Source organism: Bos taurus, chromosome 1 (genome assembly GCF_002263795.3).
Source record: "Bos taurus isolate L1 Dominette 01449 registration number 42190680 breed Hereford chromosome 1, ARS-UCD2.0, whole genome shotgun sequence".
Lineage (NCBI taxonomy): Eukaryota > Metazoa > Chordata > Mammalia > Artiodactyla > Bovidae > Bos > Bos taurus.
This window is the reverse complement of record NC_037328.1, coordinates 9636203-9780381: the sequence shown is the minus strand read 5'-3', so window position 1 is coordinate 9780381 and position 144179 is coordinate 9636203. Positions and strand designations below refer to the sequence as shown.

The window sequence follows — 144179 nt, the reverse complement described above, 5'->3', positions numbered from 1 at the left end:
AAGGCATTTTTAACTCAAACTTCTAGCCTGTGGAATTTATGGGCAGGCAATAAGTCTCTATTGGTTAAGCCTCTGATTATTAGTTTGTGGTACTTTGTTATGAAGTCCTGGGAAATTAGCATATATGTGAACCCCCAAAATATGAAAAAGCAAAAAATAAACCTATAATTTGAAAAAGTGTTCAGAAACAAATGAATTCATTCACAGGTCATGCTAGTGCTGCGTATGTAGCACAGTTAGTTCAGTTGCTCAGTCATGTCCGACTCTTTGTGACCCCACTGACTGCAGCACGCCAGGCTTGCCAGTCCATCACCAACTCCCGGAGCTTTCTCAAATTCATGAAATGTAGCATAAATGGAACAAAAATGTAGGCTAAAGGAGATAGTGAAAAAAAGACTGAAGTTGATGCAATTAAAAAAAACTTATTAAAAATATCTATTCTTATGATAATATCACTGTTTTGAGTACTGTAGCTTTATAATGTCTTGAAGTATGCTGGTGTGAGTCTATCAGTTTTTTAGATGCTTATGTTTAGTTTGTATTTCCATATAAATTTTGTAATAAGCTTGTGAGTTTTTGTTTAAAAGTTTCTGAAATTTGTATTGAGACTGTAATGAATCTATAGCTCAACTAGGTGAAGAGTAATATCTAAGTGAATATTGAATATTCTAAACTATGAATGTGACATACCTCTCCATACCGACAAAAAGACCTTTCTTTTAGGTCTTCTTTAATTCTTTTAGCAATATGTTTTAGTTTTTGACTCACTAGACTGGAATATTTGAATATCTTTTGTTAAATTTATCCCCATTCATTGCTTTTTTCTTTTGGATGCTATTGAAAATAAACATAAAATTGCAGATTATATTATACCTTGAGGTTTTAAAAAATTGTTACTTTTTTATAGAAATACTATCAATTTTTCTAAGTTGGCCTCATGTACTGTTACTTTATTGAATTAACTTGTTAGCTCAACAGTTGTTATTTTTGTTTTTTGAAGATTACTTAATGTTTTCTATGTATGTGGTCAAGTATATTTCTTGCAAATAAAAATGATTTTTATTTCTTCAAAAAAATAGCTGTCATCATTGTATCATAAAACTAGTATAAATTATCTTTGCTTGGTGTGTTTACTTAAATGAAGAAAGTTTGTAAAATTTAGTGTTGAGATATAAATGACATTTACCAGGAGCAAAATGTGAAGTATGGAAATATACTTTATCATTAATTGGGTTTTATTATTAGTATCTTGTATTTGCTGGCTCAAAAACAGCATGGTATCACATCCAAGAGGCTTAAATTTAGCTTGAAATATCTTTAAATTACAGCAAGAGAAGCCATGTAATTCAAATTTTCTCTTTGTGCTTCTCTAGTCTTTAATGGAATCGGTGATTATTATTAAAATGTCTTTCAAGTTTGAGGCATTTCCCAGCAAGTTATTCCAAGTGCACACTGTTATCCTTTTAACCAGCTCTCATTTGTACTTTCCGGGTCAGTGACTAAAATGTATGATGCTCTGTGAGTCAGAGTGACTTCAATATAAAAGATGTTAAGGAAGCAAAATTGCATGCCAAGCAAATCTTTATCTTAATTAGCTGCTACAACTTAAAAGAGTTTGCTTCTGTGTCTCAGAAGTAATACAGCTGCATACTTATCTGTAGCCTCTATTGCACTATTCAATACGGATATTTTTTTCCCCATAGATCACCAGAGATACCAAAACTCTGGGCTTTCTTGGTGGCTCAGCAGTAAAGAATCCACATGCAATGCAAAAGATGCGGGTTGGATCCCTGGGTTGGGAAGATCCCCTGGAGGAGGGCATGGCAACACATTCCAGTATTCTTGCCTGGAGAATCCCATGGAAAGAGGAGCCTGGCGGGCTACAGTGCATAGCGTCACAAAGAGTAGGACATGACTGAGGTGACTTAGCACGCAGGCACTGAAATTTTAGAGAAGAAAAATAAGGTCTTTTCTTGGATGTAATATATTTTGTAGAAGGGTGAAGCATGTGCATTTCCTTCAGAACAGGAGTTACCTGTCTTCTAAAATGCCACATGGATGCTTAATATTTGAGGTCACAATTTTCAAACAGCAATTGTTGTAGGTAATTCATCTTTGTGTAGCAGAAAAAGATGTTCTTGCATCTATATCCTCCTGAAACTGGCAGGCAATACTACCTTTTTCTTTAAATTTTTTCATAGAGAAATTGAGAAGGAAAGCTACTGAAATTCTCCTGAACATTTCCATCTATATCATTTTAGCTTCCAGACAGTGCCAGAATAAAACTGCAAACTATTCCAAAAGGCTTTTCTAAATGAATTCATTTGACAGAGGTGATTTGCTGCCAACCTCACTTCTCTTGGATCTAATGGCAAGCGCGCTGCCTGATCACAACTGTTAAAGTACAGCACTCTGTATTATTTGGTCAAGTTTGGCATACCACTGCAGGTGGATGCATGATTGTGGTTTGGAATTTTGAAACATTACCCACAGAAACTCATGCAAGGTGAGAGGCGAGCAGCAATGGGAGGGAACAAGAGAGGAAAGCTTTTCAGTGACTGAATGAGAGTTCAGTGAGAATTTACTATGCATGTGACTCTATGTGGAGATACAAAGACAGGTCACTTTTGGAAACTGATATAAAGGTGTCATGATAGATTTTGCAAGTTGAATCCGAAAGAGACCGCTCACAGCCTTGAACTTCTAGAACGCCATTTTAGAGCTCAAAAATTTCTGTTTTGGCCCAGAGAGTGTGTCTTCTGGTGCTGCCATGTTGCCTCATATGAGCACCATGGTCGAGGGTAGAGACTGTGCTGAATACTTGCCATTTATTCCATCTAGTACCACTTTCCAGCCTCTTTTCAACCTACTCTATGCCCCTGGATGCTGGTTATAGACCAGAGAAGCCCTGTTCTCTGAATTCAGATTATGTTCAACCAATGAGAAACAGCTGCGAGAGTGAGATTAGGCAATATATTTCTTAGACTTCCTTCCTGAGTTTTGGCTTCTTCCCTCTATGGAGCCCAAAATTGCTCTCAGCAGTCCTTCTCCAGACCATGGCCTTTTAAAGTTCCAGGTTCAAGTCTCTGCTTCCTTCTGACCTAGGGATAGCAGCTCTTTGTTGTTAGCCTCAGGTTAAGGCACAATAATCACTCCTTTATTAGTCTCTCTTAAATTGCTCAACTTCAACGTGGCGTCTTTTCTTACCAGGAAAAGATGTAGGGTTGTAGTATTACAATCCAAGGGTCTTAGATAAAAAAAAAAAAAGCACAAATGTTACTGTGATTTTAGATACTTGGTTCACGACTTTTCGAATACTTAGTGATTGCAGAAAGGAGCCAGGATGACATTGTTCACATTTTTCCTGACTAGCAGAGATTCATTGAAAAAGATTCAGATGACAGACTGACTTTATGCTTCCATTTCTGGGAATGCTTCCTGGCTTCTGCAATCACGGTAGGATAAGTGTTTAAAATAGGCAGTTTTCCATATACATTTGTAATAATTTTCTGGGTTTTTAAAAATAAGTGATAAGATGTGTGTATGTGTGTGTGTGGGTGTATACAAAGGATAGGCAAAGAGAATTATAGTTTATCTGAGTTCCAGTAGTTAGTATGGAACATGCAGATATGTGCTGTGTTATTTGACACCTTGACCAAAATGTTTTCCAATTACTGGTGTTATGAGAACAGATGGGATAATCTCTTTAAGCACCAGGTGAAAGAGTGTAAGAATCACCTCTCTTCTTTCTATTTCCTTAGTAAGAATAATAAAGTGCCAGATAGAAAGAAAAAAATAACCCAAGAAGGATGCCAAAAAGAGGAAATTTTTGAAGAAGGGAAGCTGTATCAAGACCATCACTGAGAGGTTAGTAAATAAAAAGTATTTTAAATTCTTAAAAGAAAAACTATTTTTTAAGTTCTATACTATTCTAAGTAATGTGTGCGTGGTAAGTCGCTTCAGTCGTGTCTGACTCTGTACCACCTCGTGAACTATGGTCTGCCAGGCTCCTCTGTCCATGGGATTCTCCAGGGAAGAATACTGGAGTTGATTGCCATGCCCTTCTCCAGGGGACTTTCCCAACCCAGGGATTGAACCCTCATCTTTGAAGTCTGCACTGGCAGGCAGATTCTTTACCACTAGTGCCCCTCCCACCCTGGGAAGCAATGTTTTAAGGGACATAATTCCAAAGCTGCTTAAGTAGTAGTCCCCAAAGCTGCAGGGAGCAAAGAGGACAACTTGATAGGTGGAGTAAGGATAATTCTGATTTCTCAAGAAACAGACAACTATGGTTACTGATCATTTTTTGAGGTGGGGAAGTGGTAAAGAACATTTCACAGATTGCCTGTCTCTCACTATAAGTGTCTGATATGCAGTAAAGAGGACTTCCCTGATGGCTCAGTGGTAAAGAATCTGCCTGCAATGTAGGAGACCGGGTTTTGATTGCTGGGTCGGGAAGATCCTCTGGAGAAGGGAATGACAACCCACTCCAGTATACTTGCCTGGGAAATCTCACGGACAGAGGAGCCTGGTGAGCTACAGTCCATGGGGTGGCAAAAAGTAGGACATGACTTAGCAACTAAACAACAATGCTGTAAAGAAACTCTTGAGAATTAACCAGCTCATTGAAACTCCCATGTCTACTGATTGACATAGAAACAAGTTCTAGCATCAGAATGAACTGGAAATTTTAAGGAAATTGGAATCTTGGGAAGACCACTGTGGCAGACGCCACAAGGAAATCATTTACTTTTATCTCTCGTGAAAAATGAATAATCTCCTACAAGGTCAATGTGAAAATAGAATTTGACTTCTCGATTTATGATTTATGATTCCTACATGAGTACCTTTTGAATGCAGTAGTCCATCTCATAAGTTCTGAGAGAATGTGTTTGACAGAAAATTTGCTTAGCTGACCAAAAGGACCATTGAAATGAAATATGAGACAAAATAAACTTAAAAAACTCAAACATGAATCTAGACCCTAGGGAAAGCCACAGCTAATATATAACAGAATGACAACATGGCTGATTTGAATCAATCTCTTGGCGGAACAATAATGTTGAGTTTCTGAGCAATCAAAGCTAAAGGCTCTTTGCTTTCATAAAACAGTGCTGTTTTCACAATAAATAATGAGGCAATCTCCTCTCCTTATATGTAACATTAGTGAGCTTGACCAAGATATGGTACAGATTTAATTGGAGCTATATTTCTTTTTTCTATAAATTTCTTAATGATTTTCAGAGGTATAATTATATTAAAAGAATCATTAAAGAAGCTAGGCAGAATTTTATGAATAATTTAGGCTTATTTTTAAAATGCATAATCTTTAGATGACTATTCTCTGTGACTACAGACTTCACCAGTGATCTTTGGGACTGTTGATGTTCCTTACTCCTTAAGAATATCCGAAATACTTCCGAATTCTCATTGTAAAAAGGCAGAGTTTCAAACTTTAGTAGGCAAATGATATCATGGGGCAGAAATTTTACTACCTACTGTGACTTTACACAAAACTATTCTTAAATATGCTGGTATAGACATAGTAAGTGGAAGCAGTGACAGAGTTTATTTTCTTGAGCTGCAAAACCACTTTGATGGTGACTGAAGCTGTGAAACTAAAGTACACTTGCTCCTTGGAAGAAAAGCTATGACAAAACTAGACAGCATATTAAAAAGCAGAGACATCACTTTGCCAACAAAGCTCCATATAGTCAAACCTATGGTTTTTCGAGTAGTCATGTATGGATGTGAAAGTTGAACCATAAAGAAGGCTGAGGGTCAAAGAATTGATTTTTTCAAATTGTGCTGGAGAAGACTCTTGGACAGCAAGGAGATCAAACCAATCAATCCTAAGGGAAATCAACTCTGAATATTCATTGGAAGGACTGATGATGGAACTGAAGCTCTAATGTTTCACCACCTGATACGAAGAGTCAACTCATTGGAAAAGAACCTGATGTTGGGAAAGATTGAAGGCAAAAAGGAGATGGGGGTTGCAGAGGATGAGATGGTTAGATAACATCACCAACTCCATGGACATGAATTTGAGCAAACTCTGGGAGATGGTGGAGGACAGGGGAGCCTGGTGTGCAGCAGTCCATGAAGTCACAAGAGTTGGACATGACTTTGCTACTGAACAACAACAAGTCATAGTAAGGTGGAGTTTAATTATATTTGCATTTTAAGTTAGAATATTACAAAAGATCTGTTTATAATTTTGCAAAGCTATAATGAAAACAATTGTCCTACTTAGTTTTCTTTTAGATTCTGCCAGAATTCATGGTCAGAAAAGAACAATGGCACCATGATGATTTTACTTGCAATTTACTTCTTTGTACAGGTATCATTTTCCTCAAGAAAACAGTTTAGCAATTGTGTCAGAAAGTATTGACTGTTCTTTTAAGCACCTGGCTTATTCTTGTTTTGTGGTCCCTGTGATCAGTTGCAACCAATCCTCCAGCTGCACTGATGTGCTCATGTGATCTGTGTTTCTTTCTTTGCAGACTAGAAATCTCAGATCCTAATGAACACCTTACCTCCCATCAGTGAAAAAGTCTCACAACATGTATTTTGTCCATTACCTTGAATCATGACTTTAGCTTATTTTTTCCAAATTAATGTTTCTTCCATTTCATATATGTCTCAAATCTTTCTATGTTGTGTCTTTTGTGGTGAGCCGACTTGAACCCTTTCTGAAGCAAGCCAGTGTGTAAATAAATCAGACAGATAAATGATAGATAGGCAAATAGATAATAGATCATCTCAAATTTTGTCTGTAATAAATAGAATTATAAAGAGGTGTAGCAGAGTGGAAAGACTAATAAACTACTTCACAGGAGAACTCATGCTTGGTCCCCATTCCAACCTTAAGTAGCATTAATAATTTGGAAAACTCATTACATTTCTATAAACCTTAATGTTCTTATTTGTCAACAGGGAGAGTGGTTGGATAATATGCAGATCCATTCCAAATTGTATATTATGGGACTGAAAAACACCACCAGCAATGCTTGTAGAAAGTTCTTATGCAAAAGTACGCCATTGATAATTACTACCATGTAAAAATTATTGCTATTTTTATTGCAATGAAGATTTTTTAAGGTGGAGAATGGGAGCTATCAGATGATCAGTAAGAGTGCCTCATGGTAGAACAGCAGAATTTTCATTAGTCTGAATGGCCTTACCAAAATCATGGGACAAAGGGTAGAATTGAGTCTTCAGTCTGATTTTAAACTCCTCCAGATATAAAAAGGCAGGTGACAAATCAGTGGTGAAGTCCAACAGAAATAATAGGAAAAATCTTAGAAGAAACTATCTCTAAAGATTACTGCTTCAAAAGTGAGAGTTTGGGTTGGTTTTCTAAAATATAAGAAATCCACCTTTAATTTCAGGTATTTAATGTAAATTTTCATATTTAAAACTTACTTAAAATTTGGTGGATTTTTTTCACCCATTTATAAGATTCCAAACTTTAAGGGATTCACTGATGTCAGCAGGTGCCCTTATCTAATATGTTTCTCCCATCTGTAAATTCTAAGGCCAAAGCTTCCAAGGCCACTTTAGGATAGGACTGTAATAGGCAAGTTTTGTTTAAAGGATTCAGTATGGTCTTGCCTGGTGATTCAGTGGCTAACAAGCTTCATTCCCAATGTAGAGGCCCAGGTTCAATTCTTGGTCGGGGAACTAGATCCTACATGCAGCAACTAAAGATGGCTCATGCCACACCTAAGACCCAGCACAGCCAAATAAATAAATATTTAAAAAATATAAAGAAAAAATGCATGAAATTATAAAGGAGCCAGTGCACCCATATCTCATTTGTTCGTGTTGGCTACTAACAGCTCTCAGCTACACTCTTTTGAGATTTGCTCTAGGTTACTCCTCTATCTAGAATATATCTTGGAGGTTATGCTCTAGGTCAAGAGAGAGAAGTCAGTAATGATGGAAAGATAATAGGGACAAACAAGATCAGGCTCCAGAGATGAGGAAATTGAGGCATGAAGAAATTAGATAATGGCCTAAGGTCAGTTCAATTCACTAGAGTTCAGTCACTCAGTCATGTCTGACCCTTTGCGACCCCATGGACTGCAGCACGCCAGGCTTCCCTGTCCATCACCAACTCCTGGAGTTCACCCACACTCATGTCCATTGAGTCGGTGATGCCATCCACCCATCTCATCCTCTGTTATTCCCTTCTCCTCTTTTCAGTATGAAAAGGCCTAAGGTCACATTGGTAGTAAGTGGCAGAGCTGAACTTGGAACTTAGGCAGTTGGGTATCAGAACTCACACTATCCTATGTGTCAGGGCACATCGTATTCTTCTTGAGTGTCAGTTTTCTGGTATCCATCTGTTACAGACTGAAGGTTATATTCTCTCAAAATCTGTGTTGAAGTCCTGACCCTCAATGTGATGGTATTAAGAAGTGGGGCCTTGGGGGAGTATTAAGTCATGGGATGGAATCCTCATGAATGAGATTAACGTCCTTATAAAAGGGACCTCAGAGAGCTCCTTTGCCCTTCTGCCATATAAGGACACAGGGAGAAGATTGCAGTCTGCAACTGGATGCACTCATGTTGGCACACTGATGTTTGATTTCCAGCTTCCAGAACTATGAGAAATAAACTTCTGTTGTATAAGACTCTTGAGAATCCCTTTGACAGCAGTAAGATCAAACCAATCACTCCTAAAGTAAATCAACCTTGTGTATTCATTGGAAAGACTGATGCTGAAACTCCAATATTTTGGCCACCTGATGCAAACAGCTGACTCATTGGAAAAAACCATGAGGCTGGGGAAGATTGAGAGTTCCCAAGTGGTGTTAGCGGTAAAGAACCTGCCTGCCAATGCAGGAGATGTAAGAGACCAGGGTTCAATCCCTGGGTTGGGAAGATCCCCTGGAGAAGGTAATGACAATTCACTCCAATATTCTTGCCAGGAGAAGCCCATGGATAGGGGAGCCTGGTGGGCTACAGTTTGTGGTGTTGCAAAGAGTCAGACATGACTGGAAGCGACTTAGCACAGCACAGGAGGAGAAGCGGGTGACAGAGGAGATGGTTGGATAACATCACCAACTCAGTGGACATGAGTTTGAGCAAATACTGGGAGATAATGAAGGACAGGGAAGCCTGGTGTGCTGCAGTCCATGGGGTCACAATGAGTTGGACATGGCTTACCAATTGAAGAGCAACAACATAAGCCACGCAATTGGTAGTACTTTGCTGTAACAGTCCAGATAGACTACAAGAATTTATAACTTTTCTTCAGTACTTTTAAGTATGTGAAAATCATAGGATGTAAGTCTTTTGCATAGATTTATGTACGGACTATCACGCATTCAGCTTCATTTGAAATCCCAAAGAGTGTGGTGCTCACTTAGCAATAATAAAAGTCTTCATTCTCAGGTTCTGTGGGCTGACATAAGTCCTCTTCATAAATGTTGATGCAGTAAAGAGAAATAGTATTGAAAATCTTAAGGGAATACGTGTAAAATTATTTCTTTTGGTGTCAGTTCTTTCTAGAGACTGATAAGTTAAATTTCGTTAAATTTCTTTATTTAAGTTAAATAAAGGATTAAATATTAAACTACAGCAGTATTGATAGTTAATGTCATCAGTCTGTCTGTCAATTTTATCAATTTTTGGATCCATTTATCCATCAGAGATAAATTAATCCATCAGAGATCCATTAATCATCAGAGAAGGCAATGGCACCCCACTCCAGTACTCTTGCCTGGAAAATCCCATGGACGGAGGAGCCTGGTAGGCTGCAGACCATGGGGTTGCGAAGAGTCGGACATGACTGAGCGACTTCACTTTCACTTTTCCCTTTCATGCATTGGAGAAGGAAATGGCAACCCACTCCAGTGTTCTTGCCTGGAGAATCCCAGGAACGGGGGAGCCTGGTGGGCCACCGTCTATGGTGTCGCACAGAGTCGGACACGACTGGAGCAACTTAGCAGCATCCACAATCACATTTTTTTTCTGAAATGCAATATATGTTTATGTCACCAAAGACTTTATTCTCTGAAACAATAATGAGAAGAGGAGAGGGGTTCAGTTTATCAAGGTTTAGTTAATACTAATACTCCCTTTAGTCAATATTAAGCCGTGTTTACCTATGGCAGTGATAAATACAAGATAAGCATTGCACATTCTTTAATCAAGTAAAATGGATCTAATGTGACTTACTAGCTAGAAAAAATTTTTAAACTTGCTGTTCCTCAGTTTTTCCATCTGAAAAAAGATGAGACCATCTCCTAGGGTTGCTCCAATGATTAATTAAGATAAAATATATAAAACCCTTGCCTGGCAAGGGTTAACTATTATGTCTTTCAATTTTCCCTCCCTCTCATCCTCTGTTCCTCCCTCCATTTCTCCCTTCCTTCTTTTCATTCTTCTCTCTTTCTTCCTCCAAGTATAGGAATAGCCAATTAAAATTACAAACATTTCCCCCAATTATGATGAAAGCATACCTAACAAGAATGCTGTCTTATAAAGATTCCAACATTACATTGAATTGAATAATTCCAGTTAAATTATAATAAGTGCTCAGCATTCTAAGTATCAACAAAAATTATAACTAGGAAGATCCTATTGCTTATTCCATCAAAGAAGCTACATTTTCACCCTTTATTCTCAGGAGCCTCTTCTAAGATTCCTACCAATTTAAATTAGTGGGAGCTATAATCTATTGGGTGTAGACAGGCTACAATGATGTATTGTACAACACAAGGAAAGTAGTAATTATTTTTTAATAGCTATAAATGGAGTTCAACCTTTAAAATTGTATTAAAATTAATTAAAAAATAAAAGATTTCATTTAAGTAGTGCACTTGTAAATAAAGTAAAAAAAAAAGATTGGAGGGATTCTGAAAAAAAAATAAGAGCCTTAGACATTCTTTGTTCTTAAGATATATAGTTCATGAATAATTAGTATTCCAAGAAGTTAAAAAAAATATTATAAAACTGTTGCCTATTAAAATCTATTAAAATGTGTTAGGGAGTTTGCTCCATTGACAGAGTAAACAGCATATGAAATTTCCTCTACATTTTAAGATTTTTCTTCTTTGTTTTTTACTTCTATCCTATTCTCTGATGTGCTATATTCTGCTTTTTGCTATGTTAAAAAAAAATAAGTGAATTGTTAACAATGAATAGTATTTTTATGTCACTAGAAAAAAACTAGCATCTTCAAAACTGTAAAACCCTGTCAAGGACACTTCCCTCCTGTTTTGTTTCTTTTTTCTGTTTGAAATAAAATTACCAGTTGTATAAAAGCATGATAAGTAATCATATTTGTTGTAATTAAATAGACTTCTCAAAACAGTTCCCAGAAGTCCTGTTACCTTTGATTGGATGACCTCATTTCCAACAAGAAATAACAAGAAAAGAATTATCAGTTTCCCCAAGTTTCTGTGGAAAACTGCTCAAAGAAACCAGGAAAATAGAACCTCACCTACATAGATACCACTTCAAAAATCTAATGAGAATTTCCAAATTTAGTAGAATAGAAAACTACCGAGTAACTTAGATACAGGGACTGTGGACTCATCACTGACCTTTTAAGAATAGGTTGCAGGAAGACACAGATGTGTGTGTGTATGTGTGCACGCACGAGCACAGTATGTTTAGGAACAAGTCAGATTCCCTGGTGGCTCAGACGGTGAAGCGTCTGCCTGCAATGCGGGAGACCCGGGTTCAATCCCTGCGTCGGGAAGATCCCTTGGAGAAAGAAATGGCAACCCACTCCAGTATTCTTGCCTGGAAAATCGCATAGGCAGAGGAGCCTGGTGGGCTATGGTCCACGGGGTCGCAAGAGTCAGACTGTAGCAATAACTGTAACAGAGGAATCTAAGTCCATCATCACCCTCACAGAGGTCACAGACCACCATTTTAAACTTTTCTTCAACCTGATCTTCTCAGGGTAGGGCATTTTAAGCCCCTGCTGCTGCTAAGTCCCTTCAGTCCTGTCCGACTCTGTGCGACCCCATAGACGGCAACCCACCGGGCTCCCACGTCCCTGGGATTCTCCAGTCAAGAACACTGGAGTGGGTTGCCATTTCCTTCTCCGGTTAAGCCCCTATCAGATTCCATCTAGAAAACACCCTCAGTAATTAATGACCTAACAACTATGGCACTTCTGTTCCAGACTTCGGTTTGTAAGACCCAAATGCCCAGGAAGCTTGGCTATCTTACATTGCTGTTGATCTCATTGTTTGCTATTTCAACACTCCTGTTTGCCAACAAATACCATAGGAACATTCTTACTGTCACAGTTGGGCAATCAGAGGATGATGGAATGTTATCCCCCTAAGTTATAGGATGGCTCAAGTAAAGACTATTCTAACTAAGTACACAAGCTCTGAACAGTGTTTTGTTAGTGGATTACCTGGATGAGTGGAAGGTTATCCGATCCTTAAGCCTATTTCTGCTTATATTTCTAAGAAATACAGGATTTCCCCCTCAGCTTAAAAGAGGACACTGAGAATTCTATTATTTCTACATGTTAAAAGTGGCATCAATGAAAACAGGTTCAAGCAGTTTAAAAACTACCACAAAAAGAAAATGAAAGTATGGAGGAATCATTCAACCTGAAATTGTAAGAACTTCATATTTTAAAGCATTGATGATAAAGTTGGGTGTATGTTCTCTTAGAGGAAAAAAGCCCAGTGACACTCATATCAGGATCAAAATTATACTTCTTTGCTTAGCTCTCATAAACATATTTGACTGATAATTGGAACTAAGAGGCAGCAGGGAAACTTCACTTTGTGTTGCAAATGGAGCAGAGAAACATGTGACTCAGTAGGAAAATGAATTTGTTAGCTGTGAACATAAACCATATCATGATAAAGGTCAGAATAATGTTTTCACTTCTTGTACCAAATAGAACTAAAGTATCAATAAAGGTATCCTTTTGAAATATCTAAATCATACCATAATGAGGAAGAAACTTTGGTAATAAATATTATCTTTTAAAAAACCCATTCCCTTTCCTGACTGTAGAACTAAAAAAGGGCTAACGTTACTTATGCTATGCTATGCTATGCTAAGTCACTTCAGTCGTGTCCGACTCTGTGCGACCCCATAGACGGCAGCCCACCAGGCTCCCCGTCCCTGGGATTCTCCAGGCAAGAACACTGGAGTGGGTTTCCGTTTCCTTCTCCAATGCATGAAAGTGAAAAGTGAAAGTGAAGTCGTTCAGTCGTGTCCGACTCTTAGCGACCCCATGGACTGCAGCCTAACAGGCTCCTCTGTCCATGGGATTTTCCAAGCAAGAGTACTGGAGTGGGGTGCCATTGCCTTCTCTGAATGTTACTTATATAGATACCAAATTTACATGCAAAGAGAACTTTAGGCAAGAGAACACTTCTCTACAACATTGTCAAGCATATATTACATGAAAACAATGTAAAACTTGAAAACACCTTCAGATTTGTTCTGGTTTATCTGCTAAGTATTTCTAAACTTTCTCTGTTGAATGTGTTATACAGAGAAGTCTTCAGAACCTAGAAGGTTGGGATGACTCAAAATAAAACTAGGATCTATAGAACTCCAGTAATTAGCATACTTTGTGCTTAGCAAGAATCTGAAATAATTTGAAACATCATTTAAAGATTGTCTTAATAACTTGAAAAGTGAAACAGAAAGGTTTAGCCATATTATGCTAAAAAAATAAGCTGTTTTAAAACTCTTCTTTGCATAATATAAAATCACACATCCAATTAAGTTAAATAAAAAGAAAGGAAAGTGAGCTAGGAGTCTGCTTCAGTAATCTTAGAAGTCAGCCACTTGAGCATAACCAGGCTTAGAGCTTTAATCAGCACATATGCTTGATTGGGTTCCCCTGACCTGAAGACCAATGTAATTAAGAAAGTATGAAATGCATCTCAATATTTCTTCTTCTATATTATCAGCTTCAATGAAAAAGATGAAACCTGAAGAAAGATGAGGCAAACTTCTCATCTGGTTTTGAAAAATGAGCTATTATTCCCATCAAAATGTAGTCTTTGTTTTAAGTACCTGAAGATATTTCAGAAAATAATTATCAAACATCAGCTAAGTGGAATGCAACCATTAACAGAAAACAGTTGATCGTGGCTAGTAAAAAAAAAAAAGGCAGGAATGCATCAACATTCCATTTTATTAATATGATATGAGCCGTGTTCTTTCTTTTTATTTTAACATCCCTGCCATACCTCCAAAGAGAACTTCAAAGTGCCCTATATTAACATTTAGAAATGGTAAACATCATCCTTTCTGAACCACTTCATGTCACTTTATTTCATGGAGAATCCCCTCCAGATTTTTGTCTTTCTTATAGTCTTTCGTGTTCTCTCAAGGGATTCCAGTTTTTGCTTTATTCTCCCTTCTTTTTTACCCTTCCCATTTTAAATTCTGCTCTCCCTTAGGTCATATTCAAAATAAATTTTTCTGTTTTCATCTATTTCTTTCCCACTCAAGTCAACACAAGTCTATCAACCACAGGCAAACGATGTAAATAGTGTAAGAAAGGCTTTTATTGTTCCTCTCAAAGTGACAGCAATCCAATCTTTCTATTTATGGGATAATTGCAAGCAACTATTGAAATTCACATTAACTTGGTCCCTGGAAGAAGCATGAGAACATTAGTGTGTAAGTCAGCAAAGATGAACACAGCCTGGGCTGTTACTCCCCTGACTCTTTGACCCTGAGTTACTTCAGGATATCTATACCTTCCAGCTAAGGTAGTTTGGAGCGTTGACTGAAATAAGTCATGGAAAAGTATTTTGTTAATCATAAACACCATACAAATGCAAGTTATTATGCTTATTGTACTATTATTTGCTTTTTCTTTAAATTGCAAGCTCAAACGCAGCAGGGACCTTCTTCTTTTAGCTCTTGAATAGCCCCTAGCAGATTCAGAGACAATTCAATCAATACACAGCCAGGAAAGTTAGTGGATGTTAAAGAAAATCATTTAAATGGTTCCCTGCATTATGAAAATACACATTTCTGTAAAATTACAGTGGCAGGGGTTATGGAACAACAAAGCTTGGCTTGATGTATCTGTGTTTAGAAAACAAGGCTGAGAAGACTTATCAGGGGGTAGCAGAGTGCTAGTGAGTCTGATGCAAGAGGGAGAAGCAATGATGTTTTCATTCACTTCTGGCCTCATTACTCCCAGAGAACTTTCTTCTCCTTAATGCATGTATGTAAATCCCTGAGTGTTAATGAAAGTGGTATGTGCCCAATGAGGGGAGAAGAGAGCTAAGATTAAAAACCAAGACCAGTGATGTACATTTAATGAACTGGTCTTACAGTTTCATGCACTACTTCTTTAAAATTCTGACTTTTTTTTTAAAGTACATTAGCTATGTCTATTTAGGGCCTAGAAGAAGTTCAAGGGGAAGAAATCACTTGTCTGAAAACTAAAGAGTGAGTCTTTTCCACTGCAAACAAAAGCTTCTGGTCTTGGAGACAATTTTTGAAAATTTAAAACTTTGATGATTGTTGAAAAAATGTAGGGGTATGAGAGTAATTAATGGTTCTTCTGAGACATTGCCATGTGCACCAAGCATTTGATGATTCTTTAAGACACTTTTTCTTAAAGTGTGGCCTTGGACCACTGACATCAGACTTATCTGAGTGCTCTGCAGAAGATGTTGTTTTGTGGTTACCAATTCTGAAATTCTATTAAGTAGACAAGGATGGTGTTTAAATACTTTACTTTTGGTCTTGCTGTAACTGGCAAGTAGCCATATAAAGAAATGTTTGTGAAATATATGAACATTGATGGGTACCAAAACGTGTTAATTTGTATTTTATGTATGTATTAGAAAGACTATTGACTATGATGAAATTTAAACCTGTGCTTTTGCCTTACAGGTTGCCACATATACAGTGAACATTAAATTTTAAACAGTTACATAAACAATTTTTTCATTGAAATGGTTCCAGGAAACACATAATTTAACATCACATTTGAAAAGATTATTCCTCTGTATGGAGTAAATGCCATAAAAATAACAGAATTATCTCCTGAGCACTTTGTACATTAATTCTGTTAAAATCCTATTAATTATTTTTCTAGCATGACATGTTCTTCCAAGCCCATGCTGTTTTTTACATCCAAATTCTTGCAGTTTCACTCTTAAATGAGTAGCCTTTGAATTTGAACTCTTGGTATTAAATCTTCTAATTCTTTGGCCACTTGTATTGATCAGTCATAAAGTCTTTGGTTTCAAGAAATGTTTTTTAGCAGCTACAATTTTATCTTACGTTCAGAAAATTGCTCCAAAGTATTGCTCTTATTTTCATAAGAAGTGTTATAGTGCTCCTAGTGTGAATTTCTGTAATTTCACAGAAGATAACAGGAAATCAAATGATTCTAGCTTTCAGTACTTCAAATTGTATTGTTTGTTTGGTTTTTGACAGAATTTATTTTCATTACCTATAATATGGACAAAGAGGAGTTGGAAGAGAGCTCAGGAAGAAAATGAGATAATTTTTAAAAGTTGAGTTTAAGTGTTGGTTCTACTTTAACTGTAAGCCTTTATGGTGTTTAGACAACTTGATTAGGTGACTAAGGACAGATGGAAATGTGAAAATGAAGCTCTTCATTAGCCTGATGCATTCATTAGATGATTATCAAGTTCATTCAGCCTTAAGTGCAAAGTCATCATCATCTTATTTTTTTCTAACCATCTACTTTTAATTTATGGAGCAAACAATTCGACTCTACCTAATCTTATGTGCTTCCACTGGAAAGATATGAAATGCACATACCTCACATGAAACTTTTACAATAGAGAAAGAGATTTTAATTTAAAAAATCATTTCCTTACTAAGCTGGCGCTGTGTTCATTTTCAGCAGTTGTTAACAAGACGACACAAGTATCACATAAAATAGCTATGGTACATGTCATTTCACTTTGTATTCAGATCAGATTTTCTGTTTCTGTTTGGAAATATTTGAACCATTCAAGATCTGATTATGGGGCACTTTTCTCTGACAGTTTCAAATAGAGACTCTAATAGTATAACCAAGGACTTACAATTGCTTCATGCTAATATTTTAACCTTGTGGAATTATACTTTCTCTTACCAAATGCATAACCTCATAGACAGGCTTCCTAGGTGGTGCTAGTGATAAAGAACCCACCTGCCAATGAAGGAGACATAAGAGACTTGGGTTCAATCCCTGGACTATGGTCCAAAGGGTCGCAAAGAGTCAGACATGACTGAAGTGACTTAGCCCCAGCATGAGCCACATAGACATGTGTGACTTTTGTCTACTCCTTCTTAGCCAAAGAGAATGAGATTTCCACTGGGGGTTGGGGAGCTCTTAGTAAACTAAGGAATTCAGGGAATAGTAGTTTCTTTAACAAACACTGGAATGGAACCACTCTTATCCCCTCCTCCAGAAAATTTCCTCCATTGATGTTTTATAAGTGGTTTGCTTCACAGTACAGATGTTTTTATAGATCAGCACCTGCATATTTATGCTCATTTTAATCTATATTTACATGACAGCTATCACTCTGAAATCAAAGCTTTGGAATCATAAATTGGGATAATCTCAATAGGCAACATCAAGAAAGTTTCATAGCAAAAGTGTTTCAGAAACTCTGAGACACAGAGACTTGGGAAGGAAGAAGTGAGTTTTTATTTATAATTCCTGCCTCTCAAGAAACACTTACCAGTTTTTAAACAAAAAGTAGTAGACAGTGCAGAAATTGTTTTAAATAAAAGATTAATGCAGAGTCCCTGTCCTAGACAGTTTTGTAAACCAATCAGAAATTCAAAGTCCACCTGACGCATTCTCTGTCTTTTTATTCCTAAAAAGAATTTATTAGGAGAGTTATAAACCAATCACAACACTTGGGCCTTTTTTCTTTTTAAAATATTTTTAATTAGAGGATAATTACTTTACAATATTGTGATGGTTCCTGGCATACATCAACATGAATTGGCCACAGGTATACATATGTCGCCTCCCTCCTGAAACCCCATCCACTTCCCTCCCCTTCCCACCCCTCTAGGTTGTCATAGAGCACAAACTTTGGGTTCCCTTTTCCATACAGCAAACTCCCGCTGGCTATCTATTTTACATATGGTAATGTATATGTTTCAATGCTATTCTCTCAAACCATTCTCCCTTCTTATTCCCTCTCTGTGTCCAAAAGTCTATTCTTTATGTTTGTGTCTCCTTTGCTGCCCTGTACGTAGGATCTTCAGCACTTTCTAGATTCCATATATATGTGTTAATATATGATATTTTTCTTTCTCTTTCTGACTTCACTCTATATAACAGGCTCTATGTTCATCCATCTGATTAGAAATGACTCAAAAGAGTTACTTTTTGTAGCTGAGTAATATTCCATTGTGTATATGTACTACGACTTTCTTATCCATTCATCTGTCAATGGACATCTGGATTGCTTCCACATCCCAGCTACTGTAAATAGTGCTGCAATGAATATCAGAGTCTTGCTGTTAGTTGATGCAGTTGTCAAAGGCTTCTGCAGGAGTAGAGAGAATTCAAGACTGCTGAAAGAAAAAGTATTATAGTTAAGTTCATAGAAAAATAAAAAGAAAGGTTATTTTAGACTGTAAACTCCATGAGAGTAGAAAGTATATTCATTCACTATTATGTGCCAAGTAACTACTACACAGCTTGGCTGAATTGTTTGGAAGCAAGTTGAATAGAGGTATCAGGGAAGCCAAAGACACTTGCTTCTTGGAAAAAAAGCTATGACCAACCTAGACAGAACATTAAAAAGCAGAGAAATTAATTGGCCAAAAAAAAAGTCCATTTAGTCAAAGCTGTGGTTTTTCCAGTAGTCATGTATGGACATGAGAGCTGGAAAATAAAGAAGGTTGAGCACCAAATAATTGATGCTTTTGAACTGTGGTGTTGAAGAAGACTCTTGAGAGTCCCTTGGATTGCAAGGAGATCAAACAAGTCAGTCCTAGAGAAAATCATTGAATATTGAATATTCATTGAATATTCAAAATATTGAATATTCATTGGAAGGACAGATGCTGAAGCTGAAACTCCAATACTTTGATCACCTGGTGCAAAGAATTGACTCATTGGAAAAGACCCTGATGCTAGAAAAGACTAAAGGTGGGAGAAGAAGGGGATGATAGAAGATGAGATGATTGGATGGCATCACCGACTCAATGGACATGAGTTTGAGCAAGCTACAAGAGTTGGTGATGGACAGGGAGGCCTGGCATGCTTCAGCCCATGACATAATTGAGTGACTGAACTGAGCTGAACTGGAAGAGCAGAAAGAAACTTCTGCAGGAAATGGTAAAAATTGACCTACACTGAACAAAGGGTGTATTCTGGGGTGAATAATTTGGACTCAGGAAGAAAGGTATGACATAGACTATATTACTGATGCCTGTGCCTGTGCTGTGCTTTATCACCCAGTCCTGTCTGACTCTTTGCAACCTCATAGACTGTAGCCCACCAGGCTCCTCTGTCCACTGGGATTCTTTAGGCAAGAATGCTGCAGTGGGTTGCCAAACCTTCCTCCAGGGCATCTTCTCAACCCAGGGATAGAACTCAGGTCTCTCAAACTGCAGGCAGATTCTTTACCATCTGAGCCACCAAAGAAGCTTGCAAATACTGGAGCAGATAGCTTAGCCCTTCTCCAGGGGATCTTCCCAACCCAGGAATTGATCTGGGGTCTCCTGCATTGCAGGCGAATTCTTTACCAGCTGAGTTGGAAGCCCATATTATTGATACAAATACTCAAACAGCTATAAAGACAAATTATAAGTGATTTGATGCAGAAGTGATTACTGGGTGTTTTTTTTTTTTCCAGTGAAATGCTGGGTTTATCTAGTTCTTCAGAAATGTGCATCTTTGATTGCTTTTATATTGACTAAGCTGCATCATAACTCAGGAGAGGTAGAAGTTAGGTTGTAAAAACCGATGGTGATGCAAATAAATTCTTATAAAATTGATTTCTATTCTGTAGAAAATATAAGCCCAAACATTAGATTTTATTGTCTTATAAAATATTGACCATTTTTGCAACTTAGCATTCTTAGTTTTATATCATGTTGTTGCTTACTTGATAAGTCATGTCTAACTCTTTGCGATCCCATGGACTGTAGCCTTCCAGGCTCTTCTGTCCATGGGATTTCCCAGGCAAGAATACTGGAGTGGGTTGCCATTTCCTCCACCAGGATATCTTCTTGATACAGGGACAGAACCCACATCTCCTGCATAACAGGTGTATTCTTCACCACTGAGCCACTAGGGAAGCCAGTTTTATATATGCACGTATAAATATATGTATGTGTGTTCAGTTACTGAGTCGTGTCCAGCTCTTTGCAACTGCTTGGACTGTAGCCCACCAGGCTCCTCTGTCTGTGGTATTCTCCAGGCAAAAAATACTGAAGTGGGCTGCCATCGCCTTGTCCAAGATATATGTATACAGATATATAAATATATGTATATACTGTACCTATATTTGTACATATATACATATGTATGAATACATATATATGTATATACTGTTCATACTGTTCATGGGGTTCTCAAGGCAAGAATACTGAAGTGGTTTGCCATTCCCTTCTCCAGTGGACCACATTCTGTCAGACCTCTCAACCATGACCCACCCGTCTTGGGTGGCCCCACACAGCATGGCTTAGGTTCATTGAGTTAGACAAGGCTGTGGTCCGTGTGATCAGATTGACTAGTTTTTTGTGATTATGGTTTCAGTGTGTCTGCCCTCTGATGCCCTCTCACAACACCTACCATCTTACTTGGGTTTCTTTTACCTTGGATGTGGGGTATGTCTTCACGGCTGCTCCAGCAAAGTGCAGCCGCTGCTCCTTACCTTGGATGATGGTATCTCCTCATGGCCGCCCCTCCTGACCTTGAACGTGGAGTAGCTCCTCTCTGCCTTCCTGCACCCGTGCAGCCGCCGCTCCTTGGATGTGGGGTTACTCCTCTTGGCTGACACCCCAGACCTTGGGAGTGAGGCATCTCATCTTGGCCACCACCCCTGAACTTTGGCGAGGGGTAGCTCCTCTGGGCCGCCGCCCCTGACCTTGGGTGGGGGGTAGCTCCTCTTGGCCTCGCTTCTGCGTGGTCCATCCCAGCCAGCTGAAAAGGCAAAATGACAGGATACTGAAAGAGGAACTCCCCAGGTTGGTAGATGCCCAATATGCTACTGGAGATCAGTGGAGAAATAACTCCGGAAAGAATGAAGGGATGGAGCCAAAGCAAAAACAGTACCCAGCTATGGATTCGACTGGTGATGGAGGTAAACTACAATGCTGTGAAGAGCAATATTGCATAGGAACCTGGAATGTTAGGTCAATGAATCAAGGCAAATTGGAAGTGGTCAAACAGGAGATGACGAGAGTGAACGTCGACATTCTAGGATTCAGCGAACTAAAACGGATTGGAATGGGTGAATTTAACTCAGATGACCATTGTATCTACTACTGTGGGCAGGAATCCCTTAGAAGAAATGGAGTAGCCATCATAGTCAACAAAAGAGTCCAAAATGCAGTACTTGGATGCAATCTCAAAAACGATAGAGTGATCTCTGTTTGTTTCCAAGGCAAACCATTCAATATCATGCCCCAACCAGTAATGCTGAAGAAGCTGAAGTTGAACAGTTCTATGAAGACCTACAAGACCTTTTAGAACCAACACCCCCAAGAGATGTCCTTTTCATTATAGGGAACCGGAATGCAAAAGTAGGAAGTTAAGAAACACCTAGGGTAACAGGTAAATTTGGCCTTGGAATATGGAATGAAGCAGGGCAAAGGCTAGTAGAGTTTTGCCAAGAGAACGCACTGGTCGTGGCAAACATCCTCTTCCAACAACACCAGAGAAGAATCTACACATAGACATCACCAGATGATCAACACCGAAATCAGATTGATTATATTCTTTGCAGCCAAAGATGGAGCTCTGCTACTGCTACTGCTAAGTCACTTCAGTCTTGTCTGACTCTGTGCGATCCCATAGACGGCAGTGCATCAGGCTCCCCCATCCCTGGGATTCTCCAGGCAAGAACACTGGAGTGGGTTGCCATTTCCTTCTCCAATGCAGGAAAGTGAAATGTGAAAGTGAAGTCGCTCAGTTGTGTCTGACTCTTAGCGACCCCATGAACTATAGCCTACCAGGCTCCTTGGTTCATGGGATTTTCCAGGCAAGAGTACTGGAGTGGCTCTATACAGTCAGCAAAAACAAGACCGGGAGCTGACTGTGGCTCAGATTATGAACTCTTTATTGCCAAATTCAGAGTTAAACTGAAGAAAGTAGGGAAAACCACTGGACCATTCAGGTATGACCTAAATCAAATACCTTATGATTATACAGTAGAAGTGAGAAATAGATTTAAGGGACTAGATCTGATACATAGAGTGCCTGATGAACTATGGACGGTGGTTCGTGACATTGCACAGGAGACAGGGATCAAGACCATCCCCATGGAAAAGAAATGCAAAAAAGCAAAATGGCTGTCTGGGGAGGCCTTACAAATAGCTGTGAAAAGAAGAGAAGCAAAAAGAAAAGATATAAGCATCTGAATGCAGAGTTCCAAAGAATAGCAAGGAGAGATAAGAAAGCCTTCTTCAGCAATCAATGCAAAGAAATAGAGGAAAACAACAGAATGGGAAAGACTAGAGATCTCTTCAAGAAAATTAGAGATATCAAGGGAACATTTCATGCATAGATGGGCTCAATAAAGGACAGAAGTGGTATGGACCTAACAGAAGCAGAAGATTAAGAAGAGATGGCAACAATACACAGAAGAACTCTACAAAAAAGATCTTCACGACCAAGATAATCATGATGGTGTGATCACTCACCTAGAGCCAGACATCCTGGAATGTGAAGGCAAGTGGGCCTTAGAAAGCATCACTATGAACAAAGCTAGTGGAGGTGGTGGAATTCCAGTGGAGCTATTTCAAATCCTGAAAGAGGATGCTGTGAAAGTGCTGCACTCAGTATGCCAGCAAATTTGGAAAACTCAGCAGTGGCCACAGGACTAGAAAAGGTCAGTTTTCATTCCAATCTCAAAGAAAGGCAATGCCAAAGAGTGCTCAAACTACTGCACAATTGCACTCATCTCACACGCTAGTAAAGTAATGCTCAAAATTCTCCAAGCCAGGCTTCAGCAGTATGTGAACCGTGAACTTCCAGACGTTCAAGCTCGTTTTAGAAAAGGCAGAGGAACCAGAGATCAAATTGCCATCATCCGCTGGATCATGGAAAAAGCAAGAGAGTTCCAGAAAAAAACATCTATTTCTACTTTATTGATTATGCCAAAGCCTTTGACTGTGTGGATCACAATAAACTGTGGAAAATTCTGAAAGAGATGGGAATACCAGACCACCTGACCTGCCTCTTGAGAAATCTGTATGCAGGTCAGGAAGGAACAGTTAGAACTGGACATGGAACAACAGACTGGTTCCAAATAGGAAAAGGAGTACGTCAAGGCTGTATATTGTCACCCTACTTATTTAACTTCTATACAGAGTACATCATGAGAAACGCTGGGCTGGAAGAAACACAAGCTGGAATCAAGATTGCCGGGAGAAACATCACTAACCTCAGATATGCAGATGACACCACCCTTATGGCAGAAAGTGAAGAGGAACTCAAAGGCCTCTTGATCAAAGTGAAAGAGGAGAGTGAAAAAGTTGGCTTAAAGCTCAACATTCAGAAAACGAAGATCATGGCATCCTCTGCCATCACTTCATGGGAAATAGATGGGGAAACAGTGGAAACAGTGTCAGACTTTATTTTTGGGGGCTCCAAAATCACTGCAGATGGTGATTGCAGCCATGAAATTAAAAGACGCTTACTCCTTGGAAGGAAAGTTATGACCAACCTAGATAGCATGTTCAAAAGCAGAAACATTACTTTGCCAACAAAGGTCCATCTAGTCAAGGCTATGGTTTTTCCAGTGATCATGTATGGATGTTAGAGTTGGACTGTGAAGAAAGCTGAATGCCAAAGAATTGATGCTTTTGAACTGTGGTGTTGGAGAAGACTCTTGAGAGTCCCTTGGACTGCAAGGAGATCCAACCAGTCCATCCTAAAGGAGATCAGCCCTGGGTGTTCTTTGGAAGGAATGATGCTAAAGCTGAAACTGCAGTACTTTGGCCACCTCATGCGAAGAGTTGACTCACGGACAGGGAAGCCTAGCATACTGGGATTCATGGGGTTGCAAAGAGTCAGACATGACTGAGAGACTGAACTGAACTGATATATGTACATATAAGTGTATATATATATATATATATATATATATATATATGTATAATGTGCAGATATATCAGTTTCTCAGGTGGTGCTACTCATGAAGAATCTGTCTCCCACTGCAGGGTGCAGATATATATATCTTCCTTGAACTATTTTTAACTTCTTACTGATTTCCTCAGTCATTAATTCTCTCACTTTCATGCTTCCTTGTTTTATATTTAAATGAGTCCTGATTTTGCATTTTTGAAAATTTTGCATTAGTAGCATAATGTATTATTTCGGGTAGACATGTGAAGTCCAGACTCCATTCAAGACACTTACAAGGAATTTATAAGGAATTAATTTTCTCAATACTTATGCTAGGAGGTTTCAATTCTAAATTTGGTGTGTGTGCTTAGTCACTCAGTCATGTCTGGCTCTTTTTTAGCCTAAGCACTGTTCCTCCTTTAGGCTCCTCTGTCCATGGGGATTCTCCAGGCAAGAATACTGGAATGGGTTGTCATGCCCTCCTCCAGGGATCTTCCCAACCCAGGGATTGAACCCAAGTCTTTCCCATTGTAGGTGTATACTTTACCGTCTGAGCCACTAGGGAAGGCCAAGAATACTGGAGTGGGTAGACTGTACTCTCTCCAGGGGATTCTCCAAACCCAGGAATCAAACTGGGGCTTCTGCATTGCGAGAGGATTCTTTACCAGCTGAGCTACCAGGGAAGCCCTCTATATTTGGCAACCACTATATTTTGGAGAAGAGTGAAAAATGTGAAACATTGTGAAAGCAAAACAAGAGTAGTGATATATTTATAGGGGTATGGTAGTAAAGAATCTGCCTGCAATGCAGGAGCTGCTAGTTTGATCCCTGGGTCCAGGAAGATCCCCCTGGAGAAGGAAATGGCAACTCACTCCAATATTATTGCCTGGGAAATCCCATGGACAAAGGATCATAGCAGGCTACAGTCCATAAGTTCACAAAGAGTTAGACGAGATTGAGCATGCAACCAAAGCATCCTGTAAAATGAAGGTTTAAATAACTAAATAACTAATCAATCACTCTAGTCTCTTTCCTCTTGAAACATCTTTCCCACCATGCTGTGCTGGGGAGAAATCTAGCCCAGATCTTGACAGCCACTTTGATAGTTTACAGATGAGAAATAGATATTGATAAACAAACCTGGAAGAAAATTGAGGAAAAGCCAACCAGAGTTTTAAAAAAAAAGGGCAACAAAATGTATTTTAAAAAGCTCTACTTACCTCTTATCAAAAAATGCACCTTTCCCCCCCTCTATGGCTTCTTTTCCCTCTTTTTTTTTTGTTGAAGATAATTGCTTTACAATATTGTGTTGGCCTCTGCAATACATCAACATGAATCAGCCACAGGTATACAAATGTCCTCTTCCTCCTGAACCCCTCTCCCATCTCCCACCACACTCAGCTATAAAAAAGAATGCATCCGAGTCAGTCCTAATGAGGTGGATGAACCTAGAGTCTATTATACAGAGTGAAGTAAGCCACAAAGCGAAAGACAAATATTGTATATTAATGCATATGTAAGGACTCTAGAAAGATAGCACTGATGGATGTATTTGCAAGGCAGCAATGGAGACACAGAGATAGAGAACAGACTTGCGGATAAATACACTTTTAAATATACAAATTAACTTTTAAATATAATAATATATTTATGCCAAATACATAGAAAGAATGCAATCAACCTAAGTGCTCAATGAAAATAAAAACTAATGTATATTATGGCATATTCACTCAATAGAGTATCATGTATTCATGAAAAAATATGCTTGTAAAATTGATATTTTTATCATCTCTTATGATTTAATCTATACAGTGGTTTATTAAATTGATGATAAAATTTGACCTCAACTAAGTGAAACAAGGAAACAAAAAATACAAAACAAAAGTATGAATCTACTGATTGAGATTCTTCTGTGTCAGGCCCAGGTATTTGTGTTTATAAATTTTATTCAGATAATTCCACTCAGCAGTTGGATTTTGGAACCATTAGTCAAATTCAACAGTTGCTGAATTATAAGAATTTATTTAGAAAACTGCTGTCTTCCTGCTTAGTGGAATATTTGTTATTTCAGTGCCAGACAGCAACCTGGATGCTTTTAATATTCTAAGATATTTGTTATTGTCATTGTTCAGTCGCTCAGTCATGTCTGATTCTCTGTGACCCCATGGACTGCAGCACCAATCTTTCTTGTCCTTCTCCATCTCCCAGAGCTTGCTCAAACTCATGTCCATTGAGTCAGTGGTACCATCCAACCCTCTCATCTTCTGTCATCCCCTGCTTCTCCTGCCTTAAATCTTTCCCAGCATCAGGGTCTTTTCTAAAGAGTCAGCTCTTCACATCAGGTGGCCAAAGTATTGGAGCTTCAGTTTCAGCATCAGTCCTTCCAATGAATATCCAGGACTGATTTCCTGTAGGATTGACTTTGTTTGATCTCCTTGCAGTCCAAGGAACTCTCAAGAGTCTTTTCCAACACCACAGTTCAAAAGCATCAATCTCCAGCATTCAGCCTTCTTTATAGTCCAACTCTCACATCCATACATGAAAACTGGGGAAAAAAAACATAGGCTTGACTAGATGGACCTTTGTTGGCAAAGTAATGTCTCTGCTTTTTAATATGCTGTCTAGGTTGGTCATAGCTTTTCTTCCAAGGAGCAAGCATCTTTTAATTTCATGGCTGTGGTCACCATCTGCAGTGATTTTGGAGCCCAAGAAAATTAGACATTTATTCAGTAAATATTGTTGAGCATCCTTGTGTCAAACATGGTGATAAGCTCTGGGGGAACATTAACAAACTAGACAAACAAGTAACATTGATTTCTTCATTTAAACTGGGTATGCATGCATGCTAAGTCGCTTCAGTCGTGTCCAACTCTTTGTGACCCCATGGACTGTAACCTACCAGGCTCCCCTGTCCAAGGGATTCTCCAGGCAAGAGTACTGGAGTGGGTTGCCATACCTTCCTCCAGGGGATCTTCCAGATCCAGAGACTGAACCCATGTGTCTTACGTCTCCTGCATTGGCAGGTGGTTTTTTTTTTTTGTTTTTTGTTTTTTTTTACTTCTGGCACTATCAGGGAAACCCTTACATTGGGTCATTAGAATGTAAATTACTATAATGTAGGAACATTCTTGAGGCTTCCCTGGTGGCTCAGATGGTAAAGAATGTTCTAGTAGCTTAAATCCCAATGACTCAGTGTGAATGAATAAACTGATCACTTTACATATTCATGGCCCTTAACTAAAGGAATAATTTGTATGGTGGAGTAGTTTTCTACATCCTCCTCAAGTATAGCCGTTTTCAGTTCAGTTCAGTCACTCAGTTGTGTCCGACTCTTTGCGACCCCATGAATCGCAGCACGCCAGGCCTCCCTGTCCATCACCAACTCCCGGAGTTCACTCAGACTCACATCCATTGAGTCGATGATGCCATCCAGCCATCTCATCCTCTGTCATCCCCTTCTCCTCCTGCCCCCGTCCCTCCCAGCATCGGTCTTTTCCAATGAGCCGTTTTACTTAAATAACACTATGTGCCTGGCATTATTCTAAATATACATTTTACACACATCAGGGTATTGAGAGACATCACATGATCAGAGATTCAAAAATTACAGGGTTGTATAATCTGTCTTCACCAGGCCGATCACCCATATCTCAGCTTCTTACTCATATATTGGAATGCTCTCAGAAGACCTGGTTCTTGGACTTGCCCTCTCCTTTGGCTGTGCTGGGAAGACTTGACCTGTTTTTCACCATCCATACTCCCTCTTTCCTTCAGATTCTCTTCCAATCTGTAGCCCCTACATGAAACTCTCAGCAGTGGCTTTCACCTTCACTCTTGCACTGTGCAGTCTTCTGCAGATCTTGAGGGAGGAATTAATATAATGTTTTACAGAAACAGGCTTAGAATGTTTAAAGGAACCAATCCCAAAGTCTGAATCATGAGTTAACCTCTATGTGTGATCTACAAGTAGCATTAACATATTTTTGCAACTCTGGGCTGGTGATGATGCCAAAAGCTTGGCCTCTCTGCACCAGTGCAGAATCAAATCTTGGGGACAGAATTGTGGGTGAAGTAGATAAAGAAAAGTTTTATTGCCTTGCCAGGCAAAGTGGGATATAGCAGACTCCTGCCTTCAAAAACTATGTGTTCCCAATGCAGGAGAATTTGATGAGGAATTTTATAGCAGGGGTTCAATTATAGGGGTGCTGATAAGATTAGAGTGTGTGCTGGGCCTGCATTTCTTTAAATCAGGAGGTCTGTCTCCTAAATATGATGAGATTCTCTGGTCCCTTTAACCTTGTCTCAGATGGTTTCTTGGCTGCTCCTTCCTTGATTAGTAACTGTTAGAATCCTCTCTTTAGATCTCAGGGAAGATCATGGAAGCTGGATAGAGTCTTGCCCATAAGAAGATGGGGACAAAAGGCTTTTGTGCTCAGGAACCACTAGGTCCTTCTTGGTTTCACTGATAGAGTTATTAGATGATCAGAAACATATAAGAAGATGCAAGTTATTAGTAAGATTCTAGTTACTCCTGCTGCTGCTGCTAAGTCACTTCAGTCGTGTTCGACTCTGTGACGCCATAAATGGCAGCCCACCAGGCTCCTCCATCCCTGGGATTCTCCAGGCAAGAACTTGGAGTGGATTGCCAGTTCCTAGCTTGGATGAAATGCTCATGAGTGTTCATGCTTTTTTTTTAAAAGGTAAAGAGAATTTTATTTAAAAATTGTTTTTGTTCATGATCTTTTTAAACTTTATAACAATATATATTATTTATACTACATGTATCAAATTAAAATAGACAAAAGAAAGCCAACCAAAAAACTGCAAAATGCCTGTTGATAAATCTGGATAGAATACCGTTGGATTTTGAGATAGAATATAATTTAATACAATTGGATGATAACCTTAGCATATATTTGAAAATATACAAATTCCAAGGTATAAATTACTTTCCCCCCAATTCTTGAAATTATTATGTTGTTGGAGCAACAGTTTTTCAGTAGACCTTCTAGTTTGATCATCATAAATTTTGGTTGTACCAGATTATTAATAGTTAAACAGTTTTCTTTGCAGCTTAATATATTATTTAAGGCACAGGCTAACCTGCAAAACTAAACAAGATATGCATGATTTCTCTCTCATATTTTGTTTGTATTGGGCAGAAGATCCTGGGATGGTAGGAGGCTCTGGGTTTCATCTCTGAGTCTAGATAAGCTGCTCAATATGTCCTCCTCTCTAGAAGGGAAGCAGCGTCTTTTCTTTTTTTTTTTTCCTTCTTTTTTTAAAAATTAATTTCCTATAGGGGTATAGTTGTTTACAATACTGTGTAAATATAGTTTCTGTTGTACTACAAAGAGAACCAGCCATATGTATACACATATCCTCTCTCTCTTGAAACTCCCCCCACCCCACCCCATCTGTTGAGGTCATCACAGAGCACAGAGCTGAACTCCCTATGGTTTCCCACTAGTTACCTATTTTACACTCGCTATTTCACATACATCAATCCCAATCTCCCAATTCATTCCCCCACCTCACTGTGTCCACATGTCTGTTCCCTGTGTCTGTGTCTCTATTCCTCTCCTGCAAGGATGTGGAGAAAAGGAAACCCTCTTGCACTGTTGGTGGGTACATAAATCAAGAACAATATGGAGGTTCCTTAAAAAAAAACTAGGGCTAGAACCACCATATGACCCAGCAATTCAACTCCTGGGCATATACCTGGAGAAAACCATAATCCAAAAAGAGACATGCACTCCACTGTTCACTGCAGCACTATTTACAATATACGGGACATGGAAGCAGCTTGCTTTCTAAAGAAGTGATTCAGAAGGTGCACACATCCTTTCCCTTCATATCTCATTAGTCACATGACTACAACCAGATTCAAGGGATGCTGGGAATTGTAGTTTTGAGATGAAGCTGTTGAAGGAAAAAGGCACTCAGGAAAGGTCAGTGACAGTGGACTCAATAATTACAATGAGGGAGAAGAAAATGGATACTGGAAGATCATTAATCATTTTTCCCCAAATGTCTAAAAGCCTTAATATACTGATTTGTATGGTGAGTATCCTGGCTAGATGGTAGACTTGAGGTGGCCATGGAATGGGATTTGACATTCACAATTTCTTAGACCGATTTATGAATAAATTGCTTCTTTGTAGTATTTAGTTGTGGTGAGCCCATGACATAGCTTGGGACACCAACCGCACTTTAGCAGTGACTTCAGCATGACAGCCCTCCATATGCAAGAACCCACCCAGATAGAATGGCTTCCTAAGAATGTAAAAGGACAAAAGCCATTACCCATTGTGGCAAGGGATCATATGGCCCTCAGCCTTCTAGGCCAGATCTAGATCTGCTCTGAGGTTGCTTTTATATGTATGAAGTAACAAGGATTGGATAGGAAGGGTTTGTCCCAGTCCTTTCCAACTCATGCACATGGACAGATGAAATTGAATCCTTGAAATCAAGCTCTTAAAAATGGAAAAAAGAGTTGGTTTACCTTGTGAAGTGAACAAACTAAGAATCAGTGTTGCCAAATGTCCATTCTTCCCATATTCATGTTGGCCAATCTTCATTCCAGGACATTGTGATATTTGTAGGGTCTCCATCAAAGACAACATGACAGGTAAAAATGATAATATCTCATTTAAGACGGTGACAAGGTTGGATTGGGTTTATGCCAAACATCCCATTAAAAAGAATAAAGTCTCAAGATATCATCTGAAAAGAGCAATATGGCTCTGCAAACCTGAGGAGCCCCATGCTGTGACTATATCTCAAGTCTCTTTTTGATGCAAACTCCAGGTTCTGTAATGAAAAGTAGGCTCTTCAATAGTCTTCAACAGTCTTAATAAAGCAAGTTTTTATCCTCAGTGTTCTTTTTATTCATAAGAAATTGTGTATCTGTGTGTGCATTCTCAATAGGTTTATCTTGCTTGAATACAAAAGTAAATAAAACTAGGGATTGAAATACTTTTTTTGTTTCAAAGTATACTTTTAAAAATTGAAGTTAGGTTGATTTACAATGTTGTGTTAATTTCAGGTATGCAGCAAAGTGATTCAGATATATATTTTTCAGATTCTTTTCCCTTATAGGCTACTACAAAATACTGAGTGTAGTTACCTGTGTTAATACAATAGGCCCTTGTTGGTTATGTATTTTATATATGGTAATGTGAATATGTTAGTACCAAACTCCTAATTCATCTCTCCCCCAACCCCCAACTCCACCCCACTATCCCCTTGGTAACCATAAGTTTGCTTTCTATGTCTGAGAGTTAATTTCTGTTCTGTAAATAACTTCATTTGTATCACTTTTTTTTTTCTTTAATAGAAAATTATTTAATTAGTATACATGTGTTCCCCATCCAAATTTCACATATAAGCAATATCATGTGATATTTGTCTTTTTCTGTCTGGCTTACTTCACTTAGTATGATAATCTCTCTAGGTCTGTTTATCCTGCCGCAAATGGCATTATTCATCTGGACACGACTGAGCGACTTTCACTTCACTTCATTTTACATACATTACGCAGCCATGAAATATTTTTGAGATCAACTATGATCCTTAGACTGCAAGGAGATCAAACCAGTCAATCCTAAAGGAAATCAGTCCTGAATATTCTTTGGAAGACTGATGCTGAAACATACTCCAATACTTTGGCCACCTGATGCAAAGAACTGATTTATTTGAAAAGACCTTGATGCTGGGAAAAATTAAAAGCAGGAAGAGAAGGGGACAACAGAGGATGAGATGGTTGGATGGCATCACCGACTCAATGGACATAAGTTTGAGTGAACTCTAGGAGATGGCGAAGGATAGGGAATCCTGGTGTGCTGCAGTCCATGGGGTCACAAAGAGTTGGACATGACTGAGCAACTGAACTGAACTGAACTGAAGCTCACTACTTTGGCTATCTTATCAGATTCATACCACAGGCATATAATCAATGCAATGCTTATTTCCCTTCCACAGTGACCAAGGTACAATAATTACAAACATAAGTTAAATGTATTGGGGCTTCCCTGATGGCTCAGTGGTAAAGCATCCACCCACCAGTGCAGAGGACATGGGTTTGATCCCTGACCTTGGAAGACTGCATATGACACAAAGCAATGAAGCCCGTGAGCTACAACTATTGAACCTGTGCTCTAGAAGCTGGGATCTGCAATTGCTGAGCCCACAAGCCACAGTTACTGAAGCCACATGCTCTAGAGCCCATGCTAAACAACAAGAGAAGACACTGCGGTGAAAAGCCTGTGCGCCAAGCTAGAGAGTAGCTCCCACTAGAGAAAAGTCTGTAAACAGTGAAGAGCCAGCACAACCAAAAGTAAAAATGAATAAATTAAAAAAAAAAGAAATGCCTTATACTAAGCTCCAAGAAATATCGGGGGGTTGGGTTATGAGAGGTGCTCTAAGAGTTGCCGTATAGATTTAATACAAGGCAGGTGGACTCATGCCCGTGTCCTCTTGAGGCCTGCTTTTGGAGGTAGGTTGTTACCAGGGGATCTTTCTGACCCAGGGATAGAACTCACATCTCCTGCATTGGTAGGCAGTTTCTTTACTGCTGTGCCACCTGGTAGCCCAGAACATCTTTATTCCAGTATAGTTCCTTGTTTGTAAAAAATCCATCCAACCTTAAGAGACTTCTCTCCACCATATGGTCTTTACTGTTTGTCTTCCTTTTAGAAAGAATCAATCCTCTACTTATTTGTTCTCAAATCTGTACTTTATTAAATAAAAACTACTTTCTTATTACCTTCCTAATAATGAGTCACTTTTATAAACTACAGTTGATGCTAACTCAATGAGCCAGTTGTATATCTTACCAATGAAAATTTCATTTTGAGTATTAAAAAAATCAAGTCTTAGAGAGATTTAAGATATTAGTGTAACTGTTCACATTGCATGTTTTCTTGATAGTTATCATCTTATTCCTGAGAAGAATTAATAACCTGTTTCTCAATAATGACACTGTTAGAATAGAATAAATAGTGAAAGTATTAGTTACTCAGTCGTGTCTGACTCTTTGCGACCCCATGGACTACAGCCCTCCAGGCTCCACTGTCCAGGGAATTCTCTAGGCAAGAACCCTAGAGTGGGTAGCCATTCCCTTCTCCAAGGGATCTTCCAGGCCAAGGATTGAACACAGGAACACGGGTCTCCTACATGGCAGACAGATGCTTTTAACTTTGTGATAAAGCATGGTGGGTACAGGTCGCGTATACATTGCTTGATTTATAATGCAAAACCAACAAAGACCTACTGTACAGCACATGGAATTCTGCTCAATGTTATGTGCCAGCCTGGATGGGAGCAGGGCTTTGTATGGCTATATATTCACTGTTCATCTGAAACTACCACAACATTATTAATCAGCTATACCCCAATACAAAATATTTACAAGCTAAAATAAATAAATAAAAGAAAAAAGAATAAAAATAAATAAACACACAAAATCATGGTGGGATATTTTTCAGAATCAGAGTGCTGCTATTCTGTTGGGGTTAATAATCTCATTTATTCAAAAGCGTTATGACTTGTTCCATTAAGCAGTTAGTACAATTTGTAAAAAAAAAAAAAATGAAAGATCTACTTGATAGAGCATTATGCTCTTTTATGTGCTTTGCTAAAATGGCTTTGCCAGCAAGTTAACATGACATGTATTTTTATATAAAAATGAGAAAGCTTATAGAAAACATTCTGTGTTTGTGGTGTACTTAATATTATAATATTGCTTCTTAAGCATGAAAAACTATTAATAAACTATTATAGCATATAAATTAATATGTTTGAGTGAAAACCAGTTTATAAACCTCATTATATCTCTGTGCAAACTCATTTTCCTTTCCTCAAAGCTAATTGGTGATTTAAAAATGCTCCCAAACACCATCTGATCTTGTATAAGGTACCCAAAGTTAGAGGGCCAGCTTAAAATCAGTTTGGGTTAATCCAAGTTATGTTTTAGGAACTAGAGAGCTAAAATAATTTTTTAGAAAAGAACTTTTTATAGCCATAACATTTTTTGAGTAAGAATTTTTAATTTTTTCCCCCCATTTATTTATGGTCCTTGGAAGTCATTTGAGTTCTTGCTAAAAGCTTTCATTTTCATTTCTATGGCTTAATCACCTACACTTTTATGATTCATAACATTTTAGAACATTCACTTAAGTAGTTTGGCATATACTGCTCTTGGAATTATGCTTATAAAATTAAGGGCACATTGAAAGGCTTGTAGAATCGGATATAGGCAAGTTTGTTCTTTGTCATGCAACAACCGCCTGTGATGCTGAGAGTTATATTGGGTTAGGTTGCACGCATGCTCGGTCGTGTCACTCTTTGTGACCCCATGGACTGTAGCCCATCAGGCTTCTCCGTCCATGGAATTTTTCAGGCAAGGATATTGGAGTTGGTTGCCATTTCCTACTCCAGGGGATCTTCTTGACCCAGGGGTTGAACCCATGTCTCTTGCATCTCTTGCATTAGGAGGCAGAGCCTTTACACAGAGCCCCCAGGGAAGCAGAGAGTTACATCATACCAACTCTAAAATTGTCATTCTAAGCTGAAATTGCATGTGCTTTCCCCTAACGATCTCATGCTTCTAGCCTGTGAAATGGAGTCTTATAAATTATTCTTTTTAAGTCAGTATGTTAAATCTTTTCCTTTGCTAAGCAAATCCGAAAGGAACAGTCTTATGAAAATGTAATTGCATAATAGTGAGCCATCTCATTGTTTGTCCCAGATTTCCTCATATCTACTTATGTAAATTTTTGAAACAAGTTATTGAAAGGCCTTACTCAATGGTTTGTCAGTGTGTTTTACTGCTTTTTAAACCACACTCATAAAGTACTCTTCAAGGAAGGGTCCCGGAGCCTTCTCAAGTGTTTTGCTGAGACAGGAGAGTAATTGAATTATAGATTAAAAGAGCTATCATGTTTCACTCAGCAAATGCTGTCTTAAAGTTCCTGGACGTGCCAATCTTTCCTTTCTCCAATGAGATGTTTCACTCAACTAGCTGCAGCAAAGCAGTCATTTGTTGTTATAAATAAATTACTTTAAAATGAGCTCCTGACATTGCTCTAGAAAATAAAGATTTCCTCCAAACACATACACACAAAGTAAGCTAGGTCTCAAATTATTTGCTCAGTAGAGGAAAAAAAGATTTGCTTTTTGTCACGTAATTCGGTTCCTGTTCAGAACTGGGGATGGGAGAATAAAAGCAAGAGAAACTGGGGAAAAAATAAAAAGAGGAACCAAATAAAAGATTTGGGGTAGAAATAGCTGAAGTTGACTTAAGGGACTGAGGATAGAAACTTGCCAATGAGATTTTAGTTGTAGAAAACTACATATTGTAGAAGCTTTACGATTGACTTGTGTGTTCAAAAGCTGAATAAATAGTGAAACTACAGGGATTTACAGAGTCAAACCCTAAAAACAGGAAATAAAACAGAAATTTTACATTTAATGTGTTGCTCAATCAAAGAACAAGGCAGCGACAATAGTTTTGAAAGGGTATTTTACATGACACTGCCTGCGTTTAGTTCCTGCCTCTGTTATTTTTGTTTCGTTGTTTTAATCTATAAAATGAGAGTAAGACTAGTATCTAGTGTAAAATACTGTCATAAGACTTAAATGAGATAATCCATATACAATTCCTAAAACAGTGCCAGGCACGTAGTAAATTCTCTGTAAACGTTACTAGCTCTATCTTCATAAACACGTCACCTTCAACTTTGAAATTTTTGAATTATAAAATGGGAAGGTATTCTTTCACTATTTATTCAGTAAAGATGTATTCTGTGCCTTCAAAAATAAGACCATAAAGAATGGTGAATGAGAAATAAAATACAGAAAAAGAAGACTTAAAAAAAGTCCCTAACGTAATGTGCTAGACTGTGGTGTACCAAAAAATAAATTCAATCTCTCTAAATCAGCTGGCTGTTTCATAACGGAATCTGAATTCATACAAGTTTATGATCTTCGTCCATTCATTTATCCCCCCACCACCACTTTATTTGTACCAACCACAACTCAGACCAATGTGAAGAGCTGAGAAAACAAAGGACTAAATCATACAGCCTTGACTTCAGGAAACTAGAGAACTCATGATGTGAAAAGACATGTCATGGTTGCTGTTGCTAAGTCGTGTCCAACTCTTTGCAACCTCATGGACTATAGCCCGCCAGGCTCCTCTGTCCATGGGATTTCCCAGGCAAGAATACTGGAGTGGGTTGGCCATTTCCTTCTCCAAGGGATCTTCCTAGATCAGGGATTGAACCCCGGTCTCCACAAATCTTTTGCCACTGAGCCTGATGTGTGCTTAGTCACTCAGTCATATCTGACTCTTTGCCACCCTTTGGATTGTAGCCTGCCAGCTCTTCTGTCTGCAGGATTTTTCAGGCAAAAAAACTGAAGTGCATTGCCATTTTCCTCCTCCAGGATATCGTCTCAATCCAGGTGTCTAATCCAAGTCTCCTGTGTCTCCTGCATTGTAGGAGGATTCTTTACCACTGAGTCTAAATTACAATTACTTGATGCAACCCATGTTCTCCATTGTGGGCACTTCCCTGGTGGCTCGGCGGTGAAGAGTCCACTTGCAGTACAGGAGTTCCAGGTTCGATCCCTGAGTAGAGAAGATCCCCTGGAGGAGGGCATGGCAACGAACTCTGGTATTCTTACCTGGAGACTCTCAAGGACAGAGGAGCTTGGCGGGCTACAGTCCATAGGGTCACAAAGAGCCAGACACCACTAAAGTGACTGAGCATGCACACATGCGCATGCTCCATTGGAGGAGTAAGCCCAGTGCCGGATTTAAATTCAGAATTTGGATTTGGACAGGTGGACAAACAAGGAAGGCCTCCCGGAGTGCCAACACATGACCCAGAAAAGAAGGCGAGTATGGAGGTACCAGGGCTATCCAGGCAACGCAGTGGTAAAGAATCTGCTTGCCAATGCAGGAGATGCAATAGATGTGAGTTTGATCCCTGGGTCAGAAAGATTCCCTGGAGTAGGAAATGGCAACCTATGCCAGTATACTTGCCTGGGAAATCCCATGGATAAAGTCAGGTGGGCTACAGTCCATGGGGTGACAAAGCATCAGACATGACTGAGCAACTGAGCGTGCACACAAGGAGGTGACAATCTGGAAAATAGAGAAGCTGAATGCAGCCAAACTGGGACCATATCAGGAAGGTGTTTCAGGGCCAAGAGAAGAAACTTGGACTTCTCAAAACTGGTCATAACCAAAGGGGGATTTTGAGTGGGGAGTGACTCTTCTCAGTGAGGAGAATGAGCTAGGGTAGGAAGAAAACTGGAAATACCTATGATATACTTCTGCTGAAGAAATCAACCAGAAGATGGTTGCAGTATTCCAGGTGATGGATAACTGAGTTCCAAATCCTGGAGGGGATAAAACCACCAGGAAAAAAGTCCTTGAAAGTGAGTAGAATCTTCAGGAACAAAGATCCACACATATTTCACTGGAAGAGGCTATGTCTGGTGATTTACTAATTATTGTGTTCTAAAGTTGAGGTTTCTATAATCTGATATAAAACTGTCAGTGCAAAAGTTTGATATTGATATTTAGAATTTGATTGATTTGTAAACTAGCCTATAACTTAATGGATTTCTCTTAGGAACAAAAATGGCTTTTTGCTTTTAGTCAGGGATTTTTGAACTCATAGATGAAAGACACCTTGATATAAAATCTGCACTTTTTCACTTTATGCTCAGCTTTGCAGGGATATATCTAAAATGGGAAACAAAGTGGTCACACTGCAATGTATTCTCCCCTACACCTTATGGAAAATGACCCATGATCTATTTGGGCTTATGTGATTTTTACCTATAAATATAAATGAGGATAATGCCTCCAAGTTCCTATTTAATGCATTTATGAAAACATGTTCACTTTCTGGGAAGCCGTTCATTCAGGGCAGCTGTCTGAAAACACTTATGATCTCTGAGGAAAAGCTTTGAACATGCTTAGGTGTGTGTTATGAAATGGTGCCTTGTCGGACAGCTGAAAATCCAACGTTCAACACAGAGGCATCACCAATCAGAGGTCACTGGCTCTGCTACATTCAGGCTATAGAACTTGGGGAAATTCTTTTATCTTTCTGAACACTTATTTCCTCATCTGTGAAATGGGAGTGCCATTCCTATTTTGTTAAGTTGTGAAAGAAAAGCACCAACTAGGTAAATAGTCAGTTATAGGGCATTTCTTGCCCTCCACTCTCTTCTACACTGAAGTAGCATATTAACCAGCAAGGTGACTCTTGGTAGAATACCAATTTATTAGGACGCTGGTTTCCATTTATTTTAGAACTATAGTAAAGTATCACCAATGCCCAACTTGAACTTACATCTGAATTGACTTTTTAAACATATAAACTTATATTCTTCGTATATCACAAAGACTACTTGATGGAAGAACCTCAAGTCTTATTTCAGACCATAGCTGAATATTGTCTATTCTCTTGGGATTCAGTTGGTTATGGCAGATTATTCATACCAACTCTGAGTGTGTGATGGGCAACAATGGGATGAAATGAGCTAGAGTTTTCCAAGTGCAACTGCTCTGGCTGTGGCCACTCTAACTGATGGATGTATATAGGGTGCAAGGACTTCAAGAATTTCTATCTGCAGTCCATTGCGAGAAGGCAAGGTTCTCGCAGATTAACACACAGATATTTGAATGAAGCACAATTTCAAAAGAGATGACTACGGAGAAGTCATTAAGCCAGATTCTCAACATCTGGAAGCACTTTCTTGAGACAGGCCACTCTAGACCTCAGACTAACGCTTATGAAAATCTCTCACTATCTCTAGGGGCAGCACGTGATGTTTTGTTTTGGGCACTGCCAATCTTAAGCACCCCAGGCCCTTGGGTACCACCACCCAGATGCTCTGAGCTCGAAGTGTCAAGGTGTCCTCTTATCTGTGTAGTTCTCAGGGATTAGAAGTCACACTCTGTAAGGATTGTCTCTCTCACAGCATCAAACTTGGCCTCATCAGCATTCAGCCTCAAATTTCTTCTCCATGGGGACTTGTCAGAATATTCCTGCCTTCAGAAAGCTACCTATTCTCTGAAGTTCTATTTTATATCAAATATGTGTCATTTTTGAACTTTCTTGTATTGTTCTACAGTTTTCCTAAGTGTTACTCTTGTCTCCATAAGCACATTGTACCTGCCTTAGAGGTAGTGATGTGTTTTATATTTCCAGGGCTTCACACATTTGAACACACACCTAACCAAGCACTAAAGAGATACTTAGAGATTCATTTGTTGAACTGGAAATCTGAAACTACTCATTCTGGACTTGTTATAAATTTTTTACTCTTAGTTTTTTTTTTTTTTTTTTTGCATTAAAAACACTGTAGGTAGTGTTCTTTTATATTATTTTCATTTTCTCCCATGAACTATAAAAGTTTATGTTTCTAGTATTTGGTTCTGTCTGATATTGAGTTCACCATTTATTATAGGAAGAAAGACCTTGGAGAGAGAAACTTGTCTTCTTTACTCCATTCTCCTGTCTTAAATATTGGGATTTGTCCATGCGGTAATTCCAAAGCAGGTGGTATACCGTGTGTGTATGTATGCATGCATGCTCTGTCATGTTCTACTCTTCGGGACCCCATGGACTATAGTCTGCCAGGATCCTCTGTCTATGTCAAGAATACTGGAGTGGGTCACCATTTCCTTCTCCAGAGGCTCTTCCTCCAGGTAAAAGGAAGAGCAACGACCTAACATTTGTATTACTCCCTAGAACTGGGCAGGTTTGGGGTATAGATTAGTCCATCAGATAGAGCTATGTCAGCATTGTAATTAAAACCAATATCCAAGGTTATAGCTATGACTAGTGTTTCCTTAAGACAAAGATTAATTCAAGATCAAATGGAAAATCTCCTTATCAACTGACTCCAGTATTCTTGCCTGGGAAATCTCGTTGACAGAGGAGCTTTGTGGGCTATAGTCCATGGGGTCGCAAAGTGCTCACACAACTGAGCATACATTCATGCGTGCACACACACATTGGTGCTTCAGCTATACCTCATGGACAAGCCCCAATATACAAGACAGGAGAACAGAGTAACGAAGCCAATTTTCTCTCTCCAAGATCTTTTTTTTTCATATAATAAATAGTGAATTCACTATTGGACAGAACTAAATACTTGAGAGTATATTAGAGAGGCATTATTCAAAATTACAATGTAAGTTACAACTAGAACGTTTCTCATCTAATTGGATGCCAATCTGTAGATTTGGGGATGGTCTGGAAAGATAAATGATGAGTGTCAGGCTTCTTGAGGCGAACTGAGACTAGACATTACTGGAGAAGGGATTTGGGATTAAGATTCAGCAAGAAGCTTAGGCCTCTACAGTGGAACATATGAAGAGTCCAGGGGACCGAGTGTGTTTAGGCTGGGGTGGGGGAGATAGTCTATTTCTACATAGCGTCTTGCCATCAGGATGACATTGAGGAGGGATCTGAGGTTGAGGGCACAATTCTAGGGTCACAGCATTCAGAACCAAGGCCGCCTATCAAGGAGAGTGACACCTGACACTCGGTGTCAAGATGAGGGCATTGGTTGAGTTCAAATATCTCAGGCTTTTATTTCGTCTTGATTTATAAGAGTGGGGTGGTGGGGAGGAAGCTTTGAGCTTGCAGATAGAATTTTCATGGACCAGTTGGGAAGATAGGGCAGCAAGGGAAGGGAGATAAGATTCCTGCCCTCTATTCAACCTGAAATGAAAAACAACCCGGTCCCAGTGTGTTTTCTGGTCTGATCAGATGAAACGCATGGGTGATGATGGCCAGAAAATGAGCAACAGCACTAGGTTACAGGATGTCTTATTGGGGTTTTATGAGGAGGAGAAACAAAGGAAGGATTAAAGGTACAAAGAATGTATTTAAAAAAAAGATGCCTGTGGGAGCAGAGGAGGAGGCAACTGGAGAGGTTAGGAGAGCTGTCAAATTATGGTGGAAGTCTCACCACCGTTGAAGGAGAGAGGAAAGGAAAAAAAGAAAGAAAGTGGGATTGAAGCATCTGAGACTGTAGCCCATTTCTGCAGAGTCCTGGAGCCAAACTCACTGTTAGAAGAGTCTCCTGCCTACCAGGAATGGCGGGTGAAGGGAGGCACCAAGGCTGCTGCTTATGTAGCGGATATGTTTGCTGTCATTGTTCAGTTATTAAGTCATGTCTGACTCTTTGCAACCCCGTGGACTGTAGCATGCCAGGCTCCTCTGTCCTTCACTATGACTCTAGGGGATCTTTCCAACCCAAGGATCGAATCTGAGTCTCTTGTGTCTCCTGTACTGGCAGGCAGATTCTTTACCACTGCACCATCTGGGAAGCCCTACAACCATGGTGAGCCACAGGCAAGTCCCTTGGGCTTCTCTAGTGGCTCAGACGGTAAAGAATCTGCCTGCCAATACAGGACCCCTGGGTTCGATCCCTGGAGCAGGAAGATCCCCTGGAAAAGAGAATGGCAACCCACTCCAGTGTTTTTGCCTGGAGAATTCCATGGACACAGGAGCCCAGCCAGACTACAGTCTATAGGGTCGCAAAGAGTTGGACCATGACTGAGCAACTAACACTTTCACTTTTCAGCTGATAAAGGGAGAGGGTTTATTTGAGTAACAGCAGAAGGTTCAGGGGGAAAAGTTGGAAGTCAAATGCAGGTCTCTGGAGTTATTTGGTTCTTTATCATGGTGCAAACCTGATTTGAAAAAAGTCACTGCAACTAACTAGACAATTTGATGACAACATGTCAGGTTCATCATTTGGACTAAAACATATATGAATGTAATATATTGCTACACTTGAGGAAATAGTTGCCTACAAACCAGGAAGCAGTTTCTCTCCAGGAATCAAATATGCCAGCACTTTGATCTTGGACTTTACAGACTCTAGAACTGTGAAAAATAAATGTCTATTATTTGGTCTATGGCATCTTGTTATAATCAGACAAATTACAAGTATTCAATAGAGAAAGCTCAAAGCCAAAATGAATGTACGTTTTTAGTTTTTACAGTGAAATTCTTCTGAGAAATCAACATGCTGTAGGCTGCTAAGACTCTTAAGTTTTGATATGTTCCTTGTTCTTATTGTTGCTTCTCCTGATGGCTGGATGGCTCTGAAGCTTATCTGCCAATCATGGCTGTTTGTTGCAAGCAACAGAAGCATACTGGGACAGAATAAGCATACAAAGATTTGGGATAGCTCATTGTATCACTGAATAAGTTGGAAAGTTAGGCTCAAGGCCTGAAATATTCCTTAAACTCTATTACTCTGCTGGAACCACTCAAGCTGCCACTGGACACTAGATGCTAAGTTAAGCAGACTTAACCTATCCATGGTGTTCAATTCCTAAATCATTGCTACTGCCATCATTTAGAGAAAAATGGCGACCTCCCTCTTCTCCCTTTTTATATAACTAGCTTCAACTGGCAGAGCCTAACTTACATACTTAAGGCTAGCTGCAAGGGAGGCTGGAAAAGTACTGAACATTTTCAGCACTCCTGGAGGAGAAAGTGTGTGTGCCCTACCCAGGCTCAAAAACTGGAAAATTCTTCAAAATGCAAGACAAATGTCCACTAGAGTTGGGTGCCATTTCTATTCTTCTCAACACTGCATCCCCAGTGACAAAAAAAAGTGTGGCTTCAATAAGTATTTATTGAACAAATTAATATTTATAGAGAAAGCACACCAATTCTAACAATCTTAAATAATAATTCAAATAATGGAATGTTTCACACCAACTTAGATGTTCCATTCTTTTATGATATGAGATTTTGGGTGGAAATTAAAAATGACAACTTTATGGGACCATTGTTAGCCAAAACTCTCACTGGACAAATTCCTCTTATGGTTTGTTCCCAGAGACATTGAGTTTCCCAAATATCTTTATTATTGGCTGTGGTGGATCTGCTTTGTTAATTCTTGTGTATCCTTTCAGCTTCTGAGTTACTTGTTTTCATCCAGCAAGGCTCTATGCCTCATTGCTATCCTACCCTTGACTGTATTTATGTCCCAGTAGACTGTAATCTCTTTGAGGTCAGGTATTGTGTGTCTGGTTTGCTGTTGTCTGCAGCATCTGACTCAGTTCCTGGTGCTTATTATTCACTCAGGGCATGTTTGCTGAACAAATGCATAAAATCATTGTCTATGGGCACTATGGGCTTCCCCTGTAGCTCAGACGGTAAAGAATCTGCCTGCAATGCAGGAGACCTAGGTTTGATCCCGGGGTTTAAAGATCCCCTGGAGAAGGGAAAGGCTACCCACTCTAGTATTCTGGCCTGGAGAATTCCATGGACTATAGAGTCCATGGGATCATAAAGAGTTGTACATGACTGAGTGAATTTCACTTTCATAAGCATTATGCTATATTTAACAAATTGAAGAAAATAATGAAATATAGTTATTGCAGACATTCATGTGGTATAGAGCAGATCTAATTTTACATTATATGGTTTGGTTCCTGAAATTTTATTTTTTTTAATCTTCTTCTGAAATAGATTCACATGTACACCTATTAACATGAATATATTTGTATCATCTTACAGAGACATAGGATGACAAAGAACGTATAATGGTTGTCAGTGTTGTTATGGGTGCCTAATCAGATGAATACAAGCATTTAACAGAGAAAGCTGAAAGCCAAAGATTGACTGTAAGCAACTATTTTTCACGTTGTTCATTTTATAAACCCTGAAGGAACTCTGATTTTAAATTAAAAAATCAAGTAAATTTTAACATCTGAACCTAAGAAAGTATTGAAGATGCTTCTTTATTCCTATATGCCACTTACAGCCTCCAACTCAAGGTTGCCAGGACTTTATTAACTTGGCTTGGATTTGTTTGGATGACTTAGGGGGAAAAGATAGATTCAAATTCAACATCAATTCAAATTAACCACGTTGTTCAACTTTTTCTTCTGTCATAGTCGTTGCCCCATGTCTGTGACATCATGATGTTTTCCTCTTTACTCATTTCTTGGCTTGTGGCACCAAGATCCCATGTTATGGCATCAGCACTGGGACTAAATTTGAAGTGTATGATATCTGCTGATGGGATGCGTTCATGCTGACCCTTGCCCTCTACTCTTTTTGATCTTTCTCATCTTTATCTTACTGTTCCAAACACTATCCATACACCACTGCCTTATGGATATGAATATCCATACCCACTGGCTATGAGAAACCTTATGTTGGCCTCTCTTTAACACTAGGCATCCACAGATAGAGCTTTTATGCTGAATGTTTCTAGCTGCTCTCCAGAGCCCCCATTCTACAGGGAGCTTCTCTCAGCAAGTTGTCAAACTAGAAAGAAAACAATGAATCATTAGCTGAAAAAATAAAAACTGATAAAGTCTAATGGGGAAGTAGTGTGTGCATTTTCTTCTGGGAATGCTTATTTGAAAAAAATATGAATGGTCATATTTAAGATCTCAGGTGCAGGTAGTAAAGATTTGGGGAACAAACACAGCTTCCTGATATCAAGAAGGCCATATCTAAGTTGCTTTATGTTTTAGAATCAGTTATGAATTTTTATGATGATCCAGTCAAAAAATAAAATGTAATAAAAATGAGTGAACATTTCAAAAGATTACTTGATTCAATTTTTTTTAAGTAACTGGACGGCCATAGTTACATTAGTTGTACATGCAGATACAACTTTAGCTGTTTCTTGGGAGTTTCAAATTTAATTAAACATGCATACAATTAAGCAAAAGGCTTTTATTTTATAAGGAACTTTTTATTATCATCATAATCAAATGACTAAAAAAATTTTGATTAAAGGACACAAATCCAATTTCCAAACTTCTTAAATTAGCATTAAAATATTCATTCTTTTCTCCTTCATTCCCTGCTGCAAGGAGTTATTTAAAACCAAACACAAAATATCCACCCCCACAGCTCATATAACCTGCATATAAATAGAGAAAGTATGTCAACTTTTGACTTATAGATTCACCAAGTAAATGATAAACTTTTAACGATTTCAACACTTGGGAGGAAATGTCTTTACCACTATAAATTGGTATCATTGGAAACACAATCTACTTTACATCTCAATATTAGTAGTATTGTTTGCACTAATGTTATACTTTTTTATAAACTGAAGAAGTAGCTTGCCTTGAACTTATTATCAGATGCAAATAAATGTTTTTAACCCAGAATATTGTTTAGTGTGCAACGTGCATCCAGAATGAAGCCTAGAAAAGAAAATCACTCATTAAAAGTGTCACTTGCTACTGCAGCAATAATCAATAGAGCCTTAAACGGCACATTTTATTGCAATGAATGGGAAATAAACATGAAGACCACAGTGCATGCTTGTAAATGGTATGACTTGTAAATGTCAACGAGGACTTATTCAACACTAAAAGGCTGTAAGAATTTGCAAAGGGAATTTAAAAATTCTTCTAAGACAGTTGAAGTTTACATGAGAAAAGGGTAGCTATATATAGCATGCACACATACAGGTAATGTGAAATATGAATGGATAAAAAAGAATCAAACTCAGTTCTAATTGGAGTGTTCATTATATTTGGCATTCTAGAAAGGGCATGTACAGAAGTTTGGTGTTATGACTATTTTATTGCAAACCTTGTTTTATATTCCCAGAAAGTAGGCTTTCTCTTCTCCAACATAAGTTTTTTATATATATATATATATAGGTACAGAGCAAAGAGCAGCCTAATAGATAAATGCAACCGAGAATACATCATTCAGAAAGACTTCAATCTCTTTCTGGGAAATTGTCTAAAAGTTTATCATAATGCAAAATTTAGCTGTGCCAAGTTTTCATCTCTCTACCTAAATAAGTTAAACTTGGCTTGATGATTCTGGGAGTTGCTTTACAAACTTGATGATCAATAGAGAAGATTCTTAGGAATTCTCCAAACCCCACACTTTTGTATTTGCAGAGTTTTATGTAGGACAGTCAGGACGTTCTGACATGGGAGGAGAAACAGTATTTTATGCTAATAGGAGCCCCCTGAACCTTAAATCAATGGGGAAATGAATAGTGTGAGTTACAGAACAAACAAACAAAAAATCTGAGAAACGGCTGGGCCATTCTCAAAGTAAAATTCTGTTTTAAGGGAAGAGTTTCCATTTCTTCTCAAGGATTTACTTTGAATGGAAAACAATAGACAGACTCCGCAGAAAAGATAAGTATTATGTTCTGAATCGTCTGTAGCAATTAAATATGCAATATTATAATTTTTACAATGCAAGTTTGTTAGCATTCTTCAGAAGGAAGATCATGAAATAAAGTCAGTGAAATAAATACTGAAGAATGCTAACCTGTATTGCTTCTACTTCAAAGTGAAAAATTTTATTATAGTATTCAGGTATTTTGAGAGGTCAAAAGAAAAGGAAGGAACTTCCCTGGTGGTCCAGTGGTTAAGAACCCACCTGCCAATTCAGGGCACAAGGTTTGATCCTTGATCCGGGAAGATTCCACATGCCCCTAGGCCGCCGAGCCCTGTGCTACAACTAAGGAGTCTGCAGAACCCATACTCCACAGTAAGAAAAGCCCCTGCAATGAGAATCCTGTGTCACACAACAAAAGTAGCCTCCATGCATCGCAACTAGAGAAAGCCCTGACATAGCAACGAGGACCCAGCACAGCCAAAAATACTTTAAAAATAATTAAATTTAAATTAAATTTTAAAATTATTGTATGAAATTTAAAAAATGGAAAAGGAAGGGGGAAATCATAAGCATGTCATCATCTCAGTCCCTGAGAAGTACAACATGTTGTGAACTTCAAAACACAAATTAGCAGCCCAACTTTCTTTAGGAGTAGATACAATTAAGAATTTCTTTTTAGTTGGTCAGTGAAAACTCTCCCTTCCACCACGAAGACAGTTGTCCAAGCAGTCCTGTTGTTGTCATCTTCTAGTAATTTACAAAATGGAGTAGATTTCTCTGTTTCCCACCCTGCCCCCCACCCCAGATTCCCTAACTGAAAATAGTAACAATAAAATAGAAAGTTATATTCACACATGCCTAGAATTCTACAATGTGAAGTTAACAAAATAGGCAAAGCAAAGAAAAGGAAGATATAAGAAAAATATTTGGTAACAGTAATGAAAATAATGCTACGTGGTAGGCATGGTGTCACAGTCTTTATACATGCTTTATTAGTTTTCCTTGCTGCTGTAACAAATTACCACAGAAATATGGCTCTTTCAAGAGTCTTCTCCAGCACCACAGTTTAAAAGCATCAATTCTTTGGCTCTCAGCTTTCTTTATAGTCCAACTCTCACATCCATACATGACCACTGGAAAAACCATAGCTTCGACTAGATGGACTTTGTTGGCAAAGTAATGTCTCTGCTTTTTAATATTCTGCCTAGGTTGGTCATACTTTTCTTTCAAGGAGCAAGTGTCTTTTAATTTCATGGCTGCAGTCACCATCTGCAGTGATTTTGGAGCCCAAGAAAATAAAGTCTGACACTGTTTCTATTGTTTTCCCATAAATTTGCCATGAAGTGATGGGACCAGATGCCATGATCTTTGTGTTTTGAATGTTGAGTTTTAAGCCAGGTTTTACACTCTCCTCCTTCACATGTCAAAAACTAGACACTTAGCCCTTATAACATGCTTTTCTTTCTGTTTGTCAAGTCTTAAGTCAATATCACCACAGTCCACTTAATTGTTTAAGCCAGAAACTCATGTGTTTTTCTTGATACACATCTCTGCTTATCTCTACACTTAATCTAGGACAGTTGTTCCAGATTCTATCTTTAAACCATGCATACTGGTTCCTGGACTGTGTTTCTTTCCATGGTTCTGTACTCCATAGAAGGTGGCTGATTCCCACAGTCTGAATTTTCCAGGCTTCAGTGTTAACTGGCTTCTTGTTGGACTTTGTCTGGGAAGCAACGATATTAAAAAACCAAACTGTGGAGTGAGTGACAGTGGGAGAGACCAATCAACCTCTTACCTCGTCTTCATCTCTTGTAATAGCTTCAGCTCTTCCCTGGCTTCAACTCCTTCTGAAACGGCCCACTGTGGTTCCCACTTTCACCACATAATCCAGCATCATGTTCCCAAATCCAGGTCTGGCTGCTCACAGCTCCCAAATTAATACCCGAGAGAGGTTAATACTGGTAGAAAGTTACTCTTAACCAATATGCCGGCAATGGGGATGTTAACGAGTCCAAGCTCTCTCTGTTAACTGTGCTACGGGCCAGTAACACTGACAGACGATGTGTAGAGGCAAGGAATACGGCTGTATTTGAAAAGCCAGCTGACCGAGAAGATGGCAGACTAATGTCTCAAGATAACCATCGTATCGGGGTCTGGATGCCAGGTTCTAATATAGATCAGAGATGAGGGGAGGGGAGGAAACAAAGTAAAAAGGCCATTAATCTTGCAAATATCTCCTAGAATGGCAAGCCTCAGGCAGATTAGTATGTTAGTCACTCAGTTGTGTCTGACTCTTTACGACCCCATGGACTGTAGCCTGCCAGGCTCCCCTGTCCATGGAATTCTCCAGGCAAAAATACTATAGCGGGATGCCATTTGTTTCTCCAAGGGATCCTTCCCACCCAGGGATCAAACCCAGGTCCCCCGTGTTGCAGACGCTCTTTACCATCTAAGCTACCAGGGAAGCCTCAGGCAGGGGACGTGCAAATGTCTCCCTTCCTTCCATCTATAGGTGGATGGGGTTCTGAACAACAGCACCTTAACAGTCAGGAAGAGGGGCAGTATTCTCTGAGGTAGGCCATTATGTATGATTATAATAACAAAAGCAATGAAAAGCAAATTAAAGAAACAGTTTCAACATGGAGTCAAAATTGCAACATGGAGAGATGGTGGTCTGCAAAAAAACTTGCTCTAGATTCAACGTGGTCATAAACACTTTTAAAGGGAAAAGGAAAAATAATTTCAATTACTTGTTGAGACAGAGATCAGCCCTATTTGTCATTTAATGTACAGCCATCTGTCTCAAAAACATATAAATGTGCCTTTATTTCTAAGAGGAGGAACAGTTCTTAGAGCTTTCTGAGAGGCTGTTACTGGGTTATAATCCCCAGTTTGGCTCAGCTAAAAATTTCCATTTCTTTCTTAGATTAATTTTTCATGGACATGTGAATACATGTTAAAATTTATTTTTCAACTAAATTAATAATGAATTTGGATTTGAATTGAACACACTCAAGAATAGCTCATGATTTTACCCATATTTTCTGGCATTTCTCTCACAGGATTTCATTTGTCATTGGATTGCCTAAGCTATGGGCTGTGTTTTCGCCTCAGTGCTTCTCTGAACTGTTGCACTTGCCACCTGTAGAAAGCAAAAAAAAAAAAAAAAAAAAAAAAAAACAGACAAAAGCTGGAACTTATTCTCTTTGAATAGAAAAACATTTTCTGGATTGACAAAAGAGAACTCATTTCAATAATTACTAGGAAAGCATATTGTCGTTATCCATTTTGGTAACTAAGCAGGACACCGTGAGGCTCCTAGCCAGGGAAGCCTTTCTCTGTCACCCATTTCTTGTTTGTAGGCAATAGACTTCAGCTTCCATGGCTTTCCCTGAGGTCCAAAGGGTAGGTTCAAACACTTGCTAATCAGGGAAGGGAGGAGATAGAGAGAGAAGGGAGGAACGGCCAAGAAATCATGGTGCAGCTAGGGGCAGGGTCCTAGTTCCAACTCAAGGGATACACACAGCAATATTCTTCCTCAAAACTAAAACCACCGCAAAATGGAAAATGTTAACTACTTGATTAGGCATTGTTCATCATAGGGGATGGGAATGAAAACATTGAAAGTCAAGAGATATCTGGAGCAACAGGCAAATTTGGACTTGTACAAAATGAAGCAGGGCAAAGGCTAACAGAGTCTTGTCAAGAGAACATACTGGTCATAGCAAACACTCTCTTCCAACAACGCAAGAGACAGTGTACACATGGACATCACCAGATGGTCAATAATGAAATTAGATTGATTATATTTTTTGTAGCCAAAGATAGAAACAGTCTATACAGTCAGCAAAAACAAGACAGGGAGCTGACTGTGGCTCAGATCAGGAGCTCCTTATTTCCAAATTCAGACTTAAATTGAAGAAAGTATGAAAACCCATTAATTATTCAGATATGATCTAAATGAAACCCTTGCTATTATACAATGGAAATGACAAAAAGATTCAAGGGATTAGATCTGATAGAATGCCTGAGGAACTATGAAAGGAGGTTCATGAAATTGTACAGAAGGCAGTGATCAAGAACAACCCCAAGAAAAAGAAAGGCAAAATGGTTGTCTGAGGAGGCCTTACAAATAGCTGAGAAAAGAAGAGAAGTTAAATGCAAAGGAGAAAAAGAAAGATATATCCATCTGAATGTAAGTTTGAAAGAATAGCAAGGAGAGATAAGAAAAGCTTCCTCAGTGATCAATGCAAAGAAATAGAGGAAAACAGTAGAATGGGAAAGACTAGAGATCTCTTCAAGAAAATTAGAGATACCGAGGGAATATTTCATACAAAGATGGGCACAATAACAAACAGAAACAGTATGGAACATAGAGAAACAGAAGATAATAAGAGATGGCAAGAATACACAGAAGAATCATACAAAAAAGATCTTAAGGACCCAGATAATCACGGTGATGTGATCACTCACCAAGAGCCAGACATCCTGGAATGGGAAGTCAACTGGGCCTTAGGAAGCATCTCCATGATCAAAGCTAGTGGAGGTGATGGATTCCAGTTGTGCTATTTCAAATCCTAAAAGATGATGCTGTTGAGGTGCTGCACTCAGTATGCCCACAAATTTGTAAAACTCAACAGTGGCCACAGGACAGGAAAAGGTCAGTGTTTATCCTAATCCCAAAGAAAGGCAATGCCAAAGAATGTGAAACTACCGCACAACTGCACTCATCTCACACGCTAGCAAAGTAATACTTAAAATTCTCCAAGCTAGGCCAAAACAGTACACGAACTGAGAACTTCCAGATATTCAAGCTGAATTTAGAAAAAGCAGAGGAACCAGAGAGCAAATTGCCAGTATCTTCTGGATCATCAAAAAAGCAAGAGAGTTCCAGAAAAACATCTACTTCTGCTTTACTGACTACGCCAAAGCCTTTGACTGTATGTATCACAACAAACTGTGGGAAATTCTACAAGAGATGGAAATATCAGACCACCCTATGTGCCTCTTGAGAAATCTCTATGAGGGTCAAAAAGCAACAGGTAGAATGGCTGGAATCAAAATTGCTGGGAGAAATATCAATAACCTCAGATACGCAGATGACAATACACTTATGGCAGAAAGCAAAGAGGAACTAAAGAGCCTCTTGATGAAAGGGAAAGAAGACAGTGAAAAAGCTGGGTTAAAACTCACCATTCAAAAAGTGAAGATCATGGCATCTGGTCCCATCACTTCATGGCAAATAGGTGGGGAAATGGTGGAAACACTGAGAGACTATTTTCTTGGGCTCCACAATCACTGCAGATGGTGACCGCAGCCATGAAATTAAAAGATGCTTGTTCCTTGTAAGGAAAGCAATGATAAACCTCAGTTCAGTTCAGTTCATTGGCTCAGTCATGTATAACTCTTTGAGACCCCACGGACTACAGCATGCCAGGCCTCCCTGTCCATCACTAACTACAGGAGTTTATTCAAACTCATGTCCATTGAGTCAGTGATGCCATCCAATCATCTCATTCTCTCTCGTCCCCTTCTCCTCCTGCCTTCAATCTTTCCATCATCATTAGGGTCTTTTCAAATGAGTCAGTTCTTTGCATCAGGTGGCCAAAGTATTGGAACTTCAGCTTTGACATCAGTCCTTCCAATGAATATTCACGACTGATTTCCTTTAGGATGGATGGGTTGAATCTCCTGCAGTCCAAGGGACTTTCAAGAGTCTTCTCCAATACCACAGTTCAAAAGCATCAATTTTTCAGCACTCGGCTTTCTTTATAGTCCAACTCTCACATCCATACATGACTACTGGAAAAACCATAACTTTGACTAGACAGACCTTTGTTGGCGAAGTAATGTCTCTGCTTTTCAATATGCTGTCTAGGTTAGTCATATCTTTCCTTCCAAGGAACAAGCGTCTTTTAATTTCATGGCCGCAGTCACCATCTGCAGTGATTCTGGAGCCCAAGAAAATAAAGTCTCTCACTGTTTTCACTGTTTCCCCATCTATTTGCCATGAAGTGATGGGACCAGATGCGATGAACTTAGTTTTCTGAATGTTGAACATTAAGCCAAATTTTTCACTCTCCTCTTTCACTTTCATCAAGAGGCTCTTTAGTTCTTTACTTTCTGCCATAAGGGTGGTGTCATCTCCATATCTGAGGTCATTGATATTTCTCCCGGCAATCCTTGATTCCAGCTTGTGCTTCTTCCAGCCCAGCGTTTCTCATGATGTACTCTGCATATAAGTTCAATAAGCAGGGTGACAATATACAGCCTTGACGTACTCCTTTTCCTATTTGGAACCAGTCTGTGGTTCCATGTCCAGTTCTAACTGTTGCTTCCTGACCTGCATACAGATTTCTCAAGAGGCAGGTCAGGTGGTCTGGTATTCCCGTCTCTTTCAGAATTTTCAAGTTTATTGTGATCCACACAGTCAAAGGCTTTGGCATAGTCAATAAAGCAGAAATAGATGTTTCTGGAACTCTCTGGAACTCTCTTGCTTTTTTGATGATCCAGCGGATGTTAGCAATTGAACTCTGATTCCTATGCCTTTTCTAAATCCAACTTGAACATCTGGAAGTTAATGGTTCACGTATTGTTGAAGCCTGGCTTGAGAATTTTGAGCATTACTTTATTAGAATATGAGATGAGAGCAATTGTGTAATAGTTTGAGCAATTTCCTTATGATTATACAGTGGAAGTGAGAACTAGATTTAAGGGACTAGATCTGATAGATAGAGTGCCTGATGAACTATGGACAGAGGTTCGTGACATTGTACAGGAGACAGGGATCAAGACCATCTCCATGGAAAAGAAATGCAAAAAAGCAAATTGGCTGTCTGGGGAAGCCTTACAAACAGCTGTGAAATGAAGAGAAGCGAAAAGCAAAGGAGAAAAGGAAAGATATAAGCATCTGAATGCAGAGTTCCAAAGAATAGCAAGAAGAGATAAGAAAGCCTTCCTCAGCGATCAATGCAAAGAATAGAGGAAAATAACAGAATGGGAAAGACTAGAGATCTCTTCAAGAAACTTAGACATACCAAGGGAATATTTCATGCAAAGATGGGCTCGATAAAGGACAGAAATGGTATGGACCTAACAGAAGCAGAAGATATTAAGAAGAGGTGACAAGAATACACAAAAGAACTGTACAAAAAAGATCTTCAGGACTCAGATAATCATGAGGGTGTGATCACTCACCTAGAGCCAGACATCCTGGAATGTGAAGTCAAGTGGGCCTTAGAAAGCATCACTACGAACAAAGCTAGTGGAGGTGATGGAATTCCAGTGGAGCTATTTCAAATCCTGAAAGATGATGCTGTGAAAGTGCTGCACTCAGTATGCCAGCAAATTTGGAAAACTCAGCAGTGGCCACAGGACTGGAAAAGATCAGTTTTCATTCCAATCCCAAAGAAAGGCAATGCCAAAGAATGCTCAAACTACCACACAATTGCACTCATCTCACATGCTAGTAAAGTAATGCTTAAAATTCTCCAAGCCAGGCTTCAGCAATATGTGAACCATGAACTTCCAGATGTTCAAGCTTGTTTTGGAAAAGGCAGAGGAACCAGAGATCAAATTGCCAACATCCACTGGATCATCAAAAAAGCAAGAAAGTTCTAGAAAAACATCTATTTCTGCTTTATTGACTATGCCAAAGCCTTTGACTGTGTGGATCACAATAAACTGTGGAAAATTCTTCAAGAGCTGGGAATACCAGACCACCTGACCTGCCTCTTGAGAAATCTGTATGCAGGTCAGGAAGCAACAATCAGAACTGGACATGGAAAAACAGACTGGTTCCAAATAGGAAAAGGAGTACATCAAGGCTCTATATTGTCACCCTGCTTATTGAACTTATATGCAGAGTACATCATGAGAAACACTGGGCTGGAAGAAGCACAAGCTAGAATCAAGATTGCCGAGAGAAATATCAGTGACCTCAGATATGGAGATGACACCACCCTTATGGCAGAAAATGAAGAGGAACTCAAAAGCCTCTTGATGAAAGTGAAACAAGAGAGTGCAAAAGTTGGCTTAAAGCTCAACATTCAGAAAACTAAGATCATGGCATCTGGTCCCATCACTTCATGGGAAATAGATGGGAAAACAGTGGAAACAGTGTCAGACTTTATTTTCTTGGGCTCCAAAATCACTGCAGATGGTGATTGCAGCCATGAAATTAAAAGATGCTTACTCCTTGGAAGGAAAGTTATGTCCAACCTAGATAGCTATTGAAAAGCAGAGACATTACTTTGCCAAGAAAGGTTTGTCTAGTCAAGGCTATGGTTTTTCCAGTAGTCATGTATGGATGTGAGAGTTAGACTATGAAGAAAGCTGAGCACTTTTGAACTGTGGTGTTGGAGAAGACCTTGAGAGTCCCATGGACTGCAAGGAGATCCAACCAGTCCATTCTAAAGGAGGTCAGTCCTGGGTGTCCTTTGGAAGGAATGAGGCTAAAGCTGAAACTCCAGTACTTTGGCCACCTCATGCAAAGTGTTGATTCATTGGAAAAGACTCTGATGCTGGGAGGGATTGGGGGCAAGAGGAAAAGGGGACGACAGAGCATGAGATGGCTGTATGGCATCACCAACTCGATGGACGTGGGTTTGGGTGAACTCCAGGAGTTGGTGATGGACAGGGAGGCCTGGTGTGCTGTGATTCACGGGGTCGCAAAGAGTTGGACACGACTGTGCCACTGAACTGAACTGAACTGAACTGAATCGTCTAGTGATTTTCCCTACTTCAATTTATGTCTGAATTTGGCCATAAGGAGTTTATGATATGAGCCACAGTCAGCTCCTGGTCTTATTTTTGCTAACTGTATAGAGCTTTTCCTTCTTTGGCTGCAAAGAATATAATCAATCTAATTTCAATACTGACCATCTGGTGATGTCCAAGTGTAGAGTCTTCTCTTGTGTTTTTGGAAGAGGGTGTTTGCTATGACCATTATGTTCTCTTGGCAAAATTCTATTAGGCTTTGCAGGCTTCATTCTGTACTCCAAGGCCAAATTTGCCTGTTACTCCAGGTATTTCTTGACTTCCTACTTTGGATTCCAGTCCCCTATAAAGAAAAGGATATCTTTTGTTGATGTTAGTTCTAGAAGGTCTTGTAACTCTTCATAGAACCATTCAACCAGCTTCTTCAGTATTACTGTTTGGGGCATAAACTTGGATTACCATGACATTGAATGGTTTGCCTTTGAAACAAACAGAGATCATTCTGTCGTTTTTGAGATAGCATCCAAGTACTGCATTTCAGACTCTTTTGTTGACTATGATGGCTATTCCATTTCTTCTAAGGGATTCCTGCCCACAGCAGTAGATATAATTGTCATCTGAGTTAAATTCACCCATTCCAGTCCATTTAGTTCGCTGATTTCTAAAATGTTGACGTGCACTCTTGCCATCTCCTGTTTGACCTCTTCTAATTTGCCTTGATTCATGGACCTAACATTGCAGTGTCCTATGCTATATTGCTCTTTACAGCATTGTAGTTTACCTCCATCACCAGTCACATCCTCGACTGGGTGTTGTTTTTGCTTTGGCTCCGCCTCTTCAGTTTTTCTGGAATTATTTCTCCACTGATCTCTAGTAGCATATTGGACATCTACTGAGTTGGGGAGTTCATCTTTCAGTGTCCTGTCTTTTTGCCTTTTCATACTGTTCATGGGGTTCTTAAGGCAAAAATACTGAAGTGGTTTGCCACTCCCTTCTCCAGTAGACCACGTTTTGTCAGAACTCTCCACCATGACCCATCTGTCTTGGGTGGCCCTACATGGCATGGATCATAGTTTCATTGAGTTAGACAAGGCTGTGGTCCATGTGATCCTATTGGTTAGTATTCTGTGATTGTGGTTTTCATTCTGTCTGCCCTCTGATGGAGAGGGATTAGAGGCTTATGGAAGCTTCCTGATGGGAGAGACTGACTGAGGGGGAAATTGGATCTTGTTTTGATGAATGAAGCCTTGCTCAGTAAATCTTTAATCAATTTTCTGTTGATGGGTGGAGCTGTGGTCCCTCCCTGTTGTTTACCTGAGGCCAGACTATGGTGGAGGCAATGAAGATACTGGTGACCTCCTTCTAAAGGTCCCATGCAAGCACTGCTTCACTAAGTGCCCCTTGACCCTGCAGCAGGCCACTGCTGACCCATGCCTCCACCAGATACTCCTGGACACTCATGGGCAAGTCCAGGTCAGTTTCTTGTGAGGTCACTGCTCCTTTCTCCTGGGTCCACCCCTACATCCAAAGGCAGAGAAGCCCCAGCAAGCCAGTAGGTGCTGGAGCAGCTGCTGCATGGCACTGACGTGACTGTGAGGAGATACCCCATGTCCAAGGGCAAAGGAGAAGCCCCAGAGAGATGGTTCAGTTCAGTTCAGTTCAGTCACTCAGTCATGTCCAACTCTTTGCAACCCCATGAATTGCAGCACACCAGGCTTCCCTGTCCATCACCAACTCCTGGAGTTCACTCAGATTCACGTCCACTGAGTCAGTGATGCCATCCAGCCATCTCATCCTCTGTCATCCCCTTCTCCTCCTGCCCCCAATCCCTCCCAGGATCAGAGTCTTTTCCAATGAGTCAACTCTTCGCATGAGGTGGCCAAAGTACTGGAGTTTCAGCTTTAGCTTCATTCCTTCCAAAGAAATCCCAGGGCTGATCTCCTTCAGAATGGACTGGTTGGATCAAGTCCAAGGGACTCTCAACAGTCTTCTCCAACACCACAGTTCAAAAGTATCAATTCTTCGGCACTCAGCCTTCTTCACAGTCCAACTCTCACATCCATACATGACTACTGGAAAAACCATAGCCTTGACTAGACGGACCTTTCTTGGCAAAGTAATGTCTCTGCTTTTCAATAGCTATCTAGGTTGGACATAACTTTCCTTCCAAGGAGTAAGCATCTTTTAATTTCATGGCTGCAATCACCATCTGCAGTGATTTTGGAGCCCCCCCCCCAAAATAAAGTCTGACACTGTTTCCACTGTTTCCCCATCTATTTCCCATGAAGTGATGGGACCAGATGCCATGATCTTAGTTTTCTGAATGTTGAGCTTTAAGCCAACTTTTGCACTCTCTTGTTTCACTTTCATCAAGAGGCTTTTTAGTTCCTCTTCATTTTCTGCCATAAGGGTTGTGTCATATCCATATCTGAGGTTATTGATATTTCTCCCAGCAGTCCTTGATTCCAGCTTGTGTTTCTTCCAGTCCAGCGTTTCTCATGATGTACTCTGCATATAAGTTCAATAAGCAGGGTGACAATATAGAGCCTTGACGTACTCCTTTTCCTATTTGGAACCAGTCTATTGTTCCATGTCCAGTTCTAACTGTTGCTTCCTGACCTGCATACAGATTTCTCAAGAGGCAGGTCAGGTGGTCTGGTATTCCCAGCTCTTTCAGAATTTTCCACAGTTTATTGTGATCCACACAGTCAAAGGCTTTGGCATAGTCAATAAAGCAGAAATAGATGTTTTTCCGGAACTTTCTTGCTTTTTCGATGATCCAGTGGATGTTGGCAATTTGATCTCTGGTTCCTCTGCCTTTTCTAAAACCAGCTTGAACATCTGGAATTTCACGGTTCACATATTGCTGAAGCCTGGTTTGGAGAATTTTGACCATTACTTTACTAGCGTGTGTGAAGAGTGCAATTGTGCAGTAGTTTGAGCATTCTTTGGCATTGCCTTTCTTTGGGATAGGAATGAAAACTGAAAGATGGTAGGAGGGGCAAAACCGCGTTTAGAATCAACTGTGTTTGAGTGTCTTCTGAAGAGGTGCAGGTCACCAGTGGACTGCTAAAGGAGCAGGGGCTCTGGGTGCAGCAGACCTGGGTGTGGCATTACCCCTCTTGGAGGAGGTTGCCATTAAGCCACCACAGAGCTGCTAGAACTTACACAGGACTGGGCAAACAGACTCTTGGAGGGCACAAACAGAACCTCGTGTGCACCAGGACCCAGAGACTCCACAGAGACTGAGATAGAACTGTGTTGTAGTGTCTCCTGAGGAGGTATGTGTCAGCAGTAGACTGCCACAGAGGCAGGGTCTCTGGGTGCAGCAGACCTGGGTATGGCATAACCCCTCTTGGAGGAGGTCACCATTAACCCCCCATAGAGCCACCAAAACTTACACAGGACTGGGGAAATAGACTCTTGGAGGGCAAAAACAGAATGTCATGATAAACCTAGACAGCATATTAAAAAGCTTAGAGACATTACTTTTCCAACAAAGATTCGTCTAGTCAAAGGTATGGTTTTTCCAGTAGTCATATGTGGATGTGAGAGTTGGACCGTAAAGAAAGCTGAGCACCGAAGAATGGATGCTGTTAAACTGTGGTGTTGAGGAAGACTCTTGAGAGTCCCTTGGACTGCAAGGAGATCAAACCAGTCCATCATAAAGAAAATCAGTCCTGAATATTCATTGCAAGGACTGATGCTAAAGCTGAAGTTCCAATCCTTTGGCCACATGATGCAAAGAACTGACTCATTGGAAAAGACCCTGATGCTGGGAAAGATTGAAGGCAGGAGGAGAAGGGGACAAGAGAGGATGAGATGGTTGGATGGCATCACTGACTCAATGGACATGAGTTTGAGAAAGCTCTGGGAGATGGTGATGGACAGAGAAGTCTGGCTTGCTTCATCCATGGGGTTGCAAAGAGTCAGAAACGACTTAGCCATTGAACTGAACTGCACATTACAGAGAGAATGTCACAGTTTGATAACTCCTGAGAACCATAGAACTCATAAGGAGGCCTATTGAGGCCTGATTGAAAAAATGAAGCCCTGCACACCCCCTGATCATTATCAGCAATCCCCACTCTTGAACATTGCTATAAAACTCTCACCAAATCCCCCCAGGGTTGAGACACACCATTTTGAGGGCAGGAGCTGGCTATGTCCCCCTTTGCTTGGCAAAGCAATAAAGCTTTTCTTTTCTATGTCGCCCCAAACTCTGTCTCTGAGATTTACTTGGCACCAATGCAAGGAGGCTGAGTTTTCAGCATCAGTTCCATGATCATCCTCTTCTCAACAGTCTCTCCTAAAAATAGTTGCCTATTGTGGCTGATTGTGAGCACAGCAGAGCAGAGACCACTGATGTGGATGTGCAAGGGGAAGTGTGTGTGTACAGGTCTGGCTCAGATGAAGAAACCATCAGTGGACTGTACATCAAAGGAAAGATGCTGTGATTCAGTCAAGAAATTTCATTTCAAATTAGACACATGAAGTGACACCTTTAGGATTCACGTATGGCTTTATTTCCTGCAGGTATCCTTCCTTAAGCCAGAAAGACCAAATATACCATTGTCTATAATTATCTATCTTTCTTTCTGTTTGAACAATGCCTGTTGCCTAGGAACTGGCATGACAGGTGTGCCATAAATACATCTTCAAATCATCTTTTATTTTCTGGATCAATTTTTTCCCCCACATTGTTGCTATTGTTATGAAAGTTCATTAAAATACATGCCCTATTGTGCATTCATTTGTTTGGAATATGTATAAACTATGTATGACCAATTGAGAATGAATAAAATATTCTAGTTTCCATTTGTTTTTCAATTTATTGTTTGACATAAGCGGGCTTCTGTGAAAAGCAGTTATTTATGTATCAAGAAAAAATATGTAGTTAAAAGATGGTTTATCTAGCATGCTATCAGCCAGAGCTTTTCTAACTGATAATTTCTCCCACACACAGTGCGATGAAAACTAATGTTTATGATAATTATATTGAACAAATAATAACCCTGAAATATCACAGAATTAACCAATTAATCCAATCCCATAAGTTTATGCAACAGGAAAGAGAGTCTCTGAAAAATTATCTGCCCCCAACCTATGGTAAGCGTTGGGCCTAGGATTGGAGTTCTGACAACCCTTGGAAAGTAATCAGTATCTCATTCTTGGCCTAGAATTGTCTTCCCTCCACAAGTATTGTCTCTTCTCAATCATCCTCAATTGTGAATTGCTCAATTAGGACCAGAAGTTATCTCTGTGGTTTTTGAATGTCAGAAACATTTTCCTATCTATATCTTTTATTTTAATACATAGTCCAATGGTAACTCATTTAATAGATAACATTTCTTTTAATACCTTCTGTATCTTCAGAATCCTCTGTATTGAATATAATTTTTCTTTTGTTAAACCTTTTATTATGCTATTTTTGCCTGCAACAGGATATATAGAAGCATATGTAAGTTAGGTAGGGAATATACCAACATTTATGCATTCACTGTATAATATGAATGAGCATCTACTTGCTTTCGTTGAAGCTACCTGTGGATTTGTTTCTTTGTGTTCCTCATCTTTCTTAGTATTAAATGTCTTGGTCATTCTTGGGTCTTCAAAAATTCCTAATCTGTACAGGGTACATAATAACTCTGTCCAGTGAAATTAAATGGGAAAAATTTCCTTTATTATCCTGTATTCATGGATTAATTTATTCATTGAAACTATCATTCATTCAACGTTCAATGAATACTGATGCTCTTCCAGGTCCTGTGCCAGGAGATAAGAAATGATATCATATCACATTAAGTAATGTAATTTTATGGATTCTAGAATAGATGACACATACAATTAATTTCTCTATTTTTCTCAAGATATTTTAACTACTAGCAAAGCCATAAAGTGCAATAGTACATTGTACATTTATTTTGCCTTTAAATACTAATGTGCTTAGTCACTCAGTCATGTCCACCTCTTTGCAACCCAATGGACTGTAGCCCGTTAGGCTCCTCTGTCCATGGAATTCTCCAGGCAAGAATACTGGAGCTGTTGCCATTCCCTTCTCCAGGGGATCTTCCTGAACCAGGAACTGAATCCAGGTCTCCCACATTGCAGGTGGATTCTTTATTGTCTAAGTCACCAGGGAAGCCTCTTAAACATTCATCAATTATTGAATATTTACTACATGCTAGACACTCCATGATTGCCATATCTTTTAATTTTTATGTCAATTATGTAATACACATTTTGTGTTACATGGGGTATGTAAATTGCTGTACCAAGCACACAAATCTCAGGGAAAACAACAACAACAAAAAAAGGTTTATTTCTTGCTTATTTCCCTGTCTTAGAGCAGGCTGAAACCTAATGTTTCCAGGCTTCTTCAAGCTATTGTCTCTACCATTTCTACCTTTAGCCTTCACTTCCTTCCTGGGTCGTTTGCTTGCAGCTGGCTAACCAGAGAAGAAAACAGGTGGACAGGCTCCTAGGATATTTCAGGAGCCAGAACTCGGAAACAGCATACCCTGTTCTGCTCACATACCACTGGCCAGAATGAATAATAGCATGGATTTAATTCAAAGGGAGCTGGAAAGTAGAGTTTACTTGTGGCCCCACAGGAAACGAAAGTATTTGGAAAAGTGGTATTCTCTGCCCTAGTTAGGTGCTACTGTTATTTGCAGTGCATACTTGAGAAAAGCAAGGAGTAGAAAGATAAAATGACTTGGTCATGGTACTCTAACTCAGACGCGACTCCTTTACTCGCTACGCAATACTACCTCTTAGCGAGCTAGACCTTGGACAAATCAGTGTTCATTACAGTGGCATGTAACACAGTCCAACCAACAGAGAAAACATGAATGGATTTCTTTTAGAAATTGAAGGACTGCTTGCCTATTTTTCTAAAAATAAAGCAGCATACCTACCTCTCATCTTTTTTTTTCTTTTCTTCCTTATTGACTTCCAAGCAAATGATTTTAAATCGAATGAAAACTAATTATTTGTTTTAACTACATCAGTTATAATTAATTATTGGGCAATTTGAACTTTTTCTGATTTTGTTTGGTGGAATTTAGAGTCAGAGTTAAATATAACCTCTTTGGTTGATGACTAAATTAAAAGAAATTATGGCTGGCTCAACTCCATGGGTAATTAGGCCATCAATATGAGGTGCCTCCAACTTTGAATTAATTTAATGCTCTCTTTGTAAACTCTATTGATGCTTTGCAATGACTAAGGACTAACTAAAATGATAATGGAACAAAATCTAATTCTTCATTTTCATGATAGTGCCAGACACTTCATTTCAATTTTGGTGCAAAGCTCATTTCTCATACTTAGTTGAATATATTTCAAAAGTAATCCTTAACCTATAAGTATTATATGAGATTATCCTTTTTCACCTTGGAATTGTATAAAATATTCTAGTTTCTTAATTTTTAATATTAAGAGTATTTAATATTCTTAACTAGAATATTTAATATCCCAGAATTTTAGCACCAGAAAAGGACAGTCTGAAACTGAAGTGTTAAGGTAGAATTCAAGTGAGTCCTATATGCTCTCTTTTTAGCAGAATTATTTAATGTATCACTTTGATAAGCTCAAATTCATGTTAGGACTTTTGAAATATCTGGCAGCATTATTTATTGTTGTTTGATTCACAGAGCTGTTCTGAAGTTTGTTTTTTCTTTTAGAGTTGGAGAGGAGTGTGATAAAGACAGGGGTTCCCAGGTGGCGCTGGTGGTAAAGAACCCACCTGCCAATGCAGGGGACATAAAAGATACAGGTTCAGTCCCTGGGTTGGGAAGATCCCCTGGAGGACGGCATGGCAACCCACTCCAATATTCTTGTCCGGAGAATTCCATGGACAGAGGAGCCTGGCGGGCTACAGTCCATGGGGTCGCAAAGAGTCAGACATGACTGAACGTGACTTAGCATGCACACATACATGATAAACAGAGCAAATTTACACCTAACTTGATACAGAGTCTTTGAAAAATTGCTAAATGTCTCAGAGGCTCCTTTGTTGGCAGGTATAGCATAATTATATTGGCTTCTGTGTCACAAAGAACAAGATTAGTTAACTGATGATATATATATTATATGTATATATGATTTTATTCTGGGTACCCCTCAGCCAAAATGCAAGGATGGTCTTGTGGGTTGAATTGAGACTCCTAAAAAGATATACTGAAGTTCTAGTCATATGGACTATGACTTTATTTGGAATAGGTTTTTGCAGATGTAAGCAAATAAACATATGGTGAGCCCTAACCCAATATGCAGCCATGAAATTAAAAGATGCTTACTCCTTGGAAGAAAAGTTATGACCAACCTAGATAGCATATTGAAAAGCAGAGACATTACTTTGCCAACAAAGGTCCATCTAGTCAAGGCTATGGTTTTTCCAGTGGTCATGTATGGATGTTAGAGTTGGACTGTGAAGAAAGCTGAACGCCAAAGAATTGATGCTTTTGAACTGTGGTGTTGGAGAAGACTCTTGAGAGTCCCTTGAACTGCAAGGAGATCCAACCAGTCCATTCTGAAGGAGATCAGCCCTGGGTATTCTTTGGAAGGAATGATGCTAAAGCTGAAACTCCAGTTCTTTGGCCACCTTATGTGAAGAATTGACTCATTGGAAAAGACCCTGATGCTGGGAGGGATTGAGGGCAGGAGGAGAAGGGGACGACAGAGGATGAGGTGGCTGGATGGCATCACTGACTCGATGGACATGAGTTTGAGTGAACTCCGGGAGTTGTTGATGGACAGGGAGGCCTGGTGTGCTGCGATTCATGGGGTCGCAAAGAGTCAGACACGACAGAGCGACTGAAATGAACTGAACTAAACTGAACCCAATATGACTGGTGACTGCTAGGAGGAGGGAAGACTGATACAAAGACAGAGAGAGAGAACACCTTATGATGCCAGAGGTAGAGATGGGAGTGATGAAGTTTCAAGCCACGACAGCCTGAACCAGAAGCTAGGAAGAGGCAGGAAAGGATTCTACTCAGGATTCCCATGGAGCCAATAACTCGAAGTCCATCCAATGTGGGTTTTAGACCCTTGCATTGGTTCTACCAGGTAACTCCCAGGAAGGTCTGCAATCAACATCGGCTTTAAAAGCAATACACACACACACACACACACACACATACACATACACACAAATACAGTGAATTAAAGACCCAAGGGTTGTTCCCCTCCTTCTCTTTTTATTCTGATAATGGGCAGGGTGCTGGAATTAGTATCAAAGTTGGCTGCTTTACAAAGACTTACTGGGAGGTTAAAAGTTCAAGAAACTAAGCAAGGCATCTGCTTCCTTCTCGCACAAGCCTCGTCTTACTTTCCTGTTAGGTATCTGTAGTTTCCTTGACTTCACAGGAAGCTAAGTCAACTTCCTTTCTGAGATCCAAGGTTTGGGAGAGGTGAGAGAGGTTGGAATCCCTGGGACCAGCACCTGAGCGGTCAGCGTCGAAACCAGTACGACCAAGAGACTCCAGTAACACTTGTCAGCACTAGATGGCGCCATAGAAGAGCCTGCAGATGGCCCATCCCTGTATCAAGGAGTCATATGAGCTTATCATCTGTGGGCTGCCCAGGTGGTGCAGTGGTCAAGAATCTGCCTGCCAATGCAGGAGACGCAAAAGACTCGGGTTTGATCCCTGAGTCGGGAAGATCCCCTGGAGTAGGAAATAGCAACCCACTCAGGTATTCTTGCCTGGAGAATGCACCACTTGCTCTCAGTAGCCAGCACTTGTCCATAAAGCAAAACTATTGTTTTGTCTGTTTGAGGTCTGGGGCAGTGTTCAGCCCTAGCCACTGAGATCATGGGTCCAAGAGAATCCATAATCCCGCCGAAGCAGAAAGGTTTAGGCAAAAATACCTGGATGGTATGCTGATGCTGAAGAAAAGAAAATCCCAGAACAAGTCACTTTGGGATGTCCACCCCCACCCCTTCCCAGCTAAGATAGTAATGTTACTCCTGCTGCTGCTGCTGCTAAGTCGCTTCAGTCGTGTCCAACTCTGTGCAACCCCATAGATGGCAGCCCACCAGGTGCCTCCGTCCCTGGGATTCTCCAGACAAGAATACTGGAGTGGGCTGCCATTTCCGTCTCCAATGCATGCATGCGTGCTAAGTCGTGTCAGTCGTGTCTGATTCTGTGCGACCCTTTGGACAGCAGCCCACCAGGCTCCTCTGTCCACAGGCGTCTCTAGGCAAGAATACTGGAGTGGGTTGCCATTTCCTTCTCCAGTTACTCCTTCTATCCACTCTATACACCCAGGAGAGCCTTCCCCTAAAGTCCCTTTAGAGTATCTGTTGCCTTTTCTGAGGATGCTTTTGATATTCTCTTTGGTTAATCCAGGGACAGAGGAGCCTGGCAGACTATGGTCCATAGGGTTGCAAAGAGTCAGACATGACAGAAGCAACTTAGCAAGCACACACACCAGGAGATGCCCAGTGTGATTTGCTCCAGCTCACAAAATGGGGCATCTGCAGCCTCCATCCTGCCTTGTGTCGCTGGGAACATGCAGACCATGTGTTGGGATTGACGTGGGCCTTCTTGTAACAGTGCTGGCCACATTATCAAAGCCCAGAGATAGGTTTCAAGGAAGAAGCCAACATCTCGTGAGTTCATCATTTCCATTAAAAGGCAAGAGAATAGGTCAGTGTCTAGCTGTTCTCTGTGCAAGTTCAAGATACATTATGATTTGTTTTCATAGAATCAACATCAACTCAGCTGAAATCAGTCTTTTTTAAAGACCTTTGGTTTCAAAGAGGCTTTCTCATTTGTCTTGAATATAACATCTTGACTTTAAAAGGCAGTCTTCAAATAGAATAATGAAAATCAGTATGATTGTGAAAATTTAGGTTTAAGGAGACATGTGTATTAGGTTCCTTAGGAGTCAAGTGCCACAGAAAATCCAGGGCTATTATTTTGTTTACAGTTCCTTTGTTCTGTAAATCTATCCATCTCAAGATGTAGGTTTACTAAATCTAACACTCAGTTCATTAAGTTGTCTAGGATTACTTTCTGTTTGGTCATTAAGACTTTTAAAAAATGCAGCTCATGTTTCAGGGAGTTGTACGCCAGTATAGCTCACAGAATTTTGTTTAAAATTCACATTTTTAAGACATGATATTCTTTTTTATTATTTCAGCTTCAGATTCCTTTCCAGAACAGTAAAAATGCCTGCATAAAAAATAAAATATTGGCTTACGAATTTAGAAGCTGATTCTGGAGTAAAGGCGCCACCGTGTGGTTAAATTAGGAAGTTTACCTTTTTAACTTGCAATTTAAAGATAACACAAAATTTGCCTTCTCCAGCTCAGTTGGTAGAATGAAGTAAGCCAGAAAGAAAACCACCAATACAGTATACTAACGCATATATATGGAATTTAGAAAGATGGTAACAATAACCCTGTATACGAGACAGCAAAAGAGACACTGATGTATAGAACAGTCTTTTGGACTCTGTGGGAGAGGGAGAGGGCGGGATGATTTGGGAGAATGGCATTGAAATACATATAATATCATATACGAAACGAGTCGCCAGTCCGGGTTCCATGCACAATACTGGATGCTTGGGGCTGGTGCACTGGGACGACCCAGAGGGATGGTATGGGGAGGGAGGAGGGAGGAGGGTTCAGGATGGGGAACGCATGTATACCTGTGGCAGATTCATCTCGATATTTGGCAAAACCAATACAATATTGTAAAGTTTAAAAATAAAATAAAAAAAAGAATCCGCCTGCAATGCAGGAGACCCCAGTTCGATTCCTCGGTTGGGAAGATCCGTTGGAGAAGGGATAGGCTACCCACTCCGGTATTCTTGGGCTTCCCTTGTGGCTCAGCTGGTAAAGAATCCACCCACAATGCGGGAGACCTGGCTTCGATCCCTGGGTTGGGACGATCCCTTGGAGAAGGGAAAGGCTACCCACTCCAGTATTCTGGCAAGGAGAATTCCATGGACTGTATAGTCTATGGGGTTGCAAAGAGCTGGACTCGACTGAGCGACTTTCACTTTCACTTTGTCCTTATCCATCATGCGTATATAGATCCAAGATGATTCCGAGATATGGCGATTGAAGAAGCCATACTTTGAGGTATGTGGGGGGCTCAGCCAATGACACTGCATGCCACCCGGTGAAATATGACCAAACTGAACACCAGGTTAGTAGCCTGAAGTGTTTAGCTATGTTCAGAAACCTTTCCTATGCCACTCTGTATAGTAAATTCTACGTGGTTATTTTACATACTACACAACCAAGCAGGGCATACAGTCTAGAAATAAGATGGATAGGGGAGTGTGTGTGTGTATGTGTGTGCTCGTAGATGAGGCTGGAGGACAAGAAGTTACAATCCTGAGGGTAAAACTAATTTAGTTAAAAAGAAATAAGTAATCCGTGGCCTCTACTCTCAGAAAGCACGTCCACCTGCCCTTGGACCACGTTCTCTTGGAGAACGCCAGAAGGAGGTGGGTCGCATTAACACCTGAGAACGCGTATTAGCACTTACTGTGGAGCGTGGCGAGATGACCAAGTTCCAGCCTCTTCAGCTTCTTGCAAGTCCTGGAGCTATGTCAGTCTGCCAGGGTTCTTCCAACAGGGTCTTCCCTACAGACGCTTTTTTTTTTTCTCCCCTTGCTTTGTGTGTGTGTGTGTGTGTGTGTGATGATAAAGCAATCACCCGCCTCCATATCCAACTATCAGGAGCTTCTCCTTTGTCCCAAATATTTCAGAGGTAACTTCTTGGAGGCATATTCAGTTTCAGCTAATATTTATTGCCTTTGACATTATTAATGTGTTTCTGCAGCCTACTTCGTTTTCTACCTTTAGTGAAATATCTTCGGACCACAAGGTGAGTCTCAATGGGCTTCCCTAGTTTAAAGCGCAGGGGTACAGTTTGTTTGTATTTGTGGATCTGAATCTGAGTGTCTTTCCTTTATAATGTAAGACTTAGAAGGAAGACCCACCCCTCCCAGCCTCTCCCCTGCTGTCTCTGCTGGGAGCACTGGGGATGCTGAAGCCTTGTTCCCTGTGTGAGAAAGTCATTCCCACAGTCCATTAACACCTTCAGCACAGGGGAAGAAAGAAATATTTCTGCTGAAATTAATTTGCCTGTGATATTTGGAAAGCGGTGTGTCACATAATGTCATGTTTGTGGAACATCAGACTGAGAAAGTGAGGATGGTCGGCAGTCTGGTTGGGCCATGGCAGGTGACACGTGATGAGGGTAATAAGTATAGCCCCTTTGGAGCCTTAACCGTGTGCCCAGTGATTTGTGAAGAGTTATTTGGGCTTCCCTTGTGGCTCACTCGGTAAAGAATCTGCCTGCAATGTGGAAGACCCGGGTTCAATCCCTGGGTTGGGAAGATCCCTTGGAGAAGGGAAAGGCTACCCACTCCAGGATTCTGGCCTGGAGAATTTAATGGACTGTATAGTCCATGGGGTCACAAAAAGTTGGACACAACTGAGCAACTGTCACCTCACATACCTCACGTTCAAGTATAAGCTTTTCTAGACTCATAGACTTAGGGAAAAAACTTATGGTTACCCACCGGGAATGAGGGAGCAGGGATAAATTAGGAGGTTAAGATTAACATATACACACTATTGTATATAAAATAGATAATCAACATAGGACTTTACACAATATTTTGTAATAGCCTTTAGGGAAAAGAAGCTATATATACATATATACATATATATATATATATATATATATATATATATATATACATATAAAGTGTTAGTCGCTCAGTTGTGTCTGAAACTTTTTTTTTGACCCTATGGACTGTAGCCCACCAGGCTCCTCTGTCCATGGAACTCTCCAGGCAAGAATACTGGAGTGGTTGCTGTTCCCTTCTCCAGGGGATCTTCCTGACCCAGGGATTGAACCCAGGTCTCCTGTATGGCAGATAGATTCTTTACCATCTGAGTCATCATGTATATATATATACTTCCCAAGTAGTTCAGTGGTAAAGAATCAGCCTGCCAATGCAGGAGACACAAGAGACATGGATTCAATCCCTGCGTCGGGAAGATCCCCTGGAGTAGGAAACAGCAGCCCACTCCAGTATTCTTGCCTGGAAAATTTAATGGACAGAGGAGTCTCATGGGCTACATCCACAGGGTTGCAAAGAGTTGGACACAGCTGAGAGGCTGAGTATACAGCATGCGCGCGCGCACACACACACACACACACACATCTGAATCACTGGGCTGTACACTTGAAACTAACACAATATTGAAAATCAACTATACTTCAATTTTTTTTTTAAAGTATGATCTCTTCTAATAACTGTGATCTTATTAGATGGGCTAACTGTTGTCTCCATTTAACAAGTCAGGAAACTGAGGCACAGGGTGGGTATAAATCTTGCCTAATATTATCTGGCAAGAAAGTGGTGGAGTCAGGATTTGAACCCAAAGTCCTTCTGCCTTCGCCATCCATACCCTTCATCTCAAGGCTATCCTAGATTTTGTGGTAACAGCAGAAAATCAGTTTGGCTCCAAAAATCTATTAATGCGACAAACATTTGTGAATGTGAAGTGTCTGGCCCCACAATGAGCACTGAGGGCGCAAAGGTGGACGGCCCAGTCCAGCTGTCAAGCCTCTGATGAGTAAGCTTTGAGCACAGCTGTGAGAAACTTCGAGCACCAGAGCTTTCGCCCACCAAGCAGTTCCAACAAATGGTGTCTAGACACCACATACCATCGAGCTGCAGCTTTGCCAGCAATGAGGTCAGGCACAGCAGCCAGCCAGCAGCACGAAATCTCAAGCCCGCTAATTGGGACAGGTGCAGAGGGTGATGACAGCAAGCCACCCACGGAGCTCTGGCATGGAGACAAAGGCATGAGGGGCAGGGGGAAGAAATAAGATGAAGCCGGAACCGCAGCTCAGGAAATGATAGCTCCTGAACACGTCAAGGAAAGACCATCCTGGAATGGACCAAGAAGTTAGCCATTTTTTTAGAATGGGAATTCCCTAATCTCTAAAGCAAACATTAGAACTTCAGGAAATACAAGCACATATACAGTCACAAATCTGCCAAAACAAAAAGATAATTCACACACCCTAATCATGGTAGAAGTTCTGGCTCTTTCCAGGGAGTAGAGGTAGACGCCATTTCAGCAAAGGCTGTTTTGATAGTGGCACTTCAAACGGATAGGCAAGGATAAAGAATGAAAACATAAAAATGCCATCTAGATGGCCAATTAAGAGCTGGCGAAAAAAGATCCATGAGAATGTTAAAGGGATAGTGGCAGATTCGGGGACCTCACTGAAAAAAAGTGAAAGGGTAGTCACTCAGTCGTGTCCAACCCTTTGTGAGCCCATGGACCCTAGCACACCAGGTTCCTCTGTTCATGGGATTCTCCAGGCAAGAATACTGGAGTGGATTGCCATTTCCTTCTCCAAGGGATCTTCCCGACCCAGGGATTGAACCTGGGTCTTCTGCATTGCAGGCAGATTCTTTACCTTCTGAGCCACAAGGGAAGCCCTTTGGGGTATTCACTAAGAGAAGAAAATAAAGAAATAAATTTGACCTTCCTGAATTCTGCAAGTATCAAATTCATCAGTAGAATTTATCTAACATTGTAAACATTGGCAGGAATGTTCTAGAATACCAAGAGGAATGAGAGGAAATTGCTTCATCCTGGGAATTTGCAGTATATTGAAACAGGGCAAATAAGTGAGAAGTTGAGAAATGGCCAAAAGTTTTAGGGGAGAGAAGTGTATTTTTATGTGAACTTATAGATGTTAATTTGCTTTGACATGGATAATAACTGACACTGAGTTTAAATTCTATAATTGCATGTAACATGAATGATGTGATCTATTTTGATTTGAATGGAACTTTAAAAAATAGAGAAACATGAGTCTTAATGAGATGCTAAATATGAAAATAGTGTATATGTCTTATATTATGCAACTGTTTTTTAGTTAGAAGCCAATAACAATTGCTTAGCTAATCCAGGTTTTTGCGATTAAACCATGAGTTGAACATCAGATACCTATTTCCTTTTGCATAAAGGTTATCAGTAAATCTGAGATACTTAGAAGGTTTTAACAAGTCTATTCTTTATTCTTTAACAAGAATAAAGTTTCTTCCTTTATTTGAAAAGCTTGCATGTTGCAATGTATTTGTTATCATAAAATACCTGACAATTACGCTGTCTCATTTGGATGTTACAGGAATAAAATTAAGATAATATTCATGAAGTCTTTTGAGACCCTTGTTACTAAGATTTTAGATAAATGTTTCATTGTAATTAGGAAAAGCGAAAGCAATCTGCTAAAACTCCACAACATTTATTTTTTAATTGTGAAAATTTGAAAGCTATATGCTTTCTGTTATAGTTGTAATACTTATATTAAAACACAAAAGTCAGAGACAAAGCAAAGTTAAACTTGTTTACTAGTTTTTATACTCATTTATGTATGTGTGTGTAGGATGAATAATGTTCCACAAAGACGTCTAGGTCTTAATCTTTGTGGCAAAAGGGATTTTGCAGATGTAATTAAAGACTTTAAGATAAGGAAATTAGGCTGGATTATCTGGGCAGGACCAATGTAATTATAACAGGCCTTGTATTCAAATATATAAGAATTGACTCATGTGATTATAAAGCCTGAGCAGTATCAGCCCAGGAGAGTAGTTCTAATAATAATCCAAAACCTGAGAACATGGAAGGCTGTCATTTCCAGTCCAAATCTAAGTCCAAAGTTGGGAGATGGTCTAGTTTGAACAGATACAGAGAGAGAAAATACTTTCTTAGATTTTTATCTAGTCAGGCCTTCAAGTGATTGGATGAGGCCCACCCATTTGGGGGAGGGCAATCTGTTTTACTCAGTCCACTGATTCAAAAGTTATCTCATCCAAAATCACTCCTGTAGACACACTCAGAAATCACGTTTAACCAAATATCTTGGCAACCTGTGGCCACATCAATATGACACATCACAGTCTCATAAAAGGGAGGTAGTAGGATAAGAGTCAGTAGTAGATATGATGGTGGAAGCAGGAGATTGAATGATGTGCAGAAGGATGTAGGAGCCAAGGAATGCAGGCTGTGACTGGACACTGAGAAGGATTGTGGAAGGGGTTCTTCACTAGCGCTTCCATAAGGAACCAGAAATCCTGGCCCCTACAAGACTGATTTTGGAGGTCAAAGCTTCAGAAGCATGAGATATTCAATTAGTATGATTTTAAGGTAGCAAATACTGGCAGTATTTTTTAATAGCAACTACAGAAAACTAAAATTGTGTGTATAACATATATAATATAATTATATTGTGTGTGTATATATATATATAATTCCTGTTTTTAAGACAATTTTGAACAGCATAGTGTGGGTTCTATAAAAAACAAACAAAGGTCAGCTCTCCTCTTCAAAGGCATTATTATTTGTTGCAATTTATATCATTAATATTTTCTAGAGACCATCTGGTGGAGAAAGAAATGGCAACCAACTCCAGTATTCTTGCCTAGAAAATCCCGTGGACGGAGGAGCCTGGTAGGCTGCTGTCTATAGGGTCACACAGAGTCAGACACAACTGAAGTGACTTAGCATGCTTGCATGCATTGGAGAAGGAACTGGCAACCCACTCCAGTATTCTTGCCTGGAGAATCCCAGGGACAGAGGAGCCTGGTGGGCTGCCATCTATGGGGTCGCACAGTCAGACACGACTGAAGCAACTTAGCAGCAGCAGCAGCAGGAGGAGAGACCATCTGGAAATATTCTTCACTGGGAAAAATAAGGTTTAGATATTTGGGGTAATGTATTGGTGTAGGAGATCTGAGATAAAAGTGCAATAATTACTCAAACTGCAACTACAAAGAAGGCTGCAACTGTTAAACATAAAGTGGCCTCATCCCTGGGTTCCCTGAGCCTATGCAGAAAGCAAGGACAGGCAGCTCTCAAGAGAAACTGCAGGTTCAACCTCAGGGTCTTCCCAGATGTTTTTTCCTATGGATGCTTTCAGAAAGCAAGGCTAGGAAGGGTCTGGGTTCTATATTCAGCTCCTATTAAAATGAAAAGAATATGATGATAGAGTTACTTCTAGACTAGTTGATTATAACGAAAGAATTTGTTCTTGTTCAGTTGCTCAGTCATGTCCAACTCTTTGCAATCCCACAGACTGCAGCACACCAGGCTTCCCTGTCCTTCACTGTCTCCTGGAGTTTGCTCAAACTTATGTCCATTGAGTCAGTGATACCATCCAACCATCTCATCCTCTGTTGTCCCCTTCTCCTCCTGTTTTCAAAGTTTCCCAGCATCAGGGAGAAATAGCTCAGCTGGGATTCCATCACCTCCACTAGCTTTGTTTGTAGTGATGCTTCCTAAGGCCCACTTGACTTCACACTGCAGGATGTCTGGCTCTAGGTGAGTAATCATACCATCACAGTTATCTGGGTCATGAAGATCTTTTTTGTATATTTCTGTGTATTCTTGGGAGAAGGCAATGGCACCCCACTCCAGTACTCTTGCCTGGAAAATCCCATGGATGGAGGAGCCTGGTAGGCTGCAGTCCATGGGGTCGCTAAGAGTCAGATACGACTGATCGACCTCACTTTCACTTTTCACTTTCATGCACTGGAGAAGGAAATGGCAACCCACTCCAGTGTTCTCGCCTGGAGAATCCCAGGGATGGGGAAGCCTGGTGGGCTGCTGTCTATGGGGTCACACAGAGTCGGACATGACTGAAGTGATCTCTTTTTAATATCTTCTGCTTCTATTAGGTCCATACCATTTCTGTCTTCTATTGTGTCCATCTTTACATGAAATGTTCCCTTGGTATCTCTGATTTTCTTGAAAAAATCTCTAGTCTTTCCCATTCTATTGTTTTCCTCTAGTTCTTTGCACTGTTCGCTTAGGAAGGCTTTCTTATCTCTCCTAGCTATTCTTTGAAACTCTGAATTCAGATGGGTATATCTTTCCTTTTCTCCTTTGCCTTTCATTTCTCTTCTTTTCTGAGCTATTTGTAAGGCCTCCAGAGACAACCAGTTTGCCTTTTTGCATTTCTTTTTCTTGGGGATGGTTTTGATCACTGCTTTCTGTACAATGTTATGAACCTTTGTCCATAGTTCTTCAGGCACTCTGTCTAGATCTAATCCCTTGAATCTATTTGTCACTTTCACTATATAATCATAAGAGATTTGATTTAGGTTTTACCTGAATGGTGTAGTGATTTTCTGAAGTTTCTTCAATTTAAAAACAATAGGTTAGGGCTGAATTTGAATTTTTAGATCACCCTAATTTGGGAGTAATTTTTAGACTATTGTTAGCAAGCTCAGTAGTTGTGGTACATGGGCCTCATTGCTCTATGACATGTGGTATCTTCCCTGACCAGGGATCGAACCCATGTCCCTTGCATTGGCAGGTGGGTTCTCAACCACTAGACCACTGGGGAAGCCCTCATCTCTCTTTATGTCCTTTCTTGTCTTAAAAGCAATCTTCTGTTCTCCCTGAGCAATAAGATGTTTTCATCTGGGACTTTGGGTCTTCTCTCACTGTACTTGTTTCTCTGATCACTGCTATTTCCTCTGACTTACCCAATAGGTAGAATAGACACAGTGCTGAGGGCCCATGACACTTTCAGGGAATGTTTACTTTGTTTTGAGTCAGATGAAAAATCTAAGTATACTAATACATATAATAATGAATTCAGCCTGGGTTAAATATAGTCATAAAATATAATTTTTTATATTCTTTTATGGAGAAAAGGAACCACAAAGGTAAAGGTTCCCGGGACTTAAAAATGCCACAATGCAGCCTTTCCCCCAGGCCCTCTTCAGCCTCATGGCCCAGAGTTGATGTGAACATAAATCTGTTTTTTCAGTCACCCTCTTTTTCCACCCTAAAGGAAATTAACCCTCAATATTCATTGGTAGGGCTGATGCTGAAGCTCCAATATTTTGGCCACCTGATGCAAAGAACTTACTCATTTGTAAAAGATCCTGGTGATGGGGAAGACTGAGAGCAGGAGAAGGGGGCAACAAAGGATGAGACAGTTGGATGGCATCATTGACTCAATGGACATGAGTTGGAGCAAGCTCTGGGAGATGGTGAGGGACAGGGAAGCCTGGCATGCTGCAGTCCACGGGGTCACAAAGAATGGGACATGACTGAGCCACTGAATAGCAAATTTTAAAGTGATCACCAACATGGTACAATGTATGTTGGTGGAACCACTTCACATGGCAGTGGGATGAACACTACATTACCCAAGAAGCCTGAGTTAACTCCGTATTTGCATGTGTTTCTCCCAGAGTCTGTTTTTGACTAGTGTAGACTCACCATCTTGGATTTTGATTCTTTCAGAAAGATGTAAAGAGCATGAAAACCAATATTTAGATTCCCATGAATAGAATATCTGCTGCCTTTGTCTTGCATTTCATGATCATGCTGTTTTTCTTTTTTTCTTGCAATCATTCAAACCAATAGCAAGAGTTTCAATGAAACTTCCTACTTCTTTTGATATTTTCTGGTTTATTCCTAAATAAAATGTCCCATAGGACTTATATTTTTTAAAAATAGAATTCTGTCCCTACTAAAGTCTTGACAGTTGAACATATATTAGAGGTGCCAATTAGAGCTGATAACTTCGAGGCGGGTTTTGAAGGATATTGTAGAATCTGCCTTTCTCAATAATATCTTACTCAGACTAGTAAAGCACTTGAAATAAGTCCATAAGAATCAGTCTTTCTGGCCATAGTCTTTATTTTCTATTCAAATCCCTTTTCTCTCTCCTGACTCACTACTCTTTCATTCCCCCATCCTTTTATCCCATACAGGGGCTACATCTCAAATTTTAATGTACAAACAATCACTCGAGGAGATTTTTTAAAATGCAAATATTGGTGGCTCACTTTTTGGTGGAGACAAAAGCTCCACACTATCCATCCTCCAGTTTTCTCTTGTTTTTGGAGAAAAAGAAGTTGGTTATTTCAATTAAAGATAGTATAAGTGGCTCTCTAGAGAAACATAAATATACATACATGATAATGAATATGAATATCTCTTTATTAAGAAAATTTCTATCATTTATCAAGATGGCAAATTGAATAAAACATGTATTTTTTTTTTAACATACTGACTGATTAGTTATTTCTTAAAGGTATAGTCAAATGATTTAAATGTTTCACTTATTTGTACATTTATACACCTAATATATGTCTGAAGTTGAACAGTTCTATGAAGACCTACAAGACCTTCTAGAACTAACACCCACAAAAGATGTTCTTTTCATCATAGGGGACTGGAATGCAAAAGTAGGAAGTCAAGAGATGACAGGATTAAGAGGCAAATTAGGCCTTGGAGTATAAAATGAAGCAGGGCGAAGGCTAACAGAGTTTTGCCAAGAGAACATATTGGTCATAGCAACACCCTCTTCCAAAAACACAAGAGAAGATTCTACACGTGCACATCACCAGATGGTCAATACTGAAATTAGATTGATTATATTCTTTGCAGCCAAAGATGGAGAAGCTCTATACAGTCAGCAAAAACAAGACTGGGACCTGACTGTGGCTCAGATCAGGAGCTCTTTATTGCCAAATTCAGACTCATACAAAGAAAATAGGGAAAACCACTATACCATTCAGGTATAACCTAAATCAAGTCCCTTAAGGTTACACAGTGGAAGTGAGAAATAGATTCAAGGGATTAGATCTGATAGACAGAGTGCCTGAAGAACTATGGACAGAGGTTAGTGACATTGTCCAGGAGGCAGTGATCAAGACCATACCCCAAAAAAGAAAAGCAAAAAGGCAAAACGTTTGTCTGAGGAGGTCTTACAAATAGCTAAGAAAAGAAGAGAAGCTAAAGGCAAAGGAGAAAAGGAAAGATATACCCATTAGAGTTCCAAAGAATAGCAAGGAGAGATAAGCAAGCCTTCCTCAGTGATCAATGCAAAGAAATATAGGAAAATAATAGAATGGGAAATACTAGAGATCTCTTCAAGAAAATTAGAGATACCAAGGGAATATTTCATGCAAACATGGGCAGAATAAAGGACAAAAAATGTATGGATCTAACAGAAGCAGAAGATATTAAGAAAAGGTGGCAAGAATACACAAAAGAATTGTACAAAGAAGATCTTCATGATCCAGATAACCATGATGGTGTTATCACTCACCTAGAGCCAGACATCCTGAAGTGCAAAGTCAAGTGGGCCTTAGGAAGCATCACTAAGAACAAAGGTAGTGCAGGTGATGGAATTCCAGTTGAGCTATTTCAAATCTCAAAAGATGATGCTATCAAAGGGCTGCACTCAAAATGCCAGCAAATTTGGAAAACTCAGCAGTGGCCACAGGACAGGAAAAGGTCATTTTTCATTTTAATCCCAAAGAAAGGCAATGCCAAATAATGTTTAAAGTACCACACAATTGTACTCATTTCACATGATAGCAAAGTAATGCTCAAAATTCTCCAAGTCAGGCTTCAACAGTATGTAAACCATGAACTTCCAGATGTTCAAGCTGGTTTTAGTAAAGGCAGAGGAACAAGAGATCAAATTGCCAACATTCACTGGATCATTGAAAAAGCGAGAAATTTCTAGAAAAATATCTTCTTCTGCTTTATTAACCATGCTAAAGCCTTTGGCTGCATGGATCACAACAAACTGAGGAAAATTCTTCAAGAGACGAGAATACCAGACCACCTTACCTGCCTCCTGAGAAATCTCTATGTAAGTCAAGAAACAATAGTTAGGATTGGATATGGAACAACAGACTGGTTCCCAATTGGGAAAGGAGTACCTCAAGGCTGTATATTGTCACCCTGCTTATTTAACTTCTGTGCAGAGTATGTCATGCAAAATGCTGGGTTGGATGAAGCACAAGCTGGAATCAAGATTGCCGGGAGAAACATCAATAACCTCAGATACACAAATGACACCACCCTTATGGAAGAAAGTGAAGAAGAACTAAAGAGCCTTTTGGTGAAAGTGAAAGAGAAGAGTCGAAAAAGTTGGCTTAAAGCTCAACATTCAGAAAACTAAGATCATGGCATCCGGTCCCATCACTTCATGGCAAATAGATGGGGAAACAATGGAAACCATGAGAGACTATATTTTGGAGCTCCAAAATCACTGCAGATGATAACTGCAGCCATGAAATTAAAAGATGCTTACTCCTTGGAAGAAAAGTTATGACCAACCTAGACAGCATATTAAAAAGCAGAGACATTACTTTGCCAACAAAGGTTCATCTAGTCAAAGCTATGACTTTTCCAGTAGTCATGAATGGATGTGAGAATTGGACCATAAAGAAAGCTGAGCATCAAAGAATTGATGCTTTTGAACTGTGGTGTTGGAGAAGACTCTTGAGAGTCCCTTGGACTGCAAGGAGATCCAACCAGTCCATCCTAAAGGAAATCAGCCCTGAATATTCATTGGAAGGACTGATGCTGAAGCTGAAGTTCCAATACTTTGGCCACCTGATGCAAAGAACTGACTCATCTGAAAAGACCCTGATACTGGGAAAAATTGAAGGCAGGAGGAGAAGGCAGAAGGAGAAGGCAGAGGATGACAGAGGATGAGATGGTTGAATGGCATCACCGACTTGATGGACATGACTTTGAGAAAGATCCGTGAGTTGGTGATGGACAGGGAAGCCTGGCAGGCTACAGTCCATAGTGTCACAAAGTCAGACAGGACTGAAGTGACTTAACACACACACACACACACACATTCAATCCATCCAAGAGCTATAGAAGCAGAGGCAAATTTTTGAAAGCAACTGATTTAGTTCTAGGGTCTTCATTAAAATTATTTCCTATGGAGACTCTTCTGACAGACCATACCTGGCATTTCTCTGCTATTTACCTTCTTTCCTTTTACACATCACTACCGATTGTTGCAACACCTTAAGTGTGGGAGACGGAGAATGCCACGATTGTTCACCTCTCTGAGGAAACTCTCCCAGGTCCTGTGGAGACCCATTAGGGGCTCTCTTGAGTGTCTCTAAGTTAACTTTGTGGATGACTTGACTTCAAAAGAAAAACTGAAAATTGCCAAGCAGGTTATGTTACAGCAGATCTGAGTTACTGATATAGAAGCCACTCCCAGAAGTTAAATCATTTCAAATTGTGAATTTAATTGTCCTTGCACAGATCTGCCAGCTAGCAAAAGAGATAGAAGAGCAAATGTTTATACTATAAGTGAGCATGATTTGGGGCTAGTCCATGACTTCAAATACTATAGTATTTCCTATACAGAAAGTCTTATGAAAACAAATTAAAATTTTTTACAAGCATTTCTATTGCTACAGAAGATAAATATAATAATTATGGCATTTAACAAATACACTTTTCAGTATAGTATCTATGGGCTCTCCTAGGTGGTGCAAGTGGTAAAGAATTTGCCTGCCAGGGAAGGAGATGCAAGAGACACAGATTTGATTCCTGGGTTGGGAAGATCCTCTGGAGGAGAAAATGGCAACCCATGCCAGTACTCTTGCCTGGAGATTCCCATGGACAGAGAAGCCTGGTGGGCTACAGTCCACAGGGTCCCTAACAGTCGAACACGACTGAGCACAGCACAGCAGCTTAGTGTCTATAACAGAAAGATAAATTGGCAGTGATATTGACTCAACACTAGCGAGATAATTTTGAGTATTTACAAAGATGTTTGTGATGCATGTCCTACCTAACAGCACCATAATTTTGGGAAGGTTGTAGCAATGAGAAAGGAATAGGAGTTATGGGAGCTATGAATATGTTCTGATAACTGTTTATTCTCAGAATGGATTGAGATCTTTCCTGGAGGCATGGATATAATTGATAGGCTCTGTCCTAAAGGATGCAGCCCATTATTGAGAGTGATTTCTCAGAGCTGGAGGTTCATTTTTAGGTTATTCTGGTGTTCTGTGAGGCCACCTGCCTCTGGATGGCATGGGGGACGTTGATTGTTGTGGGTTGCTTCCATGATCTGGTTGTTAGTTATGTCAAGTGAGATTCCATGGTTGTGAATCAGGCTTCCAATAAGCCCCGAGATAGGAGTCCTAGCTGAAGTTCTGCTCAGGAGAGGCAAACCAATATCTGATAGGTGTCTGTCCTGTGAGAACACACACCTCCTCTAAGTGTGTGTTGGTTGTTCAGTCATATTCAACTCTTTGTTTGCGACCCCTTGGACTGTAGCCCACCAGGCTCCTCTGTCCGTGGATTTCTCCCAGAAAGACTACTGGACTGGGTAGCTATTTCCTTTTCCAGGGGATCTTCACAACCCAGGACTCGAACCCAGGGCTCCTGCACTGCAGGCAGATTCTTTACCATTTGAGCCACCAGGAAAGCCCTGTCCTCCTCTAAATGACTTTATGTTTTCCTTTCCCAGCATACTGTCACCGAGGAGGCGAACATAGGTCCCCTGAGGCTAAGACTTAGGGGAATAGTTATGGTATATGCTCACCATGGTGGTCCAGGGCTCTTCTGCCTCTTCAATGTGTGAATTGTGACATCTTTACACATAGTCGATGTTTTGGGAAACAATGATTAGCTTCCTGTTCTTCAGAGCTTCCTTTGGTTTTAGATCACAATCAACATCTTGTTGACTGCCTGTCTACTTTACCCCTAGAAGCACAAATATGCTGGTTGAACAGCTCCAAAACTTTCAGTGGGTTATGATCCCTTGTCTGTCCTCTACTCTGGGGCTCATTCTGATAATTATGGCCTCCTGGCTTGTAGCTATCAGGTGTTGCCATCTGTCTCTGCTTCTTCAGAGCCTGTCCTCTCCATGGATGCTAATTACCCTAGTGTGACTGCATCTTTTACTACCATCCCTGACCTGCAGGGAAGTTCAAAAAGATCTTTGGGGAATTGAGAAAAGGCACCAAATGGCAGAGTTCCCTGCATCCTAGGATTTGCACTGTCTCAGTATCACTGAAGTGCTTACTCACTGGCTGGCCACAACCTAGGAAAGCATGGTGTCGACTCAAGCATGGCAATGGGTTTCAGAGAGCAGCCTCAAGGGTCCTATGTCAATTGCACTGTCTTTAGCTAGAGTTCCGCAAAGTGCATTCTCATGGCCACCAAAATTCGTTTCTATAGGTTCCTCCTGGTGAATACCTCATGCATTGAATTCAGATTTCAGTCCTATAAACATTGGACCTTGACTCAATGTCAACAAAATATTTCTACCAAAGTTATTGCAACCATTCACTGATACAGGATTTGTTCAATCTCACCTGGTCCTGCCCTTAGAATTTCAGGATGGTTTAATGCTCTACTATTGCCATCTTGAATTTCTTAATAACTTTTGAACAAATGGGCTGTGATTTCGCTTTACACTGAGTCTTTCAAATTACAGAGCCAGACTCGTCAACCTTACCAGCACAGTTTAGCCCATTGGGAATAAGAATAAATACTAGGGCGATCTTGGCTAAAATATTCAGTTTGTTTTCTTCAGAGACACTCCAGCCAACTTTTCAGCAGCTGTTTAACTCTACTATGAAAAGTTTCCCATTTTAAGAGTGCAATAATCAGTTCACTTCAGCTGAGATTTTCAATATTTATATTTCCACTGGATTCTGCACCGCCTTTAAATCATTATTGTTTATGAGAACACAACTTCTGCCAAGGAAGTCCAACAAAACAGTTTGAATTTGTTAGCCAGGGTTATCATGGCCATTTCATAGCATTTGATTTCCTTTCAGGTAGCCAAAAAGGCAGTTTATGTTTATGATAAACATGTCTGGCTGCACTTATATAAATAATATGCTGCTGCTGCTGCTAAGTTGCTTCATTCATGTCCGACTCTGTGTGACCCCACAGATGCCAGCCTGCCAGGCTCCCCTGTCCCTGGGATTCTCCAAGCAAGAACACTGGAGTGGGTTGCCATTTCCTTCTCCAATGCATGAAAGTGAAAAGTGAAAGTTAAGTTGCTCAGTTGTGTCCGACTCCTAGTGACCCCATGGACTGCAGCCTACTAGGCTCCTCCATCCATGAGATTTTCCAGGCAAGAGTACTGGAGTGGGGTGCCATCACCTTCTCCGATATAAATACTATAGATCAAGTTAAATAAAAGAAAAATCCAAGACTAGTGGGAAAAAAGCAAACCAAGTCCATAGAAAAGACCCAGACGAATGTTGGGACAAGTTTTCATTGGCTGCATTTGGAAATTTACCTGTTGTTTCGTGTTGTTTTAAAAGGACTAGTCACCAGTTTTTCCCCTGGTCATTGGCTGAGTTGCAAGTGGCCAGTGGATCTTTTCCAAAATCTTGTGTTATTGCATAGCCATTGTCACATGAGACGGTTCATTGACTCCTCATCTAACAAAAGGAGCAAGAAAGAATAACCCAAGTCCAACCAAGACAACCTTCTCCAGACCGACATGCAAAATCATGGTAATGATAATGACCTAAATATTGCATATTCATGTCTTACAGGCCAATTTTGTCCACCCATGGCCAAAAGAGGGTATTGAGAAATACAAGAGTACATTTGGTGGGTGTCAGCTGACCTGGCCTGGCTCTAACAGCTGGGCTATGGTGTTCTGCTAGACACAGGAGTATCACAGGTCACATCAGACAAGACCACACTGCCTGAGATGGAAGAAAACAAGAGCACTTCTTAATCATGTTGGCTTGAACACAGCCAAAATGAAGAACACAGTCCATATATAAATAGACAGATAGTGGGAATTTACTGTATGATGCAGGGAGCTCAAATGTGGGGCCCTGTGACAACCTAGAGGGGTGGAATGGAGTGGGAGGTGGAAGGGGGGTTCAAGAGGGGACATATGTATATCTATGGCTGATTCATGTTGACGTATGGCAGAAACCAACACAATATTGTAGAGCAATTATCCTCCAATTAAATCCAATTAAAAATAAATGAATTTTAAGAAAAGGACACAGTCGAAATTATAAAAACAATCAGACACATCCCTCAGCTATGAAAGTGACTGGTTCTACTTTACCCGGTGTTGCTTCACCCAGCCACATTCCTCCAGTCTCTAGATAAAAAATTTTGTTGAGGTATCCCCATCATAGAGTTGCTGTAATTTTCTGACAGCATTCAATTCAGAGCAAAATTATGCTTTCTTGAACTGTCTCCAAAATCATGTAATGTAAGCCCTACTTCTACAATTCCTACCTCCAACACACTCACTGACGTGCTCTATGGCTCCACCTGGTGTGTGTTCTCCTTCATAACAACAATAGACCCAGTTTTGTTTGACTGCAGCTATCTCCAGTACAGGAGACAGGGATCAAGACCATTCCCATGGAAAAGAAATGCAAAAAAAGCAGAATGGCTGTCTGGGGAGGCCTCACAAATAGCTGTGAAATGAAGAGAAGCAAAAAGCAAAGGAGAAAAGGAAAGATATAAACATCTGAATGCAGAGTTCCAAAAATAGCAAGAAGAGATAAGAAAGCCTTCTTCAGCGATCAATGCAAAGAAATAGAGGAAAACAACAGAATGGAAAAGACTAGGGATCTCTTCAAGAAAATCAGAGATATCAAAGGAACATTTGATGCAAAGATGGGCTTGATAAAGGACAGAAATGGTATGGACCTAACAGAAGCAAAAGATATTAGGAAGAGATGGCAAGAATACACATAAGAACTGTACAAAAAAGATCTTCACGACCCAGATAATCACGATGGTGTGATCACTGACCTAGAGCCAGACATCCTGGAATGTGAAGTCCAGTGGGCCTTAGAAAGCATCACTACGAACAAAGCTAGTGGAGGTGATGGAATTCCAGTGGAGCTATTCCAAATCCTGAAAGATGATGCCATGAAAGTGCTGCACACAATATGCCAGCAAATTTGGAAAACTCAGAAGTGGCCACAGGACTGGAAAAGGTCAGTTTTCATTCTAATCCCAAAGAAAGGCAATGCCAAAGAATGCTCAAACTACCGCACAATTGCACTCATCTCACATGCTAGTAAAGTAATGCTCAAAATTCTCCAAGCCAGGCTTCAGCAATACGTGAACCATGAACTTCCTGATGTTCAAGCTGGTTTTAGAAGAGGCAGAGGAACCAGAGATCAAATTGCCAACATCCGCTGGATCATGGAAAACACAAGAGAGTTCCAGAAAAACATCTATTTCTGCTTTATTGACTATGCCAAAGCCTTTGACTGAGTGGATCACAATAAACTGTGGAAAATTCTGAAAGAGATAGGAATACCAGACCACCTGATCTGCCTCTTGAGAAATTTGTATGCAGGTCAGGAAGCAACAGTTAGAACTGGACATGGAACAACAGACTGGTTCCAAATAGGAAAAGGAGTTCCTCAAGGCTGTATATTGTCGCCCTGTTTATTTAACTTATATGCAGAGTACATCATGAGAAATGCTGGACTGGAAGACACAAGCTGGAATCAAGATTGCTGGGAGAAATATCAATAACCTCAGATGTGCAGATGACACCACCCTTATGGCAGAAAGTGAAGAGGAACTCAAAAGCCTCTTGATGAAAGTGAAACAAGAGAGTGAAAATGTTGGCTTAAAGCTCAACATTCAGAAAACGAAGATCATGGCATCTGTTCCCATCCCTTCATGGGAAATAGATGGGGAAACAGTGGAAACAGTGTCAGACTTTATTTTTCAGGGCTCCAAAATCACTACAGATGGTGACTGCATCACTGACTCGATGGACCTGAGTCTCAGTGAACTCCGGGAGTTGTTGATGGACAGGGAGGCCTGGCGTGCTGCGATTCATGGGGTCGCAAAGAGTCGGACACGACTGAGCGACTGATCTGATCTGATCTCCAGTACTCTTGCCTGGAAAATCCCATGGACGGAGGAGCCTGGTAGGCTCCAGTCCATGGGGTCGCTAAGAGTCGGGCACGACTGAGCGACTTCACTTTCACTTTTCACTATCATGCATTGGAGAAGGAAATGGCAACCCACTCCAGTATTCTTGTCTGGAGAATCCCAGGGACAGAGGAGCCTAGTGGGCTGCTGTCTATGGGGTCGCACAGAGTCGGACATGACTGAAGCGACTTAGCAGGAGCAGCAGCATCAGCATGGCCAGTACTTTTGCCTGAAAAATACCATCGATGGAGACGCCTGGTAGGCTGAAGTCCATGGGGTCGCGAAGAGTCGGACACGACTGAGCGACTTCACTTTCACTGTTCCTTTCATGCATTGGAGAAGGAAATGGCAACCCACTCCAGTATTCTTGCCTGGAGAATCCCAGGGACGGGGGAGCCTGGTGGGCTGCCATCTATGGGGTTGCACAGAGTCAAACACGACTGAAGGGACTTAGCAGCAGCAGCAGCAGCAGCAGCATGGCCCCTGATGGGCTTCCCTTGTGGCTCAGCTGGTAAATAATCCACCTGCAATGTGGAAAACCTGGGTTCGATCCCTGAGTTGGGAAGATCCCCTGGAGAAGGGAAAGGCTACCCACTCCAGTATTCTGGCCTGGAGAATTCCTTGGACTGTACAGTCCATGAGATCGCAAAGAGTGGGACACAACTGAGTGAGTTTCCCTTTCACTTTGATTTTCATGGTCCTGATGAAGCCTTCCTTGGTGGTTTAGACAGTAAATAATCTGCCGGCAATGCAGGAGACGTGGGGCAGGCAGGAGACCTGGGTTTGAACCCTGGGTGGGGAAGATCCTCTGGAGAAAGGAATGGTTCCCCACTCTAGCATTCTTCTCTGGAGAACCCATGGACAGAGGAGCCTGGTAGTCTGCAGTCCATGGGGTTGCAAAGAATTGCAAACAACTGAGGGACTTTCACTTCACAGGGTCCTGTAAACTGCGGCTGGAAGTTGGTGCTCCTTCTTATCTCAGTTTAAATTTTGAGTCTATCTTTGTTTGGAGGTCTGTCTGTTACAGCTGGGCTCCTCACAGGATTGTAAAGGCAGCAGCTGTGTCGGTTTTGTTTGCATTATTTTCACAAAGTTTGTACAAAGCCTGATATTTTATACTCTGTAAGTAAATACTTTGCTGAATGAATGGGGAAGAAAGGAGATCTAAAAATAGAAAAAAAAATCAATGTATCTTACTTTAAAGTTTAAACAAGTGATCCTTTTCACTGCGTAAAACTCCATAAACAAATTGTGACAAGCCTAGAATCAATATCCTTGTTTTATGAAGACTTACCTTAAAAACATAGCCACTACAATGGGATATTGTTTGGCCATAAAAAGGAATGAAGTGCTAATACACACTACAAACTGGATGAATATTGAACACAGTATGAAAGCTGAAGGAAGCCAGTTAGAAAGATCACACAATATATGGTTCTATTTATAAAAAAAATATCCAAGAGACGTATCTATACACAAAGCAGGTCAATGGTTATCTAGGATGGGAGAGCTAGGGGAATTGGAGGCTATAACTAAAAGGTATTTTTTCTTTTGATGGAGTAGTGAAACTATTCTAGAATTAGTTGTGGTCATGGTTGCACAACTCTGTAACCACACTAAAAACCATTGAATTGTATAATTTAAATGGGTGAATTATATGAATATAAGTATTTAAAATACATCTCAATAAAACTGCTACCAAAGAAAATGACCATCAATGTAGCATTGTACATTCTTTAGAGATGATACTTTTGATGATTTTAATGATATGGAAACACTATTAATATAAGGCTATGCAAAATGGCAAAACAGAGAAGTGAATGCACAAGTGAGGTAAGCTATATTTATACACACTGAGAGAGACTGAAAGGAAATTCCCTGAAATGTCAATGCTATTTATAACTAAGTTCAAGTGATTTTTATTTTCCATTGCATAGTTTTCATATTTTCCAAATATTCCATAATGAGAAGATATAGCTTATAATCAGAAAAATATTACAGAAATATTTAGCTAAAATACCGTGATTTTGTCCCAGCACAGCTCAACTGCAAAATAGAAAGAAAGCTTTGGTTTCTTTCAAGGTAAGCATGTCTCACAGAAGACACAGAAAAAAAATATGTATATATATATATATATATATATATATAAAATATATGAAGTGTGTCTTTCTTTTAATACATAATGATCATTTTCTCAAGAGAAGAGCCTGCCAGGAATTAACACTATATGATGGCATTTCATGATGGAATCTGAGGCAAAATTGCCCACATAGTCAAAGGCAAAATCTTAATTTTTCATAATGCTTCTTAAGAATATTATGTCCTTGAAGAAAGCAACATAAAATGCTTGTTATTCCACTTATGACTTCCCAGAAATTAAAAAAAAAAACAACAAAACAAAACAGATCCTAAGAAATCCAAATTCTCCTTTAAAACATAGTTTAAGAAAACCTCAAGTGGTGTATAAAAACTCTAAATGTAAAATATATAAAATTTGAGCGAAGAAATTTTGAAAGCTACAATGACATGGTTAGAAGAAGAAAAGATTGATTTATAGAGGTTGAAGCTAGAGAAAATGTGAGATCTGGTGTGAGAAAGGTATAAGAGGAAAGGAAAACTTTCGGTAAATAACTAAAATATTACCATGATATCACAGTATGCCACTGGTTGCTAATGTCATGTAAGAAATAAGTTCTTGTCCTTAAGAAGCTTCATGCCAGATGGGGACATAAACAAACACTCATCCAAAAAATTCCTAAAGGTGCCTCTGGAATGTGATGTGATCATTAGCAAATTCACATTATTAATATGAACAAACATTAAGAATATGCAGCAAAAGAGAGGGAAATAGTAATCCACCTCCTGAAAACCAGGTAATCAGTCAGATTAGGAACAGACCCTAAAGTAAGATATAATGGTTCCTCAGGACCCAGAAATATGTTTCATTCTCCTCTGAAAGTAGATTTAATTGACCCAGATACCTTAATTAATAGGTTTTCTTGTCACACACATTTTCATTCTGTCTGTTCACATTTGCTTCTATGTTTCTGCTTGTTATTGTTCTTCTTCAGTTGCTAAGTCATGTCTGACTCCTTTCGACCCCATGGACTGCAGCACGCCAGGCTTCCCTGTCCTTCACCATCTCCAGGAGTTTGCTCAAATGCATGTCCGTTGAGTCAGTGATGGCATTCGACCATCTCATCTTCTGTCACCCCCTTCTCCTCCTGCTCTCAATCTTTCCCAACATCAGGGTCTTTTCCAATGAGTCAATTCTTTGCATCAGGTGGCCAAAGTATTGGAGCTTCAGCTTCAGCATCAGTCCTTGCAATGAATATTCAGGACTGATTTCCTTTAGGATTAACTGGTTTGATCTCCTTGTAGTCCAAGGGACTCTCAAGAGTCTTCTCCAACACCACAGTTGAAAAGCACCAATTCTTTGGTGCTCAGCCTTCTTTATGGTCCAGCTTTCACATCCATACATGACTACTGGAAAAACGATAGCTTTGACTGTATGGAATTTGTTGACAAAGTGATGTCTCTGTTTTTTAATACACTGCCTAGATTTTTCATAGCTTCCAAGGAGAAAGCGTCTTTCAATTTCCTTTCTCTAGTCACCTTCTGCAGTGATTTTGGAGCCCAACAAAATAAAGTCTGTTACTGTTTCCATTTTTTCCCTATATATTTACCATGAGTTGATGGGATTGAATGCCATGATCTTAGTTTTTTGAATGATGAGTTTGAAGTCGGGTCTTTCATTCTCTTCTTTCACCTTCATCAAGAGACTCTTTAGTTCCCCTGCTTGTTATTACTTGGTTTTAACTCTGGTTTTACCTTGCCTAGATTCTCAGTTTGTTAACTGTTATGGACTGCATGTTCGTGTCTCCCTCAAATTCATATGCTGAAGCCCTAACCTCCAGTGTGATAATAGTTGTACATGGGGTCTTTGGAAGATAATTAGTTGAGAAGGTTATGGGGTGGGACACTCATGATGGAATTAGTGCCCTTATAAGAAGAGACACCAACTTGCTTGCTTGCTGTCTATTTCCAGTCACTTTCTAGATGATTTATTTGATCAGTTTCATAAAATTGCCTTTTGCAGTGCAAAAGTTTTGCAGGCATGTGGCGAGATCACGTTCTTAGAACTTGGTACTTGTTCTATTGTATGACTGAGGTTTTTGAAGTGTCTTGTGTGCAACTGGCAGCAGATGCTTTGGTACTTTTTCAGACTGAAACCATGTTTGTCATGCCCCAAGGTGAAGAACTTTGAGTCTTCATTTAAATGGGAATGCAGGAGCTGGAGAAGATATAATTTATTTCCTAAGAGGCTGATTGTGTTCACCTGTCCTGGGATTTCACACAGTGCTTGCTTTCCAAATTTAAAACTTCAACTATTGTCCCTGGTAAACAAGTTCAGTTCAGTTCAGTCTCTCAGTCATGTCCGACTCTTTGCGACCCCATGAATCACAGCATGCCAGGCCTCCCTGTCCATCACCAACTCCCGGAGTTCACTCAGACTCATGTCCCTTGAGTCAGTGATGCCATTCAGCTATCTCATCCTGTGTTGTCCCCTTCTCCTCCTGCCCCCAATCCCTCCCAGCATCAGAGTCTTTTCCAATGAGTCAACTCTTCGCATGAGGTGGCCAAAGTACTGGAGTTTCAGCTTTAGCATCATTCCTTCAAAAGAAATCCCAGGGCTGATCTCCTTCAGAATGGACTGGTTGGATCTCCTTGCAGTCTAAGGGACTCTCAAGAGTCTTCTCCAACACCACAGTGCAAAAGCATCAATTCTTCGGCGTTCAGCTTTCTTCACAGTCCAATTTTCACATCCATACATGACCACAGGAAAAACCATAGCCTTGACTAGACAGACCTTTGTTGGCAAAGTAATGTCCCTGCTTTTGAATATGCTATCTAGGTTGGTCATAACTTTTCTTCCAAGGAGTAAGCATCTTTTAATTTCATGGCTGCAATCACCATCTGCAGTGATTTTGGAGCCCCCAAAAATAAAGTCTGACACTGTTTCCACTGTTTCCCCATCTATTTCCCATGAAGTGATGGGACCAGATGCCATGATCTTCATTTTCTGAATGTTGAGCTTTAAGCCAACATTTTCACTCTCCACTTTCACTTTCATCAAGAGGCTTTTTAGTTCCTCTTCACTTTCTGTCATAAGGGTGGTATCATCTGCATATCTGAGGTTATTGATACTTCTCTCGGCAGTCTTGATTCCAGCTTGTGCTTCTTCCAGCCCAGCGTTTCTCATGATGTACTCTGCATAGAAGTTAAATAAGCAGGGTGACAATATACAGCCTTGATGTACTCCTTTTCCTATTTGGCACCAGTCTGTTGTTCCATATCCAGTTCTAACTGTTGGTTCCTGACCTGCATGTAGGTTTCTCAAGAGGTAGGTCAGCATGGCCCCTGCGCAAGGATGACACGCAAATTTGTGAAGCATTCCATATTTTTGTTTAATGTCTTATGAGATTTTCATGAACAATCCAAGCATAATTGTTAAGAACACGTGTATTAAGTTCATGTAAGTGGAATAAAAGTTTTATGAATGGAAAAAAAAAAAAAAAAGAGGTAGGTCAGGCAGTCTGGTATTCATCTCTTTCAGAATTTTCAACAGTTTATTGTGATCCACACAGTCAAAGGCTTTGGCATAGTCAATAAAGCAGAAATAGATGTTTTTTCTGGAACTCTTTTGCTTTTTCCATGATCCAGCGGATGTTGGCAATTTGATCTCTGGTTCCTCTGCCTTTTCTAAAACGAGCTTGAACATCTGGTTGTTCACGGTTCAAGTATTGCTGAAGCCTGGCTTGGAGAATTTTGAGCATTATTTTACTAGCATGCGAGATGAGTGCAATTGTGCGGTAGTTTGAGCATTCTTTGGCATTGCCTTTCTTTAGGATTGGAATGAAAACTGACCTTTTCCAGTCCTGTGGCCACTGCTGAGTTTTCCAAATTTTCTGGCATACTGAGTGCAGCACTTTCACAGCATCATCTTTCAGGATTTGAAATAGCTCCACTGGAATTCCATCGCCTCCACTAGCTTTGTTCGTAGTGATGCTTTCTAAGGCCCACTTGACTTCACATTCCAGGATGTCTGGCTCTAGGTGAGTGATCACACCATCATGATTATCTTGGTCTTGAAGATCTTTTTTGTACAGTTCTTTTGTGTATTCTTGCCACCTCTTCTTAATATCTTCTGTTTCTGTTAGGTCCATAACATTTCTGTCCTTTATCAAGCCCATCTTTGCATGAAATGTTCCTTTGGTATCTCTGATTTTCTTGAAGAGATCTCTAGTCTTTCCCATTCTGTTGTTTCCCTGTATTTCTTTGCATTGATTGCTGAGGAAGGCTTTCTTATCTCTCCTTGCTATTCTTTGGAACTCTGCATTCAGATGCTTATATCTTTCCTTTTCTTCTTTGCTTTTCACTTCTCTTCTTTTCACAGCTATTTGTGAGGCCTCCCCAGACAGCCATTTTGCTTTTTTGCATTTCTTTTCCATGGGGCTGGTCTTGATCCCTGTCTCCTGTACAATGTCACAAACCTCAGTCCATAGTTCATCAGGCACTCTATCTATCAGATCTAGTCCCTTAAATCTGTTTCTCACTTCCACTGTATAATCATAAGGGATTTAACAAGAGATGGGCAAGAGTGAACATTGACATTCTAGGAATCAGTGAACTAAAATGAACTGGAATGGGTGAATTTAACTCAGATGACCATTACATTTACTACTGAGGGCAGGAATCCCTTAGAAGAAATGGAGTAGCCATCATGGTCAGCAAAAGAGTCCGAAATGCAGTACTTGGATGCAATCTCAAAAACGACAGAATGATCTCTGTGCGTTTCCAAGGCAAACCATTCAATATCACAGTAATCCAAGTCTATGCCCCAACAAGTAATGCTGAAGAAGCTGAAGTTGAACGGTTCTATGAAGACCTACAAGACCTTTTAGAACTAACACTCAAAAAAGATGTCCTTTTCATTATAGGGGACTGGAATGCAAAAGTAGGAAGTCAAGAAACACCTGGAGTAGCAGGCAAATTTGGCCTTGGAATACAGAATGAAGCAGGGCAAAGACTGTTAGAGTTTTGCCAAGAAAATGCACTGGTCAAATAAACACCCTCTTCTAACAACACAAGAGAGGACTCTATACGTGGACATCACCAGATGGTCAACACCGAAATCAGATTGATTATATTCTTTGCCGCCAAAGATGGAGAAGCTCTATACAGTCAGCAAAAACAAGACCAGGAGCTGACTGTGGCTCAGACCATGAACTCCTTATTGCCAAATTAAGACTTAAATCGAAGAAAGTAGGGAAAACCACTAGACTATTCATGTATGACCTAAATCAAATCCCTTATGATTATGGTAAACAAGAGAGCATAGCAATTAATCCAGTCCTAGATAATTATTAATCTCTTAATCTGTCTGGCATATAGCTTCTACCAAAATCCTGGTGAAAAAAGAGGACATTTTCAGAAGCTAATTTAGGACATAAATTATATGGTCACCTTTCTAAGTAATTTACGTGCAACATTTGGATCAAATTCTGATATGAAGGCTACATATTTCAGTTTCAGTGCTTGAGTATATAATAGATTCACCTTCACTGGACTGTATTCTAATGCACAGCTTTGGACTTCCCAGCCAAGCCACTTAGAACCAGAGCTGGATGTGTTGTAACACTGCTTTCTTGAACATTCTGCATTGTTTCATTCTATAGCTTCAACTTCATATCGCAGGAGAGAATGCACGTAAGCATTAGGGATACCTGAAGCCTTAATATGATTGAGGAATGAATATATTTCTCTCTCTCTCGTGTAAAGAAATTTATGATATAGCAGATTTGCCTGTTCACTCTAAGAGGCATTGTTGTTTAGTTGCTAAGTCGTGTCTGACTCTTTTTGTGGCCCCGTGGACTGTCGCCCACCAGGCTCCTCTGTCCATGAAAGTTTCCAGGCAAGAATACCGAAGTGGGTTGTCATTTCCTCCTCCAGAGGATCTTCCCAACCCAGGGACTGAATTCACATCTCCTGAATTGACAGGCGAATTCTTTACCACTGAGCTATCTAGGAAGCCCATAGTTAGGCTTATATCAATGCTAAGTTAATATCATATATGAAACGAGTCGCCAGTCCAGGTTCGATGCACGATACTGGATGCTTGGGGCTGGTGCACTGGGATGACCCAGAGGGATGGTACGGGGAGGGAGGAGGGAGGAGGGTTCAGGTTGATACATGGCAAAACCAATACAATATTGTAAAGTTAAAAAATAAAATAAAAAATAAAAAAATAAAATTTAAAGAGTAGTGTAATTGCTTTTCTTCTTTTATTTCTGTTTTTTCTTTTTTCAATGTTTTTATTTGTATTATGCTATTCTTTCCCAATAACTTTCTTCAAATGTTTTATTAATAGTGAGAAAACAGAAACATATGAAAAATAATTTGGTTTTTAAAATTTACATCAAAACTGAGAACTGTATGAAGTTAATTTGCTATCTCCTAAAGGTTCAATCCCATATATGCCTCCAAAGAAAGAGAAAGTCGCACCCATCTGACCTGGAAGTATGTAGTGGCTACCCTAATTCTAATCACAGCCATTATCAAATGCTGAAAAATCTTGCTTGTAAGAGACAAAAAATGATTAAGGACTTGTTTCTCTGAATAGTATGTGAGATTTTGGGAAATCTAAAGGCAGTTACAATTGTCAAATAACTGCACACATAAGGGCTTATGAAATTGTATTCAAGTCTACCCAAAGTTTTAACATATACCTTGACACTATTTCTGTGGACTTAGGAGTAGGGTATGGAAAATTCTGGTTTGTTATTTTGTCTAAGTTTTATGTACAAAGGGAGATGAAAAATGGCTTGGTTCACATACTCTTGTCCATTGTTTTTTCTAAATTCTAATATATTTTATATGCTTCATTTGTGATAAAAGAACAAAAGGAAAGCTTTAGTTTCATGCTAAAAAAGGGAATTAGACTTGGATTAGTTTGTAAATAGAGACTTTTTCCTTTTTAATTTTTAACCAGTTTACAATGACTTGCTTCATCCCGTAGAGTTGGTCTAATAATGTTACATTTTTAAAAATCGTCTTTACAACTTGTCATCTTTACATCTTGTCAATTGTAAGATTGTTCATTTTACAATTTCTGATGAAGTTAAATAACTGAAGGAAAGAGCACACGGACAGTTGATCTGACTGCCTTTCTAGAGTCAGGGTCTTTCACTGTGGGGCTTTCCCATATTGGCATATTCATTAGGACTGAGACTTGTAGAAAGCACAGCATAGAGCAAAAAACCTGGGATTATTTGACCACAGGCTGATATAACCAAGAGACAAGCCCTTAGCTTGCAACTTCAGCTCTTGGCTTGACACCTTCCTTCTGCCTTTTCTTTATGCTATTCCTGTATGCTTATTCTTTGTGACAAATCCTGTCCTTGCAAATGAGTGCTGAGCACTTTACAAGAGGAGCCAGCAACCAGCTAGTGAAGTGATTTTTAAATACAAAGCCTGACAATTTATTTTCAGAACCATCAACTAAGCCCCACTCTGTATGACAAAATAACCCTAAGAGAAACTTTTTTCATTATCATTGTCAGACCTTGAAGCTAAGTGTTTAGATTTCTTACAAATGGTCGTCTGTAAAGCTTAAGGCCATATTTAATTTTATTTAGGAAAAATTAATGTGCCATTTCTGGCTCCTAATTATTGAATTTAGACATATGGTTTTAAACTTTGAGACACATCTGAATTTAATTCCTTTAATAGTGTATGTGTGCGCACACAAGCATAAGAAAACTTGGGTGCATTCTCAATAATACAGTAAGACATATGAAAATAGCAAGTTGACTGAAATGAGTGGGGGAACTGTGGGTCCTGATTGCTGTCAAGCTTATCACTGAACAAACCTGAAGAGTTTGTAGAAAGATTCTCACTTAGATGCATAGCTTCCTGTGTTCTTCCTGACATAATTATGCCAATTTATCCAGAAGTCTATCTTCTTCTACTGAGCAATGAATTTCTGGAGCATGTAAAGTGTTCAAAGAGGAAGTGGGAAACCTCCTTCAGTCCCACCCAGCAGTTGGAAATTGTAATCAGAAGACACTAAGAAATTAGGCAACACAGAGAAAGAGTTTTTACACAGAATGATTGTTTTTAGGAATTTATATAAAGATTATAAACAAAAAGGATGATTGGAGAGTTTTTAGTATTTGTCAACAATTAAAAACCACATCATATCCAATGATAAGGAACCAGCACATGTATCGATAGGGAAACTCCATTCCCTGCTTTTCTGTGTAAGATTATCTATTTCCTGAATCTCATATTCTTATCTTTTCTAGTTTTACTGGATCCAATCTTTCAGAAGCTTCTTGAGAAAAAATGTAGCTCGTGCGAGTGTGCTCAGTCGCTTTAGTTGTGTCTGACTCGTTTGTGACCCATTGGAATGTAGCCCGACAGGTTCCTCTGTCCATGGGATTTTCCAGGCAAGAATACTGAAGTGGGTTGCTGTTTCCTCCTTCAGGGTATCTTCCCAACCTGGAAGATCTTCTTCCTGACCTCTCCTGTGTCTCCTGCATTGCAGGTGGATTCTTTATGTACTGAGCCACCTGAAAAGCCCCAAAAGATGCAGAGATGGGAGCAAATAAAATGATTTTAAAATAGGTTTTGTGCTTCTGAAAACAAGCAGCTTAGAATCTACCCGTATAGCTGCCTAATGGTTTGGCTATTGAGTTTAGTTTGAAAGACATTTTCTGTAGAGTTTAGAAGGTATCATGCTATCATCAATGTTGCTATTGAAAGGTACGATGCCATTAGGATTTCTCATCCTTTGCATATAAACTTCATCTCCAGTGTTCTGAAATTTCACAATTTTATGCCTTGGTGAGATTACACTTTATGCACGGAGCTTGGCTTTTTGATGAACTCTTTAAATCTGGAGTTACAGGTCCTTCAGTTCTGCAGTTTTCTCATATTGTTTTCTAAGATCTTGTTTTCCCTCTTCTCTCTGTCTTAAACTGGACGTTTGACTTCTTGGACTGATTTTGCTTTATAGTTTTGCACCTCTTTAGGTTTTATCTCATGAAAAATTATCTTAACTTGGGCTGCTATAAAAAATATAGATTTGGAGATTTAAACCACAGACATTTATTTCTCACAGTTTTGGAGGTTGTGAAGTCCAAGATCAAGGTTCTGGCCAATTCAATTCCTATAATAGCCTACTTCTTGGTTTTCAGATGGCCATTTCTTATTGTGTGTCCTCATATGGCTGCTGGGGAGAGGTTGCGGAAGATGGGGGGGTGGGCACCCTCTGATCTTTTCTTTTAATGACCTAATCCTATCATGAAGACACCACCCCAATGACCTCATCTAAACACAATTACTTTCCAGAGGTCCCACTTCTCAATACTGTCATTTTGGGGCTTAGGGCTTCAATATAAGAATTTTGGGGGTGCATGTATATCTAGGCCATAACACTTGTCCATCTGATTATAATGTTTATATGCACATTCAAAGGTCTATGAATAGCCACAACAATCTTGACGTAAATGATAAATGATCTGGAGAGCAAACATGGGCTTTGTGAGATGCTTCAGTGGACTCCATTCCTCGGGTCTGGGAAAAATAAGGTGTAATTTTTAATTAGCAGGTTAATTTGCTTCCAAGTGTAGCTGCTGGTTGCTTAACTGATTCTATAGGCACAGCTGTGGCATGAATTTGACTGTACATAAAAAAAAACTCTATGAGCTTTTAGTCATTATTACACAGACTAATAAAATGTATGGATCTTTAAAACTTTAAGGCACACAATTTCAATGTGCTATAGCATTCTGTAAATGTGTTAGCTCTTTGTGTTGTTAGGCCAAGCCTGGGTAGGCAGTAGTCCATTCGGTGCTCCAAATTCTGAATCTGTGTTAATAACCAAGGAGGAAACTGTGGAGGAGCTAGCCTTGAATTTGTCTGACTTGTCCACAACTCTAGTCTCCCACTTCGTGGTTTGGATGAACTTGGGGTTAACCAATGCACATGAGAGAGAAGCTTTCCTTTAGGAATCATATTTCTCAGACCCATGCAATTCCTTCTAAAGAGGCAGTAAAATCATACATGGGACCCAGCACTAAAATGCATGCTCAAGAGAAAGGATGGAACTGGTAACACAGGTGCCTACTATGACAAATCTCTATTCTTAGCCAAAAGGAAACAATCATCAAGGTTGACTCTGAAAGAGGTGTAACACAAAGAAGGAGTTTTTCCTCCAAATATGGCAAATGCACACAAAACTACACAAAACTGACCAATGGGATCTTGTTGTGGCTTTAGTTAATATGGTTCTCTTCTTCTTTGACATTTCGTACATCTGCTATGGCTTTTGACAACACTAAGTACTGGATCCTAGGAAGGTGAGTTTGGCTAGGATGAAAACTGAGGGACTAGTGATGACTTCTAAACATTGTTGGTGTAGAATTAGTGCTGAGATTATCTTGTGTCCCTTATTAGTTCTTTAAGCCCTTTGTAATGGAGGTTCATGCAGTACATGGCATTAATCCAAGCTGTGAGGCTCTGGAAAAGATCACACACAGACACATACACACACACCAATGAGAAAGAGACCACTCTGCAAAGGTACTTCACCACCACTCAGGCTAAAGGAACCATTTTCCCTGAAACTGAGGAAAATAAGAAATTTGAGAGGATGATCATTAGTTTCTCAATTGAAAATTTTGAATTCTGAAATTTTACCTGTGAGACCAAGATGACTTAATTTTTGATTTTGATTCTTTGGGGTTTTAACTTCTTTGTGCTTTAATTTACAGAGTAAGATTTTAATTTTTAAATTTCTATTTTGGAGCTTGAAAATGGGAGGAGATTGGCATGTCAAGGGGCTAGAATTTCACTAGAGTGACTTTACATACTTTAAAATTTTGAGTATTATAATGTCATTCAGTCTCCCTGCAGATAGGTGCTTCTGGGAGATGGGTATGTACATCTCACAAGCGTAAGTTCATTGACTTGGTCCATTTGCTGTAAAAAAGGATGTTGATCAGAAGCATTGTTAGGTGCGCTGAGCCAATATGATAATGAATGAGGCACTGACTAAGTCAACAGATGGTGGCAATGAAAGAAGCATAGCGAGTGGGAAAGGCAAACCCTCATCCTGGATGAGTCTCTGTTAATGTGAGAACAAACGGAAGCTCTTCCCACAATGGGAGAGATCCAATATAATTAAATTTCCACCAATCAACTAACTGATCTCATTTTGTTATGGTGCCAATTTTGAAAATCAGTCTTGATCTCTATTACTGGCCATTGGGATGGTCGAAACTGGTGGTAGTTATATCTGCTTTTTCAAGGAGAAATTCATGATTCTTCTGCCCTTGTATAACCTCTGACTCCATTGCTACTTTTCCAGGAGGCCAGCAGACAGGCACTGGCTGGCTCGGGAAAGGAGTTAATGACTTCAACAGAACAGATTACCTTGTGCAACACTTCACTGAGAAGGTCTTAAGCAGTCAGTGCCCTTTGGGGAGCATTCAGATGAGACACAATTATTCTCCTTTGGGCGTATTCTTTTTTTTTTCCTACTTTTTGACCACATGGTGCTCGGCATGCAGGATCTTAGTTCCATGGCTAGGGATCAAACCTGTGCCCCCTGGAATGGAAGCACTGTGTCTTAACCATTGGAATGCCAGGGAAGTCCCAGGGCAAATTCTTCAAAGTTCATCCCCAACTATGACTCAGATTTGTTTGCAAGAAATATAATCATTCTTTCCTTCCAAGTCCCTAACTATCCAGGTCATCATTAATACTGCCCATGAACTACTATAACATAGAGCTGACCACCCTTCCTTTCATGGGAAGTACACAACCGGATGAAAGTTTTGTGCTGTCCACTCTTCCTCCTCAAGGGTACCTGTGTTCCCACAGCACTCTATGTCTTCCTTAGTTTCAAACTGTTTACAAACCACACTCAATTAGTTTTTCTTCCTCCATCAGTTGGTCATGGGGAGCTCACCACTGAGCCATAAATGTGGAATAAAGGAGACATGGTGTAGCAGTAGATATAAGAGCTCTGAAAGTATGAGCCAGCTGCTCATAAAAAGTACTCATGCCTTCAGAACTGGCTTTATCCTGAACTTGTTATTAACTATTACTCTTCTTGATGATGGAAATGAAGTGAAGTAAAAGTCACTCAGTTGGTCTGACTCTTTGAGACCCCATGGACTATACAGTCCATGGAATTCTCCAGTCCAGAATACTGGAGTGGATAGCATTTCCCTTCTCCAGGGGATCTTCCCAACCCAGGGATCGAACCCAGGTCTCACCACATTGCAGGTGGATTCTTTATCAGCTGAACCACAAGGGAAGCCCAAGAATACTGGGTAGTCTATCCCTTCTCCAGCAGATCTTTCCAATTCAGGAATCGAACCAGGGTCTCCTGCATTGCCAGTGGATTCTTTACCAACTGAGCTATCAGGGAAGCCCTTTGATGATGGAGTACTGATTTATTCATACTTAACTTTACAACTTGGAGGATCATATAGGAGCCAGTTCATGATGGGCAGCACAGGTCACATGGTCAGGTAACATCTCATTTTCAGGAATTCAGTCTCTCAAGGACTTAGTAGCGAGCCAGGAGCTATTTTTAAGTTTAAATAGAGGGAAAAAGAAAGAGAAGAAAAGAATATATTTGTTTGCAGAGAAAAAACATGGGTTTTCCATGGTGGAATGCCATTGACCCTACTCATCCACAGTAGATTGAATCCATGGACGCAGAACCTGGGGATGCAGATGAGCAACTGTGCTACTCAGGGAAACACTACTGATTGATCACATGTCAAGGATGAGTTCCTAAAACATTGTTGAATCAAAAGGGTCAAACACAAAGGAGTACATAATGTACTACTGTGTGATTGCATTTATATACATGAAGCTAAAGAATAAGCAGAAATAATTTATTGTGATCAAAATCAATAGTGGTTGTCTAAATTGGCAGGACTTGACTGGAAAGGGGCAAGAAAGAACTTGCTGGAGTGAAAGAAATGATATTTATCTTTACAAGATGGTTGCATAGGTGTATACATTTGTCAGAATTAATGGGTAATACATTTAATACTTAACAGTTTTACTGTATGTAAATTATATTGCAATAAAGTATTTTTAGCATTGGTAGAAAAAAAATGAACATGGATTTTCCAAAATCTCTAGGGTTCTTTGTCCTGTGCCCTATGATTCTCCTATCCAGGTTTGTCACAAGCTCCACTGAGCATCTTAGCTGTCACAGTTACTTCTAACACTGTTTCATCAGCTTGGTTATGAAACCCAAACGACAGAAGAGCTTGCACTCTAGCCTGGCCCAGATGGAGAGTCTTTTCTTGGTCTGTCCTCACATTCAAAGCTGCCATTATTACAGGATGTTTAGTAAATGGGTCAAAACAGCTCATCCAAAACTATTTGCCCCTGAAATCTAAAGAAGTGTAAAAATCGCTATGCCTCTTTCTTACAGAAAAGGGGTGTAAGATACAATAAATTCTATTTCACATTGTATTGGTATATTTTTATCTTCCTTAGCTCCCTGAACATTTTAAAACTTCCCTGAAGTTACAGACATCTAACTTTTTGTGAAATTCTATGCTACCTTATATTTGTCTTATCAGAGTCAAATGCCTGCTACTTATTGCTCATCAGGTACTATTGGCCCTCTTTCATCATTAGAGGAAACCAGCCTATTTTCTGTGGGATGATGAGACAATCAAGGCACTTGTGAAGTAAATAGTAACAAAGAGTCAGAAAAATGATGGAGTCCTACCAGAATAGTGAAGACACAGGAAGACAAATGAAAAGAAATTGCTTGGGTGGCCTTTACTGATCAATATACAGAAACAATAATAGCATAGCAGCTGTGTTGATTTATTACAGTAAAAGGAATAAATCTGGGCTCTGATTGCAATTTAAGTCACCATCCCTTCCTATTTAAGGTAAATCTACTTTTATGACCCAAGTCATAACTGCCAACTGCATATGACACCAGGCAAGTTAAATGAGAATGTGGTATAGAAGTGACCACAGTTTCATCTCTTAAGCCTCTGAAGAATAAGGTGGTGTTTTGTGTTTATGTAACAGAATTCTGGGGGCTTTCCCATAATGAATAGGTCTTAATCCGTATTTCAGAGAGCCAATAGTGTCTAGGGGTTTTATTTTTAACTAGGCATTTAGGATCTGTGTTCTTTTCCTGTGGGATGCAACAAATAAATTCATGGAATTGCTAGCCCCACTGTAAAGATGGACTTGGGTCAAAATACTCATAAACTTCAACTCTAATTGGTGGTCCATCGTGGTGTCTGGGTCTATTGAGATTGGCATTAGCTTAGGTCTAATAATCACTGAGAGGTATGTGCATTCCATTTACCAATGTATATTCATACTAATACATAGCTGTAAGTCTCCTTGGGAGAGGCCAAGAGCAAAAACAGTAGTACATACTATGCAGAGTCACAGGATTATTCAGAGTATTCGTATTCCTCTTTACTCAAGGGTCTCAACTTTGTTTATACAGTATAAATCTAGAAATTGGGTAAGGAGCTGGGCCTCTTTATCATTAGGATTTTAATCTGATTTCCATTCAGTAGATCTAGAGAATATATACTTTCAGGTATTTAGATAAAGCAAGGCCTTACTTTATTATACATTCAAACTAAGTTTTAAGAATTCATAACTAATTTAACCACTGCCACAGATCTTTGAGTTTAAAACCTTGTGGTTCCCAGGAAGGTCTTCCTACAAACCACAGTACCTACATCCACTTTGTCTCAAATGGCTGCATTTTGTCCCAAGGCCTCACTCACTGCTAGACCAATTTTCACCAGGAACGTGGAACCCAATTCAAAGACAACATTCTTTGCAGAAGGAGATGCTGCCAGTGGTTCAGTTGTATTCTTGCAGATCTCTGATCTTGAAGAGCAAATGTGTGCATGATTTGGATAAAGTGAGCAGGTCCCTCAGTGATGGCTTTGAAAGTGTTGGAGTGCCCATAGCCTGTTTTTATTTGCTTCCTAGTGCACAAAAGAGTCAGCATGGTTGAAGACACTGGAGAAAATCAACCTACTCCTATTTGGGCAATTATTTAAGGTAGAACTCACAGACGAGTTCTATTTCAAAAGCAATGGAAACAACCCGTGGACTGAATGTATAAACAAGATCCTAGACTAGACTTACCTATAATAATGAAAGTTAGCGGTGATTATGCAGATATGTGCCCAGGACTTTAGAATCATAACAGCTCAAGAAGATCCATGTATTTTATCATCAAATGTTAGTTTTTGGCAAGCTTGATTAAACTGAAAGTGGAGAGTGAAAAAATTGGCTTAAAGCTCAACATTCAGAAAATGAAGATGATGGCATCCGGTCCCATCACTTCATGGGAAATAGATGGGGAAACAGTGGAAACAGTGTCAGACTTTATTTTTCTGGGCTCCAAAATCACTGCAGATGGTGACTGCAGCCATGAAATTAAAAGACACTTACTCCTTGGAAGGAAAGTTATGACCAACCTAGATAGCATATTCAAAAGCAGAAACATTATTTTGCCAACAAAGGTCCATCTAGTCAAGGCTATGGTTTTTCCTGTGGTCATGTATGGATGTGAGAGTTGGACTATGAAGAAGGCTGAGCGCCGAAGAATTGATGCTTTTGAACTGTGGTGTTAGAGAAGACTCTTGAGAGTGCCTTGGACTGCAAGGAGATCCAACCAGTCCATTCTGAAGGAGATCAGCCCTGGGTGTTCTTTGGAAGGAATGATGCTAAAGCTGAAACTCCAGTACTTTGGCCACCTCATGCGAAGAGTTGACTCGTTGGAAAAGACTCTGATGCTGGGAGGGATTGGGGGCAAGAGGAGAAGGGGATGACAGAGGATGAGATGGCTGGATGGCATCACTGACCCAATGGACGTGAGTCTGAGTGAACTCCGGGAGTTGGTGATGGACAGGGAGGCCTGGCGTGCTGCGATTCATGGGGTCGCAAAGAGTCGGACATGACTGAGTGACTGATCTGATCTGATCTGGCATAGAGTGCAATGATATAAGACTTCAAGATACCTCAAGGAATTCTGTTGAGCCATGGTAATAAAGAATATTTCCCAAGAGTGGTGGTATGTCTCTATATAATATTGTCTCAAGTTTCTACAGTAATCTACCCTGGGTCTAATCCTACCTTGTGGACACAGAGAGAATGTGAAGAACTGTATATTGTACTTGCCTGGGATTGACTTTCAGAATTAATTAATTTTCTTGGGTGCAAGATGATATAAAGTCCAATGCTTTGTCCGAGGAATCATAGAATCCTAGGGAATTGATATATAGGCCCCATCTGGTTCAGGTCTCTGATTATAGGAACAGAGATGAGAAAGCTTTTTCCAATCATCAGGTTGAATGCTTGAATTCTATCCCTTGTGGCTCACCTGGTAAAGAATCTGCCTGCAATGCAGGAGACGTGGGTTCGATCCTTGGGTTGGGAAGATCCCCTGGAGAAGGGAACAGCTACCCACTCCAGTATTCTGGCCTGGAGAATTTCATGGACTGTATAATCCATGGGGTTGCAAAGAGTCAGACACAACTGACCAACTTAAAAGAAAGAAACAAGTGATATATGTATTTCCCCCATGTTTTGCTCCATGTTGTAGTTTAGAAAAACAAGAAAAGCATAATTAAGCACTAATGCATGGATCTTGTTAGTGTTACATAGAACCATATGAGAACATTATGAGTATATTTTAGGACCAGTAAAACTGCTAAAGCAATTACACTGGTTGTATTAATAGTAATGATATACTACAGGTGGTATGAGACCAATAAATATACAATTTTGATAAACAGAATATTATGATCATTGCTACAATGGAGAGGGAGGATATTTTATAGACAATAAGCTTATAATAAATTATATTATTCATTGTTTTCTGTGTTGTGTAATGATTTACCACAAATTTAGTTGCTTAAAAGAATGCTAAGTCACTTCAGTCATGTCCGACTCTGTGCGACCCCATAGACGGCAGCCCACCAGGCTCCCCTGTCCCTGGGATTCTCCAGGCAAGAACACTGGAGTGGGTTGCCATTTCCTTCTCCAATGCATGAAAGTGAAAAGTGAAAATGAAGTCGCTCAGTCGTGTCCAACCCTCAGCGACCCCATGGACTGCAGCCTACCAGGCTCCTCGGTCCATGGGATTTTCCAGGCAAGAGTACTGGAGTGGGGTGCCATTGTCTTCTCCCGCTTAAAAGAATATACATCTATTATTTCAGAGTTTCCATGGGCCAGGAGTGAAGGCATGGCTTATCCAGGCACTCTTCAAGGCTATAATCAAGGTGTTGACTAAGGCTGAATTTCTATCTGGAGGCTCCACTAGGGAAGGGTCCACTTGGGGTTCACTCAGATTGTTGACAGAATTAATGTCTTTATGGCAGTAAGAACTCATAGCAACTTGATTCTTCAAAGTGAGCATAGAAGAGTAGGGTGGAAAGGGTGGATAAACTGGAAGACTGAGATTGGCATATACACACTACTATACATAAAATAAATAACTAACAAGGACCTACTGAATAGCATAGGGAACTCAACTCAGTACTCTGTAATGACATACATGGGAAAAGAATCTAAAAAAGAGAGGATGTATGTATATGTATAGCTTATCACTTTGCTGTACAGCAGAAACTAACAGGACATTGTAAATCAACTATACTTCAATGAATATTTTAAAAAAGAAGAGTATGATGATTCATTGTATGTTTCTACTTGAGAATGTTTTTAGTTGAAATTAATATTTAAATTCATGATCTTTGGGTAAACCAGATGGTCCTCCGTATGTGAGCTCAATTCAGTCTCTCAGTCATGTCCAATTCTTTGTGACCCATGGACTGCAACATGCCAGTCTTCCCTCTCCATCACCAACCCTGAAGCTTGCTCAAACTCATATCCATCAAGTTAGTGATGCCATCCAACCTTCTCTCATCATCCCCTTCTCTCCTGCTTTCAGTCTTGCCCAGCATCAGGGTCTTTTCCAGTGAGTCAGTTCTTTGCATCAGGTGGCCAAAGTATTGGAATTTCAGCTTCAGCATCAGTCCTTCCAATGAATATCCAAGACTGAGTTCCTTTAGGATTGACTGGTTGGATCTCCTTCAGTCAAAGGAACTCCCAAGAGTCTTCTCCAACACCACAGTTCAAAAGCATCAATTCTTTAATGCTCAGCTTTCTTTATGGTCCAACTCTCACATCCATTCATAACTACTGGAAAAACCATAGCTTTGACTTGACGGATATTTGTCGGTAAAGTAATGTCTCTGCTTTTTAATATATTGTCTATGTTTGTCATAGCTTTCCTTCCAAGGAGCAAGCATCTTTTAATTTCATGGCTGCAGTCACCATCTGCAATGATCTTGGAGTCCAAGAAAATAAAATCTGTCACTGTTTCCATTATTTCTCTGGTGTAGCCACACGTTCCAGAAACAAACTCACTCAGAAGAACAATGCAGAGAGTGGAGTGCAGTTTATTACACCGGTGGGCCCAAGGCAGAGTCTCCTCTTAGCCAAGGACCCCAACCAGCATTTGTGAAAATCTTTTATACCACATGTGTACGTGTCTGAACCCACCACTTCAAATTCCTTGAGACTTACATAAACAAAGGAAGGGTAAATACAATCCCAATAACCCCATCATTCACATGTTATGTGCTCAAACAGTTAAACAATTGGCCAATAATCAATAAGCCCGAGGTCACGCTCTGATAGGTATGGAAAAATTTATGGCCTGTCAGAAGGGGTCTATCTTTATGTTGTTTCCATAGGCACTAAACACAGAATTCAGAGTCCATTGGAGAGGTGGCCAAGCATAATCAGCATGAACAGACCTAAGATGAAGTCCAGGCCCTGTGAATTCCCTCTTCATTCCCCCCTCTTAATGCTCCTAGTTTCCGTAACCAGCATCATTCATTGAGATGTATTGTACCCTAGCCCTCCGGCCACCCACATGAGAGAGAACGCTATCAACCTCTGGGTTACAAAATTCACAAGACATTGTAAGAAGCAGGGCCCACAAAGCAGTATGATTAGAACGATTATGACAACAGTAACAATAGTTTTCCACCAGTCTCCCTTTACCCAGGACAGGACTGAAGTCCAAAAGGAAGATCATCATCAGACATAGCTTTTACCGGACCTTCCATGTCATCTAGGGTGGCTGATATATAGCCAGATAAATCAGGAATATATACACAACATTCAATTTTGATTATAGCACAGGTCCCTCTTTGTACTGAAACCGGTTAGTCTCAAGATGATACCAGCAAGTCCGTGTAGCAGCAGTTGATTGTAGTCTCATCTCTGTTTCTTCTTTAAGATGATCTTGGTTTCACGGGGATCAGTGGAGTCATTTTGAGTATCCACTCGGCATCCTCCGGGTCTACGTGGTATGCCCTCTTCACTCTCATGAGGTGGACCCAGGGAGTGATACCTGCAACTTTAACTGCAGAAGGGCTGGTTAGAACAGCAGTATACGGACCCTTCCAATGTGGGGCCAAGGAGTCGTGTTTCCAGTGCTTGACCACACCTGATCCCTGGGCACAAATTCGTGAATCTGTTCCCCAAGGGGGAACAGCACCCTTTCTTGTACAAACTTAGTTACCTGATTTATTACCTTATCCAGTTCCATCTGCTGTGAAATCCTATCCCCCTTACCTGAGGCAAACTTGTTGACATCTGTTTTATTATGGGAGGGGGCCTCCCATACACAATTTCGTATGGAGAATAGCTTTGGGACCGTGGGGTCATCCTGAGCCTGAGCAGAGCCGTCGGAAGCAAGTCCACCCATGGACAGTCAGTCTCTAAGATCTACTTGGAGAGTGTCTCTTCAAGTGTCCGGTTGGTTCATTCCACCATCTCAGAACTCTGGGCCTATATGCAGTGTGTAGTTTCAATTTGATGTTTAAAGTTTTGCTTACTTGCTGTACTAGATCAGCTACGAAAGTCGGGCCATTGTCCAATCCAGTGCTGGTAGGAAATCCAAATCTGGGAACTATTTCCCTAAGCAGGCACTGGGCTGCTTCTGATGCTCTTTCAGTCCAGGTAGGAAAAGCTTCTACCCACCCGAGAACGTACATACCATGACCAGCAAGTAACGGTAGTGTCGGTGAGGTTTCATCTCAGTGAAGTCCACTCCCAGGTGTTCACAGTGCAGCATGCCTTTCAGTTGAATCTCTGGAGGTTTTTGTCTGTGCCAAGAGGCAGCATTAACCTGTGAGCAGGCAGCATGGCCTAGGTGGGTCGCTTGATGTGTTTGGCTTATCAGAGTGTGTGCCAGCTCCTCCAGTACCAATAACTCCGCTTTGGCTAACCTGACAGCCATTGTCCTTGTTTTATCAGGCTAGTGCCATCATTATATAGGACCCAACTAGGGTCTGGAAACTTGTGTCCCTCTTTGAAACAAACCCCAAATAACTTACCTCCTCTCTGTGCCTTCTTCTTCGACACCCGGTAACCTGCTTCCATCAGCAGCTGGAGCAGTGCTTTTGTCCCTTCCCAGCATTTTTTCTTGGTCTTGGCAGCCAGCAGCAGGTCATCCACATATTGTAGGAGCCAACATCTGTACTTTTCTGGGTGGAATGAGTCCAGGTCAGAAGCCAAGGCTTCCCTAAAGATGGTTGGGGAATTCTTAAACCCTTGTGGGGGAGTCCAGGTGAGCTGTTGTTTGGTGCCCCTGATTGGATCTTCCCATTCAAAGACAAAGATGGGCTGTGATGCTGGGGCGAGGCATATGCAGAAGAAGGCATCCTTGGGATCTCAGTTCAGTTCAGTTTAGTTCAGTCGCTCAGTTGTGTCCGACTCTTTGTGACCCCATGAACTGCAGCACGCCAGGCCTCCCTGTCCATCTCCAACTCCTGGAGTTCACTCAGACTCACGTTCATCGAGTCAGTGATGCTATCCAGCCATCTCATCCTCTGTCGTCCCCTTCTCCTACTGTCCTCAATCCCTTCCAGCATCAGAGTCTTTTCCAATGAGTCAACTCTTCCCATGAGGCGGCCAAAGTACTGGAGTTTCAGCTTTAGCATCATTCCTTCCAAAGAAATCCCAGGGCTGATCTCCTTCAGAATGGACTGGTTGGATCTCCTTGCAGTCCATGGGACTCTCAAGAGTCTTCTCCAACACCACAGTTCAAAAGCATCAATTCTTCGGTGCTCAGCCTTCTTCACAGTCCAACTCTCACATCCATACATGACCACAGGAAAAACCATAGCCTTGACTAGACGAACCTTTGCTGGCAAAGTAATGTCTCTGCTTTTGAACATGCTATCTAGGTTGGTCATAACTTTCCTTCCAAGGAGTAAGCGTCTTTTAATTTTATGGCTGCAGTCACCATCTGTAGTGATTTTGGAGCCCCCCAAAATAAAGTCTGACACTGTTTCCACTGTTTCCCCATCTATTTCCCATGAAGTGATGGCACAGGATGCCATGATCTTCGTTTTCTGAATGTTGAGCTTTAAACCAACTTTTTCACTCTCCACTTTCACTTTCATCAAGAGGCTTTTTAGGTCCTCTTCACTTTCTGCCATAAGAGTGCTGTCATCTGCATATCTGAGGTTATTGATATTTCTCTCGGCAATCTTGATTCTAGCTTGTGCTTCTTCCAGCCCAGTATTTCTCATGATGTACTCTGTATAGAAGTTCAATAAGCAGGGTGACAATATAGAGCCTTGATGTACTCCTTTTCCTATTTGGAACCAGTCTGTTGTTCCATGTCCAGTTCTGATTGTTGCTTACTGACCTGCATACAGATTTCTCAAGAGGCAGGTCAGGTGGTCTGGTATTCCCAGCTCTTGAAGAATTTTCCACAGTTTATTGTGATCCACACAGTCAAAGGCTTTGGCATAGTCAATAAAGCAGAAATAGATGATTTTCTGGCACCCTCTTGCTTTTTCCATGATCTGGTGGACGTTGGCAATTTGATCTCTGGTTCCTCTCCCTTTTCAAAAACCAGCTTGAACATCAGGAAGTTCACGGTTCACATATTACTGAAGCCTGGCTTGGAGAATGTTGAGCATTACTTTACTAGCATGTGAGATGAGTGCAATTGTGCGGTAGTTTGAGCATTCTTTGGCATTGCCTTTCATATAGGGGAGTACAAACTTTATTTCTCGGTGGGAGGAGGCTAAGTAAGCTATAGGGATCTGGAACAGTGAGGTATAAAGTCACAGTAGCCTGGTTGACTTGCCTGAGATCCTGTACAGGCCTGACTGGCAGGATCGACATATTCCAAGCCGACTGGCACTCTACTAGAATGCCCACTTATTTCAATCTCTTGATGTGGGGTAGTATGCTGGCCCAGGCCACTATTTAGTCAGCCTGGTTGGGGGGAGGGGGGGTTTGTCTTCCGCCCAGACCTCAGGGAATAATTGAGTTAGCTCTCTCTTATGCTCTTCTGGCCGACCTGGTTCTTCCTTCAGAGGCTTATGCAACCTCCACTCATCTTGGGGGGTTGTTGAGAGAGAGAGAGCAAATAAGTCATAGTCCATCCGGAAGGTGGGCCTCTCCTCCAGGGAGAAAGTCACTTGTGCTTCTAGTACGGAGAGCAAGTCTCTTCCCAACAGGGGTACTAGGCACTCAGGAATGTTTGTTCCCCCACTTTTAAGGTTACCATGGGCTCTCGGGGACCTGATGTCTCTGAGCCCCGGCAGCCCTATTTAATTTCCAAGTCAGCAAGCCCCACAACTGAGGAGCTTCCTCTCCCTTCCTTGCCTTACAGCATTCATTCTTCCAGTGGCCAAATGCTTGGCACCAGGCACACTGGTTTGGCTGTAACAGGGCCCGGGGCCTCCACTGGGACCGGTTGAAGGACTGTCCTGTCCCTGGGGCAGATGAGGTTTTCTGGAGGGCCTGAGATAGACTTTCCCAGGGCAGCAGCTAGCATTGTAAATCTCTTGTCTGTTCTTCGTTCCCTCTGGCTCTCTGGCAGAGCGCAGCCTCTGCTTAATTCCAACGTCTCCCTCCCCTTCTTGTCAGTACTCACAGGGAGAGCCGGGTATAGCTTGGGCAGTTTGGCTGGAGCCAGATCCTGGAAGTGTTGGCCAGAGGCTTCTGTCACCGGGATTGGAGCCTGCCGAGGTGGTGACTCTACGACCTCGGGGAGAGCTGGCGGAGGAGCAGTGACTGCTGAGGGACTTTACCTGGCCCTGGATGGGGCATTAAGGTGGTCTCCGGTCCTGGTGGAGCACTGGGCTGGTGGGCACATTGACATCCAGTATGGGGGAGGGGGTCAGATCATCCCCATCCAAAACCTGTAGAATTTCCTTTTTTATCATCAGTCAATTTTTGTGCCATTAATATTTTTCCCTTTCCCTTTTGGATACAGAACCTTGTCCAAGTAGGAGGGTCTTGAGCTAACCCTAGCCATGAGTCAACATATGGGTATTGATCCAGCTGTCCTGGCTCTCCTGTGACTACTGTATAGACTGCTTCCACTATTTGTAAGTTCATGGTGTCCTCTGGTGGCCATCCTACTCCCATAGGGGCCATTCAATCTCACAGAGTATGTGGAGGCAGTTAGGCTTCATCTTCCCCCCATGCTGCTGCTGCTGCTAAGTTGCTTCAGTCGTGTCCAACTCTGTGCGACCCCGGAGATGGCAGCCCACCAGGCTCCCCCATCCCTGGGATTCTCCAGGCAAAAACACTGGAGTGGGTTGCCATTGCTTTCTCTGCTTCACCCCATAGTCTCCTCCAAATTCCTTCTTTAAATTCTTAATCATGCACTCCAATACAGTTGCCTTAGACTCACTTCCCCCCATCTTATTTACCTTCTCAGACCTTCTTCTGCTTTTCCTTTTCGTTCTGTCTACAAAGTTCTTGGTACCCTATGTACTTCTGATATTTCCACTCAACGAAACATTTACATTGCCATTCCACCTCCTTCCTAATTGGGGTGAGAAGAACCTTACCTGCCAGATCCCAGAGGAAGAAGGGGGACAGGAGTGTTCTCACCTGCCAGTTGGAACAGCGGAACCAGAACACCATGTCGTCCAAGACTGTTTCTCCCTTAACTTTCAAAGTCCATTCTTGCCTTGGTGGGTTTGATCAGATGCGGATGAAAACACAGATGGGTTAAATATCCCACGTCCCGGGCCATCTTCAGAAAAGCCAATTTGTATTCACTTATGTATCCCCCGCCTTCTAGCCTGACAATTCTGAGGGGGTCAAGAGTTTCACAGCAGATGGGACACCTCCTTGGGGAGGGCAGAATACAAGTACACAAAGACCAAGTTTCTTCTCCTAACAATCACCTGGAGATTGCTTGGTGATAATTTTCCCTAAGACGGCATGAACACCACCTCCTAAATGACATTCACTAATTTCCTTCCTAAGCCCTAACACGCTCGTCAACCTGTGTACCAAGTAATTGCCGCCTGCCTTTCCCAGGCTCCTGTGGGTCCCCGCTCCTTCTAGTCCCTCCCGGGGGGTGATCAGGCCCTCTCTTCCACCCTGACGGGTGGGCTCCTCCTCACCTGAGCACTCAGTTCCCCTGCTGCCGTTCACTACCTGCCAAAGCGAAGAAACCGGGCTTTGAAAGGCTGAATTCTTCCAGAGGGGCGAGGCACCTTCCCCCCTCCAGGAGATTCAAGCCACAAAGCCTCGGGGTGGCCTCAAATGAGACCTGTCTCCTCAAAGTGAGGAGTTTCCCGGCCCATGCACCAAATGTTGTAGCCACGCATTCCGGGAAACAAACTCACTCAGAAGGACAATGCAGAGAGTGGAGTGCAGTTTATTACATTGGCGGGCCCAAGGCAGAGTCTTCTCTTAGCCAAGGACCCCAGCCAGCGTTTGTGAAAATCTTTTATATCCCATGTGTACGTGTCTGAACCCACCACTCCAAATTCCTTGAGACTTACATAAATGAAGGAAGGGTAAATACAATCTCAATAACCCCATCATTCACATGTTATGTGCTCAAACAGTTAAACAATTGGCCAATAATCAATAAGCCCGAGGTTACACTCCGATAGGTACGGAAAAATTTATGGCCTGTCCAGAAGGGGTCTTATCCTTCTGTTGTCACTTCCATAGGCACTAAACACAGAATTCAGAGTCCATTGGAGAGGTGGCTGAGCATGATCAGTATGAACAGGCCTAAGATGGAGTCCAGGCCCTGTGAATTCCCTCTTCATCCCCATCCATTTGCCATGTGATGGGACTGCATGCCATGAGCACAGTTATCTGACTGTTGAGTTTTAAGCCAGCTTTCTTACTCTCCTCTTTCACTTTCATCAAGAGATTTTTTAGTTCCTCTTTGCTTTCTGCCATAAGGGTGGTGTTATCTGCATATCTGAGGTTATTGATATTTCCTCCTGGAAATCTTGATTCCAGCTTATGCTTCCTCCAGCCCAGCGTTTCTCATGATGTACTCTGCATATAAGTTAAATAAGCAGGATGAAAATATACAGCCTTGATGTACTCCTTTCCTAATTTGGAACCAGTCTGTTGTTCCATGTCCAGTTCTAACTGTTGCTTCTTGACCTGTATTCAGATTTTTCAGAAGGCAGGTAATGTGGGCTGGTATTCTCATCTCTTGAAGAATTTTCTGCAGTTCGTTGTGATCCACACAGTCAAAGGTTTTAGTGTAGTCAATGAAGCAGAAGTAGATGCTTTTTTGGAACTCTCTTGCTTTTTCTGTGATCCAACCGATGTTGGCAATTTGATTTCTGGTTCCTCTGCCTTTTCTAAATCCAGCTTGAACATCTGGAAGTTCATGGTTCATGTACTATTGAAGCCTAGCTTGGAGATTTTTAAACATTACTTTGCTAGCATGTGAGATGAGTGCAATTGTGCAGTAAATTGAACATTCTTTGGCTTTGCCCTTCTTTAGGATTGAAATGCACACTGATATTTTCCAGTCCTGTGGCCACTGCTGAGTTTTCCAAATTTGCTGGCATATTGAGTGCAGCATTTTTACAGCATCATTTTTTTAGGATTTGAAATAGCTCATCTGGAATTCCATCACCTCCACTAGCTTTGTGATAGTGATGCTTTGTCATATCACTTTATCATAGCGATGCTTCCTAAGGCCCACTTGACTTCGCATTTCAGGTTATCTGGCTCTAGGTGAGTGATCACACTGTCATGCTAATCTGGGTCGTGATGATCTTTTTTGTACAGTTCTTCTGTGTATTCTTGCCACCTCTTCTTTACATCTTCTGTTTCTATTAGGTCCATACCATTTCTGTCCTTTATTGTGCTCATCTTTGCATGAAATATTCCGTTGGTAGCTCTAATTTTCTTAAAGAGATCTCTAGTCTTTCCCATTCTATTGTTTTCCTCTATTTCTTTGCATTGACCACCTACGAAGGCTTTCTTATCTCTCCTTGTTCTTCTTTGGAACTCTGCATTCATATGGATATATCTTTTCCCTATTTCCTTTGCATTTCGCTTCTCTTCTTTCTCAGCTATTTGTAAGCCTCCTCAGACAACCATTTTGCCTTTTTGCCTTTCTTTTTCTTGGGGATGGTTTAGATCACCACCTGCTGTACAACATAGTTCTTCAGGCACTCTATCTGATCTAATCCCTTGAATCTATTTGTTACTTCTACTGTATAATCATAAGGGATTTGACTTAGGTCATACCTGAATTGTCTAGCAGTTTTCCCTACTTTCTTCAATTTAAGTCTGAATTTTGTAGTAAGGAGTATAATGTAAGTGGGCCTCCTCTATTCAAATGAAGTCTTTTTGTTCTCCAAAGTCTTTGAGACTTATTTGACAAAAGACTTATTTGATCTCCCCAAATAAGAGGGAATTCTCCAACCAACTGCCCTCTAATTTTCATCTGTATCAAAGACTCTCTCAAGGATCCAGCCTACAAGCTGCATATTTGTACTTGCCAGGCTTCAAAACTTCATGATGTAATTCCTTATGATAAATCTCTATCTATCCATTTCACTGTCCATTTATCCAATCATACCCCCCTCCAACTCTATATGTGTATCTACAGGGTATATATACATATACTATTGATTATTTTTCTCTGGAGAAGCCTAACAGAGAGCAACTCTAGAGCCAGCCATCCACTAGGATGAAGTCTTATATGATGCATGATAGTCAAGAGAGTGACATCCATCAGTTTTGCCAGAAAACATAAACTAGTCAAGAGAGTGATTTTTTATCACTTGGATATACTCTGTTACAGCAAGTCCCAGGGTTCACCCACACTCTGGAGGAGGAAATTATACAAGGGTATTATCACCAGACCATGGGGATCTTGGGGTTTACCTTAAAGTCTGTCTGTCAGGTTCTTTCTACTCTTAAGGAACAAAGTGTGGAGCAGTAGAAAAGTTTGGACATTGGACACAGCCACCAACTTATATTTTGGGCCCTGAGTTTAATGTCTATATCACTTTGAGCATCTGTAGCATGACAGAGAGATCTCCAAAAAAGGAGAACCAGACCTGCAGCCTTTCTGGGTATGACCTGGTCATTATCTATGGGAAGGGAAGAATTTATAGTTGAAGATAAGAGCAATACTGTGGGGATATGGAGTGAATTTCCCACCATGGAAAGGTAGAGAGGAACAAGATAGGAAGAGAAACCCCCTTTCTACTGGAAAGTGCTGGTAGTACTATCAGCCCTCAGAATACAGAGATTCTAAGAGGGTAAAGGAATCTGAGCTGTAGGGTAAGGAGGAGAGTGTGTCCTACCGTATATTCCCAGTCCTTAAGGATCATGGAACTTGCTTCCTACCCAGCTTTATCAGTAAGGTGGTTTGCCCCTGGCAATGCAGTTTCAGAGTCTCAGTCTTGCAGTCATGTCTGACTCTTTGCCACCACATGGGCTGTAGCCCACCAGGTTCCTCTGTCTATGGACTTTCCCAGACAAGAATACTGGAGTGGGTTGCCATTACCCTCTCCAGGGGATCTTCCTGACCCAGGGATCAAACCTGCATCTCCTGCATTGGCAGGTGGATTCTTTATCACTGAGTCACCTGGGAAGCCCCAGTTTCAAAGCAGATCAGATTATATTGTGAAGTTGCCCATCTCAGGGCACCACAGCTGGCGCATGGAAGTCAAAATAGCAAGAACAGAAGGTGTTGACAATGACAAAGTGAACACCAAACCTGGTGACACTGGCAGTGGTGGCCAAATTTCCACCACTGAGGAGGGAGGGGGCTTAGAAGTCACCTCTAGCCATTTATCCAACATTTTCCAATAGGGGCTGTCCAAGAAATTTAGTTTTATTGCCAACAGTGGAATTATCCATAAACTCTGTATTATACTCCTCCAGGCTGATGGAAAATATGAAAAGTTATCTCACAGGATTGTTAGGGATGCAACAGGATGAAGTGTAAAAGTTTCTAGCATATATTAAGTACTTGGTAGATAAATATAATTTTCATTTCCAATTTGTTAAAAAAAAATCCAAATTGTATCTATTCTGTGGACTTGAAAAAAAAAAGTCATAACCTAAAACTGGAGTGTTATGTTGTAGTTGGCAGAAATTTTTAGAACTTTAAGCCTGGGAGGCAGCCTCTCAAAGTGACTTTCAGAGAACTGCTCCCAGGAGACAAGGGGAGGAGTCAGGTTATATAGAAGTTTTGCAAAAAAGGTTAAGTAACCTGAACATCAAAATATTATTGTCAATTAAAGAAAACCAGATATCTCAATTTAAGGAATTTAGCACTTTTCTATGTATGGAAGGAACCCCCAATCAATGTGTGTTCAGTCCTGTCCAGCTCTTTGTGACTCCATGGACTGTAGCACACCAGGCTCCTCTGTCCATGGAATTTTCCAGGCAGGAATATGGGATCGGGTTACACCTTCTCTAGGGAATCTTCTCCACCCTAAGATCAAATCCGGGTCTCCTACATTAGCAGGCAGATTCTTTATCCCTAGCACCTCCTGGGAAGACCAAATGCAAGAGTCTGGGCTTACTGAAATCATTCCTTTGATATTCACTGCAGTTATCTGGGGGCTAGTACCTGATATTTTCACGTCCAGAGTTTCCTCAGGGCTCACCTTAGGAAGTGGCCACAGTCTGATGGCTGCTAGACGGCAGGTATTATTTTCCTTCTTGAGTGTCCTTAGGGCTCTTGGGCTTAGACTGGAGGACTGCAGTCACTGGCGATTACGACACCTTTGTTTACTGATATGGCAGGAAATGCTCCATTTCTCAGTTTGATAACTCTGTTTTTCAATTGGAGATTATTTGAACTGACTAAAACTTTTCAATTATTAATAAAATAAGATTCAGGAAAATTCCAACAGCCAAAGCAATCTGCACAGTTTTTTTTTTTTGTTTTTTTTTTAATTCCAATCTAATGTCTTCTGTTTCCTTCATGAATTGCATGTGGCTGGAAGTTGATTAACAGATACGGTAAACCTATGCCAAAATGTCTGTTTTGTCTTGTTCTTATTAGAGGAAGCACTAAGTTCCTTAGTTTGAGAGGTGTGGTTTTCCTTATACTTTGATGTTCAGACTACCTGCCCCTTGTTTGCAAACTTCTGTATAACCTGACTCCTTCCCCTTCTTGCTCCCCCTCAGAATAGCTCTCTCAAGATCATTTGAGATGCTGTCTCTGGGCTTAAAGTTCTAAAAATTCCCACCGAATACAAAATAATTCTCAACTTCAAGATTGTGACTACTTTTTAAGTTGACAGTGTTCAGAGTCCAGAGTTTACCAATTGGAAAGTTTTCAGAGTCAAAACATTATACCTGTACTTTTGGGGTTTTATTGTTGCTACTATTAAGTCGGATAGTTCTTTAAAATGTTTTTTAATGATCCGCCTTCTCTGATCTCCCAGAAATCATTTGTGACTCTATTTATTCATCTCCTTATTAAGCTACCAGATTGATTAAGTGACAAGAAACAGCCATCAACATTTTAAATGGGGGATCAGTTTTAAACAAGCACACACATACTGTGTCGATACCTTGGAAACAGAATTATGTTACTTTCCATGCAACACACAAATTGAAGGCTTATTAACATATAGCACATCACTCTGTGATTTGTCCAGTGCTTCGTAAAACCAAAACTTGTTTCAGCTCAGTTCAGTTCAGTCGCTCAGTCATGTCCGACTCTTTGCGACCCCATGCACTGCAGCAGGCCAGGCCTCCCTGTATTTTTAGACATGATTTCCAAAGGTATTGACATTGTTTAGAAAAGACTGAAAACAATATCCAGGCAGCAAGAATAAAAGAAAATGAAATCTTAATAAGTGGATTTATTTATTCATTCATTTACTAGAGGAACAGTTTCAGATGGCAGTTCAGTTACATACAGTCTATTTTAAAAAGTCAAAAACAATGCTGTCACTCTTCTGACAAGATCATTCTGTCTCTCTTTCTCTCTCTCACACACACACTCATTCCCACCCACCACACACACCAACTCTCATGGCCTCTGAAATGAAATATTTCCTGCTACATCTGTGGGCAAGAATGTCACACCCATCTGCGACTTTGGGCTTCTGAACGTGAATGAGAGCTCCCCAGACACAATCAATGCCTGTGATACAGCACCTGCCACTGCCCCCCACAGTGATTGCAGAGGAGCTCATGGGCAGGGGAGAAAGCAAGAAGCAGTCACCCACCACACATCTGCCACTCCTGAAGGAAGTGAGGATGTAAACAAGAAACAGGATTTGACCCCAGATAGCTGAGGTGCATATGAAAGGAGTGAATTCAGTAAACCCAGAGGCTTGCATCTTCCCAAACACAGAAAAACACTAAATTCCTTCGCTTGATATCTCATTTTCCTTACTTAACAAAAACTTTTGATGTTCAAACGGCCTGCCCGCTTTGTTGCAAACTTGTATATAGCCTGAATCCCTCTCCTGCCTCCTGGGAGCTGTTTCCTCAGAGCTACTGAGATGCTGCCTCCCCAGCTTGGAGTCCTTAACATTCCCAGCAAATAAAACAACTCTGCGCTCTCAGGTTGTGACTAATATTTTAGTTGATACCTCACACACACACTCTCTCTTTTACAGTTCATTTCTCTTCTCCCATCATCCCTATTCACTAACCTGAGCCAGCAATGAAAAAATGAAAAGGGAAAGTGGCTTTTCAGTAGGAACCCATTAAGATGAGCTTACATTTTGTATCTGGGGCCAGGAAATAGTGAAAGACTTACAGGCTATGCTGACAATAGCAAATTCCCTGGGGGATGCTCTCATCATCACAGGCTGGGGGGATGGTGGGGTAAGAGGTGGGTTGTTTGGAATGTACCAAATCACTTCTACCTCTGATGATCCCACCCAGTGAGGTGACCTGAATTAGCCTCGTGGGACCTGGGACAGAGCAAGAGTGCATTATCTCTGTGGTCATATTTCATTCCTTGATAAGTACAAGCTTCATGAGTCTCATGACCTCATCTAATTATTTTGTAAATCAACAAATACATATTTTACCTATTACGCTATCTAGCAGAAAAGAGACAAAGGGTTCATTCAGGCTAGGTTTAAAACAAAAGTCCGTCACAACCACCAACACAAAATAAAAGCAACATGCCTCAACCAGAAACACAATGAAACACATGGCAGTTATTTCTGTCCGAAAGATACAGAGGTCGTGCCCTGAGCCCTCTAGAGAATGTAGGGACACTTTCCCACTCTGCAGCCAGCCAAGGGTGGGGCCCGTCACCCTGCAGGTGTTCCTAGTCATCAGAGCATCAGACAGCACACAAAACTACAGTTGGTTAAGATGAGACTTTTAATCCATGCATTGCTCTAAAGAATCCGTTAAGAATGTTTCCAATGAGGTGGAATCTGTTGGGTCAACATGGCAAAGAACATAGATACTTCCTTCCAAATGGTAAGGTAGTAACTTTTCATAAGATATCAAATCTCACCTCACCACAGCCAGCAACACTTTTCTCTTCCCTTTCTGTCTGCAGATTCTTTTCCATGTTCTTCCCTCATGTCTCACCACTTTGGTCATAAACTCAGAAGCTGGATGATCTATTGACCAGATCTATTATTCTAGAATCACAAAAGACATCATATTAATACAATCAAAAGATTATCCATTTCATAGGAATAAGGAGCATGGACACTATGGAATGACTTCATGGACTTTAAGTGTTGTAGCCACGCGTTCCGGGAAACAAACTCACTCAGAAGGACAATGCAGATAGTGGAGTGCAGTTTATTCCGCCTGCGGGCCCAAGGCAGAGTCTCCTCTTAGCCAAGGACCCCATCCAGCATTTGTGAAAATCTTGTATACCCTATGTGTACGTGTCTGAACCCACCACTCCAAATTCCTTGAGACTTACATAAACCAAGGAAAATACAATCCCAATAACCCCACCATTCACGTGCTATGTGCTCATGTGCTCAAACAGTCAAACAATTAGCCAATAATCAATAAAGCCAAGGTTACACTCCGATTGATACAGAAAAATTTATGGCTTCTCTGGAGGAAGGGGTGATTAGTGTATGTTTTCTCTTAGGCGATGAGTAACCTAGATACTATCTTCAAGGTTCCCCTGTCTGGAGGGGATCTGTTGTTGTTTTCATAGGCACTAAACACAGAGTTCAGAGTCCATTGGAAAGCTGGCCAAGCATGATCAGCATGAACAGGCCTAAGATGGAGTCCAGGCCCTATGAATTCCTTCTTCATAAGGACATCCATTTCAGTGTTTAAAACAATTTTGGAAACAGTTTGGTGAATTACAAACTTTCTTTCATTTCCCAAAGCAAATCAGATTGACAATTTTAGTACGTAGCCATGAGCAATATGACTTCATGACTATCCCTCTTTTTTTGTAAACTTCCTAGCATTTACTAGAATAGGAAGATATCAGAAGTTGATATCTGAGTTGAACATGTTTCTTATTTTGAGAAGGCTGAAATAGCCAAGCTTTTGTTGTATTTAGCTATATTTGAACATTAAATATTTTGACTCCTTTGAAAAAGAATGCTGCTGCTGCTGCTAAGTTGCTTCAGTCGCGTCCGACTCTGTGCGACCCCATAGAGGGCAGCCCACTAGGCTCCTCTGTCCCTGGGATTCTCCAGGCAAGAGTACTGGAGTGGGTTGCCGTTTCCTTCTCCAATGCATGAAAGTGAAAAGTGAAAGTGAAGTTGCTCAGTCGTGCCCGACTCTTAGTGATCCCATGGACTGGAGCCTACCAGGCTCCTCTGTCCATGGGATTTTCCATGCAAGAGTACTGGAGTGGGGTGCCATTGCCTTCTCCGTTGAAAAAGAATAGATACATGTATATGTATATCTGAATAACTTTGCAGTACACCTGAAACTAATACAACATTGTTAATCAATGAAACTCCAATATAAAATAATAAGTTAAAAAAACTATATGATAAAAAAATTTTGAAACTTTTTCCTTATCAGAATTGCCTTTGTAAAAACCTGACAATTTCAATTTGAATAAACACTAGCTTACAGAGATAAAACAATACATACACACTTAGGCTCACACATACACACGTGTATATATTGTGATATATACAAGAAGGTGTGTGTGTGTGTGTGCTCAGTTGGGTCTGACTCTTTTTGACTCCATGGACTGCAGCCCGCCAGGCTCCTCTGTCCATGAGATTCTCCACGCAAGAAAATTGGAGTGGATTGTCATTTCCTTCTCCAAGGAATCTTCCCTATCCAGGGATCAAACTTGTGTCTCCTGCACTGGCAGGGGGATTCTTCATCACTGAGCCACCTGAAAAGCCTGTAAATATATGACACATATTTTGTATATAATGTCTAAGTTTTTTTAAGTTGCTTCAAATTTCTAGTGTTCTGTTCTGTAGAGAAAGATCGTGTTCAGACTGTGAGTCACAAAAATTGTTTCAGAAAACCGCCAAGTCTCATGGGTCAAACCTAGCCTTTAGTGTATGAAGACCTGGGACCAGGGTTCAGGTTCAAGAAGGAACTTGTAGTCTGGTTCCAAGCTGTTGCTGAGGTCCAAGGCTTCAATTTTTACATCTCAAAAATGGGGATGTGCACTTAACTTACACACTTCACAGGATTATTCTGAGAAACAAGGGAAATGTTTTGCATGAAAACACTTTGGAATCTATAAAATATCTTGCAAGGACAGGTTTATTTGTCCACACGGCCTCTATTATTTTGGGTAAAAGAAAGAGGATAAATTCAAATATTAACTGTTCAATGGAATATTTGTTTTCACAACATTAAAGTAAAGTCAAAGCAAAGAGAAAAAAGTAAAACAAAGAAATTCTAATCATAGGAAAATGATTTCTTAGAAAACAAATACTGTATTTTAAACCTACAATAATAGCTTGCAGACATCTAATAAGTGGTAAGCAATCTTTTTCAATTTTCATAGAATAAGAGCCTAACAGAAAATAGATTAAGAAGTGAAGACAGTTTTCTTAAACATACTTTACCATAGAAAAACCAAACACAAGAGGGCATCTCCTACATTTGTTTTAAAAGCTTCCCTAATGGATTTCATACATGAAGTATGTTTGTCATTTGATCTAATAGCTCAGTTATATGAACGATTATATACATGTGCCATTATATACAGTTTCACAACTCTGAAACTTGATTAGTCCCAAATATCACTGTTTTTCTATATTTCACATTATGATCTTCATATTCTATGTATAAACTGCTCTCCCTAGTGAGTCTGTAACTCCTTTTTTGGCTTAAAAACAGTTTATCATATTTAGTAACTTAAAGTTTTTTACCTCTTTAGTCTGTTAATATGGTTAATACACGATTTGTTTTTTCTTATGGATGTTGCTAGATTTATTGGGGGGATCATGTCACAAATATATACACATATTGGATCAATGTGTTGCACACCTGAAACTACTATAACATTATATATTAAAAGCAGTAATTAGAATTAAAGAAAGTCAATTGGTAGAGTGCTAGTACTAGGGTTTTTCATGGCTGTTGATAGAGAATGCCCATGTGGATTACCAAAAAACTTACTAGATTGAAAGTGAAAGGAAAAGTAGCTCAGTCATGTCCTATTCTTTGTGACCCCATGGACTTTATACTCCATGGAATTCTCCAGACCAGAATACTGGAGTGGGTAGCCTTCCCCTTCTCCAGGGGATCTTCCCAACTCAGGGATCGAACCCAGGTCTCCGGCATTGCAGGCAGATTCTTTACCAGCTGAGCCACACGGGAAGCCCAAGAATACTGGAGTGGGTAGCCTATCCCTCCTCCAGCGGATCTTCCTGATCCAGGAATCAGACCAGGGTCTCTTGCATTGCAGGCAGATTCTTTACCAACTGAGCTATCAGGGAAGCCCTTTTACCAGGTTAGTAAGATAATTTAATAAATATGATGGAGAAGATAACAAATTAATGCTGTTATTTAATAGTTAGGAAATAAATATATAAAGATTAAAGCTACTATTTCCACCATATCTATACCTTTGTGTATAAAACTATGTATATCTGTGTGCTAGTCACTCAGTCATGTCCAGCTCTGCAACTCCACTGACCATAGCCCACCAGGCTCCTCTGTTCATGGAATTCCCCATGTAAGAATACTGAAGTGGATTGCTATTCCCTTCTCTAGGGGATCCTCCCGACCCAAGGACCGAATCCAGGTCTCCTGCATTGTAGGCGGATTCTTTACCATCTAAGCCACCAGGAATATGGAAAACTATGTATATCTAGATCTATTAGTATTTGTTTTATTTTCTTGTTTTGTTCTTCTTCAGAGACTGATATATGTGTTTTAATCTTCTTTGTCTACATTCATTATTTTTTAGTTATTTCTTCATTTATTTTTGATTTTTAAATTTTCTTCAATACCTTCTCTCTCTATTGACTCATTAACAGCTTCATTTGTTCATCCTTATAATTCCCCAAAGGTTTTCAAACTTTGTCTTAAATAATTTTGTCTCATATTTCTAATATCTTCCTGAGTCCTGTCTGGTTTATGTTGTTCTTCATACCTGAATTAGTTTCTTCAAGTTTTCTAGCTTATTTTGAAAGAGTAAGCTATGATTTTGATCAATTTTTGAATGTGTCTCTCAAATATGCTAACATGCATACGCTGTAAGGATGTCGCACACAGGCTAAGTCGCTGCAGTTATGTTCAATTCTTTGTGATCCCATGGCCAGTAGCCTTCCAGGCTCCTTTGTCGGTGCGATTCTCCAGACGAGAATACTGGAGTGAGTTGCCATTTCCTTTTCCAGGGGATCTTCCCAACCCAGGGATTGAACTCGCAGCTCTTAAGTCTCCTGTTTTGGTGGGCAGGTGCTTTACCACTAGGGAGGCGCCACTTGGGATGCTAAAAGTGAAAATGTTACTCTTTCAGTCGTGTCTGACTCTTTGTGACCCCATGAACTGTAGCCCATCAGGCTCCTCTGTCCATGGGATTCTCTAGGCAAGAATACTAGAGTGGGTCACCATTCCCTTCTCCAGGGGATCTTCCTGACTGAGGGATCAAACCTGGGTCTCCTGTATTGCAAGAGGATTCTTTACCATCTGAGCCACCAGGGAAGCAATGTTACACAGTTTTATTTCCTTTTTCTCAAACATCTTTATAAAATATTTGACTTTACTAGCTTTCTTTTATTTTTATGTGAAATGCTTTTTTTCCTAAACTTTTTAAAGGAGATGGAATTAAGATAACATTTTAAACTTCCCAAGCTCCTTCATTTGATATTGCCTTATTCAGGCACTTACCTTCTGTAAACTCGTGTCTCTGTCCCTCTCTCTGTTTTATCTGGACCTTGCGACTCCTTCCCAACTCTCAGAACGCTACTCAGTTATTATTCTGTTCTCATCAGCTTCTCTTCAGGGGAGAATCCTATCCTGAAAGGAGCCCTGATGGTGCAATTCAATGGTTCTCAGAGGCCAGGTCACTGCACTCCTTCATTTTTTCATGACAGGCCCTTGCACTCATGACTACCACTACTGATTAAAAAAAAAAAAAAATTCCTTCTGCCATTTCACTTGGCATAATACCCTCCAAGCCCATCCATATTGCCACAATTGGCAAAATTTTGTTCTTTTTTATGGATGAATAGCATTCTATTTTATGCACACACACACACACACACACACACATATATGGTGGTTTAGTTGATAAGTTGTGTCCAACTTTTGCAACCCTATGGACTATAGCCCTCCAGGCTCCTCTGTGAGCCTGGGATTCTCCTGATAAGAACATTGGAGTGGGTTGCCATTTTCTTCTCCAGGATCTATTTATATATCACATCTCTATCCATTCATTTGTGATGAATATTTAGCTGGCTTCCATAGCTTGGCAATTGCAAAAAATGCTGCTGTGAATGTTGGGCATGTGCGTATCTTTTCAAATTAGTGTTTTATATATACATATATATATACCCAAAGGAAGAATTGCTGGACACATGGTAACCCTATTTTAGTTTTTTGAGAAACATTCATACTGTTTTCCAAAGTGGCTACACCAATTTATATTCCCACCAACAGTGTATGAGAGTTCCATTTTCTCCACATCCTGGTCAACATTTGTTTTTATGTTCTTTTTGATGATAGCCATCTGACAGGTGCAATGAGTGGGAGAGAGAAGGGAAGAGCAAAATAGGTGTAGGGGAGAAAGAGGTATAAACTATTAGGTACTAAATAAGCTGTAAGGATACATCTTACCACAAGGCTCAGTGGTAAGAATCCCCTGCCAATGCAGGTGACACAGAAGACCTGGGTTTGATCCCTGGGTCAGGAAGACTCCCTGGAGAAGGAAATAGCAACTCTCTTCAGTATTCTTGCCCCTAGAATCCCATGGACAGAGAAACCTGATAGGCTATGGAGTCTCAAAGTATTGCACATGACTTAGTGACTACACACACATACACATATATTATTCATCATGAGGAATATAGCCAATATTTTATAATAACTGTAAATGGAACCTTTACAGTTCCATATGGAACTGTAAATATAACCTTTCAAAATTGACACATAAAATTATCTATCACAATTACCTTGGGCTATGTATCCTCTAGTTACCTAACTAGAAAATTAACAAACAAAGCAAAGCAAAATAAAACTTCATGATTCTGAGTTGAGGGCTCCCCTGGTGGCTCAGATGGTAAAGAATCTGCCTGAAATGTAGGAGACTTGGGTTCGATCCCTGAGTTAGGAAGATCTGCTGTAGAAAGGGAATGGCTACCAACAGAAGAGTGATTTTTCTTTCATTTTACAATTGAATTTCTTCTATAGGGAATCAGGAGAGAATGAAGCAGGAATGATTCTCAAATTGCCATCTTCTCTGTAATTCCCATTTAATCTATTATAATTATGCATTTATCCTGGGCTAATGATACAAAATTATCCAGTTACAGGTTTATAAAGTAGTAATTACAGATATCTGCTTCTTAGAGAATTAACTCTAATAAGTAATAGTATTATGTCTTAAATATACCTCCCTTTCATGTCTTATAAAAGAGTTATATAGTCACGTACTTCTTCACTAAATTTGCATAAGTCTGTATACTTGCATTGATTGTTAGAGAAAATTTAAATCTCTACTTTTTAAGATTCTCCAAAATTCAGTTCAGTTCAGCTTAGTTCAGTCACTCAGTCATGTCTGACTCCTTGCAACCCCATGGACTGCAGCACACCAGGCTTCCTTGTCCATCAACAACTCCCGGAGTTTACTCAAACTCATGCCATCCAATCATCTCATCCTCTGTTGTTCCCTTCTTGTCCCACCTTCAATCTTTCCCAGCATCAGGATCTTTTCCAATGAGTCAGTTCTTCGCATCAGGTGGCCCAAGTATTGGAGTTTCAGCTTTAGCATCAGTCCTTCCAATGAACATCCAGGACTGATCTCCTTTAGGATGGACTGGTTGGATCTCCTTGCAGTCCAAGGGACTCTCAAGAGTCTTCTCCAACACCACAGTTTGAAAGCATTAAATCTTTGGTGCTCAGCTTTCTTTATAGTCCAGCTCTCACATCCATACATGACTACTGGAAAAACCATAGCTTTGACTAGATGGACATTTGTTGGCAAAGTAATGTCTCTGCTTTTTAATATGCTGTCTAGATTGGTCTTAACTTTTCTTCCAAGGAGTAAGCATCTTTTAATTTCATGGCTGCAGTCACCATCTGCAGTGATTTGGGAGCCCCCAAAAATAAAGTCTGTCACTGTTTCCAATGTTTCCCCATCTATTTGCCATGAAGTGATGGGACTGGATGCCATGATCTTCGTTTCCTGAATGTTGAGTTTTAAGCTAACTTTTTCACTCTCCTCTTTCACTTTCATCAAGAGGCTCTTTAGTTCTTCTTTGCTTTCTCCCGTAAGGGTGGTGTCATCTGCCTATCTGAGGTTATTTATATTTCTCCCGGCAATCTTGATTCCAGCTTGTGCTTCATCCAGCCTGGCACTTCTCATGATGTACTCTGCATATAAGTTAAATAAGCAGGGTGACAATATACAGCCTTGACTACTCCTTTCCCTATTTGGAACCAGTCTGTTGTTCGAAAATTACAGTCTGTTGTCTCCAATATTACATACAGGTATATCTTTTTCTTCTTTAATTCTTATATATTATTGTCCTGTAATGAAAAAGAGAAACACTGTGAGATCAAGGAAGAAATACTAATTCAAGAACGAGCGTGCATGCACGAGAAGTTGCTTAAGTCATGGATGACTCTTTGCGACCCTATGGATTATAATCTGCCAGGCTCCTCTATCCAAGGGATTCTCCAATGCAGTGTATTGCCATATCCTCCTCCAGGGGATCTTCCAGATTCAAGGAATGAACTGATGTTTCTTTCCATCTCCTGCATTGACAGGCAGTTTCCTTACCACTAATGCCTGCAATGCAGGAGACCCTGGTTTGATTACTGGGTCAAGAATATCTGCTGGTGAAGGGATAGGCTACCCACTCTAGTATTCTTGGATTTCCCTTGTGGCTCAGCTGGTAAAGAATCTGCCTGCAATGTGGAAGACCTGGGTTCGATCCCTGGGTTAGAAAGATCCTCTGGAGAAGGGAAAGGCTACCCACTCCCATATTCTGGCCTGGAGAATTCCATGGACTGTGTAGTCCATGGGGTTGCAAGTCAGACACTACTGAGCAACTTTCACTTTCAACACCACTTGGGAAGCCCAACAAGGAGCATTCTGTACCAACTTAACCATTTGTTAGATTTGAAGAGTTGACTCATTGGAAAAGATTCTGATGCTGGGAGGGATTGGGGGCAGGAGGAGAAGGAGACGACAGAGGATGAGATGGCTGGATGGCATCACTGACTCGATGGACCTGAGTCTGGGTGAACTCCGGGAGTTGGTGATGGACAGGGAGGCCTGGCGTGCTGCAATTCATGGGGTCGCAAAGAGTCGGACACGACTGAGTGACTGAACTGAACCATCCTCATGCCCACTATTTCCATTCATTTTCAGCATGAATGAAAGCCTAAACTGCATGAGCTGATGGAACAGAGGACTTGGGGTAACAGTAACTTGAGGTTTATTTTGAAGTTTGTCTTAATTGTGTGCTGTACCAGTTTGACTGCTGGGGAAAGGGGTCTCAAATAACTTAATTTATTAGGAAAATAATAAGTAGAATAAACAGCAATAACAAAAAATTCAGTTAAATTTTATCTGGTTCCTGTGATAACAGACCCAGGGGGAAAAATCATCCACTAAAATACAGAAAATTGTATATACTTGGAGGCCATAATTATTTAAGATTTCTACTGCATTAATTTGAAATGTAGGTTTTCTAAGTGGCTCGGTGGTTAAAAAAAAAACAAACAAACAAAATCTGCCTGCAATCCAGGGAGACATGGGTTAGATCCCTAGGTCAGGAAAATCCCCTGGAGAAGGAAATGCCAACCCTCTTGAGTATTCTTGCTTGAAAAATCCCATGGACAGAGGAGCTTGGAGAGCTTTGGAGAGACCACAAAAGAGTCAGGCATGACTGGGTGAATAAACAACAATTTGAAATGTGCTCTCTAACAGACTTACCAGTATGCTTTTCAGTTCAGTTCAGTCGCTCAGTCGTGTCCGACTCTTTGTGACCCCATGAGTCACAGCACGCCAGGTCTCCCTGTCCATCACCAACTCCCGGAGTTCACCCAGACTCACGTCCATCGAGTCAGTGATGCCATCCAGCCATCTCATCCTCTGTCGTCCCCTTCTCCTCCTGCCCCCAATCCCTCCCACCATCAGAGTCTTTTCCAATGAGTCAACTCTTTGCATGAGGTGGCCAAAGTACTGGAGTTTCAGCTTTAGCATCATTCCTTCCAAAGAAATCTCAGGGCTGATCTCCTTCAGAATGGACTGGTTGGATCTCCTTTTCAGTGTTTGCTAATTCATCTCTTAAATCCCTGTTGGGGGAAATTTATGTTTAATGTGCTGGGTCAAAATAAACTGTTGAGATTAATGAAGTTAAGTATAATTAATCTACATGAAATAATTCAATTATGAGAAAATACATTTAGGTGAATCCAGGAAGATTACTATTTATTTTTCTTAATCAATTTAGTGTCAAGAGTACTTCTTATAAAATTTATGAGATACTGTGAATTTAATAGCTTTTCCAAGATTTCATAAATGTACAGTAAATGTATTTTCCATGAAAAAACCTCAAATTGTTTTCCTCATTTTGATTTGCAGCAGTGATATTTATCAAGCTCTGTTTTAAAATTCTCACAGTATACTTTTACTTCACAAGTGCTTTTATTGATAATGATTAGCCACTTTCTTCCCACTTTAAAGTGACTTTAAAATGATATATTGATACAATACACATTTTTGGTCCACTTGAAAATAACAAATGAGAGAACATTACTATTCTTTTCATTTAGTCTAAATTTTGGTAAAATGGTTTCACAAGAATGCAAACACTTTATCTTCAAAGTAACATTAGAAATTACTAAAAGGTGAGCATCACCAGGGGCATCCCTGGTGGCTCAGTGGCAAAGAATCTGCCTGTGAGGCAGAAGGTGCAGGAGACTCTGGTTCGATCCCTGGGTCAAGGAAGATCCCCCGGAGGAGGGCATGACAACCCACTCCAGTATTCTTGCCTGGAGAATCCCATGGACAGAGGAGCCTGGCGGGCTACAGTCCGTGGGGTCACAAAGAGCTGGACATGACTAAAGCGACTGTGCACGAGCATCAGTTCTTTCCTATTATATAAATCCAATGCTACCAAAGGAAGAAGCTTAGTCTGGGTTTCGTTTAATCCAATGCTTCAATAAAACAGAGCCAAAGATAATTGATAGATGTTAGTACTTATTAAAGGCGCTGAAGATTCTACATAGAAGGAATATGGTATGACATTCCCTATCCACAGAGCCTAAAAAGAAATGATACAAATGAACTTATTTACACACACCAACTTAGAGAATGAACCTATGGTTACAAGGGGAAAGGATGGGGGGAAGGATTAGTGAGGAAGTTTGGGATCGACATTGTACACACTGATATATTTAAAATAAGTAACCAACAAGGACTGACTATAGAGCACAGGGATCTGTGCTCAGTATTATGTGGCAGCCTGGATGGGAGGGGAGTTTGGAGGAGAATGGATACATGTATATGTATGGCAGAGTCCCTTTGCTGTTCACCTGAAACTATTTCAACATAGTTAATCAGCTAAAACTCCGATATAAAATAAAAGTTTAAAAAATTAATAAATAAAGATGCAAAGAACTTATAATACAGAATAAAAAATAACTTTTTTAAAGTCACCCAAGAAGCACTGCACAGTCTTTAGGGATAATTATCTTTAAAGCCAGGCTTCATGGTCAAAGCTGAAGGCAATATGAAATTAAAGAGTTCATCAAGGAAGGTCTTATTTGCACCTACACCCTGATTAAAAGTGAATTGAAATTTGCCATGCCAACTTATCAGGAACATTTTTTTGTAATATTGAAAACCCATTCTATTCCTTTGGCTTCATACGTCTCTATTAGTTGACCTACTGAAAGGATTTAGTTTTTTTCTGACCAAGAACCCTTCCATTGTTTCCCTTGCCAACCAAGTTTTAATCTCTGTTCTGAAGACTTGCAGTTATCTTCTACTTAATTCCTAGGATTCTTGTATCAGTTCATTATTGCTAAATTACATGCAATCCTGAAACTTGTTTTTGTTTTTTTTTTTAAACCTTATGTCTTAAGATAACAATCATTTATTACTCTCACAAGTTTTCAGGTTGGCTGATGAAGTCTACTGATCTTTTCCTGGGTGTGGCTGGCCAACAGTAAACAAATTCAAGATTGTTCCCACCTCTGAGTGTCCATCTGAGATTCACTCACATATCTGGCAGTCAGTTGACTATTAGCCTACTAAGGAGTGAAAGACCCCATGAAACAGAGAATATGTTTCCATCTGAGGTCATCTTCAATTAGCTCTCTGTATCAGTGGTTCCCAGGACCACTCCCCAGATTCAGTGATTCTCTAGGAGACTCAGCATATGGTGACACTCATGGCTATATATATATATTAATTATATATTAATATTTATATATATAAATTTATAGCAAAAGGATACAAAGAAAAATCAGTGAAAGCAGAGGCACATGAGGCAAAGCCCTGAGGAAACGAGGCGCAAGTCACCGGGAGTCCTCCCTAAATAGAGTCACATAGGCTGTGCCTGATTGCTCCGGCAATGAATTGTGAACACACCTGAAATGCTGTCTTCCAGGGAATTTCATCAGAGATTCAACACCTAGGGTTTATACGAGAGGCTGGTTATGTAAGCACTGTCTGCCTGGCATAGACCAAAATTCTAGACTCAGAACAAAACCAGATGTTCAGCACAAACCATATCGTTTGCCCAGATATTTTAGGCACAGTGAGGCACTCTTATCAGTTAGGGTGGTAGGGACATTCGAGAAATCCAAGGTCTCAGATGCCAGCTCAAGGCTTATCTTGCAAGCAGGTCTTTCCAAAGATAGCAGTCTCAAGCCTTCTATGTTTAACTTCTTCTGGATACTGTCCCAGGCATGTTCTCCAGCTAAGGCTTGAGTTCCAAGAAGACAAGTAGAAATTCAAAAGGCCTCTTGAGGTCTAGACTAGGAATTGGCACACACTAGCTTCTGACATAATGTACTGACCAGAGAAAATACCAAGATTCAAGAGGTGAGAATATGGGTTCCATTTCTTTATGGAGCTCTCATTACCAAGGACATAGAGATTGATTGGGACCATGAAAACAATCAATCTACCACATCCCCCAAACTTCTATACTCTGTCTTAGCAAGTTGTGAGAAGCTTATGACTGGCTCCCCCGCCTACCCAGGCAGCTCTGTTCCATTCCACAATGAGCTTCCATCACAAACACCTTCCACCATCACCTCTGGAGAGAATTCTTGTTATTTTTCCCAAAGCTAATTCTCAGCCTCAATTGAGAAACAATTATGGTGTCGCTCCACAAACATGAATGCATTGGGCCCACTGTTCAGGCTCTTTAATTTCTTTCTTCACCATTAATGCATAGGGATTTGCAATAGGACAGCTGCTATTTCTCAGGCATTTAGCAGATTGTGCCTTAGGCACTCCAGAAAGGATCTCCATCAACTCTATGAGTGTCTATATCCCACTGATGAAGTACAGTCACTGTTACACCCAAGAGGTTTCAAACTCAACTGGGCTTAGTTCACTAAAGAACAGCCAAACCCAAGACTGATCCCATCTATGGGAGTCCAACTCTGTAACTTTCCAAGAGCTTGTCCAGGGCTCCTTGGGCAGCTGGTAAGAATACTTCAGAGAAAAGTTTAGAACAGTGCAGTACAGAACCCACATTCTGGGTCTGGGGGAGAGTAATGACATGGAAATTAGAAATAACTGATGTCTAATACTATTTCCTTTTGATATTTTCAGACTAACAATGAGCAGAGTGTGTCGTTAGTGGAAAGATTTTATGACTTTTATTGGTAAAATGGCACAGCTGTAACAGTTTCACTTTAGTGGACTACACAGTCTTAATACCCAAAATAGCAGATCTTAGCATGGACTTTAAAGGAACATTCCTCCTAGGATGCTTTCCCGGACAATATAATTCCTCCCCACGACATTTCCTTGGCAGGACAATCTGACCAACTTTGTCTCAGCCCAGACATGACAACACTAACTGTTCTTTCTCATGAGCTAATGAACTGTTCTCTCTGATTACCTTCTTCCCACATTCATTTGGCCTGACTTTTAAAGCTAATTCAACAGTTTCATGCCTGATAGAATGATTTTGAGTAGAGCATCATTCCTTTAAATAAATAAGTGCTTATAATATTTTAAAGCTTGAAATTTGACGGTGAATTTTCGACAGAAAGTCTATCATGCTGTTCAGAAACACTATATATGTATACTTTAATATCCAAAGTAAAGAATGCACAATTGAAAAAATATTTGCATTTAATCAAAACCGGTATATTTACAGTTAAGTCTTCAAGAAGTTTAAAGGGTGGAATACTTTTGTGTCATCTATAATGACAATTTTTTGTGCAATATTCTTTGTGAAGTTTGTCCAAAAGAAAGTATTTTGTCTGATTTTGTTTGAAGTAATTAATTAAAAATAAATAGCTGGCTTACATTGAGTACTTAGTATAGGAAAGACATCATATAGAAGACTTTATATATTTTATCATTTACATCAACCACAAATAAAAACAGCTTTGTTTAGAGGTGCTATTTTACAGATGGAAAAACTAACACGAAAGTGTAGTGGCTTAAGCAAGAATTCATTAATAATGAGCAACAAGGTCAGCACTGAAATTCAACCAGTCTGACTCAAAAGATCAAATCTGACTTAAAATAGTTAGTATACTTAGATACATATCAAATGCCAACACGGGTGCACACGTACCCACCCCCATACATATATTTAGAGTGTAATTGGATCTTTTCAAACCTAAAAAATTCTACCCCCAAAATGACTATAAGCTTCAAAGTGATATTAGTTTAATTATATGCCATAAGTAGAATGAAACCACTTGCATATGTTATACTGACTAGAAGATATACTAGAATGTCCCTTCAGATTCTAAGGCTTAAAAAAAGATTGTTGCTAAGATTTTATTTATTTTTTTTCCAAAATGATGATTCTTGGCAGACAGCATATGATTTTACTCACAGAAACATTGTCTTAGGGAACTTTCTCTGTAGGAAAATTTTGAAGAGAATTTATAGAAAACACTGCTCAAGAAACTTCCTTTTCGAGGCAGGCTGTTAGGAAGACTGGCTGTGTCAGAAAAAAAATGCCTAAGAAAATGTTTCAGAATGAATCATGTAGACTTTCTCCAAAAGATTCTAATAAATATAAAGAACATACACCCTAATTTAGAGATGAATTTAACTTTATCCAATTGAATTTTAGTTAAAGGATTATCAGTTCAGTTCAGTCACTCAGTTGTGCCCGAATCTTTGCAACCCCATGGACTGCAGCAGGCCAGGCCTCCCTGTCTGTCACCAACTCCCAGAGTTTACTCAAACTCATGTCCATTGAGTTGGTGATGCAATCCAACATCTTATAGTGGTTTCTATGTCTCTTAACTAAATCTGTCAGGTCTTATCCAAGGAGTTTGGTAGTGGATGGCCTGAGTAGGGGCAATCCATTTTGATTAAACCAGAATAATCATGGGTAGGTTGGTCATAACCTGAAACACTACCAATCAAATTTTATTTTGAAAGTTAAAATATCTCTTTGGAGATGAGGGCAAAGTAAAAGTGCATCTAGACCCTACGTTTGTTTTACTCATTTGTTGTAAAACCGTCTTCCTAGTTCAGATCCCTGGAAGAAATAGAAGCAGTAACCCTCAAGAAAGCACTTTGATTTGGAATTTCATCCATTCCCTACCCTACAGAATGGCCAAGACTCGAGCCATTGTTAAAGGAAGACTTTCTAGTGTACAGGGCTCATGATTGAACATGAGCAGGGCTCCTGGGCCAGGTGAGTGTTTATTTCCAGAGAGAGAAAGTAGCCTTCTTTCCACCTGGTGAGGGTAAGATTATTAGCTGGCACACATTTGAAACATGTTATAATCCAAGGTCTGGGGTAAGCACATGGCATGGATTAATTTAATAAATCATTGGAGTACTGTTATTCTCTTTTTGCAGATTAAAAAATTGAAAACAGAGTTTGGGTAACCTGTTTACATGAACAGAGTCACCTTAATCTAGCCACTTGGACATGAGCATTATTTCTTCAAATCTTTGCCTCCCATCCACTACAAACTCTTGCTCCCCAAATATAACCAGAACTGATAGGTGGGGCAGGGTCCTTGAGATCACTGCTCATCATTAGAGGCCCAAAGGACTCTGCATAGTACCATGGAGCCATTCATAATTCTAGACATGTGTCAGGGTCAAGAAGAGAGGAAAAATTTAGGAAAAATTTGACATTCTTGCAAAGCCCAAATTGGTGTCATTGTATCAACAATCTATGTAATATTGACTTAGCGCAGAATGAGTAGGCCCTTGAGAAGTGACCTATTGTACCCAAAACCTTTACGAAAACTTGCCCGAACTTCTCAATGTCACCAGCAAGAAGCCAGAAAGAAAATTCCAAATTCAGATTAGGGCTCTTCATGCCATATCCATTTTTCTTACTCCACTTTTTATCATTCTTTTCTGTTCCCCTCCTTTGTCCTCTTCCTAGGATGATTTGTGTTTTTCTAATTCTGTCTCTTTCCAAAGTCCTTCTCTCCTAACATTTATTGCCAAAAAGTATCATTAAATGTGCTTTTCCACATTGGAACTGTGGGGGATACAAATCAGAAAAAAAAAAAAAAAAGAGTTCTTAGCATGTTTTTCTCCTGGTATTTTCCTTTGCCCTTACGATGACTATTTTCAACCCTAATCTTTCCATGACTACTTCCTGGGCCAATTCCTCACTTCTGCCCATGTCCCACCTTCAGAACTTAGAATTTGGAATCTGTGCTTAGGAGGATTCTGCAAAATAGTTTATCTGTCAACATCCAGGTCAGAATTCAATAGTCAGAAAGCAAGCATAAATAAACTCAGCTTCTTAGAGATAACCTTATACAGGAAAGTCCAAGGCAAAGCACACACAGCTTGGTTTCCCTCATTTATTGTTGCTCAGTTGCTAAGTCATGTCCGACTCTTTGCAACCCCATGGACTGCAGCACGCCAGGTTTCCCTGTCCTTTGCTATCTCCTGGAGTTTGCTCAAATTCAGGTCCATTGAGTCAATGATGCTATCTAACCATTTCATTCTCTGCTGCTCCCTTCTTCTTTTGCCTTCAATCTTTCCCAGCATCAGAGTCTTTTCAAGTTGACTCTTCACATCAGATGGCCAAGGACTGACTGGTCAATCAACCAGACCCTCATTAATCACAGCATTTTGATGCACATTTAGGGGGTACTTTGAAAGAATAATTCTTTAGACAACAAGAATAAGTGGGATGAGTGTGCAGAAAACTCTTGAAGAACTACGAGCTGAACTCTTTGCTGCTCTAATCCTCAATGCATCTATTTAGATTTCTTTCCTAGGAACTTTGTCCTTGTCTACACAGAGGTTTTTTTTCTCTGACTTCTAGAAATGTCAGTTTATAATTCTAAAGGACCAAATGTTTCAAAACTGTGCTTGGAAAAATCTCCTTAGCTTTTGAGCTTTCCACTTTCTTAATTTGCAAAATGAGTAGCTTAAGTTAGACCATTCTAGTTTATCAGCTTAGTCCACATCCAGGGTTTATTAGATGTTGAAGTGCTAACATTGATCTTATATTTGAGGATATGTCCATGAAAAGAAAAAAATCCACTCATTTAGACGAATCATGTGTGCAATTATAGCCACTCAGCAACTCAGACACCTAAGTAACTGTCAATTTTTTTATGACTTTATGAACATTTTCTTATGAAAACATAGTTACAAAATTCTGCTTTATATGCAGAACAATAAACACATTTAGAATTTTGTTATCAATACACAGGAAGCTTAAAGGTGGATGGAGTTCAGTTTCTTCAAGTTCTTTTTATACGAAGATATAATTAAACTACATAAATTAGGCTCTTCCCATCACATATCAATTTCTTTCATTTGCCTACACATTATGAGATCTTGGCTTAAAATTTTAAAATGTTTTCCATCTCCAGTCCTATCTGAAATCACTACCTATTTTTTTACAATTTCAATAATTAAATTTCATGTAATTTCTCTTAATTTTTCCCCTTATAAGCATAATTCACTTTTTGCTGACTTATTAGATATCAATTCAGAATCAAATCACTATAATAAATATTTTAGTAGTAATTTTCCTCTTTGAACACACTGACCAGTCAATTGCTACAATGCATGTCAATATTTTCAATATAGTAGGTTATTTTAATAAAATGAATACAGGGATTATGAAACAAAGAATTCCAGTGTTTGAAGAAATATTTAAAAGATAAATTATTGTAGAAATCACCTCATCAGCATTTTGACCAATGACCACAGGGCTTCATCTATTACACTTCCAGATCCTCACAACTTCACTAAATAGCTCTGGTTGGTACGGCTTTTTGCTGGACTGATAATTACATTTCTCTTTTTCATTTAAATGTTGCTCTCTGGGATAATCTTATCAACCCAGAATAACCTTAGCAATTTTTATTCAAAATAATTCCTCATGTATACCTATAGCGATAGCTATTCTCTATAACATTCCCCGAATGTTTATAGAAGTACCCATAAAAAAAAAAAAACAAGAAAACTAAACACAAATGATTTTTTTACATACATGTGTGTCTAAATTGTATTTCACATATTGAGAAGAAACATTAAACTTAAGGTCAGGACTAGGAAAACATTAGTAGAAAACAAAACACACATTTGTTTTTAAGGGTAAATTTCTCAAGTAAATATTCTATCACATATCTAAGTCCAGTATTTTAGAACTTGAAAGCTTACCTTATAATATTAATATAATCTAGATTGTTTTTAATATTTCCTACTAGAAAAATCAGTAATAAGCTTCATTGAGTATAAAACATTTACCATGTTATTTTATCTTTATGAGACATGGATGGCTAATCCATTGTTTTGCAAAAAGGATTTCTTTTTGAGATGTGAGTGCTTGTTTAGTTTAGTCTAAAAATAACAAAGCTAATCTTAAAAAGTATAATAGACTATTCCATTGGCTTTGCTACAACAAATGCAACAATAAATGACTTAGGATGTATTTGTTATTACAGGACAAAACATAAAGTTAATGGGATGTGTTCTTAAGAGATAAGTATGACTCTTGTGACATTAATAAATACAGAGTTTAGTCTCTCTGTGTGGCAGGCTCTCATACCTTTGTTTTGATTTTGTCATTGCTTTCTAATTAATTTTTCTGTTTGACAGGTAAATATTCTAGAAATGTGATTTTTATGCCTTTTATTTTTAAAAAGTGTGCCTCTTAGATCATTTCCTTGGGATGAAGTAATATGAGAAAAATAGGTGTTCCTTCCTGGCCTTCAAATTTATTGGTCTTCTACTAAAGCTAATTTAAGTCATTAATGTATTATTTATATTTTTATGCTGAATTTATCTACAGTTTTGAACCATCACCCCCCACCCCAAAGCTTCTATTATGCCTTTGCTTTCCCCCTTGAAAATCCTCTTCTATCCTGCAGAAATTCACTTCGTATCTCTTTTGCCGTGGTTCACATGGCCCCTAACGTGGACTGCTAACGCTCATGGTCTGAGTAGCTACGTTTGTTTATATTTTGTTTCCCGTTTGTATTTGGTCCATGATTTACATAATTGTTCCTATCCTGAATTGCCTTGGCGTTAGCAGTCAAATTGGCGAAGGATATTATCAACAAATTTCTCTGCTGACAGTAGATGTACTCAATTTGAGCCAAATTTTGGCAGTCGGTTACTGCTGCACACAACCCTGGGGTCAGTCCCTGCCCTCGTGTTCTTACGCAGGATTGCTGTGGAACTCAGCTTTGATGCAACTGTAGCTGAGCATGAAATCTGTGGAGGCTTTGGCATGGAAATCACTGACAGCAGAACTTGGCTCAGGATTTGTTTAATCAGAGCACCTCTCATTGGACCACAGGAAAGAGGGAGGGAGAAAATAAAGAACGGAGCCGTCTGCCTATTTTGGGGTTGCCTGGCAGGACAAAAAGCTTGGAGTCCTATGAACAAAACAGTGTATTAAAGGAGATGTTAGGACTTGACATTAAAACACAGAAAATCTATATGACAAATTTAATTCCTGACCATAACAGCAAAAAGTATGTAGGGCAACAAATCAGTAATTTTATTCATTTCTTGTGTATTTCTAAAGCTTTGACAAACCTAGAGTGTGTATTTAAAAGCTGAGATATCACTTTGCCGACAAAGGTCCATATATTCAAAGCTTTGGTTTTTTCCAGTAGTCATGTATGGATGTGAAAGTTGGACCATCAAGAAGGCTGAGCGCCCTAAGAATTGATGCTTCTGAATGGTGGTGCTGGAGAAGACTCTTGAGAGTCCCTTGGACTGCAAAGAGATGAAACAAGTCAATCCTAAAGGAAATCAACCCTGAATATTCATTGGAAGGACTGATGCTGAAGTTGAAGATCCAATACTTTGGCCCCCTGATATGAGGAGCTGACTCATTGGAAAAGACCCTGAAGCTGGGAAAGATTGAAAGCAAAAGGAGAAAGGGTTGGTAGAGGATGAGATGGTTAGACAGCATCACTGACTCAATTCAGTTCAGTTCAGTCTCTCAGTTGTGTCTGACTCTTTGAGACCCCATGAACCGCAGCACACCAGACCTCCCTGTCCATCACCAGCTCCCAGAGTTTACCCAAACTCATGTTCATTGAGTCGGTGATGTCATTCAACCATCTCATCCTCTGTTGTCCCCTTCTCCTCCTGCCTTCAATCTTTCCCAACATCAGGATCTTTCAAATGAGTCAGCTCTTCACATCAGGTAGCCAAAATACCGGAGTTTTAGCTTCAGCATCAATCCTTCCAATGAACACCCAGGATGGATTTCCTTTAGGATGGACTGGTTGGATCTCCTTGCACTTACTCAATGGACATGAATTTTAGCAAACTTCAGAAGATAGTGAAGAACAGGGAAACCTGGCATGCTGCAGTCCATGGATGGAAAACGTCAGACATGATTTAGCAATTGAACAGTATGTATTTCTAGAATATAATTTATCCCTAGGTTCCCTTCTCAACACTAATGTCAACAAATGACTGATTTATTTCATCCAGTGGAAAGTCTCTCATATCCTTTACTTTTGCACTCAAACTGTCCTTAGCTTTACATTTGATTTGTTTTCCTTCTTATTGCAGATGTAAAGATGCTTTTCTCTTAAATGCGAACTTGTTCTTTCCCAAATCTTCCAGGGTATAAATGTCTCAGTCATTGTCTCTTTCATTTTCCCTCTTCCTTTTTCTTTGAAATTTTAATTAGGATTTTGATTGCTAGAAACAGAGCGTTACTGTGTTGGCCAAAAAACTCGTTCGGGTTTTCCTATAATATCATATGGGAAGAACCGAACGAACTTTTTTGCCAACCCAACACAAAGGATAGCTCATGAGAAGGCAAGGCAGTCCATAGCATTATGAAAGCAGGGTAAGTGAAAGGGTATATGAGGAGCTATGAGCCTTGACCTCAGAAGGTGAGTCCTGAATCTTCACTGGTGGTTCCCCTATCGGCTTGCTTTGCCCACTCTATCTGTGCTTCTTTTTTTTTTTTAAATCATTTTCTTCAGCTTTTTCTACCAACTGGCTCTTTCACTGTGGACCATGAGCATTTTTTTTTTTTTCCCTTCTCAAAGCTTCTAATTACTTGTATTTATGGCTTATTCACTTTCATGCATTGGAGAAGGCAGTGGCAACCCACTCCAGTACTCTTGCCTGGAGAATCCCAGAGACAGGGGATCCTGGTGGGCTGCCATCTATGGGGCTGCACAGAGTCGGACACGACTGAGGCGACTTCGCAGCAGCAGCAGCAGCATGGCTTATTCACAGTCTTTTCTTTTCAACCATGGCTCATTTTTATGGATTTGTTCAACCTGTAATCCCATTGCTAACTTCAGGATTCTCTGTGTGATTTTACTTCAGATTTTGAAGAATTGGAATCTATCTGATGGAACTCTTACCTACCAGCTTTTTCACTCTCCTCTTTCACCTTCTTTAAGAAGCTCTTTAGTTCCTCTTCATTTTCTACCATTAGAGTGGTGTCACCTGCATGTCTGAGGTTGTTGGTATTTCTCCAGGCAATCTTGATTCCAGCTCGTAATTCATCCATCACATGCATGGAAAATTCATCCATGTATTTCACATGATGTACTCTGCATAGAAGTTAAACAAGCAGGGTGACAATATCTATACTCATTTCCCTATTTTGAACTAGTCCTTTGCTCCATGTCCGATTCTAACTGTTGCTTCTTGACCTGCATACAGGTTTCTCAGGAGGCAGTAAGGTAGTCTAGAATTCCCATCTCTTGAAATTTTCCACAGTTTGTTGTGATCCACACAGTCAAAGGCTTTAACATAGTCAATGAAGCAAAAGTAGATGTTTTTTCTGGAATTCCCTTGCTTTCTCTGTGATCCAGTGAATGTTGGCAATTTGATCTCTGCTTCCTCTAAATCCAGAGGAATCTAAATCTTCCTCTAAACCTACCTTTTCTAAATCCAGCTTGTACATCTGAAAGTTCTCAGTTCGCGTACTGGTCTAGCTTGAAGGGTTTTGAGCATTACCTTGCTAGCATGTGAAATAAGAACAACTACATGGTACTCTGAACATTCTTTGGCTTTGCCCTTCTTTGGGACTGAAATGAACACTGACCTTTTCCAGTCCTGTGGCTGCTGCTGAGTTTTCCAAATTTGCTGGCATATTGAGTGTGGCACTTTAAGAGCATCATTTTTAAAAACAATTTAATTTTTTTTACTTTACAATATTGTATTAGTTTTGCTTCTCAGCTGGAATTCCATTACTCCCACTAGCTTTGTTTGTAGTAATGTTTCTTAAGCCCCACTTGATTTCACACTCCAGGATTTCTGGCTCTAGGTGTGTGATTACACTCTCGTGGTTATCTGGGTCATTAAGACCTTTTTTGTATATGTATAGTTCTTCTCTGTGTGCTTGCTTCTTCTTAATCTCTTCTGCTTCTGTTTGGTCCTTGCCGTTTCTGCCGTTTATCATGCCTATCCTTGCATGAAATGTTCCCTTGATATCTTCAATATTGATACCTAAGGCCATGGAGAAGATCAACTAGTTTCATTTATTTCCATTTGTGAATATTTTCAGGCTGGTTTTTGAGTGTATGTTTGTTTTCTCCTCTGCTATCAAATTTGCACTTTCCTAACCACAGTCTAATTCATCTTGAGACCAACATTTAAGGGACATCATGATATTCAGTGGGCTTACCTGGTGGCTCAGTAGTAAAGAACCCACCTGCCAATGCAGGGGACATATTTACCTTGGGTCAGGAAAATCTCCTGGAGAGGGAAAGGAAATGACAGCCCACTGCAGTATTCTTGCCTGAGAAACCCCATAGACAGAAGAGCCTGGGAGGTTACATTCCATGGAGTCAAAAAGGAGTTGGACACAACTTGGTGACTAAAGATATTCAGTAATCAAAATAAATTATATTTTCATGCACTATTTTTTAATATCAAAATTTACGCACAAATTCATGGTGAACAAAATGTCAAAAAATTTTCCTGGTTTTTCCTTCTGTCTCAGGCTCCCTCATGGCTTGACCTGGCACTGATTGCAACTACTCCAACTAAAAGAAAATACAATTTTACCCTCTTTAATTATAGCTTTATTTCTTCAGTCTTTTTTTTTGAAACGAAATCTATTTGCTTATAGTCTATTTCTCAGGAATTTTTTTGGAATAGTAATACTTGGAAATTTATTTCCACATGATCACTGGTGACTTCCTCATTCAGAGCGACCTCGGTGATCATATACAGGTGAAAAAGTTGTCACTAGGTAGACTGGTGCATATTGCCAAAGCTGGGAATGCAATTGAAAGGGGAATGATTCAAGCCACAGGAAAAATTTTTAAATTTTGGAACAATTGTGTGAAATAGGGTTTAGGTCATCAGAATAGAGTTCAGGGCTATAAGAAAACTTAAGTTTTCTCTTGTAATTGCCACACACACCCCGCCCCCCTCGCTGATCATCACTCTTGACCTCTGTAGGACTCAGTGATTTAGACTGGTCTCTACGTATTGGAAATTTCTCCCGGGATACCAAGGTTGCCATCACTGTTCCCTCCTACCTCTCAGTGACTGCCCTTTATCCCTTTTATTGACACTGTGTCTTTCTTCCACTTCCTCAAGGAAAGAGGATGGTAAGGTTCAGTCCTTGGCTGTCTTTTTCATCATCATCACAGTCCCATTCACCCTCACAGTGCAATCTTCATCCCTCTAGTGAAAGTGAAAGAAAGTGAAAGTTGTTCAGTCGTGTCCAAGTCTTTGTGACCCCATGGACTATACATTCCATGGAATTCTCCAGGCCAGAATACTGGAGTGGGTAGCCTTTCCCTTCTCCAGGGGATCTTCCCAACCCAGGGATCGAACCCAGGTCTCCTGCATTACAGGCAGATTCTTTACAAGCTGAGCCACAAGGGATGCCCAAGAATTCTGGAGTGGGTAGCCTATCCCTTCTCCAGTGCATCTTCCTGACCCAGGAATAGAAGTGGGGTCTCCTGCATTGCAGGTGGATTCTTTCTCAACTGAGCTATCAGAGTAGCCCTCTAGAGACCCCTCTAGAGAGGGAGATTCCTCCAGAAAACACACAGCCAATTCTGAACTCCCCTAACAGCTCTTATATTTGTCTCTTTCTCACTGTTTCACTATTACACCCTCATACACATCTATCTCCCCAAACACCTAGGCCATCTATTTAGCATGTAAGAATGTTTGAGTGTTTAGCTCCAAAACCATTCTTTCTTTTTTGTTTCATTGAAAGGTATTGATGTTTTTATTTGCTTGAGAGGAGTGAATTACTATAAAATTTCATTTGCATATATTTTTTATCAGGAAGTAGTAGCTTCACTGGATTGTTTTCTAAAGGTTCTGAAATATCATAAACAAACAGACCATAATTGAAAACTCCACTTTCTAACAGGCCATGCTATCTAGTGGAGTAATACAAATTACAAGCCTATAGTACCTTGAAGAAAGTAATGGTAACTAACAGTCACTTCCGTTACAGTTTACGGAAAAACTCAAAAGAACATCTTGGCCAACCCAAATGATGAAGAAGGTGATTGCTTATATGAACCAAAGATCACATGGAGATAAAGGGAGGCGATGCTCAGAGTTGGGTGACAGTACTGAGCTTAGAGTGCTAAGTTGGAAGGGCAGGCAAGATGAAGGTGTGTTCCTCCTCAGCTCGGTTCTGTGGCTGCCCTGGTTTGGTGGAGCTGTGTTTGCCCTGGGTGCAAAAGGATTCTTGTCTTTAGTGGTGTTTAGGGCACAGTAGGAACTGGGGTAGAGACCACAAGAACTGGTTATCCATGTCTGATTACCATCTTGCCTTCTCAAGCACAAGTGGATCTCAGGACTTTGGGGAGACAAAAACTTTCTCATTAGAAAAAGGATTATATTTCAACTGTCATGAAACTATTGCTAAGCATTCAAAAAGTGGTTAGAAAGGAATTTGAAATTGCAAACCACCTCTTTAGGAAGGATGAGCAAAAAGACTATGGCGATTACTTAATTAAAAAAATGACTGCCACAGTATTTGAAGAGAACAAAGCTGGCCATGAATATAAAGAGGCAGCTGTTTTTTTATTTCTTTGTGGGATTTTTTTTAATTTGCTTAACATATAGCACTGTTTAAGTTTGGATGGACATGAGTTTCAGCAAACTCCAGAAGATAGTGAAGGACAGGGAAGTCTGGTGTGCTGCAGTCCATGGGGTCGCAAAGAGTTGGACATGACTGAGCGACTGAACAACGACCAAGTCTAAGGTGTACACATGTTGATTTGTTACATTTACTATTGTAACATGATTGCTATTGGAGCCATAGCTATCACCTCTATGGTGTCACATAATTGTCCTTTTTGTGGCAGGAATAATTAAGCTCTAGTCTCCTAGCACCTTTGCTGCTTGTAACACAACAGTGTTGTCTGTAATCATTATACTGTGTATTAGACCTCCAGAACTTTTAACTACTAGTTGTAAGTTTCTGCCTTTTAGCCACATCTGTTTTATTCCCGCACCCTTGGTAACTGTCATGCTACTCTGCTTTTACAAGTTCTCCTTTTTTTAGATTCCACATGTGAGTGATATCATACAATATTTGTCTTTTTCTGGCTTACCACCCTCAGCATAACATCCTCATGTGTGCTAGTGTGCACGGGGGGAGGAACTTGGTGG

The 144179-nt window shown here is 40.1% G+C and overlaps 1 pseudogene; it reads left to right on the top strand.

The window, feature by feature from the left end:
- The first annotated feature begins 90326 nt into the window (after positions 1-90326).
- On the top strand, positions 90327-90388 carry LOC112448297 (uncharacterized; annotated as a pseudogene).
- Positions 90389-144179: the final 53791 nt, after the last annotated feature.